A 121,323-nucleotide genomic window follows, 5' to 3' on the forward strand; every position below is an offset into this window, starting at 1 on the left:
GCTGGACGGGATGACCTGAGGTACTGCTGCAGAGACAAGGGAAGACCTGCAAGATGTGAGTATGCCCAAGTCTTCTGGATACATCTAAAACTTTTTCAAATACAAGCTTACTTATTTATAGGAAAAGCCCTGGAACCCCCTGCCTAGGTTATTCTGCAATCCTTAGTTTTTTAGTCTTTTATTATAATGTAGTATAAATGCTCATGAAAAGTATCTGTAATGTGTTTTCCATCTTATGGTGGACCTCTGATTTTCTTGTACAGGCCCTGCTTTTGCAGCATATCCTAGGGGATGCTGTATTACTAACGTGTTTCAGTCTAGAGAGCTTGTCCTGTCAATAGAAACAGTATAAGAAAGGCTGGACTAAATTTAGAGTGGCTTACGAGGTCCTGCTGAGTAGGTGTCTGTAGTACTTTACTTATCTTCTGCAGAGGAGGAACATCTGTCATTACAGATAGATACACTCTTAAGACCTCTCCTTTTTCCAAACCACTGCCACCATAATACATGATTTCGTGTTCTTAAACCAAGGAACAGCTACATTAACAACAACCAATAGTAATCTTACCTTGCAAGGGTAGTCAAATCACAAAGTGCTATTTGTTACTGCCTGCAGTGGGGGGGTTGCTGAATTTCAGCCTGCAAATGAAAGTTTGATTCTCCACACCTGACCCAAGAATTAGGTTTTTCCATTCAACTTCAGGAACAGGAAATGTTCCAAGGAAACAAAACAGTTACACTCAACAGAATACACTGGCTGTGGGTGTCACTGGGGAGAGACCCAGCTGTATTCTGTCACCCTGCACAGCTTGAGAGAAATGCTCTTTGTAGGCAGTGAAAACATGGATCTGCTGGAATACACTGAGTGAAAACGCTCCTTTGGTGTATGGAGATAGTGTAAAATAAAAGTAAAATCCAGTAAAATAAAAGGATATTTATACAACTGGATTAAAACCGATGCTTTCCTAACTGAAGAAACCATATACAAGGACCAGTGTAAATTAAGATTTCATTCTTCCATGGCTATGGGGATTTTTTTCCCCTTTTCCACTTTGTAAATAATTCTGCATGCCTCTTCATATAACTCTCTTGCGAAACTACCCTCTCCTCCTTCAATATTTTCCAGTCTGAGAGTCCCTCCTTCCAGAGAGCTTCCAAAGCCTTTTCAACACCCCTGGGCTTTGCCATCAGCCTCTGAAATGTCTCGTGTCCCTGCTGGATGCCATCCATCCCTCAGCAGATCCAACACACGGTGCCTTTCCAGCCTGCACAGCATAAAGTACAATCATCCTGCTATGAGCACGAGCATCCTACTGCCCTGCACCAGCACCTTCTAACATACAGGAAGGTGTATGCTAGAATGGAAGGTGAAAACCATGAAAAGCCAAATACTCACAAAGTGGAAGTGATGATGTACAACTGTTTGCTATCTTAAGAGCTCACGTATAACCCCCTTTTTTTTCTTACATATTTTATATATATGAAAGTATGTTCATCAAATTTGGGGGTTCATATATATACATGTATGTATTTATATGTATGCATATTTAGGTATTTATAGAGAGAGGATAAGCTTGTGTTTAATCACCTACCACCTCTTCCAAGGGATGCTGTTCAATAGAGAGAGTTACAGTATAAAGGCCTAGATTCAGGAGCTGTGTACTGAGCTCCAATCCTGATGTTCCCAGTGGAGAGCTGTGTTAGCCACCAACATAACTGCTGCAAAGCAGATGTTGTTTATGTAAGTAACAATGCAAAGGCTTTCTGCACAAGCTTTTGACTTGCGCTGTGATACCATCTTACTTTCTTTTTCCCTGTGAAACTAATTTTCCAATTGAGAAAGGGACACAAAAGCAGTCTAGGTGCATGTCCACTGTAAAGCTGCATTGCACATTCAAAGCTATGAGATTACTGTGCTGTTTGGAGTTCCTAGCTGGTGGAAATGACTATGTACACACACAAGTCATGTTTAAACTCCACTGGTGCTGAAGGAGGCAAAGCAGTACCACGATGTGCCTCCATTCTTCTGATGGCTACAGATGGAATTACTTTTCTTTGCAGCAATTCGTATTCAGAGTTAAAAAGGCAAAAGGAAAGGGATAATAAAAATCATCACCACTTGGATAAGAAGTGTTACTGCAGGACTTACCTTTCTCGGAACCTTTTCCCAAGGGTGGCGAGCTCTGAAGTCCAATGCACAGGAATTAAAGTGTAAACATTCACATATTTAATAGTACCATCAAAATAACCATCATCACTACATTAAAAACTTCAAAAATGCATTTGCGTATGGTCCTAATATAAATTAAATATATGGACTAAAAGTAAATAAATTTAACATTAGGTAATGCTATAAATAAAGGTAAATGCGTTTAGTGTACCTTTGAGTCATAAAAATGCCTTAAAAAAGAGGGAAGTTTACAGCTTATCACCAACACTCTGGATACCACTGCCATCAGCTTGTGTTTCAAACACGGATAAGTCTACATTTGACAATTCAGAATGCTTTTTGGCCACTGAACACTTGGATGGAGGAAGAGGTGGGTGGGATGTCCAGGATGAAGTCCGAGTTTTATTTCCCAATAAAACTTCCTTGATTCCCAGCGTTGATAACAAGGCTCTTTTTTTTTTTTTTTTTTTGCAAAAACCTTAATATTAAGTGCTTTTTTTTTGGCTTATTTTGGTTTTTAACTCGTTTAGATATCCATTTTGCGAAGGCTCATCCTGCTGAAGGAGTCTCTGAGGGAGAGAAAATACAATGATGAGCTCAGGTTTTCCATGATGACATAAGAAGCCTCGTCAGATGAATGATTCTGTACTTGATTTCCAGGATTCTCTACAGCTGGATGCTACAACAGCCAAGTCCACTGACATTAACTCCTTGCTTTTCAAATGAATGGAATGATCTGGGATCATTCGACTGCCTAAGGTTTGCTGACAGAAAGTTTAATTCATGGGTACACAAAGAAGCAGCACAAACCATCTGCACTACTGACCTCTGATTCAAGTCTTTCCAATAAATCTCTACATGGAATTTGCCTGGAATACCTGTATTAGACTCCCTGCACAGGCTGCATTTCACAAGGTTAGAAATAATCACCATGCTAAAAGTGTGTGTGAGGGTCCTACTGCGTGAGGAGGGAAGCACAGGTATTCCCACCATCCCCAGCCCTTGGAAACTGCCTGCAGCAGAGAACACCAGCACCTTAAAGAGAGCTTAGAACATCATGGACCTGGGTGATGAGGGGAGGCCACCTTTCTGCAGTGTTCAGCAGACCGAAAAACACATCCAATTCAGCTACAGGAACATCCCTAAGCACTGCTGTGTGAGCTGGGAACATCCATTTCCTTCTTCCTGCAGCACTAAGTCTTGCTCTTCTTATAACACAAGCTTGCCAAGTTTCTCTTTTCACAACAGTTTTTATGTTCCCCATCACTCTTTACCTCTGAGCACCACTTACACGAGGAGAGGTTCAAAGGAAGGGCTGTATTCTCCTAAACCAACAGCACAGACATGAGCTGAAGTCCACATCAACACAAATCTCAAGGTTCTCTCATTAAAAGCATTGTCACCATCCTGCTTGGTGCTAATCAAGTGCCAGGAACACCCCCACCCCATTCCCTGCTGCGAGACCACAATGGCCAGAGCTGCCTTGCGGGATTGCATTAGCCTACCCTGCTGATGGGGGACACGACAGGGGTTGTGAAGCCAAAGGGTAACTCCTGGGAAGCACTTCTGCCCTGTTCTGGGAGCCAGAGTCTTGTTAGACGCTATCTACCCAAAGTCTCTCTGCTCAGCTTCAGCTGGTGCCAGGGGATTACAACACCACAGCCTCTGACCTGCTACATGCATTCCCAACAAGGTTTTTATGTTCAGTCTCACTGCAGAAGACCAAAAAGCCCAGATCCCTCTTCCCAGTCTTCCAGCACGGAAGACACCAGCTGTTTTTCCACCCTGCCTGCCCCTGGAGCTCCTCAGCCCAGTTTCACTGGGAACAAACCAGTGTCAAAGTCCTGCCGTGCTGAGAGTGGTTTTGAATTCAAAAAGAATGGGATGCAGGATGCAAAAATCAACCCAAACAAACTGTCATAGGTCAGAAGCAAAAGGAACCACTGCAAACACCACCTGCCATAACCGCTGGGAAGGGGATGTGCTCTGAGTCAGGACAGAAGGGGACAAGGCCAAAAGAGCCATAATTGAAACCAAATGGACGTCACAGGCTCACCAGGAAGATCAGACACCCCAGTCCCCAGTTTTACACCCTCCTTATCTCTGCTGAAAGAGTAAAATCAGATATCCACCTGTGGCAAGTGACCGGCAGCACTGCTTTATACAACTGTGGGATCTTTCTGTTTATCAAGGGTTGGAGAGCTTCCTTTAACCGGTGGTAATTCCTTTCAAGTTCCCGCTGATACTCCTTTTGGTCTGGACCGATCAGGCTCTTGTTCTTGCGCAGAGCATCTTCACATCTAGGAAATAAAAGCTGGTAAAACTTGGGCACAAAATAAAGGACCCGCTTGCCACAGAGCTGTTAATGTAACGGGACCAAAACCAAATCACTCTGTTCCTCTGGGGTGACACAGAATATCCTTCTCTATCTTGTCTTTGGGCTAATAAAGACTCAGTTAAACCACTTGGTGTCCATGGGAAAAGGGGAGAGTGTCATATTCCCAATTCCCATTTCACTTCCAGAGTGACAATTCCTTTTCTTATTTCAATTTACATATATCCTCTCTGGAGGGAAATGAAAAGCGATCTCCACATAGCCCCTTTTCAGTCCAAGAGGATTTATTTCAAGCTGGGTAGATCTACTGCTCTCCCCAGGAAAAAGATTAATAAATAGCAGACTGAGATGTTCACCAGGAACTCTTCTATTTGCATGGATGTAATTTAAACAGAGGGTATGAAAAGAACCGTATCACCAATGCCATTTATCACATACAGGACAACTATGTTGCCACTGGATCTAATTGCTTGGAACATTTTTATTTCAGTTAGATCTATATATTTAATTCTTTGGTGCTTGCAAAAGATGCTGTATGAGACTGCAATGCATTCATCAGGAGGGAAGACGAGCAGCCAGCACATTTCTTAAGGGAATTCTGCCAGCAGGCTTCCACTCCGTATGGAGAAATTCACTCCAGAAGGAAACTTCATCTCCTGGCCAATTCAGGAGTTCCTCCTGACCCTGCCAAGCTGTGAGTTCATCCGTGCCAGAGTGGCTAGTTGTGTTTTCTGGAACAGGAACACTTGTTCACAGCTCGTTTGTGATCACTAATTCATTCCTGATAAATAGCAAAGCCAAATGACTTCAGCCCCTCAAGCCCTGCACCAGCAGCACCAGAGAAACAGGGAACCACCTGGGCACCTGAGGGATACAGCTGCTTATGAGAAGTGGACAGATGGAGTTACTCTGCTCTCTGGATACTCCCTGTGTTACTGAACATGTTCCTGCCTGATGTGGTAGGAGGAACAGCATCAGGCAGGCAGGTTGCAGACAATACTCCATACCTTTTCGTGAAGTCTTTGAAGCAGAGCCGTAGCTTGTTGTGATGCCTGAAGAGCTTTGGATCATTGGGTATTTCAGACAAGAAAACTTGTGCCACTTCTAATGGTCCCTTTAGGAGGAGAAGAGGAGAAGTAAGTTTCTCATAGTCAACCATGGGAGAAGCTTCTTGCACACAGAAACACCCATAAAATGCAACGTCCCCCTAAACCCTGAAGAACTGCAGCTGGTCAGTGTGCCCTAAATCACCAAACCCCGTGACAACCGCATCTCTTTTAGGCTTTCTTTTGGTTTTAAATAAAACTCTGCTGTTGGAAAGCAGTGTGAGAAAACGCACCGATTCTCCACTTGTTTTCTCTTATAAGGACTCCTGACAAAGTTTGCTCAGCTCACAACTAAGGCAAAGTTTAAACAACACAGACGGACTATGGAAGTATTTGCCAGCACTGCAAACTCAAGCCAGAACTTTAAGCTCCAGCTGATTCCTATTTTCCAGCTTGTGCATTAGCAAAGCTTTGCTCATTCCCCATCACTTTTTCCTCAGTTTTTCTCCATTCACTACTTTTGCTTTCCACTTTGCTCATAACCCACAACAGGACATAATGTTATTTCCACCCACCGGAGCCTGGCTAACCAAAGGGAAAGCAGTAAAACATTTTGGTTTGGGGTTGTTTGGGGTTTTTATGGGAAGAGAAGCAGGCAGAACCAACTGTGAATGCCAGGAAGGAGCAGGTAACTGAGGGAGGGCTGTCTCTTTGCAACCACTTTTCAGACCTGATTACGTTTCCAGGACTCTTAAATGACAAAGTCACTGACAGCAGCTGGTCTAAACCTACCAGTGACCTTAAACACATCCCATACATTGAATGGGGAGAAAAAGGTAATTTAGGAATAATGCCCAATGCTGAACATCCACTACATTGAGAGATACGTACTACCCCAGTGTCTCCAACTCAGCAATGCTCACCTGATTTACTGTGGTACCTACTGATCCTTGCAGCACCATCTGAAGCATCTTTGGGTCTGCAGGGTCTTGGTGGGTTGCAAAAGCTAATTCCTGTGTTTTCTTCTGCATGTCCTCTATGGCAACTTCAATGGGTGTCAAAATGATCTAAGCAAGTAGCCAGAATAGAGAATTGTTATGGTTGAGACTGCCAACCATAGACTGCAGAGACACCAAGGTCACTTTGGGGAGGCACGCTGAAGTGGTGGAAGACACCAATAAGACTGACAGCAGCACTTCAGGAATGCATCACCTCAGTCTTGGTTTAGGAACATGAAGGCAAAATTTGACTTTTAAATGTGTTCCTACATCTGGGTGCTCAAGAGCTTTCTGAGATTGCTTCTGGGCAGACGGACTTGTGCCAACTGCGACCAACTGCCCAGGGTTACAGCACTATGTCGGTGCCCAAGCATTTTGTATCAGGTTGAGTGAGTGATCACATCCCTCCCTTAAAAAATTAACACAGCTATGGGATAAATCTCTCTATAAACCCTCAGGACCTCACTCATGGCTGAGGCCATGCAAGTGAGCTGCAACACAGAGCAAAGGACACACTGTTCAAGCAGAGTGGAAGGGAGTAACACGCGTCACTACAAAGCTCACCAGGGCTCCTGCATAGACCAGCCACTGTGGTCTGGACATGCTAGTGAAAGAGGTGGCAGGTCATGCTGCATTACTAAATTGGTCTGGGTTTTCTTTAGGTTGAATAGGAACAGGGAAAAGTTCAAGAAACAAGGCATTTTTAAACTCAAACTGAGGAGTCTCATGCACAGTCATAGAATCACAGAATGGTTTGGGTTGGAAAGGACCTTCAGATCATCCAGTTCCAACCCCCTGCCATGGGCAGGGACACCTCACACAGTCCCTGCAGTGAACAGCCTGAGCAGCTCGTGATGGAGCTGTCTGCTCTCACTCAGCTCAACTCCTGCATCTTTAAGAGAGATGTAAAAGGTAGGTCAGTGATGGCCAGGAGGACCCATCCGTGTTACTGTCACAACAGTACATCACGCATGAGTTTCAGCAGCATCCACCTCCTTCAGTGATGTGCAATACTTCCCTTCAAGCCCCTGAGAGCTCGGGCCTCACCTCCTCTTTGTGAATGACGTTGATCCTGGTTTTGATGTAAGGGAAGGCGTGGGACGTGGTCAGGATGGTTTTGCGCTTGAACTGCTCGTGCAGCTCGCCGTGAGCGCGCCCGTCCAGCGTGAAGGGGGTGCAGTACATGAAGCGCCGCAGGTTGTAGTTCTTGTCGAAGTACGTTATCCTGTCCTTCATCTCGTACGTGTCGAAGTAGGGCTCCACGTAGGTTATCTGAATGTAGGCCTGCAGGGAGGAGCCCGAGTGTGCACGGTGAGGGGCAGGGCCCAGAGAAGAGCTGACTCCTGCCCTCCGACATTAAGCAGCGCAATAACCCAGCTTGATCTCTTCCCTCTTGAAGACACCTCTGGAATAACTCGGAAAAATCACTCTCCCATTGACAGGGCTCAGACGTTTCTGGACTGCAAGAGATACACTTCACTGCCCCTCTTCCCTCACGGTCTTCAAATGCCCTCACAGGGAAGAGCTTCTGCCTAAGATCTCATCTCAGTCTCCCCTCTGTCAGTTCAAAGCCATTGCCCCTTGTTCTGGATGCGCCCCATTACGTTTGCATACATTCAGGACCTGTTCTACTTCTCTGAACGTGTACGTGTGTTCTTACCTTGTTAGGATCTAGTTTACATTTGTCCACAGGGTTTGAGTCCTTAATCACTTCAAGCACGTCTTCCCCAAACCGTTCTCCGTAAAATCCCTACAATCAAGAGCAAAAAAGCATTGAAAGAAAACATCAAATGCAGTCATGAGAGATGGGGGTTGCAGAGACAAAGGCATATTCAGGGGAGGTGAAGCTCCACAAGCCTTCAACAGTGTCAGTGCTGAGGCTGAATGTGATCTGCTGAACCCAGGAGAACTGAATCAATCACATTCCAGGGGCAACAGGAAAAAACAAGCCTAATGCCCTGGAAGGCAGGAGAACTCGGGAGCCTTCCAGCTGCACACACAGAGGCTGCACGGCTCTGAACAAGCCATTTGAGCTCGCTGGGTGTCTGTGAGCTCACTGGGGTCAGAGTGGGATCCGCCGGGAACGAGGTGCCGCATCAGAGCACGGCTTTGCTGAGCTGGGGGAACGGCCAGGTTCTGAACTCAGTCTCATGTGCTTAAACCTCAGACAACGTGACAGCAGCTGAACTGTTGTGAGCAACAACAGGACACTGGATCTATCACAGCAAATAAAACAGGGAAACAGGGCCCACTCTGCCCTTTGGCCCTAATGAACAAGGTGCATGGCATGGACCAGACCCATGCTGCTGAACGCTCTTCCTCTCCCACTGGGAATGGCCTCATCAGTGCACTGTGCTCACTGGGAACACTCTCTGGCCTGTGATGTACCCCAGACTGTGCTAGGACATTGTCTAGACACAGGTTAGCTGGCACAGAACCAGGACAGGCTGACTGGTGCGTGGTACAGATGATCACTGGTGGTACCAGGAGCTGCACTCAAGCCCCATTTCTATTAACAGAGTTGCCTTTACTTGTTCACAACTGAAACACACTTCAGACCTGTGATGTCCCACCTCAGCGGCTCTGAAATTCAGGCACCTTAGAGGGCCTGATGTCCCATCAGTAGAGGAACATGATGTAAAGGCACCACAATGACAGCAGAATGCAATACTTTCTGAGCGTCAGCTCCCAAAAGGCATCCCAACTTACACCAGGTGGCAGAAGGGAAATGCAAACACTGTATAACACACCACAAACCCTCCAATGATCACAGCAGGTCTGCAGCTCTTGCTGCAAGATCAGGGAAACCTCTCCCTGCATTACTCCTGCCTCCTGCAGAGGTGGCACTGGCAAGAGGACAGGAAGCATCAGCTCTGGGTCACTGCATGGGCTCTGCAAACTGTATTGCCAAGAGGCTGTTTCTCTGAGCTCAGCCCTGCACCAGCTGCAAGGGGCTGGTTTTGCCCAGCAGCTTCCATTTCCACCACTTCCTGTAGGTTGGCAATGCAAGGAAGTGATGCAAAGCGGTCCAAGTGCAACGCACAGACACGATCATCTCACCTCGAGCCTATGGGAAATCTCAGCTAACTTTGTTATGGCGGGCTCCTTGTAAACAAACTCTTGCTCGTCCAGGTCTCCAAATTTAGTTCCATAAAAACCAACCCGGAAGTAGGTGCCAAACATCCTCTTTCCATCCTAGGTTTGGAGAAACAAGAGGTTATTTCAGTGTGGAGACAGGAGTACCCCCAAGCACGGCTGCAGGCAGGCTCCTGAACTTATGCAAAATGAAAAAGAAATCAAATAAACCAAGGAAAAAAAACAGAGAGAAAGAAGGGAAAGAAAACCACACCTGGAACTCAGCATGAATGCGTTTAGCAGCAACACCGCAATGAGGTTGTAACTCACATGAAATCATATGGATCAGTTACGACCATGAGCCCAACCCTGCAATGACTTCTCCCACCCCAGAAGCCTGGAGGTGTCAAACGCCTCTGAGGAACAAAGCAGACCCCTTTGTTTGGGTGGTTATTTCAGGCTCTCCAAATCCTCTGCAGGCCTTTCACAGAATCACAATCCATGAGGTTGGAAAAGACCTTTAAGAGCATCCAGTCCAACCATTACCGCAGCGCTGCCAAGGCCACCACTGACCCGTGACACTGAGGGGCTCATGTCCATGGCTTTGAGCTCTTCCAGGGATGGTGACTCCACCGCTTCCCTGGGCAGCCTGTTCCAATGCCTGATCAACCTTTTGGCAGCCTGTAGGCACAGGGAAGCCCAGTTGCAGCAGGCAGGGAGGATCTTAGACACGGGTATCCCTGACAATTCCCACACCAGAGCCCCCGTAATCCACTCCGGAGTAATTGCAGGATTGGGCCGAAGTCAATGTCCAGTTCACTCACACACACACGCAAGTGCTTTGTAAACAGCATGTCAACTGGAAGGTGTTACGTTCTCTTCTAGTATCTAATGTCTAGCAAAGAGGGCCGAAGTCACTCCTGGCGAAAGCAGATGCAATCCACTGTATCATGTACCTGCTTCCCTTTGAGCCAGTGGTGAATTTGGCCCAGAAATGCAACAGAAGGAGAGAGAGAAGAGAGACTTTTGCTGGGAAAGTAACGAAGAAAATCTGATTAAAAAGAAAGAGAGAAGAGAAATGCTTTACAAATACATCACACCTTTGGGTTTGTTAAAACAACTCACGCCACATGCACAGACCAGAAACGCCTTTCAGCAAGAAACACTGGGAATGTTCACCTTTACTCTCGTGACATAAAGTGTGAGGTAGTATTTAATGCTCAATGTTTCTGAATCTGGGCTGGTGTTTGGTTTCAAACAGCACTTACAGATGTCCTGGCTGCTGTGGACCATTAGTTTTTGTTTGGTATTTTGCTATGGCAAAACTGATCTCTTGTGGTGATGGTGAATGCGATCTATGGAAGGCGAAGAGGATAAATGAGCCAAACTAAAGAAGAAAACCCCTCAGGGAATGTGTAGAGGCTGGAAAAAGCATTGTCACAGCAAGCCACTGCCTTCTCCTGGCCTGGAGCACACTGATGCTCAGCCCCCTTCACCCAAGGCACAGCCAGATGGACACATTGCCTTTTTGGGGTGAGGGCTGCTGCTCACCCCAAGCACGTTCAAGAGGGCAAAGCTCTCCAATGCCCCTCTCTGATGTGGAAGTGAAGCCTGAAGTGACCAGAGCCAGCAGCAGCCTTGCTTAATACATACAGGTCACATCTTGGCTTTACTATGGGACAGCCACAGACACCAATCCATCAGCCCTGCTCTGGTAAAAGTGTAGACACATGCTCCAGTCTAAGAAAAGGAGGTGCACCCAGAGATGCTGATATGCTTAATGTGCACAGGTGGCTCCTTGGGCCCCTGCTCCAGCCTGTCCCACTGAGCATCCCTCCTCCAGAGAGGGGCTTCTATCCAGCTCCACCTGCCAGCATAGCCTACAGGGTTTCCTCAGACCACAGCCACCCCCAGGAGCACCTCCCAGGGTAGGAGCCCCAGCTGCAGAGCTATTACTGGTTTACTGGAAGTGCCCATCTGGCCACATCTGGCTGCTGTTTCCCTGGATCCCCTGTCTTTCTCAAATGCCCATTTCTCCGGACTCACACAGGAATGAGCAGCCTATTGAATCCTTAATTCACTCATCACTACCTTTTCAAAGCCACAGTTACCTACACTAAAATCCCTCCAGACCCAGCATTTTCAGCTTCCTCTGCTATTTATTTCAATTCAATGTTACAGGCTGTGACTCCAGGGCTCCTTTCCCAAAGCACTTCCCAAGCTAGCATCATGTCTGCCTTAAGGAGAACTGCCACATGAAACAATTCCCCAGACCTTACATGGGGCTTGGGAACGCTCCCTGTGGAAGTTGGTGGGATCCTGCCCCAACCCATGGGCACAGGGCAGGCCCCAGCAGAGGACACACTGCTGCTCTTCTAATTCATGTGCTTTTTCCTGCCTGCTTGGCAAGTGACTTTCAGGGTAGGAAGCATTTGCAGAACCAGGTCCCTAGAAGGTGTCTGACACATGGGCATCTGCCCAGGCAGCTATTTGTTACAGGCAGTGCTCATTTATGTTGCTGTAAAAACGAGGAGGGAGGAAGAAAATGCTCTCTGTTGATCAGCATAAATTAAGAAGAAGTTCTGGTGGCATTTACTAAAAGCATAAAATCAGAGTAATGGGGCATTGGGAAGTCCCAGGAATGGCAGCAGCAGGGAAGCCTGGTGAGATTCAGTGCCTCTGTGTGAAGGCAGATCCCAACTTAGGCACTTGTTTCATCATCATGAAGATCAGATGCGCTGGCTTTTCCTGATAAATCTACTTGCTAAAACTCAGCCATCATAAGGATCCCAAGGAGAAAAGCAGACAGTGAGAAGCACTGGTTAGCCCCTAAGGCAACAGAAGCATCTCTCCCCTGGATCCATCAGCCATGAAATGTATGGGACTCATGTTGAGGGATGAAACCTGGAAGCGAGGGGATGGAAACAAACTCCTTTGGGAGAGCAAACACCTGGGGGCCATTCCATACCTCGCATAGACATTCTATAGCTGTCAGTTCCCTGAGATGAGGAGAGCTCAGTTTCATGCCTGGCGTTAAGAACATGGGATGGCTCTGAACTAGGATCTTTGAAATTAGCCAATAGCAAACTCTTATCTCATCACAGGATGGAGAGAAAACAAGTAACTTAAAAATACTCCATGGTCTGGTTTCTGAAAAGAGCTACAAATGCAGATACGAGGGAGAAATTATTAAAAGCATTTAATCTCCTATTATTTTATGAAAAAAATAATAGGTCTTTGTGAGGAGAAGAGAATGAAGGTGAACACTGAATAGCCATCACAGAACCGGCAGAGCAGGTAACAGCCACCATGACGTATGAGGGTTCATGATTTGTTATTATGCATGGTAAATACCTTCCAAAATTGCTGGGAATACAGTTTGAGAGTCGTCTCTTGCACGCACACAAAAAGCTTTGCCAACAAAGGGTTGAAAAAGCCAGACGCAAGCGTGATTGTGTCTGCTTTCTTCACCAAGACCAACACAGAAGGCAGAGCCAGCCCAAGTATGTAGGAATAAAAGTAACTCCTCCATACACACTGGGCAGAACGTGAAATCCAACCATCTTTACCAAGCTGGTGATTTTCTTGCTGAATTTTAAGGTCTTTTGCAGTGTTGCCAACTATTACAAGTCTTCTAATACTGATCTTTTGAAAGTACCAGCTCCTGGAGTCCTGCTGTTCAATGGCAACCTCACCCTGCACACTTTAAAAAGCATGTTTCAATTCTCATGGCATAGCATGGAAAGATTTTTCCTAACAACTTTCCTAAGTGGAAAGTAAGCAGAATTAACTCAGCATTTACTCAATGAACAAACACACAAGCAGCAAGCCCCACCGCTTGGTATGTTGAAGCAGGTATCAGAAACGCATCAGTGCTTGTAGTTGGCAACACTATGTTCCTTGCCATACGAAGGGGTAGTCCTGGTGTTGGCAGAGCTCTTTGGCAAAATGAAATTGGGGTTTCCACAGTGTAAAACAAAAAAAAAAAAACAAAAAGGGGAAAAGAGAAAGGGGAAAAACAAAAAAGAAAATTCCACAAGTAGGAACTTACCACAACAGACAATAGTAAGAGTGGGGAGGAGGGTCAGCAACCAGGGCGAGAGAGGAGAAAACAGAAAGTCTTTAATTAGGGAAATTCCAAACAACAAACAAGCAGCAACTTGGCAGCAAATCAACTTGAAAATAAAAAAGGGCCAGCATCAATTAAAATATTTAAAACACGGAGAAAAGGCAAAACATGCAACAAATCTGAAAGCTACAAAGCACAAAGATCAGAAGAAGTGTGGCAATGAAGGAGCACGGTGACAGACGAGAACTGAAACCATGGGTGTCTTTTACCATGCAGTAAAACATGACCGAGTGGTGTTAGCATCATAACCAATGACAGGATTTTCTTCAGGGGTCGATTTAGGGGCAGACTAATCAAAAGAGATGCTCACAGGCCTTCACATTTGTTGGCTATTGAACACTCGTGCAACACGTACTCTGGCTCGCTGCGCTGCCTCATCTGCTGGGACCTTTCAGAGGAACATGTACACTACTTACAGGGCCAGCCCTTAAGTGTCAGGGTTTACTTTTAAGCTGATGAACTGCATTTCTTGCCAGGCCAGAGTTAAAACTGATGTTTAGACATCACCAGCCCAAATGGTTTAAGTCACACAATGAAAGAGAACTTCATTCTCGGTCTCGGTTTAATAAGGGTGGGCTTAAATGCTCCCTGGGGTGGAAACCTGGAGTGAGGTGGCCCACGCTGAGTTGCCCGATTCACAGAAAGCAGAGATAAACTGGACAGCTGAACGCCAAGCAAATAACATCATATTCACAAAACATTTTAAATGTCTTCTGAGACCTCTCAGTGTTCATGTACCCACTGCGTCGACTGCACTAGGGCCCAAGTTACCAAACTGCTGTGTGCATTCTCCAGCCTTGGAGATGTTCAAAGCTGTCTGGACGTAGTCCTGGGCAGCCTGATCAAAGTGGCCTTGCTTCAGCAGGAGAGTTGGACCAGATGACCTTCAGAGGTCCCTCCCAAACCACTCCATGATTCTGTGGATGAATGTGGATGAAGCTGACCACATTGTCTATTTTATAATCCAAATGTGTGGTTCTCATGGTGTATGTTGTAGAAATGTGAGCAAACAGCCTCCACAGAGAAAACAGCGGGCAAACCGACTCCAGTTAACACAACTGAGCTATTTTACTGCCAGATAAACAGCTACACAACAAATTGATTGTTCTTAAATGAACAGAATGAAGCAGCCTCTTCTCTGCGATACGGTCTGTGTATGCAGTAAACCAGCTCTGTGTTTCAGTACCTCTGAGCATTAGTGCTTAAATCGACCCCTGTGGGTGGGGTGAAAATATGGCATGAAGGGATGATATTCTGTGTCAATGCTGATGAAAAGAAATATAAACATATTATAAAAACAAACTAGTGATGATACAGTGGCTCATTCACCAAAGAACCTCATTAGTGGAACACATCAGCATCCATGCACTACCTACAGCTTCTCATGAAGAATTTCCTACAACCACAATCGGTTTATTGGTATTTCTTTGGTTAATGAATTGTTTTAACAGCAGACAGCAACAGAAATACCCACAACTAGCACATGTGGGCAAGCGTTGGCGTGAGTCATCTGAAAAATCTATTAGTGCTCTTTACTAACTAAAATGGAGTTACCTACCTCCCAGCCAGTACTCTGTGTGATAAAAAGTAAAAAGCGCATGTCACAGAAACCAAAGAAAGAGTTTCAAAGGCTAAAACACGACCATCAATGTAAGGTATCACAAACCTCAAATGGTTTCAACGATTACAAGTCATCATGCATCCACAATGCCCTTTTCTGGCCCAGAAGTACACCCAATGGCTGTCCTCTGTTGGTTCATTTAACCTCAGGAACCCAGCAATGCCAGAACAAAACCCCCAGACCCTCAGCTGCATCCTATGAAATCAATGAACTGATCAACATCTACTGAGGAGCTGATAGCAGCTTAGGGGTAACCACACCAACAACGCACCCGGCAGTCCATGACCAGAAGCTGACTGGGGCTGGGGGCTTGGAGCAGCACTGGCATGTACTGGAGGAGGGTTTGCTGAGTGCTTGCCTGCCCTGACAGAAAGGCATGCACCCAACAGGCCTCTCCTAGAAGAGAACATCTGCTTCTTGAAGCTTGCCAAGTGCTCTCCTCTCCTGCCTAGCTGAGGTCTGTTGAGCTTCGTGAGGTTTGGTAACTTCTGATGTCTCTCATGAAACGCTCAGCACCTCAGCTGGTGGGTTTTGCACCATCTAAGCTTAGAAAGGTTCCTTCAATTATTTAGCCACCAAATGAACGGAACAACAAAACCCCAACATTACCTACCAGCTAAAGGCAAGATACAGTAGTTTTTCCCAGCATGCAAAACAGTTTAAAATAGCATCTGAAAGGATAAAGTGGCCAATGATTGGGATTTTTAACTCTTGGACATTTCTTGGTATACGATGTTCTCTCATGTTAAATGTCCAGAGAGAAAAAAATCCTGCTAGCAATCTTTGCATTTACTGTGGATCACCATCTGACAATTCTCATGTAATCTGATTAAAATGCTCTCCTTAATAGACAGGTTTTATTTGCACTGAGCATTTGAAGGAAGGGTCTTTACAATTCACACTGCAGCTGAAAATTCAGACCATTACCTGGTGCACAATCTTGCTGAATGCTTCTTGGAGTTTACCATGAATAGTAGAGAGCTTCTTGGCATCTCTATTAGCTTCATGAATAGGAATAAGGACTTTGTAAACCTCATTAACTGCTTCATACATGCCAGCCTACAAAAAGAAGGTCCATCAATTGCTCCATCAATTCAACAGCAAGAGTAATACATACTATCAGCATTAAAGTATAAAAGTGAAAAGGTGGCTTAGATACCACTGTGATATAATTGGCATCTTTTCTTACAATATACACGTACATGAATGGAATAAAACACTCAGTTACCCCTGAAATCAAGAGTCTACTGCGTTACACATTGCTACTACCAAATATGATTATCACTGGAATCAAACCTGGGATATTTTGGATGGATATGTGCACAAGAGCACAACAGGCTAAACAGAATCCTAATAAAATCTATGAGAATTAAATACAGAAGCTTAAGTGCACAGTACAGGCACACCTTCAACCTAAGTGATTTCTGCATCCACTTTTAGCACTTCATGTGATGGGCCTTATGGAGTTTCCATAGGATGTCTCTAGCAGAGGGGTTCCAGCCCATCGCAGGCAGAGACACTGCATCCCATGGCTCAGCCAGGCCACAGCAGGGATTCTAGGTCTGAGCCCTGGAGTTGTTGCTGCTTGTGCTTAACCCCACCAAATGACATTTCATATTGTGCTGTGGGAAATGATTCACCTGCTTTCCTTGGTTTCTGATGGATACGCTGCTACCAGCCCATTAACACTGCTCACACAGAGCTCTCAACCCACTCTTGTTGAAGAGGAGGAAAACATTACGTCCTTTCTTTACTATTGTGAGCTTCCAAATGTGCAGTGTTGATGTGAAAGACACTGGAAACACACAAAGGCCTCTTGGTCCCAGATCCCACTCTTTGCACAGTTACTCCAGAGGGCAAACTGGGCTGTCTTGAACAACTAAAACTCAAAGGCTCCATCAGACGGAAGCGCTCACAATAGTATTACACAGTCTCATAGAGAAAACATTTTACTTCATGCTGCCCAGCAGTGTAAGACTGCTGAAGAAAACACATAAAGAAATTAAAGTCTTCTACCATGGAGAAAGATGCTGCAGCCTGTTCCAGCAATCCCACCAGACCAGCTTCTGTGAAATACTTTCCAGAGCAGATACCTTCTTCATCTGGTGATACAACATCATCAGAAACAGCCGACTCTTCCAGAACATTGGAAGATATGTTCTAAGGAGACAGAGAAAATAGTTTTACTAATTTAAACAACATTCAACACTTTCAGTACTTTCAATACTTTTCAATACTTTGAAAACCAGTCTGAACATTTTTAGAGGAAGTTTTCATAGCATTTGTTTAATTTCCTTCTGAACCAGCACGGTACTTCAGCACATGCTTAAGCTAATTGGACCAGTCCACCTAAAACCACTCAAAGCTAAGTGTGTGCTTGTTTGCTCTGCTCAGTATTGACCTGCTTAAGATTACTAGTCACAAGAACCATTTTCATCAACTGCACCCACTATACACTGGCTAGATCAAAGAGGTTATTAAAAACCCATGACTTAAATGGAAAAATAAAAATAACTGCATTCACTCAGCCTATGGATGTAAAGATCTGAGGGAACCAAGACAGTCTTCATAGAATCCTAGAATGGTTTGGGTTGGAAGGGACCTTAAAGCTCATCCAGCTCCAACCCCTGCCACAGGCAGGGACACCTTCCACTAGAGCAGCTTGCTCCAAGCCCCTGTGTCCAACCTGGCCTCAAACACTGCCAGGGATGGGGCAGCCACAGCTTCTCTGGGCACCCTGTGCCAGCGCCTCAGCACCCTCACAGGGAAGAGCTTCTGCCTAAGAGCTCATCTCAGTCTCCCCTCGGGCAGGTTCAAGCCATTCCCCTTGGCCTGTCCCTACATCCCTTGTCCCAAGCCCCTCTCCCGGTTTCCTGCAGCCCCTTCAGGCACTGGAGCTGCTCTCAGGTCTCCCCTTCAGGAGCCTTCTCTTCTCCAGGCTGCCCCAGCCCAGCTCTCTCAGCCTGACTCCAGAGCAGAGCTGCTCCAGCCCTCGCAGCATCTCCATGGCCTCCTGAAGTTTTTCAGAGGCTGTTGTAATGCATTCTTCCAGAACAAATCCACTGCAGCACGAGTACATGGGCACAGGAACATGGGGCATATTGTGTGTCTCAGCTGCAGATGACAAAACCCAATTGTCCAATACGGAGGATAATTCCCACCTGAAATGTAACACACCCTACAGGGAGGTATTTTCGGTCTTCCAGCATGCTCAGGTATTCAGCCACCAAGGCTGCAGAGTGGACCAGGCACTGGGCTGATTCAGCGTGGTTGCTCCTCTCGGAGTGCTTCCCAGCCATGTTCTGCAGCCACGTGAGGCGCAGGTCAGGGGAATTCTGATAGCCCTTTGCAATCCTAATTGAAAAGAAAACCTCTGTGATTAGTATGTAGTTACTTCTGCTTAAACAACAACCACCTTCCATGGTTGGATATCTAGCAATACATGAGATAAGCAGCTATATAGATAGAAAGTTGCCCTATACAGATTCCTAAATCAGTCAGTGATGGGCAACTGCAGCCACCCTGTGATGCCAGAATGTTTTTATGGGTAACTTGCTGAAGCTCTTGACCATATTTCACTTGAATACTGATAGTAAGCCAAAGGTGTTGGACAATCAGAGCAGAATTGCCTGGTTGCTTATGACAAAACCTCTCCTGCTTTCTAAGAAGCCTTCAGGACCATTGCAACACCACGCAGTGTGGTAGTTGGGACCTTAACGTGGCTCTGGATTACCTTTTGCATATGGAGACCTTTATATGTAACACCAGTTTCCTGACTTCAGCTCGGATAGAGTGAATTTTCTTCCTAGCAGCTGTGTTTAGGCTTTAGTATGAGAACAATGCTGATAAACACAGGTTTAGTTGTTGCTCAGTAGCACTTACCCTCATCAAGGACTTTTCAGTCTCACGCTCTGCCAGTGAGGAGAGGCACAAAAAGCTGGGATGGATGACCCAAACTAGCCAAAGGGATATTCCATACCATAGAATGTCATGCCCAGTACAAAGCAACTGTTTTGGGCACCACTTGAGGGGTTTTTTGGGGTGGTGGTGTTTGTTCCTTCCTCTCAATCTCTATTTCCCGTTATTGTTATTTAGTATTATATTTTACTTTTCTTTCAATTATTAAAGTGTTCTGATCTCAAACCATAGGTTTTTACCTTTTTTTCTGATTCTCCTCCCCATCCTATTGAGGGGAGGAAGGGGGAAGTGAGCAAGCAGCTGAGTGGTACCTTCTTGCTGGCTGGGCTTAAACCACTACAACCACCGAAAAAGCCTTGTGGGCAAGCAGGTGCTGGAAGATCCTTAAGTTTTCCCTGCTGCAAGCAGGGAGAGTTGTCAGTATTGTTCCCAGACTAAAGCACAAACACAGCACTGCACCAGCTACTAGGAAGAGGAAAAATGCCTGTTACAGCTGAACCCAGGACACTCACATAAAGGATAAGGTTGTTAGGGACTGCTGGGTGATGGAAACTACTTTTATTCACGATAAGCTCCATAAATGCCAACCAAAACCTATTAACATCACAGTCAAACACAACAGACACGTACCTATTGGTCCATGAGCACTGAGACTCAGAACTGCTCCAAAATCTGAGTGCTCAAATATGCAACATCTGAATACAAAACCAAAGAGCAAGTAGCTGCGTTGTTTTCGGGTAAAATGGGAATCACAGCAAGCAGTTTAAAACAGGACTTTAGTTCAAAGTGAAAGAATTGCTAATAAACCCCAAGCAATCCAAGTTCACAGCAATACAATACCTCACACTCTAAATACAGGAGGTGCAGTAGATACTATGCTTTGTTCTAACACCATGTGGAGCACTGACATCTACTGTCCCTACAGTGCAATGGCTACAGACTCTACCTGTACATCAGGTCAATCAGCATTTCTGGATCTTCCTGGTGCTCCTTCATTTTAACTGTGTCAGAAAGGATCATATGGAGGTTGAACACTAGATCCTGGACCTGTAAAAAACATACTGCTGTAATGAACTGGCAATGGGAATCAAGCTACCCACTGCTGTGTTAAGGACCACAGTCACTCTGAACATTGGTCTGTTTGCATCTTGCTGTCAGAATTAATCACGGACCTGGGGTTTATGTACTTAGGTGATTTAAATAATCACCTTCAGGGAATGCATGTAAACTCCAGCTCTAGATGGAGGTTTAAGGACAGGCTATCAATGAACGACACATTCCTTCTCTTGTGGTATTTCTTTTACCTGATCAGGAAATGTGGTCTCCCTGAGTTCCAGATCTTCTTCAGCATATGTCAAAATAGTCTTCAGGGAACGTCGCAAAAACTCTTCATTGAAGTTCTGGGATGTCCCCACCAGGGATGAGAGAGACATGGTCACCTGCATTTTCACCCTGGCAAAGTTCTGCAACAGAGGTATTGTTATGGCATTCAAGAACCCAGAGGTACTGCAGTGGTCTGCTGCAATATCAGTGCTCTCGTTATTGTATCCTCCCCCTGACAGACACCTGATGCAAAACAGAACACTCAAGTGAGAAAGGGCTGTCTCAGAGCAGTGATTACACTAAACCTCTGCTGCCGAACTTCACAATCTCATCACAGCATTATTTAGTTCTAGCTGAAGGTTCTCCTGCAATAGTTCCAGTCTTCTCTCCTTTTGCACGCTCTCCTCTCACATACCCTGAAGAAGATGATGCTCATCTCCCTCTCGTGATACAACCTTCACTCCAAACAGTTGCTTTTGGTTTGGTCTAGCCTAAAAACAGGAGTCACTGTTAACTCACTGCTGTCAACTGACCAACAGTCCCAGGGCCCAGATACAGTGGGTCCCTCCAGTTCCACTACTCCCTGTGGGGGACTGTAACCAAAGCAGTTTAAACAAAGATGTCTGGAGGAGCACTTTGTGATACATAGCTACAATTATGCCTGCAAAATACCAATGGGAAGAGTTAAGGCTGGAAATCTTCTTCCTAATTCAAAGCACACATGGGTGAGTCAAGCTAAGATGTAATTAGAGGTAAGACCTGAATGAAAACAGAATCCCAGCACTGCTAACTCACGTCCACTGACACAGCCCTTTCAGAAAGGACACACACACCAGCTATGGCACAAGAAGGGCTATGTGACTATTTCTGCTCTCACCTAGAGGTGTGTGAAAGCAAGGCAGAGGGGAGCTTCTCCGAACAGCCCTTTGAGTGCAAACTGTCCAATGTAGAGAGCATGAAAACCTTCCAAACTGACAGGTTTGGGAACACTGGCAGTGGATGTTCCAGGCAGGGCTCCACATCTTTCTATAAACCAATATGAGAGGCAGTTTGCCTGCTAAGAGATTCCAGGCACACAGCTTAGACTTTGACACTGGTGACTGGATATTCCTCCTGCTATGCACTGACCAGCAGTGTGAGGTGCTGCAAGTCCAGGAGCAAGGCAAAGCCATGTCACTGCTGCATGCTTCTCTTCCCTCTGCATGTCATGCTTGTTTCAGTGGTAAACCCCCCAAGAGCCTTTCTCCCACAGGAATACACAGAGCTCCATCCAGCATTCCCAACCCATTTACATGTACCAACCGACCAAAGTGCAGCAGCATACTCACGTTCCCAATCTCAAAGTTTTGCCTCATAAGAAGATACAGAGAGGCACTTGCATGCGACCGTATGGTGCTGATACTGCTGCTACAGTGTCTCAGGAGCCTCAGGCACAGATCTGCACATTGCTCAGTCTCTTCTTCAAACAGCAGCTCAGGGAACTGGAAAAACAGCACAGGAGAAAACGAGTGCTTGGACAGGCAGAAATAAGCACTCAAATAGGCCAGGGCAAGCCTCAGCAACGAGCATGCACTGGCATTAGAGGAATTCCAATCCCCTTTGTTTTGGGGGAATGATGCTGATTTCACTGATCATTTCACTGTACTGTAAAATACAGTAAGGCAAAGCAGACTCACTGGCAGCACTGGAAGGCAACTCCTTTCACCTACCCCCACAACTTGCTCCTATATCTACACCTTTAGACCCATTTATATCAGTTCCCCAGGTTTAAAACTTGGTATTCCTACAGAAACTGGGAAACGGTTTAAATTACAGGCCCAGGAAAACAAATCCATTTGAAGTGATATTTTTACAGCTTAAATTCCACTTGTGCTTCGTGTTCCTGACTGGCTCAGTGCCTGTGCCCACTGACTGCTGGAGAGCAGGAACCCCCACCGCATGTGGGCTGTGTGAACTGTACCTTTGTGTGCAGTCAAACCCAAAGTGCATAAATACAGGTACTGATCATGAAAAGCAGCCAGGCTTTATCAACCCCCAGACCACACTTCCTGAGAGTCAATACTGCACAAAATAACAAACAATTAGTGAAATGACCCCAAAGCAAAGGAAGAGAAAACAGTCCCATCCTCCATCTGTGCTGTTCTGGATATAGTATAGCATCCACCAGAAATTCACCTTTGAAACCAAAGCCCTCTGTGTGGCGAAGCAGTGCTGGAGATAAAGTGCACTTTGGTTGCAGGCCATGCTGTGCAGAAGCACCTTCAGCACCCCACCGAGGATGCTCTCTTTGGATTCTGTCACAGAAACGGTCTGCAGGCAAAAGGAAATCGAGTTACATGAGCAAAAATTAACCTCTCCTGTGTGTCTGTGTGTAAGAGAAAGGAAGAGAACAACCCTGCTGAAAAGCCCTTTGGCATGGAGAAATTACCCACTTAGATGGGCCTACAAAACAGTCACATTACTGAATCAGCCCCCAGGTAATAAATACCTGACCCATGCCTGAGGAATGCGTCTACCTGATGAGGCTCTGACCTTTGGGACCTTGTTCTGTAGCTGCTCTCCAGGTGGATTATCCAGGTGCAACCCTTGGGATTCCTGGGTCTCTCTGCAGCCCAGAGGTGGATCTGATAAGTCTGCTGCTGCCTGCTTCCAGCCCGTGCCCTGGTTCCATTTGTACAGAAAGCAGGGGACAAAAGTACCACGTGTCCTTGCTCACTTGTGCACACAGACTAAGGTACCTGGAAGCTTTCCTGCACTGTGCAGAGTAAGTACAGATACAGGAGGCTGACCTGGAACCTGCTGACTTGAAGCAGATTTGGGAAGACCTACAGTTGGTGAGAATAGGGCAGGACTTGGATATTTTTGCAGTTCGTTACTGAGTTCCTGAACAACCACTTCTTATACTACAAAAAGGGAACAACTTCCAAAAAGCTGAAGGAAGCTACTGCAATGTAAAACCAGACTGTTACAGGCTGAGGATTAAGAGAGGCATTAGGGGAGCTGCCCAGTTCTGACAGCATTCAGGGAGTAAAGAGCAGCAGGAAGGTTTGATTTAACAACCTGCTGCCTGGCCAGGTGACAGTAATGCTGTTGTATCTCTTATTTCTTATCATCCTTACCTGTACAACTATCTCTAGTGTATCCAAAATAATCAGATTGGCTTCTGTTGCAAGATTCCCATCGATAAGTGCCTCGTGTTCTATCTCTGCCCTTGATCTAATTGAGAGAAGAAAGGAATAAAATTACTTTCTGTTTAAGAAGTAGATCTCCATCTTCTCCTCTCAAAAACCATCTTCTCATTAGCAGGAAACTCCCAGTTCCAACTTGGATATTTATTACTGGACAACACTACAATGCATTCATTAAGAGGACAGGAAGAAAGACTTGTTTCTTTACATATACAAACTTAGACAGGAGTTACGTTCACCATGCTAGGAGAGATCACACTATTTCCAACACTTCCTTACTCTCCCAGGGACACAACAACAGTTTAGAATCAAAGTCCAACTCAAAACTGGTTTAGTAGCATCGTTAGGCATGCAAGAGCACAACCAGGAACAGAACAAACAGCTTCATGTTATAGGCTATGGACACATGGTGGTGCTACACGAGCTGGTATATCTTGCACTGTGGAGCCCAGCAGCTAGACTGGTTGTAGCACAGAGTGCATATCGTGAGGGTGCAATCTTTGTCCATTCAAGCTATATTACATTACAGTACTTGAAAAGTATCTTCCTCTCCAAGAAAAATGACAGGGTGTTGCTGTTCAGTGCCAGGCACTCACTTTCCTGGAAAGTCTACAAAGTTCATACACCCAGTCACACCAGTAGCCCCAGGAATTCAGCTGCAACGATGTGCTGCATGTGGCAAAGATCCAGTAGTGTATCTGAAGAGACCAACTACAGCCTGCCCTACCAGAGATGTCCTTTCCAGCAGGCTCCTGCCAGGCCAAATCACAGCAGGAGTGTGACCAGCAGGAACTGATCAAATCAAGCAAAATACACCACCAAGGGGATGGCAGATGACTCAGCTCTTGGATCTGTACTGCAGCAACCCTCCCCTGCCACACTCTGCTTCCTCTGGGAGCCGGGCCAGACACTCATGATGTACTCTTCAGGCTCCAGAATATGAAGACTTGAGGCCTGACCCTATATAAAACAACACCATCTGCATAAACCAATACCACCTGCAATTAGTTGTGCACAATCCTTGGTGTGAAGTCTTCCTTGTTAGACTTCAAAGGGCCAGACTCTACCTATGCACGCAGGACAGACTTGCGGTGCCACAGGAGTGGAGTGGGATGGACCGAGGTCGCAGTGAGCAAGTACGGGTTAAAAAGCAGGTTTGTGGAGTTCTCTAAGCAGATTCTTTTGTGGAGTGAGACACCATCCTTTGAGCATCAAGGTATTCCACAGCTGTTACTATGTACTTGAGGTTCTTCTGGGAAGGAGGGGGCTCAGATCCAGATGAGCTCTTCAGGCCAAATTTTAATCTTGTGTAACTCTGCCCACAGCTCTGGAGTTGTGGAATTCATACCTACAACACTTCATTAGCAGGCTGAAACACACTGGTCATTTGGCCACCTCAATGCCTTAACAGGACTGAAGTCTTGGACAAAAAGCCACCACGTGACATAACAAGAGATTACATTCCTGGGTTGGACAAAGCATTAGAAGCTGTGAAGATGTACTCTGTCGGTGCCTTCAAGAGTCAAATTTGGCCTGATCTCCATCTGGGCTCTGAGGTCCCCATCCCCCAGTTTCTTCAGAGCTTCACTTTGTGCTGAGATTGCTTTCCTAGGATTAGGAAGAATTCTTTTGCTGGGAGGACGGAGACTGCAGGTTGCCATTTGAGGAAACAGAAAACGTGCACAGCAAAGCTCAAACACAACTCCTGAGCCCTCCAGACTGAACCACACCAAGAGAGGAAGGTTTAAGGGAAATGGGTGTAATAAGCAAAAAGAGCTCATTCCAATCAGTTGCGCACACACACACTGAAAACTTCTGCCAAGCATCACAAACAATGCTGTGATGATTGAGTCTGCAGATGTACAAAATGGCAATTTAGAAGAACTGCACACCAATGCTACAGTACCTGGCTGGTTTGTGGCTTCTAAAAGCACAGCACATGTGGAAAAACAATCAAAGTGATGGATTAGGACAGGAAAGGAAAGCGAGCTTTGAGAACTCCAGAATGCTCTTATGGAATAAAGGGAATATGACATGAGATATATATGCTCTCTGTGAAAACTGTTAATGGATCTTCCCTCTAAATTACAGCTTACTACAGGGTTTTAAGAAGGCAATGGATTGTCTCAGTCTCTTCAAATCTCATCTTAAAGTCTAAGGAAACACGGGACAGTGGAAAAGCAGAGTTAGATAGGGCAGTGCTGGACTTAAAAGCTATTTGCACACTGCCAGCCCTGTTCCAACCAAGGGCCCAAGCCTGCTCTCACAAGAGCTCAGTGAGCTGTTGCCATTGACCTCCTATAGGGAGAGCATTCCCACAGGCACTGTCACATTGTTAATGTAGAAAGATAAGGTAGAGTTACTTGTCAAGCTTTTCCGTGTTCTGACGCCAGTGAGTCATATCCTTTCTCCATCTCAAATTCTCTTGACTTCCAAAAGCGCTCCCAGAAGGACTTCTCTCTGCAGGATAGTATCAAAACAACAGTGGTCATCTAATCCTATTTGGTTTACATGGGTAGCAACTCTAGGTCTGTTCACAAGGGACAGCAAACTGTGACTTCTTTAGAGCCCAAGGCTGTGGCACTCACCCAAGATGTTTACGTGGCCCCTAATTCTGTCACTGCTGAGTGACATGAGAGGCAACTTCACTTGCAGCTATCCATATGCCAGCTTACTACAGAGCTAATGGAGAGACTGTGGAGATACATCTATCAGGATGCCTGTGGCAGAGTAGGAGACAAAACCGCTATTCTGATTCTTATCCTAACCCCTGCGCCATCCTTCCTCCCAAGCATGAGCAGCAGAGATCATCAGAAGGTATTTGTTACCCCCACTACTGGCTATTTCAAGCCTCATTAAGTTAGCAGGAATATCCAGGTATTTTCAGAGCAAGATCAGGCAGCCTGTTTTCTGTTGTGATCCTTGCACAAGACATACTAGAAGGTGGCTTTGAAAGATGCTACACTGGAATAAGCTCAGGCAAGAACACCCCATAAATGAGGTATGATCACATGTACACAAAAGCAATCCAGTCACAAATAAATTGCCTGTAGCTGGAACTTGGGGAAAGTGGAGGGATCCTGCAGCCCCAGAGAAGCATGCTCCAAACTCCAGCTTTTTCTAGGGCCTTCTTTGCCTGAATATCTTGATGGGTAGTATCCCAAACCGCAGATGGGTGCAAGGAAGAAGACTTCTTTACTTACCTAGCTGCCCTCTGCTTCTTCGGACCATTTCCTGCCTTGCCCCTATACTTCCCAAAATAGCTTCTTCAAGTTTGGCTCTCATGTCTTTTGACTTCTTGAATGTCAGACTGTTCATTCTTTCAAATACTTTCTTGCCCTGCAAGTTTCAAATGAGAGCATCAGGGAAGATTCTTTCAATCTGGGACATTTTATTAACATTAACACCTAAAGACATTCAGAAAGAAGGGAATACATGTTTAGTTGTTAGCTAGCTAATCTACCCAGATCCAGCACTGCTACAGGAAACTCTTCTTGCTGATAGCAAGCAAAATGACCAAGAGCTATGATCCCCTTTCCCTGCAGAAGTTCCCAGATGAGCGGCAAGCAGGACAAACCGCTTAAGAAGTGAAACAAGGCACAGACACTTGCACGGCTGAAAAGTAAACATGGATAAGGCTAGAGGTTGCACAGAAACGTGCTCAGCCTTGGGATTCTGAATGCAGGAAATACTTAGGAGAGAGCAGGAAATGCCTTTCTGCAGTCGTGTGAAGGATCAGAGTGCAAAGGTCCTCGGCAAGCCCCAGAGGGAACTTCAGGAGGTTACAGAGTACACCAGTACCTTGTATTCAAAGCAGGATACGCAAAGGTAAAGCAAATCCAGCAGGCGATTGAGCTGCAACACCGACAGGTCCGTGAACCACTTCTGCAAGACACTTTCATCTGCGTTCTTGAGCACCCACAGCAGACAGATCAGAAGGCTGCGGCTGGACTCTGTTGAGAAGGTGGAGTGCTGCCTGCCACTCTAAAACAGACAGGTCAAGACATGTGCCACGCTGTATTTCACATCCAAACGCTTCGATCACCACTAAAAGGTTCTACACCTGCTACCACCCCAGCCTAAACCATTACCAGATAGGAACAGAAGGTGAACAGATGTTTTTCACTGAGAAGCAGGAGAAACACATTTCTCTTTCTCAACCCAACAGCTCAGTGGAGCCCACAGATAGCCAAGCCACAAGAGTGAAGCAGCAGTTTGAACCAGTTATATGAACGTGTTTCTCTTCACGCAGCAAATACCCACTTCCCTCAAGATGCCTTTAACAGCTCCTGGCAGATTAACAATTAAGCAAAGGGGCTCCATTCATTATCCCATGTATGTATCAGGGTGTCATAAGAACCATCAAAATGGAGTTCTGATGCAGGAGTAAAGGGAAGAGGAGAGATAAATGGAAGGGCCTGTCTGCTATCAGGATCAGGAGGATTTCCTCCCTGTGCAGAAAACAGGGGAAAGGGCCCACTGATGTCTTCAGCTAGGTGGGATTTGGATGTGGTAGGAATTTCTGCTCAGGACTTAAGAGTTAATAATGACCATTTCACTTCACAGAGCTTCTACTGGATTGTTTCACGATGAGGGAATCTTTATCAGAGAAGAGAATTCTTCCAGTTTCAGAGGTTTGCTGAGTTTTATCCCTCCTTGGATTCCTTAAATCCTCCCTGAAACTGGCACAACAACGCGCAAACGTGACTTTTTCCCCTTGCCATTCATCCCCAGCCTCCTTGTGTAACACCCAGCTGCACGCTGATACAAGGCCCTACCACTCACTGATCAGCCCCACGGGACCTGCATGTGTAAATATTTGCCTGTTGACACAGACTGAGGGTCAAGGAATAGGGAGAGGTGGCTTTGTACCGATGAGGTGAGCAGGAAACTGCTGGGCCGGGTGAGCTGAGGGACCGACGTTCCTGCAATGGCCATGGCAACTGTCTGGCTTATCATGCTTCCACCTTCACTCTCATAATCATCGACAGCGACGCAGCTTGGCCTCCCTCGCTGATTGTGGCTCTCTGTCAAGAAACGTGGGCATCTGGTCAATCCCAAACTCAAGAGGACTGATACTGGAGGTCACACAAAGCAAACAACAGTTTTCAAATGCCACTTACACAACCTTAGTATCTAGAACCCTTCTCAAAATAGACCTTTTGTCCCTTTGAACACTCTCTTCTTGCATCTTTATTGTGACATTAAACTCAAAGGATGTAGGAGACAACTATAAATTCCCAACTATTCCAGGCTGGACCCCCTGCCCTGATTTGTAGTAACCCACCTCTGCTGCTCTTCAGGACACTTTGTAAAGCCCCCCTGAAATGATCTGCTGACAGAGCACATGCTAAGGAGGACGAGGAACTCTGCTTATCCTTTGGAATTGTTATGGGAATTGTACAGTATGTGGGGTGGCTTTTTAAGCTGGTGAGACATAGAGGGCGGCTGGCTACACATACAGAGTAGCCAGCCACTTTTAGACTAAAATGAATTCCTGCAAACAAGTGGGCAAATGCGGATGTTGAGCACTAACACTCATGGAAGATGCATTGTCCAAGTGCAGTTTAGGAAATAGATAGGAAACGTTTCTTAGGAAATAGATAAGAAAACACGTCAAAGTTATAATTCAGAAACAGACACAATCTCATCCAACAGCAAAGGGGTTTGTACTTCAATTTCAGAACCCGAACACTTAAATCGAGCGAGCAGATGAACCCACATTCAAATCAGAGAACATAAAATACCTGTAAAGTCATAAAGCTGAGGCACGGTCTCCATGATCACGCCGATCAGAGGTAGATACAGCATTGCCACCCGGGCCTTTACCTGGGGGTCAGCGTACCGCGGATCCGAGTCGTGACTGGACAGTAAGTTGTGTACCATATTGATGACCTTCTTATGCAATCCAAACAAACTGGTAAACGAGAGTTGGGTCACACAGATTAGTTAATACCTTCAAAGCAAACTATACTTTGTAACTAAGGGGCTTCTTTTTCTGAAGAAGAAAACCCTGGGTTTTATTTTTAACTCCAGGTAAGCTGCCAGGACACGTGGTTTTGGATCGCCTGTGTAGTTTACAAATGCTAAAAGGCCATATAAAATGTACCCAAACACCTTGCAGAATGTGAACACTCTGATATCTCCTATACAAAACCAAAGCCCCAGTTACTGCTACGCTGAATTATCGAGTCTACTAAAGACCATCAGGGAATACGGAAAACAGCGAGAGAAACTTCAGAGGAGAGTGGGTTTAGTGAAACTATTTGTTGTGGGTTTTTTGCTTCTTTTTAACACCATTTACAGACAGAAAAGCCCTTCTAAGGCAGAATATTACTTTTAGTGAATGGTCAGGAAGCTCCTATTTCAGTTCCCTGACCCCCATGCAATTACTCCATCAAAACAGTAGACTGATGATCCATCATTCTGCATAAAAAGTGACAACAGAATCAAGCAGTAGAAGGAAAACCAACAAGAAATGGCCTTCCTCACTATGAAGATGCAAACGATGGCAGGGCCCAAGCACCATCCCCTTTTGCAGGACACCCTGCGTGAGCCCATTCATGCCCTGACAACCAAAACTCCCCATAATCTCTCAAGAACTCACTCTGCTCATTTCAATTCCCTCAGCCAACACTGAGGCAAAACTCCCTCAGAGCAAACAGCAGGTATCTGGGCAGCTATTTGCTTCTGGAGGCAAACCAGGCCAAGAAGACAACTTTACCCCATGCATGAAGCAGCCAAGGAAGCTCATACGTTATGCATTAGCAAAACATAAGCTTCAGTGTTCAGACCTGAGGTATTAAAACAAGTGCTGAATTTCAGGCAGTATGCAGTTTACGTGGAAAGTAGAGTTGAGTTCTGGTTAAAAAATGAGGAGAGGCTTTGACTGGATTGTTGAAGGTTTAAAATGATTTAAAAGGTAGCAGTATGGGTTAGGAGGACATTAGCTACTTGCAGCTACATGTCTTTCCTGGGTATTTTAATCAAGCCATAATGAGATCCTACAATTGCTTGTGTGTGTAATTAGTGAGACCCTTAACAATGAAGAAGGAAATGCTTATTTAAGTGACTAGTTCCTTCAGATTAAGGACAAAGAAAAGTCTTTGCATTAGTTTGGAGGAGTGGCACCTACTCTGTGTTTCTAACAGTTCAAGGGAAATGATCCTGCAGGCCACAGAACTGCATGTAGGGAAAGCACATCCAAACAAAGCAGTGTAATTCAAACCTAGGGCTACAGGGTTTTCCTTTTCACTTTTCCAGAACAAAGTAGGTACTGTGGTGGATCGATCCATAGCGAAGAGGAGGAAATATGGCCCACTGACCTTTCTGGCTGATAATGCAATGAATTGATCTTGGTGCCCTCCAACCATCCCCTCTGTAATCCCAGCCCTGGCCTGGATTTGTGTCAACAGCACACACTTTTGGGAAACTGACTTTTGTCACTGAATACTGAGAGCCAAATACTGATCTTCCCACTTCTGTCCAGTAACATTGGTCAATATGAGCAACCCAGGCACTATGACATGAGCAATACGAGTTAATAACCTGGTCACACAGCATTGTTTGCAGAGACAACCTGCTGAGGGTCTACCTGCTTGGACTCACCCTCTGGAATGGTCACATTCAGCTGGCTTCCTTCATCTGCATGTTGTATTGGCTTTTAGACTGTGAGTGCTCTGGAGGAGGACCATAGCATACTGTGATACTGTACTGGGCCTAGCACAGAGGGATCCATCTAACACACCACCTGGGCACTGCAGGCATTTCTGTCCAACTCAGTCCAAGGAGTTCTTATAAGATGGGTGACCTAGAATCTAACATCATTTACTAACAGGGCAAAAAGAGCAAGGACGGAACACATTTAAGGCTTAAGGTAAAGCTCTAACACAATAAGCAACCAGCTGGACATCCCTCTCCTGTCCTGCTGTAGCATAATGCAACGGGGAATGATGCTGAACTTCTTCCAATGACGGCCAAAACATTTTAATGGGAGGCACGTCTGAACCCTCTAATAATAACCTGCTGATGATATTTTATGATTGTTAAAAGTCTTCATATACAAAGGAAAAGCAGACCTGAACAGACTGGCTTACTTTATACAGCGGATCTACACGGGCAAATGCAGAAGGATGAAGCCTGAGAACAGCTAACTAACTGCAAACTACAAGTCACTGCGGAAAACATTAAAACCCAAATGAAATACTGATATAAACCTCCACTACAATTAAGGAGCTTTGATCAAAATGTATCTCCAGAGCTGAACTGCCATAAAGGGTTTTTTCTGTCTCGATAAGGTTTGAGAGAGGACCTGTCTCCCCAGTGGACACCGGCAAGATCACACTGGTAACTCCTTTGTGCAGCTGGGCAGGGATTACTGACCTGGCCCAAGCTTAAGCACTGGGAATAGCAAGGTGAGAGAGCTCAAGAGGCAGACAGAACAGAAGGTTTGTGAAGAACAAAGGCGGATATAGTCAGAGACAGGACCTGATTTCTATCCAGCAAGCAGGATGCTCCTATGCTACAAAAAGCATTTCTGCAGACAGCGTATATGGGTAAAGATTTGCTGCCTTTTCCATTTCAGGGCAAACAAATGGGACTGCGGTGTGCTATGTACATATAAAGAAAATATTCTAATTTATGGCATCACTTTCTTCTCCAAGAGGAAACAGAACGAATGTTTAACTCCTGAGACCTCTTGGTAAAGGGGCAGAATTAACCATGAATCATTAGCCTTTGTCGACTCTGCTCGTGTTTCTGAGTCCACCTTGAGAAAAATGCCTCTGAGAGAACTTAGGCCTGTGGAAGCAATCAATAATTTCCATTGGAACCCATTTTAAAGAGGCAAGGCAGAATACAGCCCTAAATAACACAAGTAACAGCCTCGATGGCAGGACTACAGGCTACACTCTTACTTCAGAAAATTATTTGCTGTGCAAGCCAGGCAAGTCACTGACAAACTCCGCATGCTTGACTCTATTTGTCTATTTATGTAATCTACAGGGGCCTCATCAATGCATAATTTATGTTTAAAAAGAGCTGGGAAGACCACAGGCAAAATATATTGCAACATTTAAAAGCACCAGCAACAGAGGCTTCCTAAATGTTGACAACTATTTTCTTGCTATAATTGAGAAAAGCTATTTTCCTCTTATGAGCTCCAGCAGTGCCCATGTGGCAGCTGGGGGCTCCAGTAGGAACCTCTTTCCCTTCTTCTCAGCTGGAAAAATGTGACTGAAATCATGTTTACAGAGGCAGGAATAAGGAAGCAACGAACAGGAGGAACAGGGAGAAAGAGGACTCTTCAGGAGCTGGTTTCTTATGCCCTCAGCTCACGAATTTAACTCAGTTCTGGCCATGCCAGAACTTGCTTCTCATCCACCATTTGCTTGGAATGACAGAAAACTGTTGGGAAAAGATAAACTGTAAAGATTTACCCTTCTGCATCAGGATCTAAAATGACAGCAAGTTCTGTTAACACAAGCCCAGCCAAGTAATGCTGCTGGCGGAAAGGCACAGACAGTTCAAACATATTGGCAATCTTCTGGTCTTGGACGTTTGTGGAGAACCCAGAGCTCTGTGAAAAGAAATCAAGTTTCAGAGGTTGCACAACGAGGCCCCTCAGAACACGCAGTCAAAGCTTATGAAATACATTAGAAGCAGTATGCAGAATGAAAGACAACCTCACATAGACTCCCTTTTTTGTTTGGATCCAGGCACATCTACTTACACTACATCTGAGCTCACTAACTCTTCTATTAATTCTGTTTGTCGTTATTGCCTTGCCACCCATGGAGCTGGCCTTAGGGGAGTTAAGCCAAATAACCTTTAAAAGTGGATTAAACTTTTAACTTAGGAGGGATGCTCTTATTCAGGCTAAAGAAGGTTTAATTTGATTTCATTTACGTGATTTTGCAACTAATTGATCCACTCGAGTAACACACTTGCTAATTCAAATGACTTCTCCTCAGCAGGCTACAACTAAGTTTCAGTATGCTAGAAAGACCCTTGTGTTGTAAGAAAAGGGTAACAATGGACAAAGCATCTTCTTTAATGGCTCATTTATGCTCATGTGCTTGTCCATGAGCACAGTCCCTAAGAACAGTGTGATACAGGGACAGTGACATGGGCATTCTTTTTACAGTAATAAAAGGAGTCAAAACCTGTGTGTCAGGAAGAAGTAATTTCTAAATAAACATTTAAAGAAAAATATTAGCAAGCAGAGACTGAAAATAGAGGTGATACAACAACGATTTAAGTGCCAGAGCAAAGCTCAGCTTGCATTTCCACAAAGGATCCTCAATGTAGCGTACCTGAGAGGTTGCTGAAGACACAGATGGTGATGGAGATGCAGGTGGTGTGAGCAAGCTGCAGGGTAAATTCAAGGTGACGTAGTGTTCATGGCTGCAAATGATGCGAAGGAAGTCCAGCCTCAAAGATGCCAGGTTACTTGGATTTGTTAAGGAATACAGCTTTGAAGACACCTGCAAATTTAGCCCATACAATTGCAGTTAGCTCCAAACGCAGCAAGAGCCCCCCCGTCCCACCACTGCTCCCCAAAGGCAGAACTGAAGAGCTTGATACCATTAAATGGTCACATCCACATCACTTCTTTGTGCTACAGATTAAACCTCTGTGTGCAGGAGACATCAACATCCCAGTCAATGCCAGACATATATCAATACAAGATGGATATAACAGCTGTACTTCTATAAGCAAATGAAGAACTAGGTACTTCACATATGATATCCACATCCTATTGACTTCAGTAGGGAGCTGTGAGAAGCAGGACCACACTGTGATGCATTAACAGGTCAAAGATGCAGGTTGGCTAATATACAGTAAGCAATAAAGCTCAAATATACGCTGTTGCTGTTCTTGCCCCTTATATAGTGTTATAGACTCTAAGCCTAAGCTCCTGATACCTGGTCATCTCCTTTGTACACAGTGTCAGCACAGATGTTTGCAGTCAAATGAAACTTTGTGGTTCAGGGCGATTTCCCTGCCACAACACTGCAAGTTTCCTAACAAGTAACATAGGAACCCTCCTTCTCGCTGTGGGAGGGGGGGAGACCTTGCATCTTCAGAAGGATGGAAGGGGAGCTTGGTGCTCAGTATCGTCACACAGGGTCAATGTGTCCTTGGAAGACTCACTGACAAACCAGGACAGTCTGAGCTCTCTCACAAAACCTCCTGCTTCATTTGATGCAATTACTCTGAACACGGTGAGCAGAGGGAATAACTCTTCCTTCCTGCTGCACGTCCATTCGCGCAAGGGAGTTACTCCTAATTCACTTTTAAGAGAGTAATCAGAAAGGCTTAAACTCTAAATCACCACTGAGAATGCCTTGCTAGCTCTAAAAAGACCTCAACAGCAGAATTCTGGGTCCATACTTCACTGTCTGTCCAAAGAAAGGTAGAATAATACGCTAGGCTACGGTTCACAGTGAAGTCGTAATATTTATCTGCATTCACCTGTTTGTAGCAGGTCTTAATAAGAGCGAAAACAAATCCTCTGTCCATGATAGACAACAGGTCATTGAGGAAAAATGCCAGACTGGTGTTGAGCCTTTCGACCATTTCTGTATCCTAGAGAGAAGGAAGAGGAAAATGGGACAGAAAATGAAGACGAGCACGCTGTGTATTTTCAATGGTGTAGGCACCAGCGAACACACGGGAGGTGTGGAGCCTCAGCTCTGATCGAGCTCAGTTCAGTTTAATTCTTTGCCATTACCTTCTGAAACCGAGAGACTATATCACCGGCAATTGTGCTGACCAAAGCAGTTACATCATCCATGAAACGCTCAGGAAAACGATTCTTTCTTGGCGCATCCAGTTTGTCAGCAAAATACAAATGATGCACCATGCTCTTCACCTATAGAGACATAAATTACAGCCAAGTCACTCGCAGTTGTTGCTGTCTGTGGTTTAAACTAGGAACTGTGAGACAACGATAAGCAAGGTGTTTCCAGGTTGCTCACCATCAGCTCGAAGAAGAACCAGGCTTGCTGCAGGGCTGCCTCCCGCACACTCCCACTGCACACAACCCATTGTAAGGCCAGCTCCTCGTGAAAAAGCTACAGAGATTCAAATCCAGAGTCAGCCTGAGCCTCGACACCAGCTCACAAAACAATCCGCATGAGAAATGGGAGCACGATCCATGGCAAGGATGGCAAACAATGAGGTTAAGCAAAATAACTGGGAACGTGACAGCAGTGGTGGCATCCCTTAAAGAAATCCCCAACTAACAATGAAGGATGATGTGATGATATGGGATGAGAGAAACGTTTCACAGCATCTTGCTCCGAAATTGAATTTTGAGTGTCAAAAGAATCTTCCACCACCCCCCCAAAAAAAAACCAAAAAGTTTGGTGCTCGAATTAGTTTAGTTGAAAATTCTACCTTTCTGCCTGGTCTGATTTTTGCAGGAAAAAGGAGTAAAAAGCGGACATATAAAGCAATTTGTATAAAGATGTATATTTACTGTGAGAAAGGACTTAAAACAGCAAGAAAGAAACGTGGGGCAAAGAAACAGCTTTTGGATTCCTTTTCTTAGGAAGAGCAACCCGCAGGCCGGATGTTTGATTACATTTTCATTACCCAAGTCAGGCAATTTGCCTTTCTGACATTGTTTAGTAGGATCTCATCTCCTGCAAGGGAGTGCGCTTTGGAAGGAACTCCCATTCACTCACTGGATTAACACCTGCGTACCCGAGTTCAGCACACGTCCGTAACGCTAGCCATCCCATTATGATTTTGCACACAAGAATGTGTCATTTACATGTCTAGACAGTGCTATTCATATCTTTTGAAAGCCAGCAATAAACCGGCTCCAAACACTATGGCCATTAAATCAGACAAGCTACTCCTGATCATTTTATTCTTCCCACTTCGGCTCTGTCACAATACTTCATATTCACTACAGCCTGGATATTCGGAGGTGCTAAGCAACAGCCGTTCCTAATGACCTCGGAAAAAAACAGGCTATAAATGAAAGAGTAGATTGCATCATGTTTTCAGAATGGCTTGACCTCCCTGCCCCACAAGATCAATGGTCTTCACTGAAATCTACCTTTTTAGTTGGTAACCGTCCTGTTAATGTTTGTAAGAAACTTGACGTCTCAGTGTGCGAAGACATACGATTACAACTTCGATCCGTAGCCTACGGAGTGGAGATGAATGAATGATGACAGGACATTAAAGTTTGCTGTGGATGGGTTTTGCAGCTCAAGGACAATGTACGTTTACAAAAATACTGTTCCAACTGTAGGCTTTTACTGCCTTTACATCTTTTTATGCATTCTCAAACACTTATTAATGTACAGATTTGGTTTGAACAAAACCGCAGTACTTTCCACTGTTTCAAGACATACAGGCTATTTAAGTAACTGCATGTTCTTATGCACAAAGACACTTAATGCTGCAAAGCATGAAACTTTTTCATCATTGCATTTTATCAGCATGCATACGTCAAGGAGGTAAAACTTGTAATTTCAGTCCATACCTCTCAAGCTACCAGAGACCAAGCACATGGGGATGTACCCCATGGCACATGGAATAAGGAAATCACCGAGGTTCTCTTTCTGATAGAAATAATTTGCCACGGGTGCATGCAGACTCAGACTAAGTATTTCTGGGACTCTGATGCACTTGAAAGGAGGTACAGTTGAGAGGTACGTTCAAGGCAACCATGCAGTGGAAAGCAGCAGGCAAATGGGGGCTAAATAACTCCTTCTGACTGAAGCTGCTATAAAGTTTTCATACTTTGCAACACAGAACAGATACAATCGGCCCTAGCACGTCACTGGCTGCATCATTCAGATTTATGTGTTTGAAGAGAGAATTTTACATGTGGCAATCAGTTTTGGCTTAACAATATTCCACTCAAACAGTCATGAAGGATCACTTGACGATGGAGACTAAATGCTCGATGAGAATGGCAAAATGGTTCGCAACATCAAAAGAAATGGCAAACATGGACAAAACTATGAAGCTGTGATTAATGTTCCCACTTAGAAATGTGCTCCACCTGAAGCTGAAACTAGTGTTAGAGAGAGAAAAGAAAAGAAAAGCAGTCACAGCATTTACATTTCACAGACCAGCAACCACTGAAATGAAAGAAGGGGACATGTCCACGCATTTGGAGGGTTTTCATGCAGTGTGGGGAGGTGGTGGGGGAGAAGATGCTAAATTAGAAAAGAAAACTCACAAAGTTTCCAAGGAATAAAGAAATAATTCAGAACAAAACAACAAAAAGGCACCAAACCACCAAAATGGGAGTAAACACCGAAAGGAGGATATTCTACAGGGAAACATCAGGGAGAACAAAGCCAGAAAAACCTCTACCGAAGACACCACCTGTGTTGACTCTGCACTTGGGCTGGGGTTGGATCCCCATGGGGCTGCTTTTGGACCACCAGTGTTTACCCAGGAATTGGAGCGGTCTAAACCCTGGGCATGTAATAGAAAGCAGTTGGGAAAGGAAAGAAATATTACATGTTGCATGCCATACAGTAGTCAAAGCTTAGTCCTTAAAAGCAATCAAACCGGGTGCACTGCAAACACATCATCAGTTAGCACTGTTAAAGCAGCCTGAATTCTCAGGTGTCAGTGGAGACGTCTTAGTCCAGAGGATTATTTTATATCTCATCACACACATATACACTGTTGACAGCTCTGGTCCAACCTACCCTCTCTGTAATGCCTGACATATCTTCCTCATGAAACCCTACTCTTATCAGATTAAACCCATTCACTGCAGGAGATGGAGCCAGCCTGGACGTACAGGCTGGCTGAGGAAAACTGGTGCACAGATGTGAATACCACAAAGGATGCTCTCCGAGGTTTCCAGCACTTTTAGGGTGACTGCTTGCTACAGTTTAGAAGCTCTACAACTCTTATGGAAATGCTGAGAAACTTTGAAGAGAATGAGTGGCAACTCTCACAGGGATTCCTGCTCATGGAATAAAAACCCAGCATTGCTGGTAGAATAACCCTGTGAACAACACTGCACATGGACACTGGGTATTTTCTCTGGGCAGTGTGGCCAATACACGAAAGAGAACATACCTTTTCTGGAACCAACCTGTTTTGCCAAGCAAATTACCTGACAAATCATCCTCCTTTTTAAAAGCTCAATCTAGTTTGTATTCCAAGTTCTACTCCTGCAATGGATCGTATGGGCAAAATTACTGTGGATCCCTCCTCTCTTTGTGCTTCCCTTTTCTCTCAACACACTCAAGAAGAAGAAAAGTTCAAATTTAAAGGTAAATTGTTTAAGCCAGGTTGGACACAGGGGCTTGGAGCAACCTGCTCTAGTGGAAGGTGTCCCTGCTCATGTTAGGGGGTTGTAACTGGATGAGCTTTAAGGTCCCTTCCAACCCAAACCAGTCTGAGATTCTATCACATGTCACGCAGGCTGCTCCAAAGTCAGGACCATTCAGCAGGATGCAGTGGACTTTCCTGGTTCCAGGAACCAGCTCTGAGGGAGGCAGTTTTGCAATGCCACAACTGAGTATCAATTCCTTATAAATTCCACAGCTTTGTTTCAACTCTCACATGAGTGAGAGCTTTCATCGTAGTTCCTGTGCCCACTTAGGGCTTTTTCCCAATGCCTGAAGCAAAGATGCAGCCCATTTTATCACAGTGCTTATCATCTGCTGCAAAGTCCACCAAGCCTAACAATCTATTTCTCGCTGCAAAGAAAAATCCATCTCAAGGTTGAGCCCAGTGTGAGGGCTGTAACCTGGGATGCAAACCATTAATCCCCTGAGCTATCCCCTATGCATAGAGTACAGCGATGCTGTAATTTTGCTTAAGATGTCCAATAAAAAAAATACTGAACACATATAAGGAGAGTGCTTTAATCTCAATTACTTTTTGGAAGGAATAAATCAAAGCTTTCTGCCCTGCTCAGACCCATAAACATGTTTTATTTTGCTCACAGTGAATTAAAGTCGAAAGGACTTTGCAGAATGCTGAACTAAGCTCATGTTTTGTAATATCAAGTCTGACTCTGAAAACGCCTTTCTCACACTCACATTTCTGCTCACAGGGTTTCTAATCACATCACTTAGGTTCTGAGGATAAAGGTACACATAGACTGTGTTTGCAGAAGCACAAGTCATGTTGTAAACATCGGAAAAGATTCTTTCCTCTTTGGCAAATAAAAGAGCACAAGAGCTTCTTATTGCTTGGCAGAGTCACTCAACAGTTCACAAAAGTGCTATTAAATTCTCTTCTACCTCTGGGGTTCAACCTGCAGCTGGATCTGTGCAGGAACACAGCAGACATCTGTGACAATCCACTGCTGCAGCAATGAAACTCCACTATCTTTTCCTGTCTTTCCAGGACATCTCCAGCACTGCAGGAACACTCAAAGCATAAAATCTCACCATAGGTCTTTTTAGACACTTAAATTCGTGTTAGTAGGGAATAAAATCTATGTGGCTTCAATTCACAAATGAAGGCAAAATAAGTAACAGAAATCTTCCCTATCCTGTACAGGGGATCACTATTTCACTTTTCAAAATCAAGTAAGAAGCTGATAAAAGGGAGACTCAAAGCACAGATACCAACCCTATAAATACCTTACATTACAACAGAACTGGATTCTGAAACCTTCCATCAAACAACAAAAGAGTCTTTGGGGTTTTCTCAAGTAGAAAGCCTTCCCTGATAGATTCTCTTTTGAAGTGCAGGCTCCCAATTCTTACGGAATTCTTATGGCATATGTGCTTCAGCCACTACTTGGAAAAACAGAATAGGAATTTTTACATCTTTTTACTCATATTAACATATCAAGAAGTGTCTTTTCTATTACCCAGCTGAAATAATTCTATTCAACCATAAGTGTGTAGAGTCAGACTGAGTTTAATTTCTGGTGCTCAGGCTACCATAAAGGAAACTTTTCCCTCAACAATTACGCAAAGAAGAGGTTTTAGTTTAAAGCCTGGAGTACATCCCTAGAAGAAAATCTCTCTTCATTTTGTACTGTGACATTATTCACTGAGCCAGCACATATTAAACTTCTGATAGCCTGTGTAAATGCCATACGCACATTAGTGCTTATGGCATTTCACAAAAGGTCAGGCTTGTTTAATTAGCAAGATACTGAAGTGGTCTTTAAAACATTTTAAGACTTTTAAGTCCAGACTTTGATGTAAAAGTAATGATTTGCCTACCCAAACTGCTTCAGCCTCTTATCTGGTCAGCAAATTATGTTGTTACTCATTTTAAATAGGTAGCTTCTTTCTGAAACTATGCTTTTCTTGCTCTTCTAAAGCCCAGGACCAACCAGCATCAGGCTGGCTGGTCAGGATGATGGTTTTATTAACAAACTTGCACACTGATCTTCCAAAGGATGGAATGGAACGGCTCTTTGAAAGGGCTCAGCAACTCATCTGTGCTGGAAGGTGGGAACGCATCTCCTCTTAGAGTAAGTTATTACAGTTGGGAGATTAAAAAATAGAACCCCGAACAAGCTAAGGCTTGTTTGTGAAGGAATTACAAACAGCAGATTCTCCCTAGCTCATCCTACCTAATTTAGGTACAAAACTGAAGTGCTCAAATTGGGACTGTGGCAGTCCTATGTACTTGGAAGTCACCAGAGAGGGACAAACCCTCTGCAGGAGGTGCCCTTAAGAGTTGAAGTAAAAGCATTCAGGTGCTCTGCACTAATGCGCCTACACTGGAAAACCACTTTTAGGTGTGAGGAGTCAGTGTGGGTGCAGACTTAGCACACCATAAATTCACACTGCAGCTCAGCTGGCTGGACTGTGGCTCACTCACTAAAATCCTCCCTGGCCCATTCAGGGACTAGGGATACTCCTGCTGTGTGCAAGACACCTGCTCTGGACAAGAGTAGTAGAGAAAGCATCTGAGCAGCCAGATCTGAATGCAGAGGAGAAGAAAGGGTTTTGGTTTGGGAGGTAATAGTGGGATCACAGGGTGGCAGGGTAGAGGGTGCGAGGTTTGGGGAGAATAACAGAGCTGGTCAGAGGATATGGCTGCTGGCCATGTGAGAAGTGAGGCAGTAAAACCATTCTTGTCCTGCTAGTCTTGGGGACACAAGTCCAGAAGGACTTTTGTCCCTAGCTACCACACTTGTGGAAGTAACACTGCCAGAATGGTCTCCAACAAGTTAGGGAGATCAGCAACTACTTTCAAGGAGCAAGAGTTTCAGTAGTGTTATCAGCAACTGCCAGAAGTCTGAGAAGGGGCCATTAGTAGGACATCTTTTCATAGGAAAATGTCACAAACACTTCCCTTCTATTCTTTAAAGAGTAAATAAAAGATGCTGAGGTTCCTGTAAGACCCTCAGCACTGCACTCCTACCTTACTGCCAATGATGGAGCGAACTTCATCATCCGGCGAGGTGGGGGTCCCAGATATATCTGGGTTGCTGTTGCTGAGGCTCCGTGAGCGGTTGAGGTTAAGGCTTGCTGGTCGGACAGCAGATCGAGCCATGGTGGCATAATGCACTGATCCCCCCAGGCCACCAGGACCTACGGTGGTGTACAGAAGAACATCCTGGTTAGACCATCAATCAGCCTTGATCCCATGCTACTTTATGCCTGACTGATGCAGCACACCCTTTGGATAACCAGCAGATGTAGCCCATAAGGAAATCTTCCCTATGCCTTCCCCTGCCTGTTTCTCCAAGGCAAGTAGCAGGGAGAAAGGGATGGGATTAAACTATTTTATCCACTGATGTCTGGGAAGCACGAAGCTCCCGGTGGATTTAGGCAGCTGGTGTGAGGTAATGCTTTTAGCCAAAGGGATATTTTCCAGACCTCAGACTTGAAAACAACCAAAGGACTGGGCACTAAGTACAAAACCTTCCCAACACCTCTCAGAGGTTTTCCCCTCCATGTAAGAAGCAAGTGCTGTGCACAACAGTCCTTCCAAAGCCTTGTTTTCTGTGGCTGTCACTCACACCACCTCTTCCCCCATGCAGATACATCCCTTGTTCTCAGCAGGGGTGGAATTAATTGCTTTCCCTCCTGAACCCAGACATGTATTTTCAAGTATTCCACGCTCCTTTGCCAATGTTTCAATGTTTGCTGGAACTGGATAAAAGTACAAAAGTACTAGTGAGGGAGAGCAGGAAACATGACAGGCCAAGAGTGCACCACATCTGTGCAACTTGCTACAGAAAACAAAACTAAACCACCAGATTTTTGCCATAATTTAGCCTCATGGTCTTTCATCAGTGATGATAAAGATTATCAAACAGTTAAATCTCTGACATGGCTAACTGTAATTAAAGTCATCTTGTAAATGGCTACACTGGATCATAAAGAAAGTTAATAAGAGGGCTTGGCAGGGAACCAGCCATGCAGTTGGAGCTCGAGAGCACCTGCCAGCAAGCAATTTCTGCTTGCTTTTATCACACTGGGACTTGAAATAGAATGAAGAAAAGAGCTACCTGGTGATGGTGAGTTGGGATAGGTATTTGGTAGGCGAAAAACATAATAAATATAGGAAGCAAGAAGGCTGTTTCTGCCATGCTGGTCCTGGTTTCCATCCAAGTTCTTGTGGAGTCTGTTTATGATTGATGCCATCGCTTCAAAAGATGCTTGGCCCAAGTTAACTGAAAGTAATGTGAGGAGTTTGGGTTAGAATGCAGCAAATCCTAAATGCACATTTTGTCCATCTTCTAAAGGATAAATGGTGAAGCTTGTTAGATTACAGCAAGCGTTCCTCATCAAAACTGAGCCTATTTGAACTAGGTCTAATAAACAGCTTGACAGGAAGACAGGTGTTGCAGTGATAAGGCTCCACTTCTATTAATAACCAATTTAATGAAATTAGGCCTGTTTTCTGGAATCAACCCAACTTTGGTCATCAACTGCAATGGTAACAAGATCAAGTCCTTGTTTAACTGATGGATAATATCCCTTGGATGTTTATTGTGCTTTTCTCGGTTAATTGTTTCCTCCATTTAAACCTTAGCCAAAATATAAACTGTCTCCAACAGAACAATTCCATTCTGCTTCTGGAAAAAAGAAAAGTGTTCTAAAAATGAGCACAGAAATCTACACAATATTCTAAACAAATTGGGGATGAAACAAGCAGCTGGAGACTGTAAATATTAGGCTTTTATAGACTATGCATGAATGTCCTCCATGCTCCGTATAGACAAACTAAACCAATGCAGAGCAATTAAAGATTAAATGATTGCTATTTTTAAAGCAGTCTTAGATACCTATATTCCACCATGTCCAAACTCAAGTTTCCTACAAAAAAAGCTACTATTTTAGATACCAAGGGTCTAATCCTGCCTTCCACTTGAGATTTTTTGTACTGTCACAGCACAGCCCCTAACAGGGAGCACAAAGAAGGATTATTCATGCTGACAGTATCAGATCCACAGTAGCTTCAGGAACATGCAGTATCTCTATCTTCTTATCTTACCTACTTCAAGATTTCCAAGCTGACCAGGAAGGTCAAAATCCTTGGTTTCTGAATGTCAGTATAGAGACACCTCAACAGGCTCCAGTGCTAAGAAACTGTTGAGCATCCAACTCATGAAAGTCAGTCCCCTTTTTGGGACTCAACTTGAATGCCAAATTACTAGTCATTCTTGGAAACCTCTGTATTAAATATTGCGTCTGTGTATATCACTACCCATCTGGATGCCAGCACGTTTTATTTGGAAGACACATGGTATATTAGTGGCACTAAAATAAAGCATAAAAATGGACTTTTTTATTTCTGCATAAATATGATAAAATTGGAAGTGTCAAAGTTTCAGCTATATAATTCTCTATAAAACTTAAATAGAATACCTATTTGGCCTGCAATGACAGGAGGTCTTACTACCAGAAGAATCAGTTTGTCAAGCAGGAGATGAAGAAATCGCACTACCGGCTCCAGTTGAGAGGAATTTAAAGCTGAAATGCTGCTCTTCAGTTCATTTTCCAGGTTGTTTTCCATAATTCTCATGTCTCCTATTCGCACAGGGAACATGTGCTCATCCAGAGCATGGACAAGTGCAAAGAACTTGTCCAGATAAGGGTCCTACAGACAAGGAAAAAGCCCCAATAATCAGCAAGAAGCTCCAAAAGTAACTCTGCTTCCTATGGATTTGGACCTCATGGACAGAGTCTCTCCCTCATTCTTCTACCTGACTTTAATCTCACAGGATTAACAGAAACTCAACAACTTTGAGAGCTCTGCCCATATGTCTTATTCAACTGAAATAGTTCAGAAGGAGTCAGGGCAAAAACAGAGGTCCCACAGACTTTGTATCCTTATTAAAACAGACAAAAATGCACTAAAATCATGTTACTACTTAAAGCACAAATAAAATACACAAAAAACCCCACCAAAATGACGCACTGGGAATTGATAAAACAAAAGTTGAAATGATTAGTCAAAATGATTGTCATCTTCCTTTGCAGATCAAAGACAAGATGAAAAATACATGGAGAAACAAAAGAGACAGAGGGGAAAAGGGAAAACAGGGAAACATCATATGTCTGGACTCTATGTTAGACCTGTTGTATTAAACACAACAGTCTGAGGTCTGAAAACACGGTTGGCCATTCACCCCGTGAATAAAGACCAAACTGCTCAGACTCTTAAGCAGAACTTCAATATACTCACAGCAGAATGTGGAATAACAGGTCTGCTGGCTCAGAACTGAAAATGAGATCGTAATTTCACTACAAGTGATTATTAAACTCTCCACAGTATCAACTTTGACAGCATTTCAACAGTCAAAAGACTATCAAAGACCATCAAACTATTACAATGACCGCTCTTATCATTTACCTGAGTGTGGAGGGATGATACAGCAACAACTTCTACATTGAAAACCCCTTTGTGGTTATCCACCCACTTCATCCCAGGGAGTGGAACCTGCAGGTTAAAGAAAGATCATAGAATCCTAGAGTGGTTTGGGTTGGAAGGGACCTTAAAACTCATCCAGTTCCAACCCATTCCCCCTTGCCCTATCACTAGATGAGTGAGGATGTGACAGAAAGCAGAGCTAAGGCACTTGAACAACTCACCTCTGGAGAAAGCACTGAATAAGCCTGCGGTGGTTTCTCCAATGACACAGGTAGGCAGAACTGACCAGTCTTTAACCGTCCATTTTGGAGCATTGGTATCCACTTCAGTGAGAAGGAATTAACAAAAGAAAGAACAGAAACACACACTTCTTAAGGCATTCTTGAATATGGCAGGCTTGACTGTCAAATTCTCAAACTGTTATGGTGTATGAGTTGACAGTAATGCTCAACAAACTGCAAACACATGCACTATGACCATATCCTGCGCTGAGAAACAAAGACTGAAAGATACTCACGGTGTATCCAACTGGAGTTTCCAGGGGAGTGTTTTGTTTTTGCTGACAACTCACATGGTAGAAAGTAAAAAGCAGGTGGTGGTGATCGGTTAAAGTGGCTGGAAGCTTAATCTTGATTTCCTCATGAAAATCAGGCGATCTGTGCAGAGACCAGAGCCTTAACTGAGTCACCATCAATACAAACAGTGTGTTTTACTATCCTATGCTCAAGATGGAATCCTTTGAGTTGAAGTATCTTGGGGGAAGGAAGTATATGGACCATCCCAAGGGATAAAAGCTTCACTTTCTGATCATCAAGGACTGGAAAAACCTTGTATATGCAGTTACAGTCCCCAAAAGTTGCAGCCCCCACCCCACACAGGCACTGCCACAAGCCTCAGCCTGCAGGACAGGATTCTCTCCCTGGTGCATCTCTCCCTGGTTCAGCTGCAAAGACTGTCAACATGCTAAAGCCAGATTCAGCACTCCTTACCCCATGAAATTATTTTCCAGACCAAGTACTTCCAATTTGTAACCTAAGTCTAAAAGATTCCAACAAAATAACAAAGCCCATGCTAACGTGAGTTTATAACGTAAACCTTTGTGACTACTAACTTGAAGGTTATACTTAGAGCATCTGCTGAGTTGGGTACGTGCTTGGGATCACAGCTCTGACACAATGGTGATTTGTACCAGAGCAAACAAAGACTCTGGCTCCTATTCATGGCAAAACCCTAACTGACACTGAGCTGTTGTGAGAAAAAACTGACACTGCAGTTGTTGTGAGTGCTACCCAGATAGTCACTGTTAAATAATGAACAGAGTCACTGGGGAGTTACTCCACTTTCACACTGGTAAAACTTCCTTTGGGTGGAATCACATTACCCATATGGTGTCACGGCTTTCCTCAAGCTGTCACGTTTTACCTGTTGTGATACACTACAGCTGTATATGCTTCTTTGGAAAACTCAGGACAGCTAGATTTGCCAAAGATGACCTGCAAAACAGAAAGAAACCCATAGAAATCCCCCTGTAAAACCAGTAATTTATTCCATAATCCCACAGAGACATTTACAGCTCCATTCACTAGTCTGTGCAGCTCTGGACAGTTACATCTGCTTGTGCTCCTTCACTTCCATGCAACGTTTTACTTTGTCACTGAAGAGTTCACAACTGTACTAATCCCAGTTACACAGGCACACAGATATGGATGAAGAACTGATAAACGGAACCACTCCTGTGCAGATCTTCACCAAGTGCTGATCACTTCTGGCCCTGAACTCAAGGATAACGATTACCTCTAACTTTTTTGTCATGGAAGTGAAGATGCTGTTCCAAACACAAGGGTGTCCACTGCAAAGGTCTTAAGTTAAAATATTAGCTACTATATTGTTACTTTGCAACCTCTATACAAAGGAACTCTGCTCTGAAATACTGTAATTTCATATTCCTCTGAACGTGTATTTTTAAATGTATTTCAAAATACCCATGTATTTCTTTAACACAGGGATTTTACGACTGCAATGTGTACTCTGCCGTATCGGCATGCAGCATTCCCATAGAGCACAAAGTCCATCACCCACCGGCATAGCATTGCTTGGGTCCTCTCCATACATGAACTGGACTTTTACGGTGATATTCCTGGCAGATCCTTGGCGGTTGGCAAAGTTAAGGCTCTGGGGATAGACATAAAGCAGATTCCTGCAAGAGACAAAGGCACCGAGTGAGCATCCCCGTGTGAGAATGAGAGCGTTCCCACCTTTATTAATGCTGTTATTTAAACCCCTACGGAAACAAAGCGATGGGTTTGACATTTTCCATTAGCCAGATGGACTTCTCTTCAATGTAAGTGCAGACCCACACAAGCAATTTGACAATGACCCTTTATTTTAGACATCAAAAGTCATAGTATTTTTACTGCCATCATACCGTGAAATAGTTCCTGTTCATAAGGGCACTTGAAAAATACATCTACAAATTCACCAGTGATTCTGCCATCTAAGAAGTTCAAGTGGAAAGAAAACACACAAATAGAAGAGCATGGAAGTATTTATTTATTCAACATAGAGTGGCTGGTTCCTGCTAAATCCCTTCCCTTTTGAGACCTGTCCTTTTCTTCTTCCTTTTAGAATCCCCTTACATCGTGATGACTTGAGATTACACCTCTCCTCTGGAAGCAGATTAAACGAAACAGATACCTGCAGCTTTAGTGGCTATACAATCCTTGCAATGACTCACATTTAATGGTGGACACTTACTGGTAGGTTTTGAGGCCAGGTGAGGCAGACACCCCTCCTCAGAGGTTTATAGACAACTTCATCCTTCCCTAGGAAAGGGCACATTTTGGAGGCCCCTTCCAGCTCCGTGTCTCCAAGTCTACAATTACTTGAAACATAACAGTGACAAGATGCAAATTCTGCAGTCTTTGCCATCCTTTTAGCCCTCCTGCATCCCTGCCAGCAAAGTGCAGGTTGGATTCATACACTGACAGCAAAACTGTCCACTACAAGCCCCAGCCTGTGTATGGTCAAGTAATATGTACCTGCAGAAAGTCCCTCGTATGTTCTTTTAAAGACAAAAAAGACAAGCACCCGAACCATTCCATTCAACACACAGTTATTCAAAGGAAATACAGCTTCTTTTGCCCAAAACAAGTAAAAGTGTATGAACTATTGCATGTCTTTTAAAAGTCAGCCTGGAAATATCCAATCCATCTCCCACACAGCCTTGCTCACCAGACCAGCATCATTCCCCCCTCGGATACCCTGGCTCCTACAGCACCAAAAAAGCAGAACCAAAAGGGATGCTCAACTTGGGCTACAGGGCAGCCCAATGGTTCTGTGAGAGATTCACGTTACTGCATTGCATCTGCTAGGGATAAGAGACTGGCATACTATGTTTTGCCCAAACACTGAAGCAACCAGCTCTGTAACAAGCCTTGTACCTTGTAAGGTAGCAGGAAAAAGAAGTTCCTTTCCCCTCTATCACCCTCCAGGGACGATTCAGTGAATCTGAACACAATTTGTAAGTTGTTTCCAACAGTTCCTTGTCCCAGAGAGACAACAGACAACAGATGGGCACAGAAAACTGAAGTGAGGAGCACAGCAGGACAACGTTTAAGCACAATAAAGCTGCTACAGAGTGCTGGCAGCAGCAGACTGAAAACAAGGACCGGTTTTGAGTGTCAGGAAGGCAAGAACTGGTTGCTCCTTGAAGGCATCTGGTGCCTTTTTAGGGTACCCAACACTCCTGTGCTGGGAAAGCAGCAGGTCACTCTCCTGCAGGAGAGGCTGGAAAACTGAGCTGTCCTAAGCTGTTGGAAATGGCACAGACTGAGATGAGCTCTTAGGCAGAAGCTCTTCCCTGTGAGGGTGCTGAGGCGCTGGCACAGGGTGCCCAGGGAAGCTGTGGCTGCCCCATCCCTGGCAGTGTTCAAGGCCAGGTTGGACACAGGGGCTTGGAGCAAGCTGCTCTAGTGGAAGGTGTCCCTGCCCGTGGCAGGGGTTGGAGCTGGATGAGCTTTAAGGTCACTTCCAACACAAACCACTCCATGAGTCTGTGATAATGCTGGTCCCAAGGAATCCTCTAAGAGTCTCCCAAGAAAAAAGGTCAGCACCTACACAGAGCAGACCAGCTGTACAGCTCCAGACAGCTGTACAGGACAGCCTTATGAAGCCAGGCTCTTTTCCACCCCTTCAGGCATAGGAATATGCTTAGCTAGCATGTAGGAACATCTTCCTTTTCAAGTCCTTCATGGTGAATTAAGTTTTGAATCCCATCCCTACTGGTCGCTTTGGCTAATCAACGTGCTCTTACTATTTCAGAGGGGGCCTGTGCCGTTTCTGTGACTCTACTAAATTACTTTGTTCTGGCATGCATACATTTGCTCCTTGATGTTCTTTTTAAAATGAAAATGGATATGAAAATTTACTCTAAAATGTACACTGCTCATAAAACTTTTATTAAGTATTATTAGCGCTTAAGAGAAGGATTTAATGTATTTGTGAAGCCAGGCTACAGGATCACTATATTAAAGGCAGTCTTAGGACTGATTTACACTGAATAGCAGAGATGAGCCTAAACCAAGCTTGCAGTTCTCCTACCAACTCTCCTGCTTGGGCTTGCCTGCTGGAAGCAAAGGAGACATTCCACCAATGTGATGCCACTTTAGAAAGAGACCTACAGAAGCAGAAGTTACAGCTGATGTTACACATCAGGCAGGGCTTTAGCTGCATTCGTAACAGCAAAATGTACAGGCTGTTCCCCCATCCACTGCCCTTCAAGCCTTTGTCATGTGAAAGGCTCAGAGGACATTTCATTAGGAAGAAGCTCATGTTGCTTACAGTATCATAGAACAGTTAGGGTTGGAAAGGACCTTAAGATCACTGAGTTCCAACCCCCCTGCCATGGGCAGGGACACCTCACACTAAACCAGGTCACCCAAGGCTCTGTCCAACCTGGCCTTGAACACCGCCAGGGATGGAGCATTCACAACCTCCCTGGGCAACCCATTCCAGTGCCTCACCACCCTCACACGAAAGAATTTCTTCCTTATATCCAATCTAAACTTCCCCTGTTTCAGTTTGAACCCATTACCCCTTGTCCTGTCACTACAGTCCCTAATGAGGAGTCCCTCTCCAGCATCCCTATAGGCCCCCTTCAGACACTGGAAGGCTGCTATGAGGTCTCCACGCAGCTTCTCTTCTCCAGGCTGAACAGCCCCAACTTTCTCAGCCTGTCTTCACACAGGAGGTGCTCCAGTCCCTGCTCATCCTTGTGGCCTCCTCTGGACTTGTTCCAACAGTTCCATGTCCTTTTTATGCTGAGGACACCAGAACTGCACACAATGCTCCAGGTGAGGTCTCACGAGAGCAGAGCAGAGGGGCAGCATCACCTCCTTGGACCTGCTGGTCACGCTCCTTTTGATGCAGCCCAGGATACAGTTGGCTTTCTGGGCTGCGAGTGCACAAAGTAAGTGGTATGGCACTGAATGTTGTCTTCAGAAATCAAGGGAAGACAGCCCTAGATGCATATTATTAACAAGCAGTAGGAAGCAAGAGAGAGCAACTTTCTGGTGGGGCAAACACCATGGGGAGGTCTCAAATTAGCGTTCAGTTCTCTACAGAAGGGATAAAGGCAGGAGAAGGGATTGCTCATGACGATAACACTGCAATGCCAACAACCATACTAAGCACATACCAATTCAACTAAAGGACCACTGGTCCTTACGCTTCCAGGTAACAGCTACATCTTGATGATACAGAGTCACAGATTTCTATCAATAAAAGTTTCAGCCAGAAGCTTTAAACCCAAGGCCTTGTGTCAGGAGCTTTTATTAAAATGCTATGCAAAATGTATGCAAAGCTTATCCTATTATCTCAAACAGATCTCAAAAGTACTTTTACTTTCATAAAATGAATTGCTGAAGTGCAAAGGCTTCCCAAGCCATGGAAATAATGGCACCAGGCCCTCCTCTAAATATTTATATAACATGATTGCAGCCATTTTGCAGACTCCTTCATAAAGGTGTTAAAACATTAAGAGCTGATCCTAATTCTTGGAGTGAATGTCTAACTACTATGAAAATTTCCCTTTTCAGTAAAACCCAGAGACCTTTTTCTTTGCTTTATTCCTACTATAAAAATCATTTAAAGCCCATTTAATCTGGGTCACCCAAGTGCAGGAAAGATCTTCAGGATCATGTTTGTTATCATACATCTTCTCTTGACTGGGCTTACAGCTCCCTGAAGCAGGATTCTCCCTTAGGGTTTCTACAGCCCCTGAATCTTACAGTTTAATCATACCAGAAGGTTTTCTCCCCTCTGCTTTCCTGTGGCCTGCCTTGCTTATGGGCTCTGTGACTGCTGTGACATCTAAGGGTGGCATTTTGTAGTGATCTTATCACTGCCTGACTTTGTTGGCACTGCCATTAACACAGAAATATAAGAAATAGCTAAAACAGCAGGAAATCATTCATTTAAAATCCTGTAAAACTAAAGCCATTCAAACACTCTGAAATAGATTACAGAAAGTCTACACTTTTTTTTTCTAATTTTGCAACCAGTTCTTCAAGTTTTGCAGCCCAAAATCATATACCAGAGGCTGGATGTTGTTTGCTATTACAGAGCAGTGCCAGGCCCAGATGAAAACCATACCTAAAGTGAAATTCCATTGAGTTTCCCTATAGAAAACACAAATCCTTCGAAAGCACAGGCTTATTGCTTATCTCACTCTTTTAAACACTGTAAGTGTTTAATAAGGTTATCAGGTTTTATGTATCTCGGTCTACCATTCAAAGTAGAAAGTACCAGACCTTTCAGAGTTGAAGCATTAAGAACCCTAACAACTCCACCCAAAGGTACAATGTAAGTGCTGTAAATGCTGTTCAGATGCTGCACATGCCTTTTGTTTTTAACTCATCTGAACAGCTCTTCATACATTCCCTGTGCTTCATACATTACCAAATGCTGCAGGAAAGATGACTCAGCGCAAACACTCCAGGCAGGATGACCACTGTCCTGTGAATAACCCTAACTGTTCTAACACTTTTCCTAATGGATTTTTAGTAGGATGTGTAAACAGTGATTTGATGAGTTTCTTTAGAAACTAATCTGAAAAAAAAAAAGCATATTTTAACAAGGCATGAAAGCCTTCCACTGAACAGCTTCTCATGGACATCCCTTGAGGAAGCAGTCAATGTTGTCAAAGGCAGATCTCTAGAATAAAGCCCTATGCCATGCAGATACAAGAATTAATCATGATAAACACTCGTTATCACAATAAAATTAAGAATTAATACAATGGTTACCAGACTTTTGCATGTGGAGTTAAAATAAAGGGCTGATTAAAAGGCAGGGACAAAAAGAGTAAACTGTGTTTCATCTTAGCAGAAGCCCCTGTTTAATTCTGTGTCTCTATGCAGGCTGAGCTTCCGAACTGCATCACTAGAATACTTTTGCTTTGTTCCATTTGATAACACACCTACCTACCTCACCTCAATACTGCTGAGAAGCAGCCGATGTAGGAATAGAGCAGACTCCTCACGGGCCAAAATCAATGTAACACTTAGCCACTGAACAAGCAGCATCAACCATAATAAACCTGAATCTGAACTCCCAACACAGAATAACACAGGTAAGTAAGCTCACAACTTTCAACCTGTGAGAAACTCAAACAGTCACTGGTGGCTGTGGGCTGCTGTATCTCTACGCATCAAAAGATGAAGAAAACCATGCACAGTCCTAACTCCCTCTCATTCCTCTACACAAAACAACTTTGCTCCCGCTGCTCAAGAAATCTCAGCACTTCACTCACCTCTTGGCACTTACTCACATCCTGAGTGTGTTCAACCAGCCAGTCTCCAATGATTGACCTGTGCTACTTTAGAAATGAAGGGGCTACCACGATTTCATCATTGCAATCAAACAGTCAGTGCAAAATAAAATGATAGCAAATGGATGCACAGGCACTATAATGAACAGCCCATAACCAAACTCCTTGCTTGCCTATACCTTTCCAGGCTCAAACAAGTCATTAAGCAAATCATTCTTCTCTACCATTTGTTCTGCTGACAGAGAGCAGATCCAGGCTAGGCTCAGGTACCTGTGGCTTTACAAGAGTCATCAACAGAGAGCCTGACAGGCATTTACTTGGCAAGAGCCATTCTTCCTGCATCCTATGTGTGCACATTTCTGACCTGATCTAATCCAGGCTGCAGAGAATTGAACAGAGCCAGGTGAGCACTGCAGTATCTGAACGTGCCTGCACTTATCTCAGGCCTCTTCATCCATCTTCAGTCTGTCCTGAAAGGCAAAAGGACTGTCCAGCTAAACCAGCTGAAGAGCTGCTTGACAACAACTTGCAAATGAACTGAGGCAAAGCCTGCTCGATCCCTGGCAGCCCCATGCACCAGGGCACAGAGCCGTCCTTGACCTCCTGTTCCCTCTTTGCATAGTGCAGCCAGAGCTGGGATCTTGGGCCAGAACCCTCAAAACTCTCAGTGCTCAGGGATTTCTGGATCAGCACTTTGCTGCTTGGCTCAAGTGTTTTAGAGTTATGCTTGAGAGGCAATCCCTGATTGGTCACAGCCTTTATGACGCTGTGATTTCACAAACATCCGAAATAGAGCAGGAAAAGGAAAAACTTACTTATCCCTTTGCCTTCACAAGTTTATCCCCTACACGACAATTCTTGGTACTTGGCCTCAGCAGCATACAAGGCCCTTCAAAACTGTCTGCTGCAGTGGAAACATCGCAAGATGAGAAATTACTGCATTGTTTATTTTATGGGGCAGAGCTGAACCTTTGGGTTATGAAAATGCAGTGCTGCTCCCTGGTATAGAATAGTGACTAACGCTTGTATTGAAGGACAGTTCCCACATTTGCTTCCACTCTATGCCACAAGATTGCCTTTGAATGAAGCTCCATCCTCCCCAGTGCAGGGCTCGATGCGCAACACTCTCCTGCTGTTTTTCCATGCTTTGTGCAGAGACTTTGCAAAGTCTGATATTAAGCAACCTGGTACAAAATATTCTCCATCAATAACTGGAGATCTAAAGAAGTTTCACATTATTTAGTTATGGGTGGGGAGTTACCTGTGTATTATCAACCCTTTGAGACGCAGTTTAACAACTTCAATTATTTTCCTCTTGATGCTTGCCTATCACATGTGCATATGTACATCAACGAGTCCAGGGGAAGAATTACTAACTATAAAAGAATCTAGCAAAACCCTGAAAACTCTCCAAAGTACAGACTATATTATGCAGGGATTGATTTTGGTTTTTTGGATTGCTATGAGTGATTCCAAAAAGAAAAATACTTCTCATTCATACTGCAATACTGCTTGAAGAACGTACGTGCCTCCTTGCAGAGGCATGGACTGCAGAACAGAACATTTACTACAGATTACTTGTGGGCTTGCTTTATGTAGTGTGAATCTTAAACAGTAAGAAGAATGGTAAGGTGAGAAATGTGAGGTATTATTTATCTCCCCCACCTCTGCAAAGCAGCTCTTAAAAAGTAAGTTTTATATGGTGTAAATTACTGCACAAACCTTAACATAGTAGAATCACATCCAGGCAATCTCTGGACCTAATTCCCTCTTTCTCACTTAATCTGAACTACATGACAAGTAAATCCACTGCAGCACAATGAGTTACATCAGAAAATGGCACAAGATGCGAATCAAGCTGTGTGAATCATCTGGGAATATTCTGCCCTTCCACAGCTTATCAAGGAGCTGCACAACCTGAAATACAGCATCCAGTGCTCCTAAGTATGGTAAATCCTTCTATGCTCCCAAGGCAATAAAAGGAATCATACAACACAAACAAGAAGCAATTTAGGCCCTTATCAAGATTATGACCCAAAATTAATCTATTAAAAAGCATTGTGTGAAAACCACTACGCCATCAATAACATTTTATAACAGAAGGTCTGGCAGATGGAAAAGTTCAGAACCACCTTAACCAGCAACATGCCCGTCTCTCAGTTTTATCTTCCCAGATATCAACCTGCACTCGAGAGGGGTTACATTCGTTCAAACACACACAGTTTAATGATCAACCCATTGGTTTGCCTCCTCTGAAATGAAGAGGTGTATAAATAGATCAAATTCTTCAACCCAGAACAGTCGCACAGCAAAAACTCTTAGCAGGAAAAGTCTCTGCATCCTGAACAACCAAAGACTACCAGGAGGAGAAAAGATGAACACCATTCTAGTCTTTCTATTCATTGCCCCACTTGCTCTTTCAGCTGGAGCTGAAAAAGATCCTTCCTCCTTTGATCCTGCTTTATCTCCCGAGACAAGATCAAGATTTGCCATGTTAGACGATGTTCGAATCTTAGCCAATGGACTCCTCGAGCTTGGCCACGGTCTTAAAGACTTTGTCCATAAGACAAAGGGGCAGATGAATGACATCTTTGAAAAACTTTACATTTTTGATAGGTCCTTTTATGAGCTCTCACTGCAAACGAGTGAAATCAAAGAAGAAGAAGAACAGCTCAGACAAACTACGGCCAGGCTGCAAATCAACAATGAAGAGATAAAGAATCTCTCCCAGGAGATGAATTCGAAGATTGAGGACCTCATACAAAACAAAATCCAGCTGCAAGAGAAAGTATGGGGACTGGAAGACAAAGTCACCAAACTGGCCATCACCCAGCCTTCAATGGAAGAGACAAAGGAAATTTCCTCACTCAAAGTAAGTAGAGTTGCGAAAGCCCCTGACACCCAAAGCCAAAGTAAACTGTAATGCTATTAGTGGGAGTTATGCAATAGAAGCTCATGTTTTAGCTTCCTCTTCACTGTAGTACTACTGTGTATTTTGAGAAATAAATCACTGCAATAGTCTTATAAGAATCAGTGTCTTCATCTGACATATTATTTTGCAGTAAAACTCCCCAGTGAGAAACCTGTGAAATAACAGGTCTATCTTTTCCGTTATTTGCTTTAAAAAAAATTACTTTAAAGAAAAAAGTCAGAAGGAATTCTGTAGATTTAAAAGAAATTTAAAGAAATTCTTAAAGAAATTTAAAGAAATTCTGTAATAATAATGGTAAAAAATTTTTGCAATCAGGAAAATGATGTGATTTCCAAGCCCATAGGTTTGTGTGTCATCACTTCATTGCAAATCAATGCACTAGGAACTGTCTGCTTAGTATAAAAGCAGGAAGTTTAAACCTTTAAAGAGGGACATCTATAGTACCTTTATGACCTCCAGAACAAAGAACCTTGCAACTGTTAGCACGCTTAATGTCAATAGATGCAAGTATTTAGGGGGGTATAAGGCTTCCTATGGAAAAGGAAGTATTAACTGCATTTTGCAGAAGTATAAAAGGCTAAGCAACTTGTGTGAGAAAATACTGGATGTTTGTGTCAAAGCAGAAGGATGAATCCAGATCTCCCAAATCCCAAGCTAATACCTTAAATGCTGGGAACTGTTCCCGTTTTTGATCAGTGGCATAGATCTAGTTTGAATCAAGGGCCAACTTCATAGAACAAAATTGGTTTGGACATCAAAATTGAAGGAAAAAAGCAACAACAATGAAGTTCTACAAAGCTGCCAGCAGTTTGTCTCAAAAAATAGGTCTTTGCTTCAGAGACAAAGAAGTACATCCCTTAAGGGGCAAAGCAAGCAACCCTTTGGAAAAAGAAAGGCAATGATAAATGGTTTGTGCCTCTCAAAACTGGCCCCATGACAAGAGTTATGGAGGCAGCAGCACTGTGAATGTCTTCTGCTGCTTCTAACCACTACCTTCCTCCTGTCCTCAGGCTTTTGTGGAGCAGCAGGACAATGACATCAAGCAGCTTCTCAAAGTTGTAGAGGACCAGCACATAGAACTCGACAGACAGCACAACCAAATACTGGAGCTGGAGGACAAGGTACCAGAATCACCTCTATTTCTCTTTCCAGAACTTGTCATCTCTCATAACACTGAAGGAGTCAATGGCCTGACCATTCGTTCTGGTCAGCCATCCCTCTTGTTCACAGCTGGGCGGTGTAGAGGAGGGTATAAGCAATTTTGACCACACACAGGTACCTTTTTGGGTGAGAGACCGCTGTGCTGCCAAGCCTGGGGCTATGGCCAGGGCACATGATGACCAAGAACACAGCTCTGAAATACTCTCTAGCAACAGTGTTTTCTGACTACTTCTTTTCTTTTTTATCTACCATATCACTGTTTTCCCATTGGTCTTCTACATCTTTCTTCTTTACCGATATTCACTCCAATAGAGAGCCAGGCTCTGCAGTCCAACATGTGTCACCATAACGCTGGGTATAACTGACATGCTCATATTTAATTTATTCCTAAGAGGAGGCTATAAAAGAAAAATGCATTTCAGCCTAAGGAACTCTGGGTTCTGTGCTCTTTAGATGTTGGTATTATTTGTCTAAGTGTTGTCACCTGAGGAAGTAAGTTAAACCTGTTTGCCCATTAAGGGGCATCTCGTGAGGACGGGTCATTTACTTGCCTCATGAATCCTACCTTGTTTGAGCAGTGACATCCGTGTGGCTGAAATCCACCAGTGTGGTCCTCAAGTTATTTTTATGTTGTAAATTGGGTGTTCTGAAGGATTACATTCACAAGGAAAATGACTCTCTGCAGGACATTGTTTGGCTTGATACATGAATCTCATCATTTCAGAGCCTTGGGAAATTAACAACCTGTAATTATGGTTCTTTCAGCTAAACCACATTGAGCTCCAGGAACATGCAGAGAACTCCTTGGTGGAGGAGCTCACAGAACCAGAGGACACCCCTGTCCCTGTGCGCAACGCCACGGCTGTAACGTACAGATCTGATGGTGAGACCTTCTCTCTTAGACGTGATGATGCAACACACTGTAATTACAGCATGCTCTGTGAACATCTTGTGTTGGGTTTTAATAGTCAAAGACTAAAAGCAAAAGACTTCAGTTACATACAGTGCTCTGGGAAGGTGCTAGAGTTCCTGCTTTGGGAAAAATGCCATCATCTGCTTAGCCCCAGTATACATGTACATCTCTGGGGTGACACGGAATAACATCCAGTAATGCAGTAATCCTGTCCTCATTCTCCTCCTCCATTCACCTCCTGTAAACACATGCTGTGATCATGCTTTTAGAGTCACTTCTGACACTGCCAATGCCTGTCTTGGAGAGCATGGACAGAGAACTAATTTACTTCACAGTGGCTAATTATAAGATTTGGAAGAGCTCTCTTTGAAGTTGAAAGGCATTTTTGAACTGCAGCAATGGGAATGGTTATTACAAGAGGCAGGAAGGACCATTTGCCAGAGTTTAGTCTTAGCTCTTACAAACTTTCCAGAATTATCTAAATTGAAACCTTGCCTAATGTACGTCCAACCTACTACAACTTGGCAGCTGCATCACCAAGCCCAAAGCAGTTTGTCCCTTTCATGACATTTACTGTAAAATGAAATTACCAGAAAGATGGTTCAAGTTTTTGCTTTGGCTTTATCCTGTACAGACACTGAAGTTACAAAGCTGGATGAAAACTTCCCACATCCAAACCAAGATTTGTGATTGTCTGCTCTTTGCTTTCCTAGGTACCGCTCCTGACTGCAGTGCACTTTACAACAGCGGCACGCGGTCCAGTGGTGTCTACACTATTAAGCCCAGTGGCTCCGAAGCTTTCGATGTCTACTGTGAAATGAAATTTGGTAAGATACCTGTGCTAGAAGTAATCTAATTTTCACCTCTTGTTTATAAAGAGGCAAGGACTTTCAATCATTTGATATAAATTAAGTGTATTTAAAAAACCCAAGCCCCTTCAGCGATAGATAAGGATAACGGCAATTATAAATGCCATTATATCACACCCATGAATACATTTCCAAATCAAAGCAAACAGTAATTAGTAAATACCTTAGTAAAAATTTGTTTCATTAATAAACCTCATTGCTCGAGACTTAAGATTCACCAAACAAAGAGGTGAGCCCTGGAGACAGGATTTCTGTATCACGTCTGGGTGAGTCAGTAGATATGTATCATACATATCCAGCATTGTCATGGACCAGAAGGCACAGCACCAACCCAAGCTCTACCTTTGTAAGAAACCCGTTTCTCTGCTCCTTTTGCCACTACTCAGAGATAACACATCACTTGGCCGGTTCACTGTTTGCTGTTTTTTAAACCCTGCAATGCAGCACCACACAGTGCTGCCCTGTACGTGTCCTGCCCAGCCTCCCTGCATGGTCCCTTGGCCACGGGTACCTGGAGAGCCTGGGAACACGCTGATGCAACCATGGCAGGGCCATGTGGTTTGTCTGGATGTTTAAACAGAAAGACATGGGATTGCCCTGTGCAAAAAGCTCCTTTGATTACATTTGCTGAAACTGGTAAAACTAGAGTGTAATGACCCGGTTAGGAGAAAGACCCTGCTGCAACCCCAGCATGGGCACAGCCTCCAACACTTCATACCTTCTGTGGAGTTGCCTTGCTTCAGTCAAGCACTATGAGCAGAGGGAGCCTGGCAATCTGACCAAATGTCTGCAACTTTCCATGTCTCTTCTTTATCATTTTCTCTATGTCTGTGTTTCTCAGCCCTAGCAAACAAATGGAGCCCAGTTAAGACAGCTTAACAAAGTAAGTCCAGTAAGCTGAGTTACCAGGAGTGTGGCAGAGGACTCCAGAGGGGCTCCAACAACCGCATGCTCTGCTCAGCTGTGCCCACTTGAACTTCTTTCATGAAGATTTAAGCTAACTCATTCTACCTCAAATTTGGAGCACCCAAGAGCACTCATGGACAGTTAATAAGGCCAAGGCGAGGGTGGACAGGGCTTTGAGCAAGCTGCTCTAGTGGAAGGTGTCCCTGCCCATTGCAGGGGGGTTGGAAGTGGATATGCTTTAAGGTCCATTCCAACTCAAACCATTCCAGGATTCTATGATCCTGTGAGTCAAACACCTTCTCTCTGTACAGCCTAAAGGCTGTGTAGCTCAGTACATGTGCACTCATGCCTTTTGCAGAATGAAGAGTAAGTGGGATTCATACAGAGCTACCTTGAATGCAAACCCATTTTCTTCTTCTCTGGTAGAGAGAGAGCTCACATAAGTGCAGCCCCAGCAATGCAGTCTGTAGGTCAGCAGCTGACACTCTCAGTTACTTTCCATCTACTCTCTAATGCTTTAAACACTTAAGCCAGGCTTGGGACTTATTTCCCCTTCTCGTTTGCAGGCAGTTCCTGGACTGTTATCCAGAAGAGAGTGGATGGATCACTAGATTTCAACCAAACCTGGGATGCCTACACAAACGGCTTTGGTGACCTCAATGGTAAAAATACCTTTTTTTTGGTGTCTTTTCTTTGCATCAGTTGATTTGAGAAGCTGAATCTTCTTACTGAAATGTGTTCACATGAAAGCAGGCAAAACCAAACACCAAACCTGAGCAGTTTACCTGATTAGAACACCAGAAAATGCTTACCAGAAAATGTAACTCAGTAAAACTCTGAAAGACGCACTTCCAAATGCGTTTAGAAACTTCTGCTGAATCAAAGCCAGAATGCTTTAAATGATATTTTAATTATCAATATTCTACTATTTATAAAAGCACTTCCCAAAGCCTTTAAAATAGAGACAAGTGCAAAACCTCAGCAAGTTGCTGTCACTGCCTGCTCCCAATCTTCTGGCAATCCCGCTTCCCTTTAAAACCACCACACGAACTTTTCCAACCTCAAAAGCACCTAAAGCTGTGTGTGCTCCCCTGGACAAACACCTCCAGTGTCTCTGTGCAGTGGCCAATCCCCTCCATGGCTGGATAGGGTGAGGAAACACCCATGTTTCCCTGTTAATCATCAACTCCGAAGAATCTGGAGCACCAGCTGCTGCCCAACAGCCTCCCTGCCCAGAATATCTTCCCTATTTCTCTCATACAATGAGTCTACTTTTGGTTAGACAACAGTTTGACTTTCTAGGCACAGCTAAGATCAAAACCTCACCAATGTGGGCAGCAATATTGACTTACTTCCACCTCTTTTACAGTAAGGAGCTGCTCCATCTCAGCCTTTGCCACATTTTGAAACAGCAGCTCACAACTGAGGGAGACTTTTGCCTGCATAGTTTGATCATACTGAATGCTCCTTGACTGGCCTCCAATGAATTCCCACATACCACACCAACAAGAAGCCACATCTTTTCAGTGTCATCACTCTCAGCTGTGTCCTACTCAGCTCTGTGCTGCATAGTCTGAGATGATAAAATACAACAGGCTGCTCCTAACCTGTTAATTGTGGGAGTATTTTACTCAACCATCTTGTCTTATATTGCTTTAAATGCCACCTGTATGTACAGCACTCGCATTCAGCTACACTAGTTCTACATGTGGCAATTACCCATTGTGCACTGATACCTGCAGCACTGATAATAAGCTACTTAATGAATATAATTTAGGAAACTAATTACACCAATTATCAAAAATTCTAGCAAAGGGAAAATGCTCAAGTTAAATTCACTTCGTACACAAGGGTATCGAAACCTCGGCTCGGTTCTGCAGCTCCTTCCTTAAGAACTACAACAATTACAATTAGGTTTTATGTATGTCATTTCCTTCATTCGTCACACAGTTGCAATTATACATGTTTTAATTGTCTTGAGCTCCCTGCTAGAGTTTCATAAGAGGTGGAAAAGTTAAGAGAGAAGCTCCACTTCATTTATATCTCTTGCCTTTATTGATCACTGGTGTGCAATTAGGGAGAAGTAAACAGAAAGAATGTAGCAGGAGACCTCTGAAAAGATCAACATTCCCCAAGACTCAAATTATTGATTTAATTAAAGCAATGAATAAATCCCTTTAAATACTACATTTTCACACCTACTACCCACAGGTTACCTGCAAAAACAAATTCAACAGCAGTGTGAGCAATAAGGGGTTTAGGGAAAGTTTAGCACATAACCCCTTCCCTTCTATCTGTCTACGTGGTGACTTCTGTCCCCTCATCCTCCCCTCTGACATCCCTTGATTCTGACATTCCACACCTTATTTGAACACATATTTTCATATACTGATATTCTAAAGGTGAATCAGCTCAAGCATGGGTTAGAAATCTGCAAACCGTGGGGCGTTCATGCCTACTCCTGTATTAACAGCATCTATTTACAACTCTGCAGAGGAATTCTGGCTTGGCCTCAACAAGACCTATTCCATCACTAAGCAAGGAGACTACATCTTACGGATTGAGCTGCAGGACTGGAAAGATAATAAACGTTACATCGAGTATGCATTCAGTTTGGGAGGCCCCGAAACGGACTACACCCTCCAGCTTTCACGGATGTTTGGGAGCATCCCCAATGCCCTGCCGGAGCAGACAGAACTGCGGTTCTCAACTGCAGATCATGAAGCAAACACCACAAACGACTTCAACTGCCCAGAAAACTACCTAGGTATCAGTATGCTGGGTATATTAACATGGGAGTTGCTGTATGAAGGATGGTTGTGGGTAGAATGCTTTAGTGGGTAGTTACTGATACTAGCCTGGCTTTAAATACAGAAAAGAGAGGGCAGCAGCATCTTTCCATCTTGCAAAAGATGGGTTTTGTTGGCAGACAGCAGGGTCCTACAACGAGGCATCATCTTTCTGTTTTATAGATAGGTAAAACTACAGCACAGTGAGGCTGTGCAAAGGATCGCCATCAGAAACAGAACTAGCAGCAGCAGTCGAAATAAAACCCCAGGATGAGAGTCTAAGCTATGAAGTAAAAACCAGTTCCTCCACTGATGCCTGGTCTGGTGTGGCAGCCCTAGGTCGGATAGTTTAATCCCTCCTTGCAATAAAAACAGAAGACAAACTTGACTCATAACTCAATTTTTACTATAACCCAAAAGTTAAGAACGATGGTTAGATAGGGCTTGGAGCAAGCTGCTCTAGTGGAAGGTGTCCCTGCCTCTGGCAGGGGGTTGGAACTGGATGAGCTTTAAGGTCCCTTCCAACCCAAACCATTCTAGGATTCTATGAGTTTCCATTCAAAGGCAGTTTTTAGCTGTTTGTCAAATACACCCAGTATAATCACCCTCAAAAGAGCAAGAGAGATGCAAGGCTGAAGATACATCTCCTTAAAGCTAATTTGGTTAAAGGAGTCCTAATTCTTTGATTTTCTGAAGCTTTTATGCTTTGCCAGTTTATAGCAAAAAGCAAACAATTGAAAAAGCAATGAAATGATTAAACCAGAGAATACAGAATTGCCCTCTAGACATCCTCTTCATGCAACAAACATTCTGTACATCATTCTAAGCTTGAAAATTGTTATTGTCTGAAACAATGTCGAGAGCATTACTTGGCTCCAGTGACCATAAAACAGATGGCCAATGACTTCCAAAGTGCTAAACTTTCTTTCTGAGCACAGAGTTGCTGCCAGTCCTTTGCAAGCATAACTGGGCTTATGATTTAAGCTTGTGGTTAAGAACACCAGCCGATAAAAAAGAGAATTTGCTTACTTAAGGCTCTTTTGCTTACTTCAGCCTCTTGTGAAGGAAGAGATTTAACTATTTGTACCTGAGACAAATACCAGCAAACCAGAAAGTCAGGGTCACATGAAACATGGAAGTGTGAAGCTAACTTCCTCAATGTCCCAATTCAATGGTAGCATTTGTGTGTGCAGTTTTCTCTGCATCACTACTGCGACGTGAAGCAGGCAATAACAGGGAGCACAGCATTTTGTATTGGCCCTCAACTTGCAAGTGTGAGTGTGCAGAGCTACAAGAACCATTTTGTTCAGGTAGACTGGGTAATTGTCCCTTTTGCTGGAAGATTCATGTTGAAACAGGAGCTGAGCACAGTATGCCAGAGCACAACTGACACTACAATATTTTTCCTTAGGAGGCTGGTGGCACAGTGAATGTGAGGAAACCAATCTGAATGGGAAATACGTCACACCAAGGTCAAGAGGAAGACTAGACAGAAGGAAAGGCTTGTACTGGAAGCCTAAGAAAGGAAGATACTACTTGCTCAAGTCAACCAAAATAATGATACACCCAACAGATCTAAAGAGTTTTGACTTTACTCAACCCAATGTAATTTAATCCAGAACATACACGCTGAACATTACTACATCAAAGGAGTTCATGTTATGTTTAATAACAGATGCATGTCTAAATCCATACACTGTATGGTGTATTCTCCAATACATAAACCTGAGGCATTTGTGATGGTCTTACACTAGGTTTGGTGAGTATTCACATTCACTCGAACGCCAGGGTCAATGTGCTGTAGCTTTCATAGAGCTTCTACCTCCATTGGATGAAACTCTAATGCCTGGCAATCAACCACCTATTCGTGTATTAGATATTATTGCTTGGAGGAATGGGTTTTCAAGCTGCTGCGTTCGTTTCTGGGTTGTGTAGAAGGGAACAAAGTGTTTCAGGAAATGAAGGGCTGGCAAAATGCTTTGGAGGACATTTAGATATAAATTGATAGGGAAGAAAAGAAATCTTGTTTCAGAAGGTCTCTAAATTTGATGTTTGGTTCACGTTACTGTGGAATGTTTCCATAAGCAAACGAAAGATGGGCAATTCCCCATTTTAGGGTTCTGTGTATTTCCAGCCAAGTTTTCAGCAGTGTAACTCAGGCCAGTCTTCACTGAAGCACTGTACTGTGCAGCTATAGATGTGTACACACACATCGAGCAATCTTTCAGATACCACACTTTGAAGAACTACTTAACAGCCAAGCTTCAAAGCCTGCTAAAATGAGTAAAGAGATCTTTTCTTCTTGTCTGAAAGGGAATCAGAGCCATCCCTTTCCGATCTTTTAGCACACCTAACTAAGAAATAAAACGAAAGGCCATGTGAGCACACAACAAAACACTTTTCAAATAGAGAACAACTGCCTGTGGGGCAACTCCAATGGAGTCCGTGCTATCAACCAACAAACCCTGGAGGCACAACCTACGTGACAGTGTTGGACTCCTGCTCCTGGAACACATTCACATTTGTTTAACTTCAGCTGCAGAATACTGTAAAGCAGAAGGACTATTGACATGCTTGTGGATGGATGGCCATGGAACTGTTGACTGACAAAGACCCCAATTCTGCAGTTACATTGAGTCATATTGACTTGTATATCTTACCTAACTTGTATATCTTACCTAACCCTTGTATAGTATGGATTTTTTTACCTCAGTATTTGCAACTATACAGAAAATGGTTTTAAACTGTAATTTAAGAGTGAAACAACTGTGAGTAGAACGTGCCAATTACAGAAAAACTGCAAAACTACTTTTACTGCTCATGGATTTAATACAAAGAAGAGATGACAGAGTGCTGCTTATTTGTACCAGTGTGTTGTAATGTTTAATTACCTGTCAAACCTCTAACAATAAATATACATCAAAGAAATCAAAGGAAATAAATAAATAAAGCTTTTGAAAAGACATGAGATACGGAACCTGACTAAACTCTTTCTTGTAAGCTTTGCTTTTGTCCTGGGTTCAGCAGTAGCAGTCATTTTTTCTCCTTAGTAGCTGGTGCAGTGCTGTGGTTTTGACTTTCGGCCTGGGAACAGCACTGATAACACCGATGCTTTTAGTTACTGCTCAAATGTTTACCCTAACCAAGGACTTTGTGAGCTTCACGCTCTGCCAGGGAGGAGGGGAAGGCGGGAGGAAGCAGAGACAGGACACCTGACCCAAACTGACCAAAGAGGTATTCCATACCACAGCATATCATGCCCAGGAGGTAAATTGAGAGTTACCCGGAAGGGTTGGCTCACTGCTCAAGTCAGGCTGGGTATCGACGGGTGGTATTGCATTCTCTTCCCTTGTTATTTCCCTTATCATTATTATTATTGGTGGTAGCAGCAGTGATTTCTGTTATACCTTAGTTACTGCACTGTTCTTATCTCAACCCGTGGGAGTTACGTTCTTTTGGTTCTCCTCCCCGTCCCTCTGGGAGCAGGGTGGGGAGGAAGGGGGGAGTGAGCGAGCGGGCTGCGTGGGTCTGAGTTACTGACTGCATTTAAACCACGACAGCTTTACATAAAACTGGTTTGTATTTATCTAACTTTTACAACAAGAAGTAACAGATTTGGTGCTGCCGAAAAGTTGCCGAAATTACTCAGCTGAAGAAGACAATTCCACCCAGATTGTGTAACATCTACAAAGCTACTTTGAAAGAGCTTTAAACAAATAGTGGTACACAATGAAATCTGCTTCCTGCCTGGGCTTAGTTATAGAAAAGTTACTGTTTTCCAAGATACTTTAGAAAAATAATAAAATCATACAATCACAAAATAGTTAGGGTTGGAAAGGACCTTAAGATCATCCAGTTCCAACCCCCCTGCCATGGGCAGGGACACCTCACACTAAACCATCTCACCCAAGGCCTCGTCCAACCTGGCCTTGAACACTGCCAGGGATGGAGCATTCACAACCTCCCTGGACAACCCATTCCAGCTCCTCACCACCCTAACAGGAAAGAACTTCTTCCTTAGATCCAATCTAAACTTCCCCTGTTTAAGTTTGAACCCGTTACCCCTTGTTCTATCACTACAGTCCCTAATGAAGAGTCCCTCCCCAGCATCCTTATAAGCCCCCTTCAGATAAATTTCTTATCTTCCAGGTCTGCAGAACACTTTTTTTCAGGCATTGTAAAAAAAGAAACTGCTTTTAAGTCAAAAAGGAAATATGAACAAAGGGATTAGGTATCTTCTTCATTTCTATCCTTCTCTTTAAAGAAGTAAGTCACTGAAAGTGTCAGAAAGTATTAAAACAGTAAGAGAATGACTTTAGCACACAGCCAAGAAAAAACCTCCATAAAACTGATGAGAATTCAGCTAAATTTCACTGTGAATGTGGGGAAATGGAGAAACCTCTCCCATCTTGGTCACAGCCAAGTTTTAGGCAAATATATTTGTCCCTTCACATCTGTGCACTTTCCGCTGTGTCAATGCAGACCCTTTTTGTGCCTCTGGCACAGCAGAGCAACTGATACAGCCAGTTTTGCAACAAACCTGATGATAAGGAAGGCATTTCCACACTTGCCAGTCTCAGGCCCTGAAATGTGAAGGGTATTTCAAAATCCTGACCTGTATGTGGTGTTTGGAACGTAGACATCCCTGGCAGGGAACTCCAGGATTTCTCTTGTAGGTCTAACTCGGCTGTCTGGGTAAAGTTTGACTTGAAGCAACTCTGGAGTCAGACAGTAATGAGGATTCTCTGGAGCTGGAGAGATGTCTATCTTTAATTGAGCTGTAAGAAGAAAATGGTTTTATTACAATGAATAGAATTTAGGCCAAAAAGCATTTTCATGGCTTGTTTCTTCAGGTTAATATCCTATATATTATTTTCATAAATAAATAAAATTATACATTACAGCCAATGTGGATTTGTTAAAAACACAGTGAAAAATTATATGTTTAAAGCATTAAAAATAAATGTGAACCAAACTGGTATCTAGGGCAACTGGTATATCAGATAATGAGAACCAATGAAGAGATGGATCTTAACAACTCCCAATTGTTCTCATAGGCAAGTTGGGTCTAGATAATGCTACTGTGAGGCCCAACTATTGTTAAAAACAATAGAATCACAGAATAGTTTGGGATGGAAAGGACCTTAAGATCATCCAGTTCCAACCCCCCTGCCATGGGCAGGGATGCCTCACACTAGCCCATGCTGCCCAAGGCTCTGTCCAAACTGGTCTTGAACATTGCCAGGGATGGAGCATTTACCACTTGTCTTGGCACCCTGTGCCAGTGCCTCAGCACCCTCACAGTAAAGAACCTCTTCCTTAGATCTAACCTGAACTTCCCCTGCTTTAGTTTGAACCCATCACCCCTTGTCTCATCAGCAGTATTGCCTATCAAACTGCAGGGATACATCAGAAGTTGCTGAAAGCTGATCTGCACTGAGACTGCTGAGTGTTTTCCTTGGCCAGTCAGGTGCCAGCACTGACACCACATTTATTGTTGGTGGATGGCACTGAGGCTGGAATCATTGTAAAAAACCGGAAGCCAGGACAGTAAGAGAAGTGGCATCAGATGACTAAGGTGAAACACAAAGAAGAGCAAAGGATTTGCACTGAGAAGGAGAAGACAAACACATAATTGGCATGCATCAGCTCTGTAGAAAAGGGCTGGGTGAGAGAAGTGACAATAAGCCAACGTCCAGAAGAAAGCTACAACCATTCTAAGAGGTATTAGTGCAGTGTCATGGGTAAAACATTGCAAATTTGTCTGCTTCAGAGGAGTAACGTGGCCGGTTTAGAGCTTGAAGAAAGCATGGACAGATTAGAGAAAGTCTACCAGAGGGTAACAGGCTATTTTAAAATCACAGCCTTTGGGGAAGGGGAGAAAAACCCCTGAGATAGGTTAGGCTACAAAACAGAGGTGGATAAGAGTGAACTAATAACAGTATTCAAGCCCTTGAAAGGCTGAGATAACTGCCCTGAGGGCATGCCAGACCATCATCAGATTAATTTGCAGCAAGGTAATTTTGCAAAGTTTTCTTAATACCTAACCTCACTCCAAGGACAGCTGAGTGCTGGAAGAGATGAACTGAGGAAGAGGTAGGATTGCTGTCGCTGGAGACTTTTAAGAACAGGTTAAGTAAATATTGTCAGAAATAGCACGGGCCAGGGGCCTGTTTCACTGCTGGTGTGCCAGCATTTCTATTTCCCTTTCTCAAACAGAGGTGGAGTCTGCTCCTATTAACCAAGTGGGAGCCAGGAAAGACATCTCTCAGCTAACGAGTGGCATTTTACTCAGTGGTATTTTACAAAGGCTCCTCAGCCCCTGATGGGTTTAGGGCTTTGGGGCTTGCATCCTCACCTCACAGATACTACTCTTAGCGTGACAGGAGTTGCGTGTGCACACAGACCAGTGACATACCTGCCAAAATGCCACCTTCAGTGCTCGTGGTCTACCAGGGATTGCTGTCAATGACTATGCAGGGTTTTTTTTCACCTGCTGATTTATAAGAACTGGGTGGCTACAGGGAAGGACTAACCAAATGCATGTGAGCCAGAAAGATCTCATTCGATACCTGTGATAGGTCTCAGTCTCCGCAGCACTGACGATGGCCGCTTCATGTCAACAAGGAACTTGTACAGATCATCATCACTAAGGCGATCACCCTCCTGTGGGATGTTAGCAAGAAAAGTTATCTACACAACACTTCAGGATTGTGAGAGAATGAACAGACCATCTAATACTGTAGTATTCCCCCGATACCAAAATGTACCTTCCCAGAACAAGGTGTTAACATTAACATGCTAAATTACAGTTCATTTCTCCATCCTTTTCCCTTCCTTTTTTCTTTATTAATCATCATGACAGCTGCAGGAACTTCTAATTGAAAACCTTTTCTCTCCCCATCAATATTATCTTTTCCCAAACTGAAAATGGCTGTTAGAAGACTCCCCCCAAATACCCACTTTTTAGCAAGGATAATAGTTTGAAAAACTATCCGTCATTCAAGTAGTGATCCTTGCTCCTTCTCTGCCTTTTCTTGGGTATGAGTCTAAAAGAGCCTCACTTCACAGAAGTGTTAAGAAATGGTGGGAAGCAGGAGGAGTCTGTTGTCAGCTTTCCTTGTGCCACGTGGTGGTAGCTCAGAACTTTGTTAATTATAGAAAATGTACCTCTGCCACCCTATAAGTACCCAAAAAGCAGGAGATATCTGATCACAATGGTAGTAAGTCACAATATGACAAAAAAGAAGCAAATGGAAGGAGGAAAACGCTCGGTACTCAATGGAAGAAAACAAAGGGAAGATAAAAAAGAAAAGAAGAATCAAGCTTAAAATCCTCAATCAACATTAGGCAATTTTTAAAGGACAATTTAATAAAAGAAGCTGTTTGAAAGCTGTCAAGTGAAAGCAACCTCAACAAAGGAAATAAATAAAGGCTTTTGTAAATCATTATTATCTTAGTGACCAGGTTTAAACTGCTGTGTATTACTTCCAACTTCCTACATGTTGGGTGCCTACGTTTCAGAACTGGATTTTATCAGCACCCCAAGTGAAAGGATGTGCGGCTGTCACTGAGACCCCAGAAGTACCATTCACAGCGCTCAATTCCAGTCATACTGAGTTTCAGGATAGCACAGAGCACCAGAGGCATAAGCAGCCCTCCACTTCCCTGGTTTGCACCAGTATAACTCAATGCCCTTGGTGACATTTCTCCTTGTTTACACTACTTATTTAAGAGCAGACTTTGGATGGGTACCCACAGTGAAAGTGGCACAGAACCAAAACAATCAGAAAGGGAAAAAGAGAGTTCAACCAACTTTCAATATATGGAACCTAAATCTTTGTATTCCCAATGATTGAGAAACCAGTCCAAAAAGTAGCTGGTTATACAATAGTAAATCCCTTTTTAAACACAATGTCACAAAGGTGATATTGAAGTAACGATTTTCCTTAACCAGATGTGGCATTAAGCAAATCTTAGCAAAAAATCAATGGACTGAAACCATTTTCTAAGCTTAACTAAAAATTTTATTATGTTTAATGGTGGTTTTTAATGCTTCTCAGGAAAATCCCAAGCTCTGGCTAAGAGCTGCCACTCAGCAAAGCAGCATCAAAGTGACATGCTTTGCTTTCTCAGGTATCCCTGGATGCGGCCAACCTGATGCCAACCTCAAACCACATTGATGAACCTGGTTCTGATGAAACTGCTGATGTTTCAATGGTCTGTCTATCACCCAATGAAACCAAAGGAGTCCAATGACCATCATGATGAAGGCTATGCAACTCCTGGACTAGGAGAAATACCTGGAATACTTTTTGGCACGTACTAACCCAAAGATGTTATCCTCAGGTTTGTGAACTTTCTTCTATAAGCACTTTTCCAAACAGCATTTAACAAAAGGCCAGGCAGGGATTTTTCCATGTTAGAAAAAACCTGGAGCAAAATAAACCAGTGTTCTCCTGGAGAGACCCAGTTCTCTTAGTTGGAGTCACTATGCCGTAACTGTTTTATCATTCAAGGCAAAACTAGCTAATAATTCCAATTCCATATAGCAATTATCCATAGTAACCTTAATGAAAGAATCCACCAATGGACTCTGGACCCCCAGAATTAACCACCTGATATAACAAACCCACCGCATGCTGCTCAAAGACATATTGTGATCAGGGAATAGACTGAAAACATCACAATCACTCAGGTCTAAACTGACTTCACACGATCAAATCACTCTGTCCAAGGAGCAACTCCTTAATTAAACAGCTTCATACAATACCTGTTTAAAGAAGTTTGTCACTGTCAGAGTAGCTGGTCTAAAACTGCTCAGATTGCAAGCCTCGTCCCCACTCGTGGTTCTCTCTAACGAACGCCTCCCAACAATACTGGAATTCCTCCTCTCTGACCACGATCCTTTACGTTCTTCAAGAAATAAAAGCAAAAAGGGAGAGGAATTACAAAAAAGAAAGAAGAAAACCGATAGCCCAAGAGTCTACTTTTGTTCCAACCAGGATTTTCTACACAGGAAAATAGGTGCTGCATTCAGAAATTATGCAATAACCGTGATAGAAGAGGTGGTTATGCTAAGACAATCACACTCCTGAGGCATCAGGAGGCTATGAAGCACAGCTGACTACTTCTGCTCCTCTCACAGCAACCTCACCCCAGTGCCTTACTCCTATTATAAAAGTCTTTATCGTGTGGAGATTTATGTGTTTCTCTTGCTCTGAAAGATGATGAAGTTGGCAGTTTTGGGGATGCTGAAGAGCAGTTTCAGATGAGCTATGTGGTTCACAAAGATTAATCCACTCCTTTGGAAAATGTTCATCAGCCTGTAACGCTCTCTCAGTCTTAGAAGCCTGGTTTTAAATAATATAACAGATGGTTTGCTTGTAAAATCCTTGAAAGATAAACCCATTTGTTATCATGGACTTTTTTATTTCAACCATGACCCAAGACTATCAGAAGGCTCAGGGCAGGGGGAGGAAAGCGCTCAAGGAGCGATGGCAGCTACAGGGTATGAATCAAGGCTTCAGTAAACTCTGGATTTGTCCACATTCCCTCATGCAGATGTACTGTACCTCCTGTGCCAACTTCAACTTCCGTGGAGTCTCTTTCCAAGCTTCCAGCGCTGCTCACAATGTTCATTAAATGAATGGCTGTCCAGGCAAACGGCATCCGATACTTGCCTAGTCTTTGGCAAAACTGTTCTGCCTGGCATTTCAGTTTTTCCAACTTCTCCTTATTCTGTGAAGAGAATATTTAATCCAAGAGATTAAAAGGAGAGGAATAGGAGCAACGGTTCATACAGTGATTTTGTGTTTCAATAGAACCTTCTCGAGGAGGATCACTAAGTGCTGCGCAAATGGACCTGTGCTTCGCAGAACTGCCATCAGGCCAACAGTACCAGATGTGGGACAGCTGGATAGCCCTAAAGCAGCTGGCTTCATGCTCCTCCTGAACGGCCTGTCAAATCCCAATGAGCTCATCTGCCCACTGCCCTTTCACAGAAAGCAGAATTTAACCCTATGAAGTCTGAAATGGCCTTTCTTAATGCGATTTTAAGCCAGACACAGGGTTGGGTGAAAACAAAGAGACTCTGCTACTCACATCCTTCTAGTTCAGGATATGCTTGTGCACTTTGCTTGGAAGGAGATCTTGACAAATCACCTTTGCACCCACATTCCCAAGCACCCTGAAACTCCTATTCCAAAATTTCACTTAGGCACACGTCAACTTAGTGATCACAGGAAATGTAGGGCTTTTACTTATGTTGCTTATATACCTGAGGTGAAAAACGTTCGTTTTTCATATTGTGGTGGAGTGATACAAGGACAGAGACAGACCCAAAAATGTGAACTTCTTCAGCTAAAACATATACTAGAACTTTAGGAAGGCAAAACTTTGTTAGAATTTGACTGAAACTAACAAATGAACATCCCAGCTCCTTTGAAACAGCCATAATGGAAAGCCTCTGATCACAAGAAGTGCTGGCATCTCTGTTTTGCCCTTCATCCTGTCCTCACTACTACCCTTTGATCTTCACTTGGCTCAATCCAACTGTACAAGAAACTAGGAGCCATTGCTGAGATCCATAAGCACTGCCTCATACTGTATGTACTCAAGGTTTCCTTTACAAGCTTACCTGCACCTTACAAACTGGAGTTGTAAAACAATATACTGAGCTCAAGTTAGAGATCTCTCCTTCTGACTGCTAGTAAAAGCAGAGATTTGCTATACTATAACCACTGCTGTAATGCAGAAAGCACTTCAGGAAAACAAATAGGAGGTGAAAAGAGCACAGCAAGTCCATAGTCCAGGTGCCACTGAATTCTGCAGGTGCTACCAGCATTCCTGAACCTACCAACTACAATTCCCACCCAGACTCCAATGTACTACCAATGAGCAACCTGCTGCCAACTGTAGGGAATAAGACTCCTCCCTGTGAGGAAACCTCTGCTTTTAGTTCTACAAGCAGACAGGCTGCATTTAAACATGTGAAGGAAAGGCAAAGAACCAGTCCAATTGGGCAGGTCCAGCCCATCTGCTGCACTTGGGAATGCCCAGGACTTTACTGCACAGGACAATGCCCAAACTGTTGAAGGCACGGATTAAAGAATGTTAATGAGAAACAAACCACTAAATTTATACAAATATAAATTACTGTTACTATATGTAAAAAGAACTGCTGTTGAGTGTGGCCCTTCTTATAAATATTATTGCAAATATTCAAAGAAAAAGAAAAATCAGCAGAAAAAAAGAACCAGAAATGCCTTGCAATTCAAAACCAGGCCTGATGGATAATCTCCTGTTAACATATTTCATCCACTTTATGACCCTTCTAGAAGGCAGAGGTACTGTGATGGGGTTAAGGCACAGAAGCAATGGAAAAGTTGAGATTTTACTGCAAATCCACATCAAAGGTTGCTCCACTTGACCCCAGCTATAAGCAGGCAGCTGATCCTTCGGGACAGGGAATCACAGATGACTGAGCTTGATGGTACCCACACATCTCCTCTGTCGACTACAAAACCTGATGACCTTTAACTAGTCTACCCCAGTTAGGCATCAAGATTCAAGGGTCTTTGACTCTTTTTTGGCTTTTAGAATTTGACTAGATTCTTAATTAAAGGTGGACTCTTTTAATGCTAGGAACAGTATGAATGGCTGCTACAGTCCAATATGGAAGAAAATGCTGTAAGTTTAACTTCTTAATAACAAAATGCCTTAAAGCACTTTTTAGCAAACTGAACCAAAAAAGAAATAAATAAGATTCTTACCTTTGCTGCATCAGATTCTTTAAAAATCATATAAGGCTCTGCACACTCCCCAATATCTCCCTGCTGTAACACTTTCTCCAGCTGAGAAGGGAAAATGAACCATTACAAGGACATGGATCCAGCAAGGATTGTTAAATTAAACAAACACTAGGAAGCAAAAAACAGTCTTTCTAAAGAGTTAAAGCTTGATTTCCCTTTGTGAGGCAGGGAACAAGCACTGCGCTCGTGTTGTTAGAACCATTAAGCTCCCAGATCTCCAGCTATAACTGAATCACAAGCGTAAAATATAGGTTCAAAGGGAACATATACCACTCCACTCTGGTTTGATCTGTTCAAGGGCCACTTTCAGCTCATGTTTGAGGTCTTAAAGACAGCTTACACTAACTAGCTGCCTTTAGCATCGTCTGCTCTTATTTCTGGTCTCTGCATTAAGGGCCTACTGCAGCAGCACAAACAGGGGACTCGGATGCACTCAGCTAAAACAAGCACTATTTTAAATAGTATATTATTTTTTATAATTATTTATTATTTTTAATTATTTTATTTATTTAAATAAATATATTTTTACAAATTTAGAAAATAATTACTTATTTAATTTTATTAGTATTTTATTTTTATCTTATTTAAATATTATATTATATATTATATTAAATAAAAAAATCAGTGTGCTTTCAAATCAAATGATGAAATAATCGAATAATTGAAGTCAGCCAAGGTGCAGATGTTTGCTTCTGAACTAATACAAAACTGCTTAACAGTTTCTGGCAGAAATACCTTCCCTATCACATCCCTAAGCCTGTTTCTTTCAGAAGCATCCTGGCCCTCCCTCCCACACCCACTGCTCTGCACATGCTGTTACTAGATTAGAACATCTTTAAGGTTCTCCCATGCTTATAAAGCACCATTCATATTCTCTATTAGTAGAACTCCAAGAGGCTCCCACAATATAAGGAACTTTTCACCAACTCACCTGGTGAGTTTATGCTGCCTGAAAAGTGGTTTCCCCATGAGTAAGATCCATGCAAAACTTCACCTGATAAGGCACATGATGCATCTTATTTATCCCTGACTAGATCCTTTTCATCATCAAATCAAAAAATCCCCTATGCCACCAGCTCCTCTTGGGTTTTACAAGCACGAACGTGCAGTCACAAGCTCTTTCAGCCACATCCCCATCTCATAAACATGGGGCTCTCTCTTCCTCGTATCTTGCAAAACTCAGAAGAGTGAATGTGTGTGCACAGGTAGAACGTGATTTTTAGAGGGAGTTCAGAGTCATACCACAGATTGGAGATCAGAATATACTCCAGCCACTGAAAGTCTTACTCTCCCTTGGGACTGTTTTGTCATGCCACAAAGCCTCAATTCATTACCAAAAGCTTATTCCTCATTTAAGAAGCAGTTCATGAAGGACTTGCACAAACCTCAGTCCCCAGGGCTCTCAAAACACAGCACTTAGGTAGCAGGCAATGTAACCACTGCCTGTGAACTGAAAGCACGCATTGAACTCCCTTTCTTTACAACAGGATGATTTTTTATGCAGAGACCAGACAAAAAGCCCTGATTCAAATGCCAATCTGAGCTGGTAACATTTGTGTTCTCATTAAATCAAATGAAAGAAGAGAAAATAACTTTTATCTTTGTATACTTTCATACAGGACCGACCAATGTGGCGTTTTACTTCAGTTATGGTTCTCACCCTCTTAGCAATTTCACTCCTTAAAGACCTCTGAAAATCTGGCTTAAGAGCAAAGATCACTTTAGAAATGAGATTCAATATGTATTTTTAAATCACTAACTTATCTATCACCTTAAGGAGTCAGCACATTGTTTCGTATGAAAACCAAGGTCAAGCCCCAGAAAGCTTCTCTGTATCAAGCAAACCTTTGTGTTCTTCTTAGCTCTTCAATAACACAACAATGCCTATCTCCACTGAACTGTTTCAAAGGAACTTAAGGTACCAAGGGAGAATATCTGAAATGAAACAGAATCCTGCTCTCCAAATGTAAATCAGAAGTAAACTTGTCAGCCAATGTTAAATGGAAACAGAGACAACGAGAGTTCTCATTTCTCTGGTATTTCTTACCTTTATTACTAGAAAGACATCTTGAGAGGGGTAAGTGATAGAAAAGATGGCAGATCTGGCCAGCGTGGATATAGCAGCAGGGGGAACATGTGGACGGAGCATTCCCTTCATTTGCTCAGAGTTTAAATCAAAGTAGAAGTTTTCTGAAATCTAAGGAAGAAGTTGGGTAGTTTCAAGTTATACTTTTTAGTTTTAGTGAACTCTTCACGAACAAAGCAGACAATTTCAAAACCCAAGGTTAAGAAACTACCAACGGTGCCTCCTTTCAAACCATAATAGGGGGGAAAAATGCCTTTCCATTAAGAAATCAAGGCAGGACAGAAAGGAGAAAGGAAACGGAGCTAACAATACACACTGCCTATAACGTTTCCTCCAACTCATGTAAGGTGTGTAGTTCCATCACAGGGCTAGGAATTACAATTGCTATCTGAACTGAATATCTCAAAGTATCAAAATAGAAAATCATCTTTCAGATCATTCACAGAAAGAACAACACATCCGGCAAGATGAACAATGAGCTTTCCACGTTGAAACACCAAATCCCTGACTGTACCAAGGCTTCAGAGCCAAAGGGAATGTGAGCTGGTGTTATCAACACCAGAGGTCACTAAAGAACTTACTACAGTAGATGGGGCGGGGGGGGGGGGGAATGGGAGTAATGAGATGATAAAACTGGCTTATCAAATGTGATTTAAATATTAAACAAAGTTCACATAATATTCCACATACTCTCATCTACATAACTTAAAACTCAATGCATTAAATTCAAGTCTTAAAGAGATAAATGTCAAAATGCATATTTTTAACATTTTTTCTCTCTACTGCTGCTAATAGCTTGAATTAGGAAAACTAAGAGACTCTTCAAATATTAAATACAGAACATAAATAGGCGAATAAATGTATTTTGCCTTTCCTATAACTTAGATCTTGAACAGACCCCTCAGTTTTGTTTTGATTTTAGCAATTTTAGTGCGTACAGCTTCCTTGTGCATTATTACAATGGCATTTGGACATATACCATGCTGAATCACGAAGAAGGCATTAAGGAAGTCACAAAGATTTAATCCAAATAAAAGGTTTCAGTTACTGAAGTTCTCTCTGGGGAAAAGACCTTTGAAAGCCAAGATTGGACAATGTCTATATTCTGATCTCAGGCACCCAGAAATATCGTTAGAAATACTCTGATTTCTAAAAATATTACTTCATATTTTTAGAAAAGTGGTTATACTTCATCTGTTTTACTAAGCAGAAGAACACAGAAGGTGGCTCATGAAATGGCCTCATCATTCTTCCAACCACTGGCATGCCGCTGCCTTCATAAAGGTTTGTTTCCAGAATTAATTCCTCCCTTTTTTCTTTATAGCTAACAGCTTTGCAACGCTTCAGTGGAAATGTGTTTAGAAAGTAATTAAAAACCTACCTTTTTCTTTTCTTTAACGTCGTACAAAGCCAAACTTGCAAAAATGGGCTCGATTTCTATTTCAAATCTTGAAAGAAAGAAAGAAACAGATAAAACCAGTTGACTTGCATTTTGTAAGAAGGAATAACCCACTCTCTCCCCAAATCCTTCCTAAGTGATGGCTGACCACTGTTAAACCAAGATGTCAGCAACAGCTGAGCCAACCTAAGGGCTTGCTCCTGCTGAAAGGGGAAAATTGCTCCTGTTTCCCCCCCCCATTCCTCTCCTGTCCTGCTACGTCTACATTGCCTCTGCTCTCTTCCACTACGACATGCATTGATGCTCCGTGGACCTCCTAAAAGCCATTTCAGCTCATTGACCCAACAGAAAGGTTAGGATGAGGGTCACAGGCCATAAAGCCTACTTCTATAAATGCTTTTACCTTCTTCAAGTGTTGTCTGAAAGCTAAGTAAAGCAACATAATAGCTTCCTTAAAGGAAGAGGCATTATTATTTGGATACCTGGACCACTTAGCTCCTCTGATTACCTTGAAAAGATGCCCTCTATGCTAATTTCCTATGGTGACCTGTCGACAGGGCTAAATGGCCAACTGCTCCCCTCAGCAATATTGATCAGAAAGCTCCTTCCTCTCGAGTCAGGGACAGCTATTTTGGCAATGTTCAACATTTAACTCGTCAGAAAACCCCAATACCTCAAAGCCTCTTTCAGAAAGATGTCAGTTTGTCAGAGTAACTATTATCAAGTATTTCTGCTGAGAGAATCACTTCCAATGAAACCATTAACCTATCAAATGGAGCTAAAGTTATTGTCAGTCAATTGGGAAGCTAAAGAAATCGGAAAAACATTCAAAACCTGTCCCTATATCCAAGGGAGCAGGGGCTGAAATGCCCTTATCCTGCCTGCACAGCCTCCCCATGACATTAATGCCTAACCCACAGTGAGATACTCCCATGCACAAAGTTCTTGCAGAGAGCTCTCAGCTTCTTCTCAGCCTGGAACTCCTTCTTCCAATAGGAAGAACAGACAGGACTGCATCACCTAACAGGTAATTTCTCTAGTTTGGCAACAAAGGTGAGATTAACCTGAAAATGACCCTGCTTAGGTCATCTTAGCCTTCTCCCTGGGGAAGAGACCATCTATTTCTCTTTGTGCCACTAAGACAGTGTGATCTTGGATGCTTGCTACTGCAACTGTAGGTACAGTTTCAGAGATTACTATGGTACACAAACAAGCATGTTTGTGAAGATCTGCTACAAATTCACAATCACCAAGAGAAGCTTAAATAGCAGAAATCATTAATTCCCACCATCTAACGTATTTATGCTAAAGACAACATCCTTTGGAGAGCAAGTTCCATAGCTACTGCATATTATGTTGTTCCAGTTCATAAAAGGCTGCAAAATCAGTTCATCTCTACGGCTATATTAGGTCCTGGAGTACTCTACAAGCAGGAGATATGTCCCACACATATATCTCAGTTATGAGCTGCAATGTAGTCTAACTGGAGCTCTCTAATAAGAAGGGTTGACCTAACTGAGGACACAGAAGATGAATACAGCAGTGTGGAAAATCAGTTTTGTACTTTATTTCTCCAAGGGAATAACAGTAAAATTTTACCTTGTGTTATTAGAGAAGAGTTATAGGCAATGAACCAGCTGCAGGTAACCCTATATTCAGGAGCTCCACTTCATTAAACTTGTTTAACAGGTTTCTATTCCTTCAGTTAATGCTTGCTAAGTATATAAAGTCCTCACTCTTAAAGGGACACAGTCAAGGTTGTTGAGCCTAAACTTCAGCAAATCTTTGGCTGTCTCATGTTTTAAGGCTTAAGCATTTTTCACCTTTTTTATTTGCTGCCCCTCTTCAGCATCCTTGTTACAGAGCTGAACACCGACGACTGGCCAACTTCAGAGCCCTGAATGAGGGCAGTGAAGCATGAGTGCTAGCAACATGGGCAAGTTTAGCTAAGACTGTCTGGAAACCAACTCAGAGGTATTTTCTATGTCACACCAATATGAAGAAAGTCTGGAAGATGAAACTGTCTGATGCAGTGCTGTGTAAATTACTCTTTACAGAACTAACCTTTAAGCCTATTGCCAAACCAATGCTACATCCCTTCAAGAGTAATAAACAAGGCAGCAGGGTTATTCCAGATGCACATGGATACAACAGCAGGCTTCAAATTCTCAGGTATCTGTTGAAGTGACACTTACTTAAGGGACAAACACTTCACCAGGAGTCTTTGGCCAAAGTGCTCTTTGGGTACTTCAGGGACACTAAGCCGTTCTATAGGCTCCTCCTGAAATTAGAGACATGACACTTGTACAAACCACTAACACCATTAGGAAGCAAACATATGCATCACTTTTTTCTTCTAAGACACCAGCACCAATTCAATCCAAGGCTTACCAGCATGCTGCATTTAGCAGCAGCTATAAATATGCTAAATTAAATCCCTTTAATGTTTCTACATTACAGAGGATTGCATAAGCATAAAGGAAAACCAATCTTCTGGAAGTACTATCTATGGCAAGACAACATGCTAAAGAACATGCAACCCACAAAACAGCTAAGGCTCTCATGGATGTTAAACACAGGTGATCTTAACTCCTTTAAATCCATAGCAGACTGACAATTTTCGCATTCTTTACATCCTTAACTTTTTTAGCCTCACCCACATGTATACAAAAATACCTCATCTGGTGCTGGATGTAGTGCAAAAAGCTCCTTATGCCTACTGGACTTCCTTTGATCTTCATTGTGGTGGTCTATCTCCTCATTTGGGGTTCGGTCCAGTAGGTTTGGAAGAAGGGCATCTGGAAGGGAGTTCTTCAGGTCAAAAATGCTGCATGCCCAGCTGCCCCGGGGAGTATCGTCAATGGACATTGAGCGGCGTTTAAGGTCATCCTGAGATTCAACAAATTAAAAGCAACTTATAATGGGAAAGGGACTGCACTTTTAAAACGTGACTATAAATCAGGTTTTATGCAGGAAGGTTTTAAAGGTACATTACTTGTTCATCCTGGTAACTGTTGCCATCTGGAGCTTCGTCAGACTCGAAGATCTGTTTGGGGAGCCCCTTTTGCCTCTCCTTCTGTTTGTCTAAGGTGTTGGGATTAAATCCAGTTCCCAGCTTGTGATATCTGAAAACAGAGCATTTCAAATACACCCTTAATGTCCTTTTTGACCCCAAACCCAGAAGCAGCATTACAGAACAAGCCCCACATTACCAAAGTGGGTCCTCTCAAAGCATAAGCTGCCCTCTGCAAACAGTATTTCCAGTCACCCTCCACTGTAGCTGGGTAATAATCCAACAACAGTATTCCAGTCCTACAATGTGACTCTGTTCAACCCCACAGCAACCCTGTGTGATGTCAAAAGAAGTATTTTCAGTGGCCAGTTAAGGCCATCATAAAATGTGTGATTGTGATGCCAAGCTTAAAACAGGCCAAGAACATGAGGACTGAAGGCCAGGAGTTCTGCTGGACCAAGAACTGAACTGGAGCAGACACTATTAGGAACCTGAAAACCAAAGCACCACCTTCAGGTAAGACTGCATGAAGTGCAGAAGTCCTAAGCACCTCTGGAACACATATGACTTCCCAACCCCAACTAAAAGCAGCATGTTCCCATACTACCTTTATAGGCAGAATTGAGTCCTTTCAGAGCATTCCAGGGTGTTACAGCTAGTAAACAGTCTGTCTACTATTGCTGACAAGATCAGATCTCTTTGACTAACAAATCTTTTCATCATACCAAATGGCACTATGTGTATATTCACACACACAATTTTTGGATACCAAATGCCACTGTATATATATATATATATATATATATATATATATTCACACACATATGGCCAGAGCCACAGCCTTCTTACAATGTGCACTCTAAGTCAGTTCCTGAAGGAGTGCTGGAGTCACAGCTAGAATTAATTGTTCTTATCATGCCCTGTTACTAAAGTTACCAGAGAAGGATGCACTGATACATGAAAACTCTGCTAGCAGTGAATAAAGGGGGGAGAAAAAGGAGGAGAGTATCTTTCTCTCAAGGTTATCATTCCTGAGAGCTGAACAATACAATCTGTATAACCCTCACTGGGATGTCTGCATTTCACTCACAGCTCCACCACCAAGTGTAAATTCATTCTGAATCAGAGCTGACTTCAGAGGTGCTTGTGATCATTGCTGCCATCAGACTAGCATACAGAAATTATGCCATAAGGTTGAAACAAGAATATGCTACTGTTTTTTTCATGCCAGTGAATAAAACTTCTTTACCTTTTCCAATACCACTACAGTAATCACAGAATAGATGGATTTGCCTGTCCCCAAAAATGTTTTGGTTACAAAGAACTGTAGACAGAGATTGACATAAGGATTATTACCTGTGGGGTGGGGGCAGAGATGGATGGCACATTGGAAGGTATGTTCTTCTAACGCTAAAAGAGATGGATTTTGTGCTCCCAGAGCTAGCCACAGCACTCATAACCATTCAATAAAATGGATTAAGAGAAACCCATCAGCATCCTTACCTGAAAAACTATTTAATCCTCCCCAGCCAGGCCTTCAGGTTCTTCCTCTGCTCCAGCAGTACCCCTTCTGTTTCTACCCACTCTAGCACCATGATTTTATCCATGTTAAAACTGCTATAAACACTTATAGAAGTGCCTGTCCTCCTCAAAAGGGGCAAGACAACCTCTGACTGTAGTTCAACAATCTCCCATCACACCTTCAACCCACTCAAGCGACTTTGATGTCTTTAGCTTCCTGCCTTCCCTGACAGAGAACACAACCTGCAGCTGATCTACACAGGACAAAAAGCTCTGCTGCCACTAACTAGAACTTCCTCAGGGCAGGAATCACAGCCAGGTATTCCAGGTACCAGTGACAGTCACTGAGAAACCAAGAGGTGTGCTGGCTGGCTGGGTCACGTTGTCTAAGCCTACCGTGCATTCCAGACTCTGCCCACAAAGGCAGGGAGTTAATAAAGCATCTGTCTCTCTCCTGGCTTTCTTTCTGGGTGAGGGTTTTCTTCTGGTACGAGATTACAAACCACATTTTTATTAGGTCATCTCAGCACTGCAAAGCACATCTGCAGCATCCCCTGAAGTGGTTCTCGGGACAACATTAAACCAGTGAATTGTAGCAACTGCCACAAGGGCAGAGCTGTAGCTGTAGTCAAGTCATTTGTAGGTGATGCACATCACATGGATCACTTACTCCTTGACAGCAGCTCTTGAAACCATCAGACTTTCAATCATCAGAGAGTTCCAAGTAAAGCTACTCAGACACCTTCCTGCTAATCTGCATGATTTAATCAATGCATGCATATTCTCTAGCCTGGTAACTCATTAGGTAAATGCTGCCATAGTTCAAATATTAACAGTTATTTGTTTAAATTACATACTTTCTCAAAGTCTCTTTGGGACAAATGAAAGCTGCAGAGGGCACCTTATCTATTAGGTGGTTGTGGCTGCACATAAATCTTACATTGTTACAAAATGACTGCAACTCCTCTCTAAAAAAGAGCTAAAAACACAGGGAACAAAGAAAGAAACAAATGCTCAAAGCAATTTTACTTGGTCCCATTCCCTAATTCCCCTCCCATTCTAAAGGAGCAACTGTTGACTACAACGACCTAGATTTGCAGAAATGCCCCAAGGGATTTCGATGTCTAAGATCTAATTTTCCAAACACAAAGCTTCAGTTCAGCTAAACACAAGGCATCAGTTCAGCTGAGCTGGGCAATTAAAAGCCAGGGCACATGGACTCAGTAGCCAGGACAATAATTCATATATTAGAATAGGTTGGGTTGGAGAGGATCTTAAGATCGCCCAGCTTCAACTGCCTGCCTTTGGCAGGGACACCTCACACTAAACCAGGTCACCCAAGGCTCTGTGCAACCTGGCCTTGAGCACTGCCAGGGATGGGGCAGCCACAGCTTCTCTGGGCACCCTGTGCCAGCGCCTCAGCACCCTCACAGTAAAGCACATCTTCCTTATATCTAACCTGAGCATCCCCATAGCAGCCAGCCAACCTGCAAAGCTTTAAATACGAAATGAAGCTGACAAACACCACGGGGGAACTCACTTTCTGTTCACAATCGCCCAATCTTCCGTGTAACTCCTTACACAGTCCCTCACGTGGGGGTCCATCTCACTGTTAAAAGAACAAAAACATCTTCAAAATCACAGGCATGGCAAGGAATTCTTAAACATCCCCACTTCCACTTAGGTTTGTATTGGTTGTGATGCAGACAATCGATGCCCTGGAGCAAGGTGTCACCCTGTCACCTCCTACCTTACCTCTCTTCAGGCACAGCCGACACAAGGGTGCGACATTCTCGAGGGGTGTACACGACCTCAATGTCATCAGGAGGAAACTCAAGCAAGTCCCTCAGGGGTCCCGACTCCACGGCAATGGGGTGTGTGATAAGGTAGTCCTCCAACTCAACCGGGTCCACTGCTTCTGTAAGTGGTACCTGGGGAAAGACAAGTGATGGAAGGGTTCTTTAAACAAGGTTAAAGAAAGAGAGGTCACATTTTAGAATCATACAATCACAGAACAGTTAGGGTTTCAGTTTTAACCCATTACCCCTTGTCCTGTCACTACAGTCCCTAATGAAGAGTCCCTCCCCAGCATCCCTATAGGCCCCCTTCAGATACTGGAAGGCTGCTCTGAGGTCTCCACGCAGCTTCTCTTCTCCAGGCTGAACAGCCCCAACTTTCTCAGCCTACCTTGTTTTTTAAACCAGCTCCCTTGTCTTTTAAACCAGCTCTTCTGTCTTGTTGAGGAAACCTGATCTAACGTAGAATCATAGAATGGTTTGGGTTGGAAGAGACCTTAAGATCATCCAGTTCCAACCCTCCTGGTACGGGCATCAGACGATAACTAACTTTAATGGTGTTAACTTTAGCTAATACACATCACAAAGCTGTTTTTCATGTCTTATCTGATATTTCTGTGGATATGTCTATGATGCATACCACCATCACCTAATGAAAAATGCAACCTAGAAAAAGGATTTTCATCTGTTTCCCAGGAATGCACCACTCTGCATCAGAAAAACTTTGGTGCTTTATTTCCCGTGTGTATGACTTAGGATTTGTTTCTATCGTGCTCTGATCACAAAGGCAACCTTCACCCTGATCCACGATGCAAGAACCCTTTCACCCTCCAGCACCCCAGACAGGAATCCAGAGCAGGAGCTCATATACCAGGAACTCAGGAAGCCACTGAACTCTGCAAGACGAACATTAATCTGAACTAAAGCCCTTCCCTGGGGAACACAAAACACAATGTTTGCCTACCACAGGGACGAGTTTAACCACCTCTTCTCCCTGATATTAGGACCTTTCGTGTCAAAGGATGCTTAAAAATCATCTTTCCTGGGCATAAACCACCAAAGCACAAGGAATAACTGAACAAACACACGAGTGGGAAACATTTCACTGACAGTACTGATCTCTCCATGCTAAAAAACATTGAGCTTCTTTTAGGTACAGGAAAAAAGATAACTGCATAAACTGGATAGATACTCCCACTGCATAACTGTGTGTTTTTACGTATGCATATTCTATATCCTGAGATCATTATGCTATGAGGCTGCACATAAACACAGACATTAAGAAAATGAAACACTAAAAGCCAGTTTTGAGGAACCTGTCTCTACAGCAACTGACTGGTTTCCTGGAATTCCCTGGCACATCTCAGTGAGGCTGAGGGGTTTAACGTGAGTCACAAAAACACATGAAATTCCAGCTATTTTTCTCTACTACTTCCTCTTCCCTGTCATCTAGTGTCTGTGGGACACGGAACTATCCTGTACCTTGTCTTCTGCTGCTGCTGACTTCAAAAAGAACACTTAGTATTTAAGGTGTAAATGTGCTTCTCAATAGAATTGCGGTGCCAATGCCAAATTCCAGCTTTTAAACTTCCATTGCCAAAAGGTTCCGAAATGAATGAACTTTCTCCTTAAGCAAAAAGACTTGGCTAACACAGAGGGTATTGAAGGAATACTGCAACCTTCCTAAATGGTGTGCCTCCAGTGAAGTCAGGTGAACTGGAGCAGGTGACTTCATGACAGACACGGATCTGGTCCACCAAGAAATATGATGTCTGGAAACTCAGTGTTTAGTTCTGCAATTTAGGTAAAAGACACAAACTACTTTCTGTGTAAAGAAATACACCACCATCAACATCTATTTAGCCCTGGCCCCATAAGCTTTTGTCCCCTTCTAATCCTGAATGAACTAAAAGCATGTGACTTGGGGGACTTCTGAAAGCACAAATCAGACACTTTGAACTGTTCTCATCACTGCAAAGCTCCCAATGAGCAGAACGTGGCGTTGCTCTCTCCCACATTACACTTAACATGTCATCACCTCATGCTATCTGCTTCTTACACCCGAAACAGCTCCACGTGGCACTAGAGAACTGACAGAACGTCCAGCATTGAAGTGTGGCACTTTAGTACTGAGGAATTGCTAGAAGTCCATGTTTTCTCAGAAGAGCTGCTGCACAATAGACCTCATAGCAGCCTTCCAGTATCTGAAAGGGGCCTATAGGGATGCTGGGGAGGAACTCTTCATTAGGGACTGTAGTGATAGGACAAGGGGTAATGGGTTCAAACTTAAACAGGGGAAGTTCAGATTGGATATAAGGAGGAAATTCTTTCCTGTGAGGGTGGTGAGGCACTGGAATGGGTTGCCCAGGGAGGTCGTGAATGCTCCATCCCTGGCAGTGTTCAAGGCCAGGTTGGACAGAGCCTTGGGTGACCTGGTTTAGTGTGAGGTGTCCCTGCCCATGGCAGGGGGTTGGAACTCAGTGATCTTAAGGTCCTTTCCAACCCTAACTATTCTATGGTTCTATGATTCTATAATACTACTGCTACTTTCTACCCATAGACCTCAAAACCAAAGAGTAAGACCCAGAAACTGAGAATCCCTGTAAACGAAGATAAAGAAAATCACTGTGTGAAAGCTGCTGAGGCATTGGGCAGCAGAGCTGCTGGGAAACGGTCCTCCTATGGCTGGTCCAGAGCCCCAACCACAAAGCAACGCAGTGCTGCATTGGCACACAAAGCACCCTCATTGGAAGAAGGACAGAGGGTTAAGGTAGCTTCAGGGGGTGACTCAAAGCTGCTTAACTGAGCCTATTTTTAAGCCTGAACATTTTAGGACAAGCTTGAGTGAGTCCAGAGGAGGCCACAGAGATACCACAAAGATGGAGCAGCTCTGCTCTGGAGCCAGGCTGAGAGAGCTGGGCTGGGGCAGCCTGGAGAAGAGAAGGCTCCTGAAGGGGAGACCTGAGACCAGCTCCAGTGCCTAAAGGGGCTGCAGGAAAGCTGGAGAGGGGCTTGGGACAAGGGCCTGTAGGGACAGGCCAAGGGGAATGGCTTTAAGCTGCCAGAGGGGAGACTGAGATGAGCTCTTAGGCAGAAGCTCTTCCCTGTGAGGGTGCTGAGGCGCTGGCACAGGGTGCCCAGAGAAGCTGTGGCTGCCCCATCCCTGGCAGTGTTCAAGGGCAGGTTGGACACAGGGGCTTGGAGCAAGCTGCTCTAGTGGAAGCGGTCCCTGCCCGTGGCAGGGGTTGGAACTGGAGGAGCTTTAAGGTCCCTTCTAACCCAAACTATTCTGTGATCCTATGATATTTTGAATCCTCCCTTCCACACTGGCAGCTCCAAAGCTGAGACACCTTCCAGTGCTCAGCAAAACTGAGCTGCCCACACAAGTGCTGTGTTTCCATCTGCACAAACATTTACCTGTGCATCTCCCCAGGCTAACAAAAAGGAACCTGTTCCTCATTCCCTCCAATCATTGTAATCCACTCATCCTGATAAAACAGAAGAATATTACAAACAGGCAAGGAAAACACTCTGCATTAGTGCAGGGTGGAGGGGGACACGCAGGAGTGAGCAGACACAGGGCAGAGACCGGCACTGCCCCAATGGCACTGTGTTTCCCCATTCCTGGCATTTTGCATCTTACATTTCACTTGTCCAACAAGAGCACTGGAATGTGTTGGACAAAAGAGGGAATAAACTTACTCTGCTCATTAAGAAACACCTGATCCAGAAAGGGGGCCAATGCTGAGGAGCCTGGGTCCATGCTCCGAGGGCTTCCAAGCCCTCCGTACATCTCAGGATGAAGCCCAAGGTTGCATTTTGCAATCTCCCTGTTTGTCTCTTCGGGTAACTATTGTGCCATGAAGATGTAAACAAACACAAAAGTCAAACCCAGAAGCCTGTATTAGACTCACCATCTGTGCAGCCAGAAATACTGCCTAGCACCTGAGTAAACAGGCCACACATAAATCCATGGCTATGAAGAGGAACTCCTTGGTGTCAGACTATTGGCAGATAAAAGGCAAGCACATCGAAGCTTTAGATATTTGTGGGGGATGAAGTGATGAACGAGGAGGAGGAAATAAGGATGAGCAAATGCACCGAAAGGAAAATGAACCCAAATGGTGTCCCTGGGTCTGAACTGAACAAGGAGAGCTCCTCTCATGGCTCACTACTGATGGCTTAAACTTTCCTCTGCCCTGCTTTAGGCTCCTGCATCACTCTGAAGTTGTGGATGAGACCAAGAACAGACGAGAGCAGACATGGAGCTATTCCTGTGTCACCTGAAATTGCCATCAGATTGAACAGAAGGAGCTGGATGAGTTCAGATAAGGACCAGGGTACCCAACCTCACCGCTGACGGAGGAGCAAAACCTGCTCTATCTCCCACTGCCAAGTCTCCAGGCCCAGCTTAATTCCTCACTAGAAAAAATAACAAGGCACCCAACATCCAACTCCCCAGGCCGTTAGCCAAGTATTTTCCTGGCTTACAAACGTTTCAACTTTATCCTTGTCCTCCAAGACACGCAGACAGGTTTTCTTCATCAGGCTTCCAAAGGGAGAGGGACAATTTCAGTCAAGTGTTTGCAGATGTGCAGTCCGCTTACCAACTGCTAATGGGGGAATAGTGGAGAGTTACTGTAGGAGATCACTGACAAGGTGTCCATTTCTTCCAGCAACCAAAGCTGTACAGGAGCTCTGACCATCTTCCCAACCAGGACTGTGGAATTGTCTATATTAATGGCAAAACATGCAAAGGAAAGCCCGCTCCCCAAATCGTGATTGCTGCTCCTTTAAGAAATACTCTTTATTTAAGCTATAATTACAGAGCAAATTCTGGACAGCCTTTCAGACAGGTCCTTAACATGGTTTTCACTGTCTTTATCCCAAGATCAGACTCAGCCCCCTCACCCAGGACAAGTGCTATTCTGGTGCTATTAAAATTAATAGAGCTACTCAGGGTGAAAGAGGCCACTCGGTGTGAGTAAGAGGGGCATAACCTGCTCCCTGCCAATGTAAGTACCAAACACACTGTGCTGATAAACTGAGAGCACAGGAGAAATCAAACAGGACTCTCTCCTTTTCAGACTTACACATCACTTGCAAATAACAATTCTGCATATCTATGCCCTTAACCTGACCACAGACACACGCTCTGTCAGCTTGACTACGACACCAGCCTGATTGATTTGGCTTATATAAACTGTTTAACACACACGCTCCATAGGTGCATCTGTGTTGTTGCAGTTATGGCTCTCAGCAGTTGCATTACAAACCCTATTTCAAAGGTTTACAACTCTCCTGCAGCAGGGACAGTCAAGCTTTCTTCTTTAGGGCTGTGTTATTCTTCACCGTTATATCCCCTTAAAAGCTTGAGAATAAAATTCCACTTCCTATCGACTTTGCCCTTACCGAGACAGCAAACATTGTATTTTGCTGTAGTTTTAGTGCACCTCTACCCGAAATATGTCTCTCTCCTCTTTATTTGCTTCTTTTGAGCACCGACCTGTATCATCATCATCAGTTCCCAACGAAGCATCTGCACAAATCTGGCAACAAAGGCAGGAGTCACTCTAGCCAAGCATCTCATCCAAGGACTACAGGAGCAAAGGGCTAACACAGAGGGAAAGCTACACCCAGGGCACCACGCTGCAAAGCTCATGGCTTATTCCACCCCACCAAGGAAGAAAAAAGTAACATGCAAAGGGCAGATCTGTATCAGACTTGCTCTGTTGTGGCATCCCTGAGAGGACCACAACCAGCTCCCTCATGCACAAACCCTTCTGACAAGCAGGACTTCCCATGTGTGCCAGTGACCAGGGGTTTGCAGAGCAGCAGTGGTGGCTGGACACTTTTTGGCTGGACAGGATGCTCAGACATCAAGTCTAGGCTATGCTTTGCCAAGAAAGGTTGGACCTTTCCAACCCTGGATTCGGGGATTCTATGATGCCTCACTAACAAAGGCAATGGGGACACTTGCACGGATGCACTTTCCATCATGCTCTAGAAATGACCTTACAAAGGATGTCTTACATCCTTTCATCATTTCAAACACTTGCATTTAATTAGCATGGCATTTAATTAGCCATCTTTACATGTCTTTGCTGGAAGAGCCTCCCCCTCAAGTCTGCTGCCTTACTGAACCAATGACACCTACACTAGTACCTAAAGACTGAAGGCCTGCTCTCCTGGGCACTGCGAGGGATCACAGTAGCAACTAGGGCACAGAAAGGAATTATTATTATCTCCATCTCACAGATACTGACTGAAGCACAGGAGAATCATAGAATCAACTCAGTTGGAAAAGACCTTAAAGATCATCAAATCCAACCTTGGGAGTCTTGTGTAAATCGTTGCTGTTTTCCCTGATACCCACAGATTTTTGCCTGAAGGACTTTAACCTACCCTTTCCCTTCACAAACAGCTGGGCAGAGGGGATAATCCTAGGTCCTGTTCCAGAGGTTTGCTGCCTAACTCACACGTGTTGTACTGAGCATCAGGAGCAGTCTTGTGGGACATGCTCTAAGCAACACACTCAGTTCCCAGCTGTGATTTTGCAGGCTCTTCCAGCTAGTTTGTGCCAGCACAGTCACAAGCAGCACCATGTCCCTCACCTTTCATTCTCCCTCCCTCACCTCTGCCCTCCCAAGATGCCACAACACCAATTTCAATGGTTATGACGTGATGGTTTTGGCAGGATACATCTGACAGAACAAGGATTTGAACTCAAGTTACTCTTGGCCCAGTCCAAGACCAACTTTCCTCTTATCTAAAGGGAGACATGTAATTCCTAAGGGCAGAGACCTCTGTGAGGATCACAGTACAATTTGGGGCCCTGTAAAAAGGCCAATGGCAAAGATTGCAAGGTTATACCTCCGCCTCCTGTGCAGGAGTACAATTCCCTGCAAGCAAATCATAAGGGACCTTGCAAACCCAACCTTGCAGAACTCCTCATCACAGGGAGGACCCTCACTATCACATTTCCTCGGTGGCTAGCCAAAATCAGGGCGGTATTTCTTGCCAGTTCTGCAAGCAGAACAAAGTTCCACCTTAACTTCAATACCTCCTTCGACATTAAAACAATTTAGAATGTGCTAAAGCTGTGACAGATTGCACCAAAGCTTTGAATTCCAAATTAATGCCGACTTCCCACCCACTGCCTCCCTGGGCAAAATCCTGGAAGGACAGAAGAAGCAGATTAGCATTTCAAAGCTGAGCCCCAGCCTTCTCTCTGCTATCACTAGGTCTCCAGGGCAAACAGTCACTTCCCTTGTGGAGCATTCAGGAATGCAGATGGCCTGTTCTTGCTGTGGCAAAATCCCTTCAAGGGATACTGGGATCTCAGGGAACTGGAGTCGAATCTGATGTGCTGTAGGAGGGACTCGGTGTAAACCTGAGGTTAAAGGAAATGTCACACACTTGAAATGAAATTTGCAGGCAAATTCAAGAAGGGTCACTCCAAGAGGTTTGGAAACATGAGCAGTGCAGTATTAACCACTGCCAATGCTCAAGTCATTGAAAAACAGGTTTTACTGGCATAAATCCCATTTTCTTTCAGCCAACCACTCCAAAAATGGTCATCACTGGACCCAAATCCTAAGAATCACATCTTCACGTACTGCACTAATGTCACTACTGTATTTCAGGTGACCCGTACCCCTAACTCCATAACCCTGATGCCTGGGGAGCACAGAGAACTCCTGCACTTAACTGGGTTTGGCTGCATTTATAACACATGGAAATGTTCAAACGAACCAGGGAGATTCCTCCAGAGGCAATCTCTGCTCTTCATCAACCACAGACAGCTCCCAGCCCTCAACAAGGACGACACCTCCCCTGCCACAAAGTGCTGTCATTACCTCCACATACCTGCCTACTGCCTCTGGAATGCAGTTCCCTATCTCCTGCTCTGCTCTAGCTCTTAGTACTTCTTTTGCATGGCGCTTTGAAAGATGTAATTACCCCGGAGAATAGCTGATGGAAGTCCTTCATTGCAAACTGTAAACGTGCCTCAAAGACTTCTGTCAGCACCCTCTGTCACCACAAAAATGGTTTCAGGAATAGTCCGAAGCCTCAATTTTTAAGTCCTGAGCATATTTAGGTACTAAGTTCTGGATGCTTTTGACAGACAAGCCTAATGCTCAGCAAGGTGTGACAAACACACGTAATGTCACAGTGCTTGGAATGGAAAAAGCCTCTAATAAAGGGAATATCTGTAAATACACCTCCCTCCATGTAACATGTAACAGCCAGTCACAAAACCAGTGAGATGGTTTATGTACAAATATTGCTAGGTTATTTGCTGTTATAACTGGTTGCTAATGTAAGAAGCCATTTGGGTATAGAAATAGTCATATTAATCAGATTAATTAGTTATCTGGGAATACCAGAGCAATTTCGTATTAAACCCAGGAAGACACAAGCCTCCAAGGACGGGCAAGGAGAAGGTATCTTCTTTGATGACTGAGAAGCATGTAATTTCATCAGGAGAGTATCTGAATAACACACAGATGGTACAGAAAACCAAGGGCTGAGACTGACCTGACAGAGCAACCCTCTGATCAATCAGGCCAAAACTGAGGGCACAGAGGCTGCGACAGTGACAAACTCAAAGCTCCATTATGAAAGAAATGAAGAAGCCAAACAGTTTGACCAGAGACTGCAGAGGACTCACAGACTTCCCACTTCATGCAGGAACACGACATCAGATCAGTGGAGATGGATCCATCCGGACCCTTAGGGTTCATAGGCAAACCGTGGTGGCTCTCAACTGTGTAAGCTGAACCACGGTAACCGTGAACGTGCATGCTCTTCTGAGTAGAAAACACTTGGCACAGCCACATCTCAATTATCAGTGGATGGATGGATTAACCATGAGATGCATGAAGATGCCAGAGCTGGTGCTGCATAGAGCTGCCCATGACTCTCAGCTCAGGAGCAGCTCAAGAGCTTCACCTAACAAACCACCCAAGTCCAAGCCACCTTTGGGCACAGACAGTCCCATGGTCCATGCACCTGAGCATCCCTTAGAGGCCAGTATGAGCCCCAGCACATAGCCAACCCCTGCAGCAGCACAGCCATCACCAAGTAAGGGTCAGCCCATTGACCCAAGCTCTATGGACCACACTGGGCTTCCAGCCTCAAGTCTCTTTGCCTGCTGTGCCAAACTGGTGCACAGGCTGGGTGCATCAACCCTACCCGGCCAGCCCAGGTAATAGAGACGTGGGTCTCATTCAAATCAGCCTGGCATTAAAAAGGCTAACAATGCATTATAAAAGATGTGGATGGGCTGGAGAGGGTCCAGAGAAGGGCCACAAAGATGATCCAAGGACTGAGAAGATGTATGAGGAAAGGCTGAGAGAGCTGGGTTTGTTCAGCCTTGAGAAAAGAAGGCTCAGGGGAGATCTTATCACCATGTTCCAGTATTATAAAGGTAGCTACAAAGAAGACAGTGACCCCCTTTTTACAAAGAGTCACATGGCAAAGATGGGATGATGGGCACAAGTCACTCCTGTGGAGATTCCCACTGGAAACAAGGGGAAAAATTTTCCCAATTGGAACAGTCAGCCACTGGAATCATCTCCCCAGGGAAGTGGTGGATTCCCCAACATTGGACACTGTGAAGATTCAGCTGGGCAGGGTGCTGGGATGCGTAGTCTAGATCATGGTTTGCCAAGAAAGGTTGGACCAGATGATCCCTGATGTCCTTTCCAACCTGGGATACCCACTGCTGCCTGCTGGGACAGTGGCAGCATTAGAATGAAGGACTGCAAGCAGCTAACAGGACTTAGGACTGAATATTTTTCCATTGATTTGAATCCAACATTAAGGAATTTTTTTGCAGTTTAGAGCACTAGCAGCATTTCCATTAAACACCAATTCATTTATGCATTTTATTCCTGGAAAAGATGTGCCACAACTAAGTTTCATAAACAAAACCCAACAAACAAAACCCAAACCATTCTACGATCCTATTATTAAATAGCATTTTTAGCCTCTGAGTATTTCTTAACAGGCCTGCCACGAATGCTTTGAGTGGCCAGATTTAGTTGGCATAATAACATTTAATTAAGATTAGTTATCTCTGATAACGTATAAGCTGCTGAAGTTATTGCAGACTCACCAACTCAACACATAAAATGCTTGTGACCTGTACAACAGGACCCACGACTGATTGTAGAAATGGTACGTGGCAGTTTTCATTCACTAAAGAAAGTGCCTGCACCACAGCAGTTAACTGTGAGTAATCCCTAATGGGAGGAGGCAGGGAAGAGGATGTGGATGCCTCTCCCATCCTCCCTGTCTGATGAGGATAGACCATTCCGCAAGGCAGGGCAAAACCTCCAGGAAACACATGCAATGGGAGTCACTTGTAAGCCTCAATCAGCTTGATTGACTTGGCTCATTCTCCTTGTCGTTTTAGTGACTCTGGTGATAAAATTACCCAGCTCTGAACACTTCAAAACACCCTTTTCTACGCCACACAGGACACTGTCACGTCTTCCCTCAGCGTTTTCCATTCATTTGCACAAATTATCCATTCTTCTTTTAAATGCTAAAATGAACAATGAAAATATACAAAGGAACCTATATTCTCTCATTGAATAATTAGATACCAGCTTTGAATACACAACCAAAGTCTGACATCCAATACATCCAAGACAAAGCTTCAATCAGCCCAGATAATGCCCATAAAGCCAGCAGTGCTTTACAAAGATATGTCAATGTCAGCACCTTTATTTTCCATGGAGAAAATGGAGCACTGAGATCAGACATGGTCAGATCAAATCATGTCCAAGAATCCAAATCTCTTTATTCCCAGACGAATTAGCATCTCTGATACCTCACACTAACACTCAGCTATGCCCTAACATACACCAACAGGCAGGAAATATTACCCCTCATCCTCTGGAAGCTGCCGTGATTGGTCTCTAAAACAAATGAGTAGGCATTCATTCTTCTTATTTGTAAGCTCTGTGTTAAAATGCTGCTCTTCTAATTAAAATATAACTAAAAATTAAAAAAAAAAAATTAGTAAGATAATTTTCTTAAGGAAAAAACAAATAAATCAAGTTTTGGCCAACAACCAAAAACATTTCAATGCCGATCCTCGTGTCCTTACACCACGACACCTTGGCACTCAGAAGTATTCAGAAATCCAAGCTTTTATCTGATTTGAAAAATGTAAGTATCATTGATCAATAAAAGTTGATGAATGTGGCACAAGACACAGGAACTTGTGTTGGGTCCCCAGCATGAGAGGGACGTGGAGCTGTTGGAGCGAGGCCAGAGGAGGCCATGGAGATGCTGCGAGGGCTGGAGCAGCTCTGCTCTGGAGCCAGGCTGAGAGAGCTGGGCTGGGGCAGCCTGGAGAAGAGAAGGCTCCTGAAGGGGAGACCTGAGAGCAGCTCCAGTGCCTGAAGGGGCTGCAGGAAAGCTGGAGAGGGGCTTGGGACAAGGGCCTGCAGGGACAGGCCAAGGGGAATGGCTTTAACCTGCCCGAGGGGAGACTGAGATGAGCTCTTAGGCAGAAGCTCTTCCCTGGGAGGGTGCTGAGGCACTGGCACAGGGTGCCCAGAGAAGCTGTGGCTGCCCCATCCCTGGCAGTGTTCAAGGCCAGGTTGGACACAGGGGCTTGGAGCAAGCTGCTCTAGTGGAAGGTGTCCCTGCCCGTGGCAGGGGTTGGAGCTGGATGAGCTTTAAGGTCCCTTCCAACAAAACCCTTCCATGATTCTATGATCCTTATGAAACAGCTGGGCTGTAACTGAAGAGCGGTCCAGACACCCAGTCGGTTCTTTCTGTCCTTTGGTAACATCATCTGCCCTCATAAAAAGACAGCACACCCAGGTTAAAAACCAGACTACAAGACCAAAACCCTTCTCTTCCTATACCAAAGCAGCCCAATAAGCAGCCATAAAAGAGCAAACCAAGGCACGCACACCAAGATTCAGAGAAAGCTTTGGGTTGCTTCATCAGTAACTCATGCTGATCTCTGACAATCCACCATCCAGCTTCAGCCAGGTAAAACTACCGCAGAAATCCAGAGAGAGCAATTGGGCCTCTGCCACAGCACAGCACGCAGCAATGACCAAAAAGGACCAGTGCAATAGAGGGTATTGAGAAGCACCACAGCACAAGGAGCTGCTCAACAGAAGAATAAACTTGGAAAGAAAAGAAAGTGGTTTGTCATGAGGGATTATAACAGCCCATAATAAACAGCCCAGTTCATCAAATAAACAAAGCAAAACCCCATCCTGCAAGATGCTTGGGGAATTCTTTGGGAGGAAGTGCAAGCTCTCTGATTTCAGTGCATTCCATCAGTGGTGAGAAGCTCCAGCTCCCATGAGGGAATATTAGAATCATGGAATCATAGAATAGTTAGGGTTGGAAAGGACCTTAAGATCATCCAGTTCCAACCCCCCTGACATGGGCAGGGACACCTCACACTAAACCAGGTCACCCAAGGCTCTGTCCAACCTGGTCTTGAACACTGCCAGGGATGGAGCATTCACAACCTCCCTGGGCAACCCATTCCAGTGCCTCACCACCCTCACAGGAAAGAATTTCTTCCTTATACCCAATCTAAACTTCCCCTGTTTCAGTTTTAACCCGTTACCCCTTGTTCTATCACTACAGTCCCTAATGAAGAGTCCCTCCCCAGCATCCCTATAGGCCCCCTTCAGATACTGGAAGCTGCTCTGAGGTCTCCACGCAGCCTCTCTTCTCCAGGCTGAACAGCCCCAACTTCCTCAGCCTGTCTCCATACGGGAGGTGCTCCAGTCCCCTGATCATCCTCGTGGCCTCCTCTGGACTTGTTCCAACAGTTCCATGTCCTTTTTATGTTGAGGACACCAGAACTGCACACAGTGCTCCAGGTGAGGTCTCACGAGAGCAGAGTAGAGGGGCAGGATCACCTCCTTTGACCTGCTGGTCACGCTCCTTTGGATGCAGCCCAGGATACAGTTGGCTTTCTGGGCTGCAAGCGCACACTGAAGCCGGCTCATGTTCATGAACATCCTGACGCACGGAAGATGAGCACAGCACATGGTTTAACACCCGGAACACAAACAGCAGGGTGCAGGCACTCCTGTGATTCACCAGTGCTCTTAGAGAGACTTCCAAAAGTCACTTCCGAAAAATAAAAGCTCCTTCATGTAACTCCTAAGGCCTTCCCAGCTCCTGTGGCTCAGGAATAAACTGTCAGCGTCTTCTGCTCTGGGTTCAGAAATGACACCTCAGCGCTGCAAGGACTGCATCTTGCAAGGAGTCCCAGTTCAGCACTTTAGGTTCTACAGGAAAAGCCTTTGGACACAGATCTGTGGTTTGAGGAACGTGCACTGCTCCTAAAAGTGGCAGAAGGGTGGAGGCTGGCAACGATAAACCGCGAGCTCCGGTAGAGTCATTTAAAAGCAGCGTCTTCTCCCCAGCTCTACCAGATCCCAAATTAGAAGCAGTTCTGGCAGCAATTTGTCTGCTGCTTGTGAAGCAAAAGGGAAGCGACTTGCTAAAACTCAGCTGAAAGGTTTTTGCACCCATCCCATGTTCAACCACAGCCCTTCATTCACAAAACCACACAAATGTCTCCATTGGGCTGCATGTGATAAGACTCTCAGAGGAATTACCATAAGCAGCTACTGTTGGCAACTGTCAACAGAGAATCAGTGCTGATCTTATCTGGATTGTACCTATGGACGTGCTCAGCACGATGAGCAAGATGCACTGGATAGGAGCAGCCACGTCAGCACCATCATTCCAAGTCCTCCAGTTCCATGCTGCACGCTCCACGGTGCAACTCGTTGCCATGAAATATTCACATGAAACTCAATCATATGGCATCATTAATATAGAATCATAGAATAGTTAGGGTTGGAAAGGACCTTGAGATCATCTAGTTCCACAGTTTAGCACAGATTTCCAATTGAAACCCACACTATGTGCCCGAGTCTGGGTTTTCAAACCAGTATGGCTGCACAAAACCGCCATGCAGATTCAGGCCCTTCTGTTTCTAACAACACACGAACTTCTCCAGAGCAAGCAGCTATTTCAGCTCTGCAGCACTAATGCTTTCTCTCTGCATAATGCTGATTATCAAACCAGGACAGACAGGCAGAACGGATCCTGACGGACGCCTAAGGCAGGGAAGTTAACCCAAAACTCAGTATAAGCGAACCTCTGTCACATTATGCAGCCTCAGGGTACAGACTCATGACTTAACTAAATATACTTTTCCTCCAGACTATCTCCTACAAACTATCGCTCCATGTTAATCATGCTTCTGAAGAGCATCTCACAGAGCACAGAATTTAATAAGACAACCCAGGAGCTTATGACACCAACCATCACGCAATGCAGTTTGACAGGAAAGGCTCGGAGCCTGTTTCCAGTCAGAATGACCTTTTCCAGGATTTGTATAGATCCTTGCATGTATTTACTACAAAACACAACAGCAACAGGATAATGAGATGCCAGAACTGAAGACAGGGCTGATGATACAACGAGCAACAACTCTAATCCTGCATTAAGAGTTACACATGAAGATGAGCAGGACTGAAGCTTTGAGCATGCACACTTTGATGACGGCAGAATGGAGAAGCCTTAGAAATAGGAAGAAGTGGAATTAAAATAATAGGAGAATGGTTATGGTTGGAAGGGACCTTAAAGATATCTACTGCCAACCCCACTGCCATAGGCAGGGACACCTTCCACTAAAGCAGGGTGCCCAGAGCAAAAGGAGGTGACACAAGCTAAAACAGTCATCAAAACTACAGCTGGAAAAGGAGCAGCTTGGAGAGGAACACAGCAGAATTCTTGCTGCTGGAAGTAGGAAGGCAATTCAGCTGCTGGGAGTAAAAAGGCAATTCAGTCAACTTGTTCCAAGATGAAACCACATGGGAAACAAGTGAGACATGGAAGCCTGCAGGATGGACACCGAATGGGTCCTCAAAGTAGGCAGCTGCTCCTCAGCTATCCATTGCTGCAGGGAAGTGGATTCCATGACCCTGAGTGCTCCATCCAGTCCTACACCGCTAATAGCAGGGGTCCCTCCCTATTGCCTAATACTGGATTATGCAAAAGACCATAGAGAACTGCCAAGTCAGGGCTTCCCATTATCATTCCACACCCCTACAGAGATTGCTGCAATAAAGCATTAGCCCTGGACACACCACTCTCATTAACCCCTCCTCCTTCGCGCTCATTCACCATTAAGGCTGGGCTCACAGCTGACAAAGCCAGCCTTCTGGTCTCCTTGCACTCACACTGAGGGAAAGGACAGGAGTTCCAGCCCTTTTTGATCCCCAGTGACTCTGGCACAGCCAGATCTCCTTCAAGATGAACTTTCAGCCTGCAGCGAAGTCATTCTTCTAAGCCAGGGGTCAGCTGAGTCCTGGAGATCCCTTTTGAGATGGTACTAGCTCTAAGGACACATTTGTGCTGTACAGGAGTGAGCTTTAATGCATTACACTGGACACAGAGCAGCACATGAGAAAACTCTACAGGACCCTGCTCCAAAACAAGAGAAGAACTCTTGTAAACTCAGGACACTTGCACAGAGCATCAAATTCAGGGCATGCTTCCAGGACTGCCTGACCTAATCAACCCCCTCAGAAGAAAACAGGATGCTGTGATATTTGTTTCCTAAGTCGACTGCTGCAAAAGAAAGTTCTATGACCCAAAGCCACAACCCAAAGCAAAGGAACGCTTCCAGCCTGAAAATGTGTTGGGTGAACTCTTGGAACGTTTACCACCGCGATGAAGAGGTTTTGAAGGTTCCTGGTCAGCCATGCAGGAAAATCTGATTCAGAAAGGGTGATTCTGACAACGTGGCCTGCATTTCAGCCACTGCTGAAAGTGGACTGTAAACCTGTAAGTGAGTATGTATTGCTGAGGACCAGCTACATTCACTTGTCACGTTAACATTTAAATACCTCTGAAGAGTAGATGAGCCACTGTGGGCCCACTCTCAAGAGTGACAAAACCACAACAAAACAGTGATGGAGCTTGCAAAGAGCTCTTCATCGAATCATAGAATAATTCGGGTTGGAAAGGACCTGAAGATCATCCAGTTCCAACCCCCCTGCCATGGGCAGGGACAACTCACACTAAACCAGGTCACCCAAGGCCTTGTCCAACCTGGCCTTGAACACTGCCAGGGATGGAGCATTCACAACCTCCCTGGGCAACCCATTCCAGTGCCTCACCACCCTCACAGCAAAGAATTTCCTCCTTAGATCCAATCTAAACTTCCCCTGTTTAAGTTTGAACCTGTTACCCCTTGTCCTGTCACTACAGTCCCTAATGAAGAGTCCCTCCCCAGCATCCTTATAGGCTCCCTTCAGATACTGGAAGGCTGCTCTGAGGTCTCCACGGAGCCTTCTCTTCTCCAGGCTTGCCCAGCCATGGAGAGAACCACGCATGCACATGGGATCTAATGCAAAGCCCAGGCTCTTCTGGGATAAAACAACCAGCATCTAGCTGAGTGAGTCCCTTGTCCTACAAAGATTCGGCAGGAACACAAATTCCTACCTACACCAACTGATTTGCAAGATAGAGACCTCCAAAATCAGCAGGTTTTGCATGGAATTGCTTTCCTTAGGGCCATTTAAGTCAACAACCTGTCAATGCTGCAACTTCTTTCCAAATGGTGATCAAAATAACCCTGCACCCTTTCTTTGGTTCTCCACGTTCCACGCGTTACTTACGGTTGTATGATGAGAGACGCTGCCTCCAATATTGAGGTTCTTGAGAAGCTGGGGAGAGCCTCCATACTGCCCCGAGATCTGCTTCCTGACTTCAGCAGCTACGGTTCTGAAAGGAGACAGGGACAACGTTATCACTGCAAAAGAATGACAGTGAAGAGGGTGTATTAAATATGCTTTACACTGCTGCTGGAACGGAACCAAATGCTTGGTATGCTGGCTGGTGTAAGTGTCACCAGCCAGTGAGAACAGACCCCGTACATTAAATAACCAGAGAACCACAAAACTCTCACAAGGCTGCACATACACATTCTTCACAGCAATCGCGTTCTCTTTCCTTCTGTGAACTGCTCTTTCATGCACACCTGTGGCAACAAAATGCCTGTGACCCTGAACACACATAAACTGGTTCCCAGCAGGCTCTTTCCAGTTCCTACCAAGCAAAGCTCTCCTCCAGTGCTCTCCACATCCCTCAGCAGTTCCAAGCCTGGTCACACATCTGCTCCTGTCTTCCACTCTCTCATCTGAATCCCTGGGTGTTTCATTTCTGGGGTTTGCAGTCACAGAGATAAGGACCAGCAGACCCTTTCCACCCAATATCCAACCCCTTCAACACCCAGCTCAGGGCCAGAAGAGCAATCCCAAGCAGGATGGGTTGAAACGTCCAGGGAATGACACACAGAAAACAACCAACTGGGTCAGAACAAAACCCTATTTCCCCTTCCACATAAGAAAGGCAGCAGTGGGGCTGTAGTGACAAGCAGAGGGGACACACAACACACTGGCTAGCAGGGCACAGCCTTGTGGTCTCTGCCAGAGAAGAATCCCACCTCTGGGCAGCTTTCCTCTACACGAAGGAAAACCATAGATCAACCTTTCCATGCCTGGAGGGTAAAACCCACACTGCACCCCTCCGGGGTCTTCTCTTTCCCTCAGTAAGTCCCATTGTCACTGGTAAGCCTGAAGACACAGCAGTTGGGTAAACCCACCAAGGGAGTAAAGGAAGAGCACAGGGGAGGGAAACACTCATTGTCAAAGACTGCATGAACAAACAGCCATGGGTCAAGCCTTAACACAACCACCCGCCTTGTAACCCAGCAGTGGGCTCCAGCTCAGCAATGGAACTGGGATAACCAAGGATTTGAGTATGGTAGAAATGGTTTTGTTTCAAAAGCAAACAAAAAACCCAGACTCTTTCACCAAAATACCCCATTTTGTTGAAAAGCTGCTGATTACCCCCGGTCTACAGGACCTCACCAACACAAGAGTGAGAAATCCACTCCCAACTGTTATTCACCACTATGTTGTTATGTGTTATAACGTGTTATGGCAGCACTGCAGCCTGCTCTGTCCCCCAGAACTAAGTCCCAGCTCCAAAGAGATGCTAAGCAGTGTGTAAGAGATGCAGAGGCTGCAAGGACATGGGTGATTTTCCTCCTGCTGTGTCAGCAGTCTCTGTGGGAACAGCACCATGACTAACTGACGGCACTCAGGGCAACCTACTGCATATCAGTGTGGCACATGAGCTGCTCAAATCATGGAACCAGTGAATGGTTTGGGTTGGAAGGGACCTTAAAGCTCATCCAGTTCCAATCCCCTGCCACGGGCAGGGACCCCTTCCACTGGACTACTGCCTGTCCAATAAAGATGGTTAAACTTCCCTGAGCAAAACCTTGGCATCAGGATGGGCTCCTCACTTCAGGACTGCTGTGACAGTGAACACTGGGGGCAAGTGGAGCCAACTGATGTCAATGGAAGCAAAGGGAACTCTAAAAGGGAACTAGCTGGGACAACCGAGCCTACCATGGAGCGCAGATGTTTCCTCAGGCCAGAGGGTGGGAGGAAGAGTAGCCAGAGGAAGCTTTATTTTGTCTTCTACAGAAGTGGACTGCAGAAGGAAAAACAAAACTAAGAGTTCCATGTATTCTGGCTGCAAGAAGTCATTTCCTTCGGGTTTGCCTTTATCCACAGGGGACCATGTCTTCGCTTCCTGCTGAGGATGGACAGCGTTCAGGCTGCTGGAGCACCCTTGGGAAACCCATCTTCCTTGCTCCCCCCATGCGCAGCACACACTCACACACACACACACACATGTGAGATCAAACCACACAAGCTGCTGGCAGTTATAGGAAGATCTGGGATGGATTAAAACAGCTGCTTGGTATGGAAACGCATCCATGGCTCAGGAGATTTAAAAGCTTGGCCCCAGGACACAGGCAATCTCTGCTTTAAAGCCAATCTCTTACTCAGTTTGGTGTAATGCCTGACGCGAAAGAGCTTATTGTCAGGGATTCAGCCCCTCGCTCGCTTAGGCAATGCCCAGCCATGCTACTCGGCACTGCTCCTCTTGTATGAACCCGAGGTGTGCTTTGTGACAGGCTCCACTGGGGCTCTCAGTCCCTTCTGTACGTTGGTCTCAGCTGGGCAGCTCTGCAGTGCCTGGGAGCTGTGCTGTGTTTGGGGCACAGCTCATAAATACACCCTTGACTCCAGCGACAACTGTGCTTTAGCCAGCCTGAAGTGGAAGCAGGCTTGGCTGCAACCACTGTCAGTAGCATGGGGCTTGGAGCAAGCTGCTCTAGTGGAAGGTGTCGCTGCCCGTGGCAGTGGGTTGGGACTGGATGAGCTTTATAAGGTCCCTTCCCACACAAACCAGTCTGGGATTCTATGACCCTGTATTCACCAACGTTTTGAAGACCACCTCCCCTCATAGAAAAGCACTATTCTTCTGACATTTAGAAACCATCTTCCAATGTAATCTAATCACCAACTGTATTTTTGGGTAACCTATACCCATTTGGGTTTGTTCCAACATCACCACTTAGGTTCAACAGCTCTCTTCCCACTCCTTCCTACTCACAAGGTGTTCACAAGAATTAGTTGGATTCCCCCCCCCCCCCAACCTTCCTTCTACAAGGCTAAGCAAGGTCAGACCCTGCAACAGGCTTCCTGCTCCCCTGGTCACCCTAATGGCTCTTCTCCACACTTGCTCCAGTTGGCAATCACGCCTTTAGCACCCTGTTTCCTCCTATCATTCACTCCAAATACAGCCAGAGCAGGGCTTTGGAGAACCAAATGTGTATTTTCCTATTGAGAAAAGCACCCCAGCTGACTACTTTTAGGGCTGTTTTCTCACTTCTTCATCACAGAAGTTCACAGTTTCCCCAAAGCTGATAAGACACTTGCCTTCTCCTCCTCCATTTCCAAAAGCTGTTTGTCCATGACAAATGCCATCTATTCTAGTAAGACCATGTTATATTATAAACCTGGAGCACCATTTTTAACTAGAAGCTATGCTTCCTAAACCAACTCCAATTAAAAAGTGGATTGCACCAAACCCAACCAGGGAAGAGAAATAAATCCCACAATAGTCTCCCAATGGAAAAAATAAATCCAGTTGGCAGGACAGAAGAGTCATTACAGCTCCTGATCATTAAAAGGACAAATGAAAAACTGCCTCTTTAATAACTGCCTTATATTCAACATGTAACCCGGGATCCTTAGACAAACACTGCAGTTAATTACAGCCCACAGCCTCATGAATGTCTATGTTTAAAGTACATCTTCCTCAGTCGCTTCCTTTCTGACCTTCTTCACCGGTTAATTATTGTGTGCGCACGAGGTTCACACAAAGGAAAAAGACAAAGGAGGAAAAACAAGCCCCTTGGAACTGGCTTCTAAAGCAAAACAGGACCCGCCATTCTCAAAGTACTCCGAGCTGCAAATAACAAACTGAAACCATTTGCTTGCACTTCCATGTTTCTTCACTACACACAACAATCACTTCTGTTTCTACGTGGCCTACCCAGTCAAAACCAAAAGGTGATGCTTTTTTAGTTCTCTTTTAGCTTAAGCAGCATCCCGGAGACATCAGGTCTTCATTTTGCCTTCCTGAGGGTCACCAAGGCTTGTCCAGGTGGGTCAGGACACAGTCATCTAGCTCATCTGCTGCAGTGATTGGAGGAAGTCTCTCTTCTCCACAGCCCTCCCCACTCTGACAGAGCAGTGCAAAGGGGTCATTTCTGCCCATGCCTCTCATCACAAAACTGTTACTCCAGCCTGTTCTTCATCTCATGGGTCACGTGCAGTGACTCTACACCCGGAGAGCCTCTGCCTCTTGAGAAAGACAGCCTGGTACAGTGAGGCATCTGTGCCAAGCCATAGCATAGCTGCTTGTTCTCCGTCAGCAGCAGAGAAATCTCTATTTACATGGTTTAGTTTTTAAAGTGAAAGCATCCCGTTTGTTCAGCCAGCTCCCTTGTGTACAGCTTTGCACATGGCTGCAGGTGTCTCTCCTACTATACTTGCTATGCTTGGATGGGGATCTCCAAATCCAAATGGCACTGGCTGGTTGTCTGTCCTGCTGAGCAGTTGAGATGAGCTGTTGGGATGTCCCTACCTGCTCCCCCTGGGCTCTCCTGCCAGCAGGTCTGCTCCATCCATGAGCTGAGTCACCAGGGATGCACTGCGGTGGATGAGGGAGAGCTCTGGCCCTGCCAGTTCAGCCGTGCCCTGGATGCAGCCTTCCTCCCAAACCAGAGCTCCTGCTTCCTGTGGAGTGAACTCCTTCCCCTCTGAGTGAAATGGGTTTGATTTACAGCGTGACACTGAGGAAATACCCAGCCTGATCCTGACTGCTGCAGGGTAAATGTAGGTTCTTAACTTAACACAGATGAACAACATATTCCCTTTCCCCTTACCATTGATTAAAACCGAAAACACCATATAACACTGCCTGTGGTGCTCTTCTGATCATATTTGATTACTGAGGCTGAAAGCACCACCACTGGGCTGCAGTGAAAGGAGTGAGTCCCAAGACACCTTACTGTGAAAATAACCACAGGATGGGATTCTCCAGGAGAGATCAAAGTCACATCTCACACTAAGAACCCCGACCAAACGAGGAAGCCTTGTAAACAGCAGCAGCTCTGTAGGGATGAACTGTGCTCCCTGCCTTCCCGCTCGCCTTAAGCCGACAGAGATTTTCCTAGGAGAAGTCAGTGCTGCTGCCTCCTGCACAAGGCACCCACATCAGTTGAGCAGGAAAAAGCTGCTCTGAAGCTTATTAAAAACAGCTTCTGTTATCTGTGACAGTGTTTTGACAATGCAAATGGCATCTGGATGTGCGAAGAGAATAAACTGCAGCGAGCATCCTGCTGCGACCACATCTGTGGCCTGATCCAGTGCTCAGGGGAAGCCAGTGACAGCTTTGTTATCAGTTTCAATGGGTGCAGGTTTCACACATCCCCGTTTACCCTGAGGCAGGGCAAAGGCGGCTGTCAGTCCCCCTAACACGTAGTTCAGGCAGTGTAAAAGGGCTTTACATGATCAGGAATGTAAATTTATCCTTCCCAAGTCACCTTTTACAGTCCAACATAAAGGCAAGCTTCAGCAGAGATAAGATGCTAGCTCTGAAGGCAGAGAACAGCAGTGTTTTCCCCTCAATTCAAAACCATACAGACAACAAGCTGTGCCCACTCCCAGGATCTGTCCATACACACTGTGAGGGCCCTGGAGGATGGGGAGTTTCCACATCACCGAACATCTGAGAGCAGGGTCACCCCCTTTAAACAGGGCTCTGCTGAAGACCCCACCAGCCCCGGACAGCAGCACCTTCACACAGTTCCCATTCACATGGAAGCACCTCGGAAAGGTTGAACCCATGGGGGTGAAAATAATTTTCTTCAGATTCCATTGAGAGCTAGGGATGGGAAAACTTACAGCCCTCAGCAAGAGAATGGAGACCAGGGTAACAAAGTCGGAGCTATCCCAGGCACAGCTGCGGGTTGGGCAGAGAAGAGATTCAGAGCAGCCCTGCGGAGAAGGACTTTGGGGTGTTGGTCGATGAGAAAATGAACATGAGCCGGCTTCAGTGTGCGCTTGCAGCCCAGAAACCAACCGTATCCTGGGCCGCATCCAAAGGAGCGTGACCAGCAGGTCCAAGGAGGTGATCCTGCCCCTCTGCTCTGCTCTTGTGAGACCTCACCTGGAGCATTGTGTGCAGTTCTGGGGTCCTCAACATAAAAAGGACATGGAACTGTTGGAACAAGTCCAGAGGAGGCCACAAGGATGAGCAGGGACTGGAGCACCTCCCGTATGAAGATAGGCTGAGAAAGTTGGGGCTGTTCAGCCTGGAGAAGAGAAGCTGCGTGGAGACCTCAGAGCAGCTTCCAGTATCTGAAGGGGGCCTATAGGGATGCTGGGGAGGGACTCTTCATTAGGGACTGTAGTGACAGGACAAGGGGTAACAGGTTAAGACTTAAACAGGGGAAGAAGTTTAGATTGGATATAAGGAGGAAATTCTTTCCTGTGAGGGTGGTGAGGCACTGGGGGTTGTGAATGCTCCATCCCTGGCAGTGCTCAAGGCCAGGTTGGACAGAGCCTTGGTGATGTGGTTTAGTGTGAGGTGTCCCTGCCCATGGCAGGGGGGTTGGAACTGGATGATCTTAAGGTCCTTTCCAACCCTATTCTATGATTCTATGATTCTAAGTCACACTCTGGGCCTCGTGTGAGGCTGAAATACATCACACAACAGAGGGTAAGGTGGGTACATTATTCCAAGTCAGAAGGATCCCCTTTAACTGTGGGAGAAGTGAAGGAAGAAAAAAATTCTTTCCAAGGAAAAACACTTTCAAAATGGTGATGTTCTGACCAAAGCAGCAGCTCTGGAATAACCCAGTGTCAGGCTGGTCCACGAGCACTGACAAGGCACTGAGACAGCGGCTCAGCCAAAGGCTACAGGAGTTTGCCTGAGCTGGGAATGCTGCATGATGCCTAAAGGGTGATTTATTTCTTTTTCTGAATTTGAACTCCAAGAAACCTGCACAGCTTTTCCCCCGCTGCCCCTGGAAAGGCTGGAAAGACACTGGAGTGCTGCAGTACAACATGCTTCCATTATTGGGGCACTCAGGAAGTCGAAACCAACCTTTTGGTGGTTCGTCTTCTACATCCCATTTCTCTGCCAAGCAGCCTCATACCCAGAAAATGGGATAATGCAAGTGGGAATGCAAAGCACACACAGGTGAAGGGGTGAGTACTTGGTGGGGACAGCACAGGATAACCCCAGAGGGTCTGGACACAGCACTGGCTTGGTCAGTGCTAACACCCAGCCCTGCTGAGAGCAAACAGGCAGCTTAGCTGGTTCCTCAGGAACAACCTATTGACTGCTTGGGTTTTAGTGACACATCTCAGAGACTGAGCTTTATGTCTGCTGGCATGGACCCTGCCTCCCACTAACTCTCCTCTAGTCCCCCAAACACCATGCTGAGCTGATCGGGGGTATTAAACAGAAGTACCTTTGTTCTTAGACTGAGACGGAAACAGTGCCCATGCAGCTACACAAGCACCACATGCAGAAGGGCATGTTCCGATGTAGCTTAATACAAAATTTGTTACCAATATGTTTCCAATTAAAAGTTAACAATTTCAGGTCTTATTAACCCAGTATCATAGGGTTTTCCCCAGTAACTTAGGGCTTTCTTCTGCACTCAAGAGGAATTAGTAAGTACATGTGACAGCCAAAGTCCAGGAGAAAAATCTGTTCCAGTTTAAAGCCTTCCAACAAAAGGGCAGCAGGACCCAGTCAGAGATCTATCTTGTCACTTACACAGACATTGTGAAACTGCTCTAGCACTCACTGGTAGCTGCCATCCCCAATATTTAAAGACTCCAGTAGTAATAAACAGGCACCGCATGGCACTGGAGCTCTGTGCGTATCCTTGAGGTGCACCACACTGGTTGAAGACAGCCCAGGGAGTAAACCATGGCTGTGAAGAGCACATCTGTGGTCTATCCAAGACACAGAACAGCTGATTTCACATTTCTTTTCCTACCACTGCTGTAATAACCAGCTTAGGAGCTCGCATCTGTTTGGTACATAGGTCTTGAAGTAATTAACCTCTGCGGATCTGAATTGCATCCCATTTGGATTGCAAGCTATCAGGCAAACCAAGAGCAGCATGGCTGTTTCCTGTGAATAAGACAAATGCTATGTCTACCTCCATGAGTAAGCCAAACGGGAGGGCAGAGTGTGAAAATGGGATGGATCTATTCTTCTTTAAACAATGGAACCGGGGAGGGCTTCCAGCAGCCACCAAAACAGCCCTCAGGACTTCCGTATGCTGCCTGCTTGAATCTCTCCTCCTCTCAAACAGTAACACAGCAGCTTCTTCGGTGTCAGCATGAGAAGGGCCACAGCTCAGCCTGGGCACCTCCGGCTACAACATCTCTTCTGTCCGCAAGTTTTTGCCTTCACATGCACTGGATGTGCAGCCAATGAACCAGGAACTTGAGATTTCCCATAAGACAATGCTAGAATACAGGAAATCCCAAAGAGGAATACAGCAGCATATATAAAATGAGTGTATTTATAAGATAAGCATAAAAAAGAGCTGGAGATGCAACAGCTCTGTCCTAGGAGGAGCAAACCTCACTGCAGGGCACCCATGTCCTGCTGCAGGCACAGCCTGCACAAACAGCAAGCCCCACAGTCGAACAGGACGTGTCAAAAAGCCCACCTCTACCTGCACACACGTCCTGCTGCCGCTTGCTTGGCTTGAACACGCATCAAACGGATTAGATCCAAAGGTACCCAAAGGTGCACAGCTGTTGTGGCTGGCAAAGAACCTTAAAGCTCCTCCAGTTCCAACCCCTACCACAGGCAGGGACACCTTCCACTAGAGCAGCTTGCTCCAAGCCCCTGTGTCCAACCTGGCCTTGAACACTGCCAGGGATGGGGCAGCCACAGCTTCTCTGGGCACCCTGTGCCAGCGCCTCAGCACCCTCACAGGGAAGAGCTTCTGCTTAATGTGTAATGTACTGATTAGAACCTACTGCACCGAGCTAGTGCCCAGCATGGGCAGAAGCATGGTGTGCACCCGCAGTGGTCACCCCAAGGCCATTCTGTTCAGCTCCAAGGCTGCAGAACTCTTAGGCTCTCACTTCTAGTACTTGCCTCTCATGTGATGATTTCTATGACTACAACCGAGATCCAGGAAAAACGGTCTGGCAGCAAATCCATCTCTCTCCAACCCCGAGGCTTTGATCTGCCATATTAACCCCTGGCTGGTGCACATCAAGGCTGGCAGAAAACCACAAGAGAGGAGCGATGTTTTCAGCCCTGTCTTCAGATGGCGAGTGAGGCGGGATTGATGCTGTTCCTTCTGCCTCCTACCCAGCCTTTTCCTTTGACCTCCTTTTATTCTGCCTGTGACCCTTCTCCACCACAGCTCCTGTACCTGCAACAGTTTGTAGCTACAGTTTTCTCATTCAATGGCATGAAAATGATACTTTTTCCACTGCTGCCCACAGCCTTCTGAATAGCACCAGCAAAACCAACGGCTCCCCCTTTCATTCTGCTGCTAATCACGGCAAGGAGAGAGGCACCATGGGCACCAAGGAGTAGCTGGCCAGAGCTGCAAACCTGGAACCACACACACCTAGCCTGGCATATAGATCTGCAGAAACCTGGGATTAGAAGGCAATTCCTATCAATATCTCTATTTAAGACAAACAAACACACAACTTTATGGAACACAAGGAGCCTCGAACAGCTCTGCCCGTCCAAGGAGCGGTGCCAACACGAACCGGCCGCTGCTCACACACAAAAGGCAGGGAACCCTCTTCTCCATTTTGCGGGCGCAGGGAAGCGGGCGGGCAGGCTCGGAGCTGCGGGGCTCCGGCCTCCCGGCCCCGGCGCTCCCGGCCGCGGGCAGCGAACTCGGGGCTCCGGCACCCTCGCAGCGGCAGGAAAACACCGTCCGCGCTGCCGAGAGCGCCGGGCCGCCCATTGTGCGGCGAGAGGGGCTGCACAATGGCCCGGCCGGCCTTTGTTCGCAGCGAGCTCCATTAAACGGCTCTTTTCCTCCTCTTCTCTCCCTCCCCGGTCCCCGGGGAAGAGGCGGGCACGGCGCGCACACACGGCCGCAGCCCCCACCCCTTTGTTGCGGGCCGACGGACGGGGGGGACCCGCAGCTTGGGGGGGGGGCTGCTCACGGCAGGCCCAGAGCGACAACACGGCCCGGCCCCGGCCCTGTCAGCAGCCGCGGGCCGCGCCGGGCCCGTTCGCCCCTCAGGGGCGCGGTATCGTTGGGGCTCCCGGCTCCCCGCCGGCCCCTCCGCAGCCCCGGTTCCGCACCCCCCGCCCCGCGGTACCTGCTGATCTTCTGGGCGAAGGCGCGGCGCTCGGCCATGGCCGCGCTGCGGAGCTCGGCGCGGCCGCTCCTGGGCGCTGGCGGAGCCGGGGAGCCGCGAACGGGCGCCGTAATGCTCCGCGGAGGCGCGCACCCGCGCGGCGCGGCCGGCCCAGCTTCCCCCCCACGGCGCCCGCCCGCCTCCTCCCGCTGGCCGGGCAGGGGCCGCTCCTCGCAGACATACGGCGGGGCGGGCGGGCGGCCCCGTTCCGCTGCCCACCCACCGGTGCCGGGCGCTGGGACCCGACCCGCTCCCGGCCTGGGGCGGGCTTCACCCAGCGCGTCCGGTCGGTGCCGTGGTGCGGGCGGGGCGCGCTCTGGGCTCGGCTCGCTCCGTTCCCATGTGCAAACGGAGCGGGCTGGGGGTATCGCTTGTATCAGCGCAGGTCCGCTCGTGGTTAGGGAAAATGGCTCGTCACCAGGGTCACACCAACCGGCCCTCACCCGCGGCCGGGGGAGCTCAGCGGGAGGCCGTGGGCGGCTGTGGTCTCTGCTCAGGACTGCTGCCAGGGACCCACATGGGCTCACCCCTAAAACAGTGCCAGGGTCTCACACGCTTACCCCAGAAACTCTGCCAGGGTCTCCTGTGCTCACCCCTAAAACACTGCCAGGGTCTTGTGCATGCTCACCCCTAAACCACTGCCAGGGTCTTGTGCATGCGCACCCCTAAATCACTGCCAGGGTCTTGTGCATGCTCACCCCTAAATCACTGCCCAGGGTCTTGTGCATGCGCACCCCTAAACCACTGCCAGGGTCTTGTGCATGCTCACCCCTAAACCACTGCCAGGGTCTTGTGCATGCTCACCCCTAAACCACTGCCAGGGTCTTGTGCATGCTCACCCCTAAACCACTGCCAGGGTCTTGTGCATGCTCACCCCTAAACCACTGCCAGGGTCTTGTGCATGCACACCCCTAAATCACTGCCAGGGTCTCGTGCTCACCCCCAGCAGGGTCACAGTTCTGCAGGGCACTGCTGGCTCCTGTGGCCACCCACATACCCATCCAGCACGGTTGAGGGACACGTTTCTGCACACTGTAGGTGCTCACAGGGCCAAGACCAGGCTATGGGTCTGCTGTACCCTAGATGGTACCATTTTTTTTCCTTCAGAAAGGCTAAAAACCATCCCTAACAGTGATTCGGAACATAGCCAGAATAGCGAAATTACCATTTCTTCATCCAAACAAGTCATTGCCACCAGTCTCTCCATAAACATGTTGCATTCGAGGTCATCCTAACGGGAAGAAGAGGGCAGGGAGTTAAAAAGGAACTATTTTGGGACTTCAGAAATAAATCTTGAGCCTGGGACACATTCTAGCAGATAATTTAAAGTCGATGTTACATGACATATGCTGTGCATTAATCTAAAGCAGAGAACTATTAATAGTAACCCAGAAGTGTCCAAAAGTAGCGCATGTTAATTCATCCGATTCCATCTGTTTGCATTGTGCGAATGTTTCTAGCACATTGCGGCTGCAATCTGAGTACACCAGTTTTTCCACTTGCAGAAGCCGTCGATTTCCAGCTGCACGGAATTATCCTGCTCTTCTGTTTGTGTATGTTTACACAGGGGCCCCAAAATCTGCAAATATATATGTTTGTGAGCGATCCCATTGGAGTTAATCAGACTCTGTGCATACAGAAAGCGAATCTCATGCGGGTAAGATTATGGCCCACTACAGAAATGTGCTGTCAGGCGTTACACAGATGCACGCACGTGCACACAGATGGAGATACTGCAAAGCAAAGACCTATTGTACAGCACTGTGAAAGGACTGCTCTTCTGCATGGGAAGGGGAGAAAATACCCCACAAACCTCTGCCAAGACAAAGACTCCTGCTCTTGAGTTACTGCCTGCATATAGAATTGCACACAGGATAAGTTCATCACACAGAGTGGACAAGATAAGCTATTTACCTGCTCACATCCACATAAACTGTGGCTGCCCCATCCCTGGCAGTGTTCAAGGCCAGGTTGGACACAGGGGATTGGAGCAAGCTGCTCTAGTGGAAGGTGTCCCTGCCCGTGGCTGGGGTTGGAGCTGGATGAGCTTTAAGGTCCCTTCCAACCCAAACCATTCTGTGATTTAATGAGCAAATCCTCATGCATTGTGTGTGTGCTTACAAGAACAGACCTAAGCATGAAGAACCACCACAAATATTTCCCCTTTCCATCCCACATGGAATTTCCTTTCTGAAACAGCATCAATCCAAGATGCAGGAGGGCTAACGTAGTCCTACCTTAAGGGAAAATGGCATTGCCTAACTCTGATACTGAAACTAGGAATCCTGCATTTCTGAAAAGGGGAATTCTTATCAATGCCAGAAGGTGCAAAGAGCAGCCTGGCCCTGAAGGCCCGACACACAGAGCACAGCATATCTAAGTTCAGTCAAGAGACCTCTTGCATTTTAGATTGCATTTTCCCCTCTGGTCAGTTACCACAGACAGAAGAACTTAATGAAGTTGTTGGACACATAAAAGCAGCTCAGTATCATCCCCAAATCGACATATTTAACAGCTTATTTAACAGCCTTCTACCACTGATTTGTTAGTGTGGGCTGTCTGAAGACCCAGGGTACACTTCAAAATGCAGTCATGACATGGGAAACTGTAGGTCTGTGTCTGATGAGCAGTAATGGCTGAGCTTGAAACAGCCCCCACCACCCATAGTGCTCCCTCCCTCTGCCCCAGCACCTGACCTGTGTGTTAGCTGTTTCCTACAGCTCCAACATCCACAACACAAGGGTTTGAGGTAACTAGTTCTGAGCTTTGATGTCACCTTTGCTCATCTGTCAGTGCCCTGCTCTTCAAGGGTTTGTTCTGCAGCTCAGAGCTTGGCCAGATGAGCTCTGGCAGACTTGGCTGCCCACCTACCTCCATGCTGCAGGCAACCGGATGAGACGTGCCTGCACCTCAGCTGTGCCTGACAGATGTGCTCTGACATCTGCAGCTGCCAGGAAGGAAAGTCTGCGTGTAGATACCAGGGCTTGAAACTGCTGTCTGAGGTGGGGACGCTCATCCCGCTCTGCCACCCCTGCCAGAGAGGCCACAGCCTCGCTGACAGAGCAGGACAGTAACTGGGAGCAGCCAAGCTTTAAACCAATGAACAGTCTCTCCTTGAGAGTGAAGGGCCTTTGCACTATTCACAGATCATCACTGCAGAAGGCTAAACTGGAGCAAAGGACAGGAACCCACCTCTTTATGAATGATCTGTTACCCATCTTCTTGATGTATTTTATGCAGAAGTATCAACAGGGATAGAAAAACTAAAAAACCTCTAACTCTACCCTATCTAATATGGGACATCTATGTACAAAAGTAAAAAATCAATGTATTTTCAATTCAAAGATACAAAATTAATCTGAACTAGATCTCCATCAAATACAGCATATATTATGTGCTGTCGATGGGAGGGTATTGCTTTGCAGATAAACAGGTTTTCTCCATGTAGTTGGTCTAAATATGAATGGAATCCCCCTATTCATGTAAGACTCAACATCAACACATGCATTTCAGAAAAATAACAAAGATTCCTCATTATTTTTCAAACATTAACAGCCCAGCAGAAGTTACAAAGCGCCAATGACTGTAAATAGTAACAGATGACTGACGTTAGTTGAAATGTACACGTGACCTTGGAAAGAGAACCACTAACCAAACTAAGCAAAAATGTTAAGGAAAAAGCGAAGGAATATGAGGGGGAAAACCAGCAGCCTTTTATCATTGTAAATCCATTAATGCCAGACACTAGAATTCATGGTATCAACAAATCCTGCCTCCATATTGCTGTCACGTCAGTATGACTGATGCTGAGGTGTTGCTGTGTTATTCCGAGCAGTAAGGTGAGTGCTGCCACTGACAGGCACTGTGAGTCCCATAACCTACCTGCCTCTTGTCTTCTCATCTTAAAAGTGAATTAAGTGAAGGAAATCAGTTACCTGAAGAAACAAACTCTTGCTTTGCAACGAGGAGAATGTGACCAATTGGTTGCAGAGACATGGAATTTCAGTCTGCAACAAAACATTTCTCCAGGTATCTCTTCAGGAACTAGCACCTTCCTCTGATTCAAAACCAACTGTTGTGTGGCAAATTTTACCTGCAGTCAAAAAAGGAAGTGTTTTCTTTTAAATTAGGGTGAAATTGTACGCAAGTGATGATGTATTTGGAGTGTTAGGCTGCTTATTCTTCATAAAGTTGTTTTGTGCCTGTGTATTGTCCTCAAGGGTGACTGGTATCTCAGAATAAGGGTGAAGGCAAATGAAGACTAACTTCAGTAGAGGGACTGTGTACACTGCAATTAATACCTCCATACAGCCCAATTTAATTTAAATAAATGTTTGAAGAAAGGCTACATATTTCTAGTAATCAATTTAAAACCTGGAACTTTATCTGCATTATGAAGATACTGAATAGTTACTCTGCATTAACACTTCGCAATTGTTCATCATATTGTGGAAAGCAAAGAAGGAATCTCGCTTGTTCGACACCGGATTCCAATGGTAGAATACATCAGCCTTTGAAAAACATCACTGACTCCAAAAAGGTTTAGCCCATTTATGCAGCTGTCATTGATCAGCATCTGCTGCTCTGAGTGAGTGGTCTCTGAGAAGCTGAGGGGTGATCTTCACCTATCATGTGAGTGCTCCACCAAGATGAAGGCTGAGCATATATGAACAGGGAGTTGAGGGTGATGGGTGTGCACCATAGCTGTTGTATTTCCCCTTTGGTTACCTTGCTGATCTGGGGACTGGGGTAAAAACCCAGCAATTTACCAAGATATGGACTGTCATGTTGAAAGTCACCTTTTCATCTTCTCTGAGAAACCCTGAACAAAGAGGCGAGGAATAACCAGTTGAGTCTGCCTTTGCAAGCTGTATTTGGGCAAAGCACCTATCTAAGGAGCCTGGACACAGTGCTCTATTAACACACACGCATCTGTGAAACAACATCACATCCTGAAAAGGTATGAACGAAGAAGCATTTCGATCAATTCACCAGGGTACCTGTCCATAAATCACACAAATCCTTTAAAACACAGGACTAAAATGTTTTTATAATTGATAACTAACTTTACTTTGCTGTACTCAGATGTGGTAAATGCATCCTGCAAACACAGATGACCTTATAATTATGAGGCTCAATGAGTTACAAGTCCTGCACAAGAAAAACCTTCTGGACTGCAGCCCAAAACCATTTTGCAAAAAGCAAACCAATCCTGTGTCTTGTTTGGTAACAGACTATTTACTCAGTCCATTGCTTCCTTGTTCTTCTTACGTAAACTTCCTCCAAGCAAACACACTGGAAACATTTTCCATTGAAAATGTGTCCAACATCATTCAATAAACAACGTGGTAAATAAGGGACTGCAAATTTAGGGAGCCATCTACCGGCAGCCAAGTGAAACGAATTAAATTCATTGAGGGCCAAATCTCTGCCTATCTGCAGGTAATTTAGTTAAAGGAACTAAATCTGTGTAACATAAACTGTTTTAAGCACAATCCTCTTCTTGACATATGTATGGCAAGAGTGAAGATGCTGGTGTTCTTGGAGCAAGAAGGAGAAGCCGTTTGTCCAGTGCCCAAATTCTTCTGGGAAAATGACACAGTAGGAGAGTAAAGAAGGAGTAAGGACTCTCCGAGTGCCTGCAGCCTTCACTACATCCCTCACGTCCATATTATTTCTCTTATAGATAGCTCAAGCCAGGCATGGCAGAAGCTGCTATTAGCAGAGCTGGAAGAAGAACCAAGGTGCCCTGACACAGCATTTCAATAGACCACTTTTATAGGGAACGGTGTTCTTCACCCATCACAAGGGATCCTCACAGTAAGGAAGGGAGATGTTTTGTAGTTCTGGATACCAAATCAAATCATATCAACTACTGCATGAAGCAGAATTACTGTATGTAAAACATTCTGCCTTGAGCAGAACTTCCCAGCCTGGGAGCCTGACCCACAGCAGGATCATGCTTCCTCCTCCAGGGAGACGCACAGCACTTCCAGGCATTGGTGCTATCTGAAGATGGGAGAAGCAGAAGTAGTTTCTGGTTCCTTCCTTCTCTTGGCTTTACCTCTGCTCTTTCAGGTGGAGCGGTTGGCTAGGCCAGCAGGCTCTAAGGTAAGAATGGTGGCCAGACTCACACTTCTACAGCAGCAAAAGTTCCTTTTGGGGCAGCAATGGAAACTGAAACCCTCAGCTGCACAAACCTTTCCGCAGCCTTCTTCATGTGGCAGCATTTGATGTCTGCTTCATTTTTGCCTTTATTCTTTGTCTCCTAGCATTATTACTTCCAGGTTTTAATAGATGGGTTCATGAACTTGAATCTCCTCAGATAAGGACCCACAGTCTTCCTAAAGGAGCTTCCATTAATTTCTGCTCATGTTTATCATTTTCAGGTAGTTTATGTTTCTGTCCTGAATACAGCTTTCAGTCTCTCCCAGTTTAATACTCTGTAAACGCCACTAATATGCTCTTTATTTTCTCTTCCAGATATTTAACTAAGATCTTAAATGAGGGGTAGCCTTGACACAGATATAGGATAGTAGGATACAGGTATCCTACTGGAGCCCCCTCTTCTCTAGCCTTATCCTGGGATAGAGTAAGAAAATCTGGTTTTGGATGGAGTGAGTGGTATGAGTAGAAACATGCTGGCTAAACTGGTGCAGAGAAACCCAACAGCACTCTGATGAGGGGTTATGCTCACTCTGTCCCTTGCATCCTACATTACTGCCTGAAAGGTTGGTGCACATATTACTGCCGCAGCAGCTTCCCCAGGCAGATCAACACAGCAGGCACATGTGAGCAGATTCACACATTGGCAGACAGGTGAGTCTCATCTGGAAAAGGACCTCAGGGCCACCCTCATCAAAGAGCATAGTCAGAGTCTGTGCATGCAGGTGACAACATCTCAAGAAGCAGCTTGGGAGAATGCTTTGTTCCCTGGAAGCCTGCATGATCCTTTGTTGCTTTACAGTGTGCATGTATTTATTAACCTTGAAGATCCCAACTTCTTTGTGAGACCCATGACGTTCTGGAGTAATGGGTTTGCTTCAGAGACAAAAGAGTTGTCACAGCTTTAAGTTTTTAATCAATAGTGCTCCCCATCTTTATAAAGCTCAGTATCATTTATCTAACCATGCTATTTCCAGTAGTGTTGCTAAGCACAAGCAACCCTTCCACAAGCATATCTGAGGTTTTCTGTTCTTAAATCGGTGGCAGCAATCATGTTGTAACTAATTTTAACAAGGAGTTGTGTGAGCAGCAGGATTAACACAGCCTGGATTCCAGTGCTCTCCTTGAACCCTGTCCCAGGGTCTCTTTACCTGAGCAGCTATTTCCACAGAAACTGAATGTACTTATTATCTCTGAGGCTCTGCAAACTTGATTAAACTGCAGAGTGGTTTCAAAACTTTCCTGAAGGAAACAGGTCACAGATGGTTTACTTCCCTAGGAAATGAAACTAAAAATAAATGAGGAAAAATTCCCTTGTCCATAGCTCCTTGACCCAAGGTCTCCTCTGTTTAAGCAACAAGCAAAAGGGTGTTTTGGATAGCACACACTGTCCACCACATGTTTTAATGGGCTTTTCTAAACATACTGCAGATCACTGATGAACGCTTAGCTGACTTCCCAGAGGTGATTTAGGCGGCTAGTGGCAGAGAGAGAAGCAGCTTCATTCCTAACTGCTCAATTCAGTGTTATCTTACCATTCAGCAGTGTTTGGTGGGGAAATGTTGTGTAACTGTGCTATCTCCAAGATCCATAAAGCTGAGAGCATCTTCTCTAATTTTTAGTCTTCTTGCCATTGCTGCTTGCTGTTACCCACTGGGTTTACCTATTAAAAGAAGCAAAGGCAAGTTATATTTTCCATGGACATAGATTTTAAATATTTCCTTACTAGTACGATATTAATGAAGCACAACTAGAGCTCAAAGATGGCTTGCACGGCCTTTATGCCATCAGAATGCTGAAAGTATAAACTCTGTGGCATTTATTAGAAGTTTGTTGGCTGCAGCATGTTCTCTCCCACTCCTACAAAAACAGGAATTAGTGGATGTGGAGAAAACATTCTCTTTATAGAGAGTTATGTATGGTTGCCTGAGTAATTATTTTGCAATCAAAGCGTTGTTTTGCATGGTCTGACTGATGCAAAAAGCAGAAAATAGGTATCTTCATTCTCATAACCTGATTGCCCGAGGGATTTACAATGTATATCCAGATGGCACATTGTGTGGCCTATCAAATTGGTGCATGGTTATTAAATTTCAGAGGAGGAAGGTGCAGGCAACTAATTTCAGGCAAGGGAATAGTTATTACATTTGATCAACTGACTAATTCTTTGTTCAACATTTAGCCAAACCACGTTAGCTACTCAGCTCTCATTATTCGAGACCATACACAAATAGACAAGCACATTCATCTTTGTCTCTGAGAACAAAAGCAAAGATAAAACTTTAAAGAACTATTATTCTATTATACTATCATAGGGAGTGTAGTGATAGGACAAGGGGTAACGGGTTCAAACTTAAACAGGGGAAGTTTAGATTGGATATAAGGAGGAAGTTCTTTCCTGTGAGGGTGGTGAGGCACTGGGATGGGTTGCCCAGGGAGGTTGTGAATGCTCCATCCCTGGCAGTGTTCAAGGCCAGGTTGGACAGAGCCATGGGTGGCATGGTTTAGTGTGAGGTGTCCCTGCCCATGGCAGGGGGGTTGGAACAGGATGATCTTAAGGTCCTTTCCAACCCTAACTATGCTATGGTTCTATGATTCTTGAAATAGGTCATAAAATTCTGCAGGCAGGAGCCCCGTTTCCTTCTGCACTGACGGATTACCCACTGTTGTGGGGGCAGAGTCTTCCATGAGTTTTGTACAAACAGCAACATAGGGTTTAGTTTTAAATCTTTACCTTTGCTTGGAATATAAAAACATATATGGTGTGCATGACACTGTGTGTGCTACCTCTCCAGTTCTGAAAAGGAACAGTAGCTACTTGTGGCCATTATTCAGGGGGGGTTAAATTTGATCACGGTAGTGTTATACCTCTGCTGTAGAGATGCTTACTGCTAGTCTGAAGGCTTCATAAAACAGATTGTGATCACGAATTTATAGGAACACAGAAACGAAGTGCTGTTAGCAAAGACAAGCAGAAAGGCAAGGGAAGGATCAGAAAGGCGATCTGCTCCATCCACACTTCAAGCCAATAGCTAGACCTCAGAACCAAGGTGTCTGCATTGCACCTACAATCCTCTTTGCTGATCGACCCTACTACATGAAATATATTATATCCATGAGATTCCGTAAGATAAAATGCAACCGGTATCTGTTGTATTTGCACTGAAGCTGCCTGTTAGATCATGTGCTCTAATCATGCGCTGATGATAAAAAATTAAACTCAGTCTCATCCTCTTTGACCAGCAGAAGGCAGTAAAATCACAAAATGGAAGAACCCCCCTCATCTTCCTCATGAACCCAAACTTGTGCTGCTGAGCCCCGGGTACAGAGAATGCAAGGACATCTTCGCTAGCATGTTAAGCAGTAATGCCAGCTCCAGACACCCAAATTCAAGTCCCATCCTTCCCAAATCCTGCAGTTTGAGGTTCTGCTTTTAAACCCTCCGCTCCTGATATAGCCAATGATTATTTTAAGCAGCTTAAGGCCGATTAATGAAGAACTTACTTTACAAAAGACTTAAAAAAAGGCAAAAATCCCTCAGCACATCCCGCTTAGGAGGGCAAGAGAAGCCACAACGACTCCGATGTACTCATAGAAACGAACTGAAGCAGGAAACTGAATGGCGAAACACTGCTGGCCTGCA

General features: G+C 44.8%; 2 protein-coding genes and 1 long non-coding RNA gene across 18 annotated transcripts; 2 read left to right on the plus strand and 1 right to left on the minus strand.

Moving 5' to 3' along the window:
- Positions 1 to 2,204: 2,204 nt before the first annotated feature.
- DOCK7 (dedicator of cytokinesis 7) lies at positions 2,205 to 111,782 on the minus strand. 16 transcript variants are annotated; one of them, XM_062617546.1, is made up of 51 exons: positions 111,477 to 111,782; positions 101,328 to 101,433; positions 84,587 to 84,762; positions 84,372 to 84,440; positions 81,293 to 81,422; positions 80,974 to 81,186; positions 80,493 to 80,578; positions 78,280 to 78,346; positions 76,860 to 77,009; positions 74,774 to 74,854; positions 72,575 to 72,740; positions 71,773 to 71,915; positions 69,572 to 69,665; positions 67,615 to 67,777; positions 47,681 to 47,798; positions 47,024 to 47,094; positions 46,119 to 46,257; positions 45,823 to 45,924; positions 45,584 to 45,670; positions 44,596 to 44,827; positions 43,233 to 43,397; positions 42,140 to 42,309; positions 38,162 to 38,254; positions 36,876 to 36,965; positions 35,785 to 35,880; positions 35,538 to 35,678; positions 35,279 to 35,392; positions 34,117 to 34,287; positions 33,241 to 33,380; positions 29,551 to 29,720; positions 28,676 to 28,830; positions 27,605 to 27,787; positions 27,007 to 27,142; positions 26,167 to 26,263; positions 25,710 to 25,727; positions 23,735 to 23,831; positions 22,791 to 22,925; positions 21,944 to 22,096; positions 20,597 to 20,755; positions 20,239 to 20,339; positions 18,536 to 18,728; positions 17,391 to 17,534; positions 16,302 to 16,433; positions 15,312 to 15,326; positions 9,610 to 9,735; positions 8,210 to 8,299; positions 7,597 to 7,833; positions 6,475 to 6,618; positions 5,513 to 5,619; positions 4,303 to 4,470; positions 2,205 to 2,739 (listed from the first exon to the last, which is right to left on the minus strand). In XM_062617546.1, exons 1-51 carry the CDS (start codon positions 111,512 to 111,514, stop codon positions 2,697 to 2,699), a joined length of 6,414 nt encoding a protein of 2,137 aa, XP_062473530.1. In that variant the 5' UTR covers positions 111,515 to 111,782; the 3' UTR covers positions 2,205 to 2,696. The 16 variants fall into 16 exon arrangements, with proteins under 16 accessions (XP_062473530.1, XP_062473529.1, XP_062473538.1 ...); XM_062617545.1 differs by having other exon boundaries at positions 9,610 to 9,744; XM_062617554.1 differs by lacking the exon at positions 38,162 to 38,254 and having other exon boundaries at positions 9,610 to 9,744.
- Positions 55,736 to 65,964, plus strand: ANGPTL3 (angiopoietin like 3). Its single transcript, XM_062617544.1, has 7 exons — positions 55,736 to 56,301; positions 57,372 to 57,482; positions 58,288 to 58,405; positions 59,149 to 59,262; positions 60,777 to 60,872; positions 62,705 to 62,977; positions 64,411 to 65,964. Exons 1-7 carry the CDS (start codon positions 55,804 to 55,806, stop codon positions 64,611 to 64,613), a joined length of 1,413 nt encoding a protein of 470 aa, XP_062473528.1. The 5' UTR covers positions 55,736 to 55,803; the 3' UTR covers positions 64,614 to 65,964.
- Positions 111,783 to 117,403: 5,621 nt separating the features above from the next.
- LOC134163032 (uncharacterized) lies at positions 117,404 to 118,040 on the plus strand. Its single transcript, XR_009964536.1, has 3 exons — positions 117,404 to 117,626; positions 117,788 to 117,904; positions 117,999 to 118,040. It is a non-coding gene; the product is annotated as an uncharacterized LOC134163032 (long non-coding RNA).
- Positions 118,041 to 121,323: the final 3,283 nt, after the last annotated feature.

Source organism: Pezoporus occidentalis, unplaced genomic scaffold (assembly GCF_034315485.1).
Source record: "Pezoporus occidentalis ecotype Australia unplaced genomic scaffold, CSIRO_AGI_Poc_V1 ctg198, whole genome shotgun sequence".
NCBI classification, from domain to species: Eukaryota; Metazoa; Chordata; class Aves; order Psittaciformes; family Psittacidae; genus Pezoporus; species Pezoporus occidentalis.

What these genes read in the sequence shown, in the direction of transcription:
- ANGPTL3 (XM_062617544.1), top strand. Translation starts at nt 55,804, where the DNA reads ATGAACACCATTCTAGTCTTTCTATTCATTGCCCCACTTGCTCTTTCA. An exon ending in AGGAAATTTCCTCACTCAAA is followed by an intron (nt 56,302 to 57,371) that starts GTAAGTAGAGTT and finishes TCCTGTCCTCAG; the next exon opens with GCTTTTGTGGAGCAGCAGGA. An exon ending in CTACTGTGAAATGAAATTTG is followed by an intron (nt 59,263 to 60,776) that starts GTAAGATACCTG and finishes TCTCGTTTGCAG; the next exon opens with GCAGTTCCTGGACTGTTATC.
- DOCK7 (XM_062617545.1), bottom strand. Translation starts at nt 111,514, where the DNA reads ATGGCCGAGCGCCGCGCCTTCGCCCAGAAGATCAGCAG. An exon ending in GTGAAGTGTTTGTCCCTTAA is followed by an intron (nt 78,347 to 80,492) that starts GTAAGTGTCACT and finishes CTTTCTTTCAAG; the next exon opens with ATTTGAAATAGAAATCGAGC. An exon ending in AGACCACATTTCCTGATCAG is followed by an intron (nt 20,340 to 20,596) that starts GTAAAAGAAATA and finishes TGTTTTTTACAG; the next exon opens with GTCCAGGATCTAGTGTTCAA.